Source organism: Amblyraja radiata, chromosome 12 (assembly GCF_010909765.2).
Source record: "Amblyraja radiata isolate CabotCenter1 chromosome 12, sAmbRad1.1.pri, whole genome shotgun sequence".
Classification (NCBI taxonomy): domain Eukaryota; kingdom Metazoa; phylum Chordata; class Chondrichthyes; order Rajiformes; family Rajidae; genus Amblyraja; species Amblyraja radiata.
In genome coordinates, this window is record NC_045967.1 from 20,385,226 (window position 1) to 20,529,404 (window position 144,179).

General features: G+C 44.9%; 4 protein-coding genes and 1 non-coding gene across 16 annotated transcripts in view; 4 read left to right on the forward strand and 1 right to left on the reverse strand.

Annotated features, from left to right (window-relative positions):
• The first annotated feature begins 6,010 nt into the window (after window positions 1–6,010).
• On the forward strand, window positions 6,011–8,562 carry gpr101 (G protein-coupled receptor 101). Its single transcript, XM_033030320.1, has 2 exons — window positions 6,011–6,082; window positions 7,067–8,562. The coding sequence occupies exon 2, from the start codon at window positions 7,220–7,222 to the stop codon at window positions 8,393–8,395; it is 1,176 nt and encodes a 391-aa protein (XP_032886211.1). The 5' UTR covers window positions 6,011–6,082; window positions 7,067–7,219; the 3' UTR covers window positions 8,396–8,562.
• A 5,057-nt stretch (window positions 8,563–13,619) lies between these two features.
• On the reverse strand, window positions 13,620–87,928 carry LOC116978986 (transmembrane 9 superfamily member 2-like). Its single transcript, XM_033030321.1, has 17 exons — window positions 87,731–87,928; window positions 73,530–73,597; window positions 71,246–71,339; window positions 69,381–69,508; window positions 67,348–67,477; window positions 66,340–66,467; window positions 65,710–65,824; window positions 60,054–60,133; window positions 50,792–50,900; window positions 49,242–49,374; window positions 48,658–48,777; window positions 45,873–45,930; window positions 44,368–44,527; window positions 37,349–37,500; window positions 30,314–30,425; window positions 28,370–28,541; window positions 13,620–14,416 (listed from the first exon to the last, which is right to left on the reverse strand). Exons 1-17 carry the CDS (start codon window positions 87,854–87,856, stop codon window positions 14,349–14,351), a joined length of 1,953 nt encoding a protein of 650 aa, XP_032886212.1. The 5' UTR covers window positions 87,857–87,928; the 3' UTR covers window positions 13,620–14,348.
• A 25,587-nt stretch (window positions 87,929–113,515) lies between these two features.
• Window positions 113,516–129,330, forward strand: rbmx (RNA binding motif protein X-linked). 9 transcript variants are annotated; one of them, XM_033030323.1, is made up of 11 exons: window positions 113,516–113,652; window positions 116,659–116,779; window positions 119,432–119,538; window positions 120,512–120,674; window positions 121,391–121,551; window positions 123,096–123,259; window positions 124,374–124,502; window positions 124,592–124,683; window positions 125,270–126,865; window positions 126,986–127,080; window positions 127,700–129,328. In XM_033030323.1, the coding sequence occupies exons 2-9, from the start codon at window positions 116,671–116,673 to the stop codon at window positions 125,575–125,577; spliced, it is 1,233 nt and encodes a 410-aa protein (XP_032886214.1). In that variant the 5' UTR covers window positions 113,516–113,652; window positions 116,659–116,670; the 3' UTR covers window positions 125,578–126,865; window positions 126,986–127,080; window positions 127,700–129,328. The 9 variants fall into 9 exon arrangements, with proteins under 9 accessions (XP_032886214.1, XP_032886221.1, XP_032886222.1 ...); XM_033030330.1 differs by lacking the exon at window positions 125,270–126,865 and having other exon boundaries at window positions 127,700–129,330; XM_033030331.1 differs by lacking the exon at window positions 125,270–126,865 and having other exon boundaries at window positions 121,391–121,519; window positions 123,148–123,259; window positions 127,700–129,330.
• Window positions 123,736–123,804, forward strand: LOC116979448. Its single transcript, XR_004413731.1, has one exon. It is a non-coding gene; the product is annotated as a small nucleolar RNA SNORD61 (small nucleolar RNA).
• Window positions 129,331–130,959: 1,629 nt separating the features above from the next.
• Window positions 130,960–144,179, forward strand: part of LOC116978989 (rho guanine nucleotide exchange factor 6-like) — an 84,031-nt gene continuing 70,811 nt past the window's right edge. For 2 of the 4 annotated variants that reach the window (XM_033030334.1, XM_033030333.1), the window contains exons 1-3: window positions 131,046–131,210; window positions 135,582–135,665; window positions 142,558–142,645. In XM_033030334.1, coding sequence (XP_032886225.1) covers window positions 131,046–131,210; window positions 135,582–135,665; window positions 142,558–142,645 — 337 coding nt within the window. Of the gene's footprint in view, window positions 131,211–135,211; window positions 135,288–135,581; window positions 135,666–142,557; window positions 142,646–144,179 lie in introns of those variants that run through there. The other 2 variants (XM_033030332.1, XM_033030335.1) reach the window with 2 other exon arrangements.

Here is a 144,179-nt window from a genome sequence, read left to right on the forward strand (position 1 = left end):
TGGAGCTCGCTAAGGTTGGAATAGCATACAAACCGGCCCTTGAGCATTGCTTTCATTTCTGTCCCCATCATCTCCTCTGGCAGCGTGTTCCACGCATTCACCAGCCTTAAAAACCTCCTTTAAACTTTCCCCCTCTCACCTCAAAGTCCAGTAGAGTTGTGCCTATTGTCATTTTCACAAGTATGGTGAGGTACAATGAAAACTTTCCTAGTGGCATCATCACATGGACATACATTCAGACAAAAACATGAAAATTCTTCAAGACAGCAAAAAATGTAAAAAATACATTAATGCAAAACACCATGAGATGAGAAAAATTATGCAGCCTAGTATTTGAGTATTTGACATTTCCAGCAAGAGAAAAATGGTTCTGTTGCATACCCTATCTAAGTCTCTCTACATCTCTGCAACTGGATCCTCGACTTCCTGACCAACAGATCCAAATCAGTGAGGATAGGGGATAAACCATCTTCTAAGGTGATTTTCAACACTGGTGCTCCACAAGGATGTGTTCTCAGCCCCCTTCTTTACACCTTGTGCACCCACAACTGTGCAGCCATGTACAAATCCAATTCAATTTACAAATTTGCAGGCAACACCACCATGGTGCACCGGATCTTAAATAATGATGAGGTGGAGTACAGAAAGCAGATTGAGAACCTTGTGTCCTGGTGTGGAGACAACAACCTTCATCTCAATGTCAGCAAGACAAATGAGATGATTAACTTCAGGAAGTAAAGTGATACATATACCCCAGTTTGGATTAATGGTGCCGAAGTAGTGATGGCTGAAATCTTTAAATTCCTAAAAGTAAATATCACCAACAACTTCTCCTGGACCACCCATATTGAAGCAAAGGCCAGGAAAGCGCCAATGCCCATACTCCCTTAGAAGGGTTAGGAATTTGGCATGTTCCCAAAAACTCTCACCAACCTCTACAGGTGTGTCGTAGAAAGCATTTTATAGGGATGCATCACAGCTCGATTTGGGAACAGCTCCATAAAAGACCGTAGGAATTTGCAGAGAATTGTGAAAGCAGCTCAGGTCACCACACAAACCAACCTCCCTTCCATTGACTCCGTTTATACCTCACGCTGCCTTGGCAAGGCCAGCAGCATAATCAAGGACAGGTCGCACTGTGGCCACTCCTGCTTCTCCCCTATCCCATCGGGCAAACGGTACGCAAGTGGGAAAACATACACTTCCAGATTCAGGGACAGTTTCTTCCCAGCTGTTATCAGGCAACCGAACCATCCTACCACAACTGGAGCGCAGTCTTCAACTACTATCTGCCTCATTGGAGACAGTCAGACTATCTTTGATCGGACTTTACTGGCTTTATCTTGCACTAAACGTTATTCCCTTATCATGTATCTGTACTCTGTGATTGCTCGATTGTAATCATGTCATTCTGCTGACTAGTTAGCACGCAACAAAAGCTTTTGACTGTACCTTGGTACACGTGACTATAAACTAAACTCATTTTGTCAACTTCTATCACGTCTCCCCTCAGCTTCCGATGCTCCAGAGAAAACAATCCATTTTGATCAACCTTGCCTTATGCTTTCTAATCCAGGCAGCTTTCTGGAAAACCTCTTCTGCATCTCCAAAGCCTCCGCATCCTTCCTGTAATGAGACCGGTGCAAATAGTATTCCAAATGCAGCCTAACCAAATTCTTATAAAACTGCAACATGTTTCTCCAACTTTTATACTCAATTCCCTAATCAATGAACCATGCATATCATATGCCTTTCCTTAACCATCCGATCAACATGTGTGGTTACCTTCAGGAAGCTAGGAACCTGGACCCCAAGATCCCTCTGCACATCATTGCTATTTAAGTTCCTACCATTTATTGTATGCTGTTCTCTTACATTTAAACACTCAAAGTGTAACACCTCAGACTTGTCCAGATTAAATTCTGTCATCTCTCTGCCCATATTTCCAGCTGATCTATGGCCTGCTGTACCTTACCTCCTTCCGCACTGTCTACAACTCCCCCAATTTTCATGTTGTATTCCAACTTTAAATAATCAGACCTCAACATTTTCACGCAGGTACATTTTTACCTTGATGAAAGTCTTGAGATAAACGATAGTCCCTGGCCATCATCTATTGGACTTGACTTGCACCAAGGCTCTCTCTCTTTATAGACCACTATCTATACCTATAAAGGACAAAGCTTTTCACTGCACCTCGGTACATGTAACAATAAACTCAACTTAAACATCCGTCCCATCAGAGAAAGCAGTTCACATTCCACCCAGATTCTCCCATCACCCACTGTGACTCTGGCCAACAGTTGCATGGCACGAGGAGGCCATTCTGCCCAATGTGGCAATACCTGGGTTTTGAGCCTAATCTAACTGGGAGCATTGTGGACTCCAGCTGATGTAGGAGCTCGTTCATGCAGATGTTCCTGGCTCCCCCTTGGGGAAAGAAACATGCACAACTCTTCCCAATCCCTTCATCGGTTCGCACTCATTACTGGCCTCTCCACCTGAGGGAGACAATCCTTGGCCTGTAGGTGTTTTTGCAGGTTGGGGTGTTGGTCTGGGACAGGACCAGATATTCCATAGGTTTAATGTGAAAGAGGAAAGATTTAATGGGAACCTGAGGGGAAACTTTTCACTCAGAAGGTGGTTGGTACATGGACTAGAGGAGGTAGTTGAGGCAGGTACTACAACATAATTTAAAATATATTTGGACACGTAAATGGATAAGAAATGTTTAGAGGCTATGGGTCAACCACAGGCAGGTGAGAAGTAGATGGAGATATTGGTGGGCATGGACAAGCTGGCCAAAGTGCCTGGTTACATGCTGTATGACTCTATTTCCTCGGTGATTGGAGGGTTTTCATGGGTGGTGTTCATGCCTGAAGATTTTGAAGAAGGGTCCCGACCCAAAATGTCATTGTTATTCCCTCCACAGATGCTGCCTGAACTGCGGGAACTTAATTCGCGACGTTAGAAGAGTTTGCCCTCGACTCATACTCGCAGCATGGTCGACACGAGGTCCTAGGAGGTTTTTGTAACTCTCCTTCATGCTCGAGAGTGGTCCCCGCGTACTCGAGGCCTGTTAGGTCGCGGCGTTTTTTCAGCAAGCTGAAAAATGCCCTAAGTAAAAAAAAGGTCGAAAAATGGAAAAATTCAATAATTTTTCACTCGTAGGTTTAGTCGAGGTAGGTCGTAGTAGATCGTAATGCTACCGTCGGTAATGGAAGGCAATCGAAGGTAATCAAAGGAGTCGAAGGTAAAGCTCGTTGAGAAAGGAAAGGTAAGTAAACTGGCCGGTAATGTTAAGTGCCCGCTAAACTTTATTAAAGGTTGTCTGGCTTCTTAAAAGTGTCTCCACTCCCCTCCACCCCTCCTCTCTCTCTCCCCCCCTCTATCTCCACCCCCCCCCCCCCCCCTCTCCACGCTCTCTAAAGGACTTACCGGTGGCACTGGACATCTGGTGGCGCTGGTGCTAGCTGCCTCCGCATTCATTCCGGTATCTTTTTGTTTTTTTGTTATGTTTGAAGAGAGTTTTTTGTGGGTTTTTTTTAATGTCTTTATGTGGGGGGAAGCGGGTACGGTAAGGGGAATACCGTCCTTCAGTCGCTTCCTGGAGAGGACGCGACTATTATTCAAGTTGCGCCCCCCCCCGGACTACCTACTGGATTGGCGCAGCCTTTCCTGCCGGGACCGACCAGAGCTCCAGCAGCAGCAGCGGCGCAGCATTGGATACATCGCGGGGCGGGCGATGCCTTACCGGGGATCACCGTTTGGAGCTCCGGAGTGCTGGGCCTGCTGCACCGACATCACGGAGCTGTGGTTCGCGGAGCTCCCAATGCGGGCGGCGCTGACCAACATCGTGGAGTCCAGTGACTCCGCTCGGCTCGGCCTGTGGACTTCGGGAGCCGCGGACTCCGGTGGGAGGCGGCTGGTCTGGAGGTCCGGGCCGCTGAGGATGTTCTCCGTCGGGGTTCGGCGTCGGGGTTCCATCATCCCGGCGAGAGGGCCTGAGCATCGGGCCGCCCGTGGCGGCGACTGCGGGTGCTCGGGAGGCCCCAACCATGGGTGAACATCTCGGAAGATCGGAGGGGAGGCTGGCTGGACTATGGTACCTTCCTCAACTTTGGTGCCGCTGTGGGGTTATGTTGTGTCGTGGACTTCTGTGTTTGTGCTTTTTTTAAATATGTTTTATTTATTTATTATTTATTTTTATGTTACTTGACTGTAAGGAAAATCCATTTTGTTGTCTCTTATGAGATAATGACAATAAATTCAATACAATACACAATACAATTACCGTTAAGGGGCTGTGCCACTGCCGCGACCTAATTGGCGAGTTTAGAAGAGTTTGCCCTCGACTCATACTCGCAGCATGGTCGACACGAGGTCCTAGGAGGTCTTTGTAACTCTCCTTCATGCTCAAGAGTAGTCCCGCGTACTCGAGACCTCAGCTAGGTCACGGCGTATTTTTCAACATGCTGAAAAATGCCCGCGAGTAAAAAAAGGTCAAGGAAAAAAATCGATATTTTTTTTACTCGTAGGTTTGGTCGTAGTAGGTCGGTATTTGTAGGTAATCAAGGGTAGTCAAAGGTAATCGAAGGAGTCGAAGGTAGTCGTAGATAGTCTTCAACATAGTCGAAGGGAGGTCGAAGGAGATCGTCTTCACTCTCCACTATTTGATGTCCAATTTTCCCGAAGCTAGTCGAACCTAGTCTTCAACATTGTCGAAGGAGGTTGAAGGAGGTCTTCTACATAGTCGAAGGAGGTCTTCAACATGACACTTTTTCAAACTCTCCTAAACTCGCCAATTAGGTTGCCGCAGTGTGACAGTTCGTTTAAGGGGCTGTCCCACTGCGGCGACCTAATCCGCAAGTTAAGTAGAGTGCCTTCGACCTTCAAGCTCAAGGGCACTCGCCTGGAAAACCTCGCGCTGGATCGACCGTCCACGTTGAAACCGCGAGCTGGATCGACCGACCGCACACACACATCGCAAAGGTGGGGGCCGGTGAAAGCGGGGGAGCGCTGTCTGAAATTCACACCCGCGATGAAGAGGAAGGTAAACGGTAAGTCCTTTAGAGAGCGCGGGGCCCCTCGGGGAGGGAGTGAAGAGGAGAGGAGGGGAGAGAAGGGGGGAGAAGGAGTGGAGAAAATTTTAAGAAGTATAATAAAGTTTAGCGGTCATTTTACCTACCTGGGTCCTGAAAACTCCAACGAGCCAATCAAAATGCCCGGTCAGCGAAGGAGATTACCTACGGCTGTCCTCAACTGCCTATAACTAAATAGCGACCCCACTTGACTGCACTACGAGTCAAAAAGAACAATGCCGACCAAATTTTACTTGTGGAGAAAACTTTCAACATTCAACAACGCGACCTAGCCGAGGCCACGAGTATTCGGGAACTTCTCTTGCGCATGAAGGAGAGTTCCAGTGACCTCATAGGACCTCGTGTGGACCATGCTGCGAGTTTGAGTCAAGGGCAAACTCGTCTAAACTCGCAGATTAGGTCGCCGCAGTGGGACAGCCCCTTAACTGTGCAGCCGCCTTTTACCTTCCTGTTCATCGTGTGTGTGTGTGTGTGTGTGTGTGTGTGTGTGTGTGTGTGTGTGCAGACGGTTGATCCGGCTCGCGGTTTCATCGCTGACGGTCGATCCAGCTCGAGGTTTTTCAGGCGAGTGCCCTCGAGGTTGAAAACAGTCGCTGAAAAGTCGCGTGTTTTGCTCCAGAGTCCAGCATCTGCAATTCCTTGTGTCGCCTCTTCGGTAGATATCGAGAAGCGACAGGCGGGCAGGGGGCAGGGGAGATGCGGGGTGGGGGGCGCAGATGCCGGAAGGGAGAGATATGACATGGGAGCGTGGGGGGAAGATGATTGGGGGGGTGACGGGGTGGGATGATATGGGGGCAGATGCTGGGAGGGGGAGAGATGACGAAGGGGGCGGCGGGGGTGTGTGATGACTATGGGGGGGGGGGGGGGGGGGAGGGTGACAGGAGCACCAGCCCCTCCCTCCGGGGCTCGGCGGCTGCAGGACGGGTGAGGTGGTTCGCGGTGCGAGGACGGGACGGCGCCGTTCGGGGGTCGCACACTCGGTGAGAGCTCCCGCATTCCCGGGGCCGGACATGGTGCGGCGCCGGGAATCGATGCGGGGTCCGGACCACACGCTCGGTGTTGCGAGCGGAATCGCTGCAGATTCGGGCCGCTACATCGGAGGCAACTTGGGCCGCCCATAGCGCAGCGGCGCGGGGGAAGAGATGTTGGAGCCGCACCGGAGGACGGGGAGCGAGTAGTGAGTGGGGAGATGAGGATAGAAAAGACCGGGGAGGAGTGGGGAAATGGTTCGGGTAGAGGGAGCCGAGGCCGTGGGAATGAGAATCGGGGATCTGAAGGATCCGGCCGCGGGCATGCACCTTGCAGCGACCGCCGCATCTCCCTGAGCCTGAGCCGCCCTCATCCCCGGGGCCTCCGGCCGCCGCCTCCCCTCTCCGCGCTCTCGGTTCTTGGCCCCCGCCCGCCCCCCGCTTCCTCGGCCACCGCCCCCCGGGTGGACCCTGGACCGGATCAGGTGCGGGCTGGCGACGCTCGGTGCGCGGTCCCGCGGGGCCGGAGCAGGTGAGGGACTGGGTCACAGACACTGAGCCTGCGGGGCTTCTTCACCTGGGATTGGGGATGAGCGAGGGTTCCGTAGGAGGAAGGAGAGATGGTCGGCGATCAATAACCGGGGGGCGAGGGCGGCGGTGCTGGGAGAGAGGCTCGGTACACACCCGGGAGTGTGAACCGAACCGAGGGTGGGGAGGAGAGGGTTGGAGGGGAGTGGGTGGAGGGATTGGAGCTGGAGGAGGTAATGCGGTAGAGGGCTGGGGGGGGGGGGGGGGGGGGGGAGGGTTGGGGGAGTAGGTGCAAGGGAAACGTGGGGGAGACGTGGAGGGGCAGATGGTGGTGGGAGAGAGGGTACGGAAGAGAGGGATGGAGGTCCGGAGTGGTTAAACAGAGCAAGTAGTCTGGGAATGAGAGGATAAAGATCAGCAGGAGATGGCAGCAGTGGGCCGTACGTTAACCGCGCTGTGTGTTTGCAGGTAAATCCGGGCGCGGACGGTGCGAAGCCCACGGGGCAGCGAGGCGGAGCTTCGGACAGGGAGCGGAGCGGGGCTCGGATCACCCTGGAATGACCTGCTGGCTGCCCGGCCCCGGGACTGACCGACAAGCGTCTCCACCTCGTTGGGTGGGGAATGTCCGGCCTCGGTAACACCACCAGCCCCTGCCTGGAGTCAGCGACCCGCGGCGCGACCGCCGCCGCTCTGCTGGAGCTGGGCCTGGGCTCGGCCGTGCTGTGCGCCTCGCTGCTGGGGAACGGCCTGGTGCTGGCGGTGTTCAGGAGCAGGCCGCAGCTGCTCCACGTGGCCAACCGCTTCGTCTTCAACCTGCTGCTGGCGGACCTGTTGCAGACGCTGCTGGTGATGCCGCTGGCGGTGGCGGGCAGCGTGCCCGGGCTCCGACCCCTCGCCGGCGGCCTCTGTAAACTGCTGGTGGTCTCTCTGCATCTGTTCGCCTTCGCTGGCGTCCACAGCACGGTGCTGGTGTCCATCGACCGCTACCTGGCCATCATGCACCCCCTATCCTACCCCGCCCGCATGACGCCCCGTCGGGCATCCAGTCTGATCGCGCTGAGCTGGGCGCTGGGCGCTGCGCAGAGCACGCCGCCGCTCTACGGCTGGGGCCGGGTGGCCGCTGACGGCTGCTCCTCCTGCCGCCTCCTCTGGGCCTCCAGCCCCTCCTACACGCTGCTGACCGCGCTGCTCGCCTTCTGGCTGCCGGCCGGCATCATGCTCCGCTGCTACTGGCTGGTGTTCCGGGCGGCTCGGCGACAGAACGCCCGGGTGCAGCCGGCGCTCGCACGGAGCCCGGGCGGGGAGAAGCGTCGGGGTCGGGGCCCGCCGCGCCGCTCCCATTGCAAGGCGGCGCGGGTGGTGTTCGTCACCGTGGCCTCGCACCTCCTGGGCATGGGCCCATACAGCGTCCTTGGCACCGTGTCGGCGGCCGGGGCCACGCAACCCGCACCCTGGCTCGGCGCCGCCGCCCTCATCCTGCTGCATTCGCGGTGCTGCGCGCACCCCTACATCTACGGATACCTCCACCGGGGCATCCGCCGGGAGCTGCTCCTCCACCTGCCCGCCGCCTGTTGCCGCCCGCCGGCGCCCGGGCTCTCGCCCTCCTCCCCGACCAGCGCCAGGGCTCCCCGCACCGCTGGCTCCTGGGCCGCTCCCCGCGCCTCTGCCCCGACATCCTGGGCAGAAGCCTCGGTCACTGCAGCCGCGGCCACTGGCGGCCGAAGGGACACCGTGTCGACCAGCTGCAGCTCAGACAACGAACTGCACCTCCTGCCCGGTCACAGGGCCGACCGGTGACGGGGATCCGGGCAGTGACTGGACACAGACTGGGGACGAAACCGGTGACATGATCCGGGCTGGGGATGGGACCTAGACTGGTGATGGAATCCCGAACGGTGAACGAACCGGAATCAGTTGAAGGGGTCCGTGACCAAAGATGAAGCCTGAGAGGTCAGGTGAACAGGCAGGAGTAGGCGGTGAACGGCGGCATCCTCAGAATCAATGGCCGCACGTATGTTCTGTTTTGATCACCCGGTCATAGGAAAGATGCCATTAAGCTGGGAAGTGTAGAGAGAAGATTTATGAGGATGTTGCTAGGACTGCAGGGTCTTAACAACAGGGAGACGTTGAGTGGGCTCGGACCGAGAGGAGCTGTTGTTGCCAATTCTTACTGACTGAGGTCGACCGGTGACGGAGTTGAGGATCCTGTTCCGGAGCGACGAGCAGATGGTCTTATAGAGGTGTATAAAATCACGAGAGGAATAGATCAGATTGCCCAGAGTAGGTGAATCGAGGGCCCGAGGACAGTTTGTGGTGAAGGGGAAAAGATTGAATAGGAATATGTGGGGTAACTTTTTCACACAAAGGGTGGCGAGTGTATGGAACAAGCTGCTTGTTAGAGGAGTTAGTTGAGGCTGGGACTATCCCAATGTTTAAGAAACAGTTAGACAGGTACATGGATAGGACAGGTTGGGAGGCATACGGACCAAACGCAGGCAGGTGGGATTTAGAGGTTGGGTAGACTAGGACTTTATTCGTTGGAGTACAAGAAGCTGTGGGATGATCTTACAGAAGGAGGTCATGAGGGTTATGGATACGGTGAATGCAGTTTTTTAGCCAGAGTAGAGGAATCAAGAAATGGAGGACAATAGACAATAGGTGCAGGAGTAGGCCATTTGGCCCTTCGAGCCAGCAGTGCCATTCAATGTGATCATGGCTGATCATCCCCAATCAGTACCCCGTTCCTGCCTTCTCCCCATATCCCCTGACTCCGCCAGGACATACGTTTAAGGGGAGAGGGAACAGATTTAATAGCAAATTTTCCCCATCATGTTAGAGGCTACTCGCCATGGACATCACCCATTGCCTTGTGTCACATTCCGATAAGGTCTCAATCTTCATTCTCCTCACGGACATGGTGTTGTCTCTGGGCTGGAACAGTGCATCAGCCCAATGCTGCAGAATGTTTGTGAAACTGTTGCTGCAGCGAAGGAAGTAGGTCGACACAAACGGGCAACACACTGACCACTGGGATTATCACAGAAACATTGGTCCAAAGGCTGCAGTCTCAAGTGGGGAATAGACGTGTGGAAATAGGCATTACATCCCACAGTGCATGGAGTGATCTGTTTACCCCATGAGTGCAAGGTTGATTCTGTCCAGTCATTTTTGATACTCTTATTGAAAGATAACTATTATTAAAAGTAAAATTCAACAAATGCTTCGGGGGAATTGTCATTAATTAATTTACTTACCTGTAACAATATTCAAGCATCATGTGGCTAATGTTTTGGTGGTTGGTGAAACAATGCCTGATAATGGCTGAGAAAGACAGATGAGGGCCAAGATAGACAGGAGAGGAGCAAGTAGTCTGGGAATGAGAGGATAAAGATCAGCAGGGGAGTGCAGCCGGTGCAGGGACATGCCGGCAATAGCACATGACCCATGTTGTACCCATGGACTGCAGGGTGTGAGAGGGGGCAGTCAGTAAGCAAATACCAGATGTGCTCATCTTTCCTTTCCTTTCCCCAATCACAGACTGACTTGCCTGACATTCCCTACAGATCTGCTTTTTGCAGCTTTCACTTTCCTTTGTACTTTCTGTAGTGGCCATTTGGCTTGTTTGCATGTCATTGATGATGGCATGTGTCTGTAAATTTTAGACTGCTCGTTATATTGTGGGTGGGATTTATGACGTATTTTTGGGCGTGATTTGGGCTATGTATCTTGCGCAGAAGGTTCGTTTTTAGTTTAGTTTGGAACGAGCATGGAGAAGGTTTACCCTTCGACCATGCGAAGTGTAACGGAGACACGAGGAGTTTTCTAATGTTTAAAGCGATAAGCTGGAGTTCGATGAAGATTGTAGTAACGACTCTGAAGAAGTTTGGATGTACCTTATTGTTTTCATCAACAATAAAGAATTTATTAATCAAAAGACTGTGCTTTTGAAGACTTATCTGTGAAGAATCTCTGAAGGTCTCTAATGATGAGCTTGCGTGCGTACGGAAACAATCTCCTTAACCATGCTGTCCATTTAGCGGCTACAGGGACTAATCTCTAAATCTGCCGCTACACTTACTCCCTCCAAATGCCTCATCTCACAGCTGGTATCTTTCTTTGTGGTCTCCCTATGATTCATCATCGGTGGTCAAGGCAGGATGGGGTACGGATTGGGGATGATCAGCCATGATCACATTGAATGGCGGTGCTGGCTCGAAGGGCCAAATGGCCTACTCCTGCACCTATTGTCTATTGCCTATTGTCACTCAAAACGAGTATGACTCCTCTCATGGAGGATGCCTGTGCTTGACTTTGTTTAACGTGGGGAGACTGGTGCACAGACAGCCACCACACGGTCCTTGACAGATCTGGGTCAGAATCTAGTGGCATGGAACCCAAGACGACCGGGGACCCTTTTCTGCTGCAGCCTTCATCCACCTTCCTAGCCGTTGTGACGTTCCAATAAAATCAGCCATCATCCTACGCCTGTTCCCCCATTGAAGTTTTGGTTGGATTACTCTTTGTCAGAGATCTCCCCCTTGACCATACCACCATGGGTGACCCTACCAGGAGCACAGCTCCAGACTGCATCGTTCTCAGGACCACACAAGCTTCTCCACCACGACAAGGTGACAATCCACTGAGTCTCCCTCTGATTAGGACATATGTGTGCAGGGAGTTATGAAATCAAGTTCAAAGCACACAAGGCTGTAGATTTTGACAGGGTGAGAGACATCACATTACCAGGAAGGTGCAAGTCAGGGTGTGCCAGAGGAAAAGACCTCTCAATAAACTATCAATCACAAACTTGTTCCACAGGCTAGACAGGCCATAAAATCAGCAATTGCATTCTGAGAGGGAGAGAGTTGAAAAGTATGGAGGATACGTAAAACTTTAGCTGGGAAAAACAGATTGATTTCAATTCCCCGAGTTTTATACTAAATTAATTTCTTAAACTTCAAACTTGCAGTAACTGCAAATGACCAAAATGCAGGAGTAGCTATGAGGTGATGTCCAAGACCAGATCTCTGTATAGCTGGGGTGCTGCCTGACCAGTACATATTCACTTCACTTCACACCCCCCCCCCCCCCCCCCCCCCCCCCCCCCCCGCCCTCCTCCCACCAAGTGTGGTGTTGCATAGATGAGCCCTGTAAGGAAAGTTCCACATACTTTTACTTAAGTTTAGAGAGAGATACAGTACTGAAACAGGCCTTTTGGCCCAACGAATCCATGCTAACCAGAAATCATTCCATACACTAACTATCCTACACACTAGGGCCAATTTTACAACTTCCGAAAGCCAATTAACTTACAAAACTTGGACGTACTCAGCTCTACCGTAAGTATTTTCAGAATGCTTTGTAGAGGTTTGATGCATGTCGGACAATAAAACTCCAGCCTCAATGAAAGATGAAGCTCATGGCAGTGCCAAGGACGATCTGTGATAAGAATGGAATTGGAATGATCAATATGAATAGTCTGTAGATATGACAATTCCTATCTACATTGCTTGGAAAATGTTCTGCACATTCAGGTGAGAGGAACTCTTCCTGATTGAAATCTACTTGCAAGGGTGTAGATAATTGACATGCAAGATCCCTGGTCCTCAGTAGGCAAAGTAATAACAACTGGCCTCGGGTTGTTACCTCGCACCGATCGCTGTTCACCACCTGAGCTGTGATTATACAGGATAACTAAAACATAATATTGTGCAATCGAATCAACATCAATTAGATGAAACAGTAATGTTTAAGAACTGCACACGTATAATAAGTGATTCATCTCAAGTTTATTAAACAAATATTGGTACATTTTCAAGACATAATCAGGCACTGCGGAGATAAAGCCACCAATCCGTGCTACTCAGCACTACATACACAATCCTTTGTTCAAAATGATGTGGATTTGGGAATATTTACAAAATATCACAGTACAGGTGCACAACCTTTTATCCGAAAGCCTTGGGACCAGACACTTGTCGGATTTCGGAATTTTTCGGATTTCCGAATGGAAGCTTTTTAGCGTAGATTAGGTAGGTAGCGCGGGCGGCTTGAAAAGTCTGGAGCGGCTGCCTCCTCCCCGGAGACCGGGGAATCATTGCATAAATGTTAGTCAGTTAGTTTGGAGGGATTTTATGTGGTGGGGGGGGGGGTGAAGGGGGAAACTTTAATTCTTAGTCCCCTACCTGGTCGGAGAGGCGGGGAGCGGTCAATGCCTTACTGGGTCGCCGTGCAGTAAGCTCCGGAGTGCTGTGGCCGCCGACTCCCAACATCGCGGAGCTGGGGGCTGCGGGCGTCCGGCCGCGGTTGGAGCTCCGACCCCGGCAACTCTACCCCTGGCTGCGCGGCGCTCCAAATCCAGCGCGGCCCGCGGCCGGACGCCCGCAGCCCCAGCGCCGCGATGTTGGGAATCGGCGGCGTCGCAGCGCTGGGATACCAGCGGGGAGCGGGCAATGCCTTACCAGGTCGCCGTGCGGTAAGCTCCGGAGCGCTGTGGCCGCCGACACACAACATGTCGGCGGCCACAGCGGTACTGGGGCTGCGGGCGTCCGGCCGCGGGCCGCGCTGGATTTGGAGCGCCGCGCAGCCAGGGGTAGAGTTGCTGGGCTCGGAGCTACAACCGGCGCCGCCCGCGGCCGGACGCCCGCAGCCCCAGCTGGGAGTCGGCGGCCACAGCGCTCCGGAGCTTACTGCACGGCGACCCGGTAAGGCATTGACCGCTCCCCGCCTCTCCGACCAGGTAGGGGACTAAGAATTAAAGTTTCCCCCTTCACATAAAAGCCCTCCAAACTAACTGACTAACATTTAAGCAATGATTTACAGATGTTTAAGTGTCTCCCCGGTCTCCGGGGAGGAGGCAGCCGCTACAGTAGTACAGACCTGGGTTGACCGTGGGTCGTTTCGGGTCAAGTTTGGCGCCAAACGCAAGCTTTGGTGTGCAGACGACATCCTGGAAAAAATGGCCGGTTTTCGGAGTTTTTCGGTTTCCGGAACTCCGGATAAAAGGTTGTGCACCTGTACAAGAAAATACCAATAAAAGCTCAAATCCTTGCCGCTGTCGGGAAACGGGAACAAATAATTAACTGAGGGGTTGGGCAGGGCATGGGTTAATGCAGTTCCATATATTTACATTATAAAGGTGAATGAGCTGTTTATGTACAAATAATTGATATTATTGCAATTGTTTTAACGTAGCACTTGAAAATCCACGTCCAGTCAAATTATTCAAATTTGTTTTGAGCACATACATTGAAATTAAAACCACAAGAGCACAATGACCAACATTGGAATCACCAGAGCAGGTTCACTTCACCGCCTTCTGCTTCCAAAGGAAAGTGCACACTGCAATTCCAGCAATGGTGCTGTTCTGTGGTTCTCCTGCAGTTCAATGCACTTGAGAAAGGGGCCCAGATATTGAAATGCTATCGAGTGGGCAGGCAGTTCTGCCAGTGGCACGGAATCAGAGCAAACCCTAAGCATGCACTACAAATCAAACGGGAAGAACTCTATGCACTGAATGAGACGACTAAACATGGAATGAACAGTCAAGTCTTTCCTGACCTGTCACTAACCATAATTACATGATTGCAAAATGTGAGAGACCATCAACTAATCTATTTTTATTGTTGCAATTATTCTAGATTTGCAATTAAAAGTGAACAGTGTTTAGAAGGTGTCCAGGATTAAAGCCATGATAAATATTTAAATGCAAAGATAAAGAAAATACACATCATATGTGTGGAGGCCATTATTAATCTACCTTCACAACACTGTAAATCTTGTTAACAAACCAGAAACAGGCGAAAAATCCAACTGTCCCTGAAAAAAAAAAGGAAGCAGAATTAATGTTAATGACCTAAGATAGCGCTGATGTGTTTTTTCCCCCCAATATCTTCACAATCTCCCGTGAACGGTACAACCAAGAGTTCAAATTGTACCCACGGTACTTTTGGCAACTTACTCACATGGCTGGCTTGGAATAAGATCGCATATTATGAACAAGTGAAAAATACAGTTCACGACTGATTTTGTCATCTTAAATATTTGAACCATCATTTCTTTGATCCTCCACTTAATTTCTTACTGTTTACAGAACTATTTTCACTGCAGCACAATGGACGAGCAATATTCTGGTAATGTTAAATTATTTGTGTTTTACTTTCAGAAGGTCCTCAAGTGTAAAGTTTCTAATAGGTTCCTTCAGCCAGTGTGTTTAGTTTAGATGTAGAGGGAGTGCTGCAGTGTCCAAGCCACAACACTTCAGATGAAAGGTTCAGGTTGTCCTCTCCACTACACAAGCAGAAAGTCATCATACTACCAAAGTGTATAAACACACCTGTAATTTCTACACGGTGAAACCAAAATGTATAAAAATACCCTTTAATAAAATCTGACAATGTGCACTTTAACCACATGTGATTTTTTTTTTTCTATTACAAATCTCAAATTGTGGAGTACAGAGGCAAATAAATAAATGATGGGTCTTTGTCCCAAACATTATGGAGGGCACTGTGTCAGTGACCACCTTGGTTGGGGTTACAAATGGTGGTGAAGCCAGAATCAGGCGATGGTCCACAGATGCCCAGTTATCATCTAACTCGGTACAATGGTAGTAGCAGGCAACAAGGAGGGGTCTTCACCAGGACAGTGCAACGGTCACTTCTGCTGCTGCGGTCATGGACATGCGCATCAACAGCAGGAAATTAAAGATCCAGCACTTGTCCCTTCTTTCACATCACCGCCAGGGGTCCAGCTCTACTCTTCAGGGGTTGGCCACTGATGGACACAAACCTTCCCCCTAATCCCACTACATTTGCCTGTGCTAATCTTTCTGGGTGGTCCAAATAGCAAGCTGGAGTCCACAACTTATAATTACGTTTTTGTCCATGTTGGACACTATCCTGCGAGAGCTGAGCGTGGAGAATTCTGAATGCCACACCATTCACACTGCTCCCTTGTTCTCGAGAGGTCTCTCCTGCACTGGAAGAGGACATCATTACAGCGTAGGGTGAAAGAATGCATGGCACATTACGACTATGAACACAAGTTCCAAGACATGCTGTTTGGCTAATTTGGAATAGTTGAATGTCAGGAAGTGTTCATTACTGCAGTCTGAGAATAGGATTGGTTTGTGAGGCCATGTCATCGGCAGCCTGTAGCTCACGTTCACCCAGATTTATTTCCAAAAGGCTCCAGCAGACCAAGGGATTGTAAACAACCAACCATTGGTTAACATATGCCTTTTCTGATGTTGGAGTTTCATTCCAGACCACACCAGTGACTGAATCTAATTTCCCCGACTGCTGTGGTGGGATCCGAATACATCTTCAGCACAGTTCCTCAATGATTAGATTACTGGTACCTCACAATGCATGAGATCTACTCAGGAAGACAAAGCTGCAGTGTGCATCATCATTTAATCAGTATATTCATGGTTGAGAGAAAGATTGCTGGCCAGGGAAAGAATGGAGGAAGATCATAAATGTGCCCTTGAGACAAATGTTTAGCCAAAATCTTATTGATTGTTGAACCAGGCTAGAAGTGTAGTCTATTGTTGCTTTGTTTCAATATTGATGCACGACTGTAACCTTACCACCGCCTGACAATTTGTTCCAGACTGTCAATTTTGTACAAGCAAACTATATTCATCCCAATGATCACCTTATCTTGTAGCAAGATAACCATAGCATCTCTTCAGTAACTATCTATTTGCTGCAAGAATTATCAGTCAACTTCATTCCAGGAAAGTCTCCATATTTCTTGGGAGTCCACAAAGATTGAACATGTTATTACATTTTGTTGTCTTCTGCACCAGCACCATTCAGTTGCGCTGATTGCAATTAGACTAAGTAATTGAAGTGTCTGGGTGTTTCAAAGGTCAGCTATCATGTGAGATTCTGGAGAAGGATCACAGTGGTGCAGCAGTTAGTGTTGTTGCCTCATGCACCCGTGTTTGATCCTGACTTCTGGCATTGCCTGCAAGAGGTTTGACTCTGCGGGTTTCCAACAGAATACGCACATCACAAAGGATATGCTGGTAGGTTAACTGGCTGCTGCAAAAGCGACAAAATAGTCAAGGGGTTCTAATGGGTACGTGAGGAAGGAAAACCATCAGGAGAATAAGAGATCGAATGGGACTTTAGCTAGAACCTAATATGGACCCAATGAGCTGATTGGCCATAAGAACCTACATTTCCTGCTGATAGAATATTTGTCACATTCAGTAACAAACCTTGAGCCACTGTCCCCAGGTGAAGTAGGATCAAACTTCCCTGCAAATCACTGGGCTTCCTGTTGCAAGTTGGTTAAGTGCCCACTTTATCATACCCGAATCAAGAAGCACTTTAATAGTTCAGTAAACAGCAGTCTTTGAATGGATGTATTTGTATGAAGCACAAGGGCTGAGTTGTCAAATACTACACATACCCATGATGAGACACTAGTTAATTTATCAGCCTCAGTTGTAACTCAGATTTAACAACATAAATATGCTGCAAGGATAAAGATTGTTTGCAAGCAATACAAACTGAATGTCAGACAAACACTTATTCCCATGACTGGCTGACTCATGGCAGAAATTATATCATCGTTCCCACATTAAGTGAAAGCCAGATAACTCTTGCAACTCTGCTTTGGCTTTAACACACAACTGATGTCCGCAGCAAATTCTTGGGTAGTCGCATCTCCTGCAACCTTATCTATTGCATCCGCTGCTCTAGGTGTCAACTGCTCTACATCGGTGAGACCAAGCACAGGACTGGTGATCACTTTGCCCAACACCTCTGCAAAGTTCGCATTAACGAACCCGATCTCCCGGGAAAGGCTCTGGGGAAAATGCCAGCTGCATGAGACCATCAGATTTCTCCATAGCAGGACTGGGACCAGTATCCTCATGGTCAGGCTTCAGGCTTGCTTGCAGAGTTCAACTTGCTGGAGTAGAGTTCAACGTGCTTGGTAGGGAAACCGAGTGCAAATTCAAAAGAGAAAAACAATACTGGAAATGGATGGCACAGCAAACAAAGAATAGAAATTAGGCAAAGTGACCTGTTGGTGCTTGGTTGTATAAATAAATGCAAATGCATGTAAATGCAAAGTACTAATGGTGGAAATCTGAAAATCAACAATTATAGCGTATACTCAGGAAGTCAGGCAGCAGCTGCAGAGAAAGACAAACAGGGAAACATAGAAACATAGAGGAAACATAGAAAATAGGTGCAGGAGTAAGTCATTCGGCCCTTCAGGCCAGCAGCGCCATTCAATATGATCATGGCTGATCGTCCAAAATCATTACTGCGTTCTGGCTTTTCCCCCATATCCCTCGATTCCTTTAGCCTTAAGAGCTAAATCAAACTCTCTCTTGAAACCATCCACTGCCCTCTGTGGCAGATAATTCCACATATTCACAACTCTCCGGGTAAAAAGGTTTTTCTTCATCTCGGACCTAAATGACCTACCCCTTATTCTTAAACTGTGACCCTGTGACCTTACCCCTGGTTCTGGACTCCAACATCGGGAACATATTTCTTGCATCTAGCCTGTCCATTCCTTGAAGAATTTTATATGTTTCTATAAGATCCCCTCTCATCCTTCTAAATTCCAGCAAAACAAGCCCAGTCGACCCATTCTTTCATCATACTTCAGTCAAGCCATCCCGGGAATTAACCTGGTGAACCGACGCTGCACTCCCTCAAAAGCAATAATGTCCTTCCTCGAATTAGGAGCCCAAAATTGCACACAATACTCCAGATGTGGTCTCACCAAGGACCTGTACAACCGCAGTAGGACCTCCTTGCTCCTAAACTCAAATCCTCTCACAATGAAGGCTAACATGCCATTGACTTTCTTTACTGCCTGCTGTACCTGCATGCTTCCTTTCAGTGACTGATGTACAAGCACACCCAGGTCTCATCGCACCTCCCCTTCTCCCAATCTGACATCATTCAGATAATAATCTGCCTTCCTGTTCTTGCCACAAAAGTGGATAACCTCACATTTATCTACATTATACTGCATGTGCCATACTTATGCCCACTCACCCAACCTATCTTCTTCTGGGGTAGCGATGACCCGTACAAAAGGGACGGGTTACACGTTAACTGGAGGGGGACTGACATTCTGGCAGGCAGATTTGCTTGGGCTACACGTGCGGGTTTAAACTAAATAGTGGGGGAGAGAGATTGACAAATTGGGAGTATAAAGATGGAGTTGAAGGGGAAGTGACTACAGGAAAAATTACAAAAGATTTTAGAATTAATGGGAAGGAAAGTTCGAGAAGGGACAACAGAGTAAGGTCAGGGCCAATTGCGAGCGGTTCGAGGGGTGAAGTGAATCCAGAGGTCAAAGTGCTGTATATGAATGCGCAAAGTATAAGGGAAAAAGTGGACGAGCTTGAGGCTCAGTTAAAAACTGGCAAGTATGATGTTGTGGGAATTACTGAGACATGGCTGCAAGAGGGCCAGGGCTGGAAGCTGAATATTCAAGGTATACCTCCTATCGAAAAGATAGACAGGTGGGCAGAGGGGGTGGGGTTGCCCTGTTGGTGAGGAATGAAATTCAGTCCCTTGCAAGGGGTGACATTGAAACAGATGTGGAGTCTATATGGATAGAACTAAGGAATTAGGGCAAAAATACCCTAATGGGACTAATCTACAAGCCCCCAAACAGTAGCCTGGACATAGGGCGCAAGTTGAATCAGGAGTTAGAATTGGCATGTAGCAAAAGTAATGCTGTGGTTGTTATGGGAGATTTCAACATGCAAGTAGACTGGGAAAATCAGGTTGGTACTGGACCCCAAGAAAGGGACTTTGTAAATTGCCTGTGATGGATTCTTAGAACAGCTTGCATTGGAGCCTACCAGGGAAGAGGCAATTCTGGATGTAGTGTTATGTAATGAACCGGATTTGATAAAGGACCTCGAGGTTAATGAGCCATTAGGAGGCAGTGACCATAACATGGTCAGGTTTAATCTACAATTGGAGAGGGAGAAGGGTAGATCGGAGGTGTTAGTGTTGCAGTTGAATAAAGGGGATTATGGGGACATGAGGGAGGAGCTGGCCAAAGTTGACTGGAAAGATACACTAGCAGGGATGACAGTGGAACAAAAATGGAAGGTGTTTCTAGCAATAATATAGAAGGTGCAGGTTCAGTTCATTCCTAGGAGGAAGAAAGATTCCAAGGGGAGAAAGGGACGACCATGGCTGACAAGGGGCATCAGGGACAGTATAAAAATTAAAGCGAAGAAGTACAATGTAGCAAAGATGAGTGGGGAATCAAGAGGATTGGGTAATGTTTAAAGAACAACAGAAGATAACCAAGAAGACAATACGGGGAGAAAAGATGAGGTACGAAAATAAGCTAGCCAAGAATATAAAGCAGGATAGTAAAAGCTTCTTTAGGTATGTGAAGAGGAAAAAATTAGTTAAGACCAAAGTTGGACCATTGAAGACCGAAAAAGGTGAATTTATTATGGGGAACAAGCAAAATGGCAGATGAGTTGAACAGGTACTTTGGATCTGTCTTCACTAAGGAGGACACAAACAATCTTCCTGATATAGTAGTGGCCAGAGGATCTGGGGTGACGATGTAAGGCTAACTGGACTATAATTCCCCATTTTCTCTCTCCCTCCTTTCTGAAAAAGTGGAGTTACATTGGCCACCCTCAAGTCCACAGGAACTGATCCAGAGTCGAGAGAACATTGGAAAATGATCACCAATTCATCCACAATTTCTAGGCCACCTCCTTGAGCACTCTGGGATGCAGACCATCTGGCCCTGGAGATTTATCTGCCTTCAATCCCAACAGTTTACCTAACACCATTTTCTGAGTAATATGAATTCCCTTCAGTTACTCCCTCCCACTAGATCTTCGGGGCCCCTAGTATTTCCGCAATTTTGTTTGTGTCTTCCTTACTTCTCCGTGGATTGTCACCTTGTCGTGGTGGAGAAGCTTGTGTGGACCTGAGATCCTGAGACCAATGCCATCTGGAGCTATGCTCCTGGTAGGGCCACCCATGGCAGTATGGTCGAGGGGGAGGTCTCTGACAAAGAGTAATCCAACCAAGACCTCAACGGAGGAACAGGCGGAGGACGATGGCTGACCTTAGTGGAGCGTCACAATGGCTGGAATGACCAATGGCGGCTGCATGCAGTAAAGGGTCTCTGGTCGTCTTGGAGTCCATGCCACTGGACCCTGACCCAGATCTGTCAAGGACCGTGGGCAGGCTGTCTGTGCACCAGTCTCCCCATGCTAAATAAAGTCACGCACAGGATTCCTCCATATAGGGAATAGCACCATAGACACCCATGGCCAGCCATGATCGAAGGGGGCCTAAGAAGACTTCCTTAGTGAAGACAGAACCAAAGTACTTGTTTAACTGTTCTGCCATTTCCTTGTTTCCCCATTACAAATTCACCTGTCTCTGACTGTAAGGGACCTATTTTCGTCTTCACTAATCTTTTCCTTTTTACATGCCTATAGAAACTTTTACAGTCAGTTTTTAATATTTCCCACAAGCTTTCTTTCATGCTCTTCCCCCCCCCCTCTTAATTAACCCCTTTGTCCTCCTCTGTTGAGTTCTAAATTTCTCCCAGTCTTCTGGTTTGCTGCTTCTTCTGGCCAATTTATATGCCTCTTCCTTGGCTTTAACACTATCCTTGACTTCCCTCGTCAGCCACGTTTGTGCCGCCTTTCTAGTTTTATTTTTTCGCCAGACAGACAATAGACAATCGGTGCGGGAGTAGGCCATTCGGCCCTTCGAGCCAGCACCGCATTTCACAGTGATCATAGTTGATCATCCTCAATCAGTACCCCGTTCCTGCCTTCTCCCCATATTCCTATATCTTTAAGAGCTCTATCTAACTCTCTCTTGAAAGCATCCAGAGAATTGGCCTCCACTGCCTTCAGAGGCAGAGAATTCCATAGATTCACAACTCCCTGGGTGAAAAAGTTTTTCCTCATCTCCATTTTAAATGGCCTACCCCTTATTCTTAAACTGTGGCCCCTGGTTCTGGACTCCCCCAACATTGGGAACATGTTTCCTGCTTCTCGCAAGTCCAATCCCTTAATAATCTTACATGTTTCAATAAGATCCCAGTCTATCAACATATGACAGTCCCGCCATCCCGGGAAACAATCTTTGGAGATCATCCATGCGGTCTTAACATCTTTGCCATTGCATCTCCACTGTCAACCCATTAAATATAATTTGCCAGTCTATCCTAGCCAATTTCCGTCCCATATCTTCAAAGTCTCCTTTATTCAAGTTCAGGACCCTAGTCTCTGAATCAACCGTGTCACTGTCTATTCTAATGCAGAATTCCACCATATTATGGACACTGTTGTCCAAGGGGGCTTGCACAACAAGAGTCTGAAGAAGGGTTTCGACCCGAAACGTTGCCTATTTCCTTCGCTCCATAGATGTTGCCTCACCCGCTGAGTTTCTCCAGCATTTTTATCTACCTTCGATTTTCCAGCATCTGCAGTTTCTTCTTAAATAAGATCACTAACTAATCCTTCCTCATTACACAATACCCAATCTAGGATGGCCTTCCCTCCAGTCGGTTCCTCTACATATTGGTTTAAAAACCCATCCCGTATACATTCCAGGAAATCCTCCTTCTCGGCGCTGCTACCAATTTGTAGATTAAAGTCAACCATGATAACCGCTGTACCTTTGCTACACCCATCCCTAATTTCCTGCGTGATGCTATCCCTAACCTCCTTACTGCTAATTTGGTGGTCTATATACCACTCCAACAAGTGTCTTCTGCCGTTGGCTATTTCGCAGTTCTACCCATACTGATTCTGCAGCATCCAAGCTAATGTCTCCTTGCTATTGCATGAATCTCCTCTTTAACCAGCAGTGCCACTCCAGCTCCTCTTTCTTTTTGTCTATCCTTCCTGAATATTGAATACCCCTGCATGTTTAGCTCCCAGCCTTGGTCAGCCTGGGGCCATGTCTCCGTAATTCCATCTATATCATATCCCTTAACTACTAACTGCGCATTCAATTCATCCACCTTATTACGAATGCTCCTCGCATTAAGGCACAAAGCTTTCAGGTTAGTTTTTCTTATCTCCCTTCTACCTTTTGCTTGTCCTCCTTTTATATCCCTCTGTCTCCCTACATTGGGTCCCATCGCCCAGCCCTGTTAGTTTAAACGTGACCCTTCCTACACTCTCTTTCCCGTTAGCAGTACGGATACACGACTCCTGGTTCTCTCTCAGCAATGGCCCAATTTTCAAAATACTTGGGACTTTTTTTTGTTAGCAAATGTATTGTGATCCAGTCCATGAGTCATTCGAACCATAAGGGAAGAGGAGAGTTTAAGTTTTTTTTAATGAGATCTCTGGCGTCCTTCGCCCTTTCCCACATCGATTGCTGCCGAGCTGTGAGAATTTATTTGCCACAAGTAATCCATGGCACAGTGCTTCTCCCTGACCGGCATGGTGAGGAGGCAGACTATGTCAACTGTTCAGCCAACAATCGCTCAGCTTTCTCCACCTTGATGATAGCAGTCTTCAAAAACGTTAATGAAAGCATTTGCTGTTCATCTATATCTGATTAAATTCTCACTAGCTTACAAAATCAACAAAGAATTAATAAATGTTTCATTATTCTAAAAAAACAGCAAGAGAAAATGAATTCCACTTTAAGCATTTCTTCTAGTTTTTGATAATGTCTATTTGGCTACCACTTCATTTTCTTATATGCATATAAAAACTTGCATTTCTAAATGAAATGTGCTTTTTATCAACAGGCTATCATTTGAAGTTCCCAAGTTGCCATAACAGCCATAACCAAACATTCAGAAGCATCTATTATTCCTGTTGGTGATTAAAATGTATTAACATTACACATTGAAGTTTCAAAGGCTTTGTGTCTGAAAATTAGCATTTTATTTTGAAGTCCATCCCACCCCTGTTGGTTTGAGCCCTTATTAAATGCACAAAGTGAAAGAAAATGCAGCCCTGTCTGCTGAGAGCTCCTCTTTAATTTACTCACCCCTGTATGAGTATTTACTCACCCCTGGGTGCTGTATGACTTGACCTCCCTGATACCAAGAGGTACTGGTACCAACACTGCATTTGTTTGCTGCAAATCTAGTTTCCTGGGCCGAGTGGCATGTCCTCATCTACCCGTCATAGCTTGCGTTGCTTTCCTGATGAGGCGGATCGCATACTGGAGTCTTTACCAAGACCATGAAAGGACCGGGGGGCAGCTGGACAACTGAGCCGGCACTACTGGATCAGCAGCTGCAACGTTTCCTTTAATAGGCCCAAACTCATCCTCTGCCCACATTCAGCAACATCTTCAGCATATATTTGTCCCTATTAAACATCTCAATCAATTCTGTAATCTATTGGAACAGGACATCAATCAAAGCACCATGAAGTACCTTCTGCAGGGAGAGTTAGTGTTACTTAGATTAGTTGAAGGCTGGATTGAAGGCAATTCATGCTCAGGGTGCTCAACAAATGTGGGGTCAGAGAAACTTCAAAATTGGGAAGCAGTAATCACATTGTACAGTCAATAATTAGCTGTGGAAAAAGATTCATTTCAAGATCAAAAATAGTTAATTGTAAAAGGGTCAATTGCAATGGGATGAGAAGTGGTGTGGTGGCCTGGCCAAACTGGTATCAAAGCTGGCAGGCGGAATTGTAACTGAACAATCAAAGACCTCTAAAGTTTAGACCCGAGTTTGCACCAGCGTTTCTTGGCTCCATAAATGACCAAAGAAAAAAAGATTGACTTTAGAGATCCTCAAAATTATTATGGGCATAAAGAGAATAGTCAGTCTTTTTCCCCAGTGTAAGAGAGTCTAAAGCCAGATCAGTTTAAGTGGAAAGATTTAAAGGAGACACAAGGGGCAAGTTTTTTCACAGAGGGTGGTGGATATGTGGAATAAACTGCCAGAGGATGTAATAGATGAAGTAATCTTAAACTGTGCAGGGAAAGTTTGAGAAACAATAATTGAGGACAGACTTAGCAGGCACTGTGGCTTTACCAATATGATCTTGATAAATTGTGCCTAGCTCAAGTGTTTTTTGATTAAACAACAGTATCGGTCAATGGTGGAAACATAACTGACGAGTATATACCGACCTCAAAACAAGGCATCAACTAAAGTGCTCCATAATAAGTCTTCCTGAGGAATAAAAAGCCTTTAACAGCCAATTGTCTGACGAAGCAGAAATAGCAAACGGTTGTTTTTCAGACTGGGGGGAAGTGGTACAGTGAAGGGTCAGCAAAAGGACGACATATTATTTTAATATGTTAGTGATTTAGATTTACATGATATATCCATACTTAATGACAAAACGTGAAGGTTACCGAACATCGTTAATGGCATGATTTGTAAAGCACTCAAAAGAGGGTACTTTTTCTAAAACAACTTGTTTTCTTGACTCCTATAAATAATTAAATGTTTAATCCGATTAAAATCAAGAACACGATTGGAATTTGGTGGAGTAATGAAGCTGTGGAACTGGGAAGAGGAGATTTCCATGCTGGGGTTCGTAGTCTCCTGTACTCAGTTGTCTTGCCCCGTCCAAAGGTTGCTCTGAAATGGACAGCCGAGCTCACTCTGATGATGCAGTGAGCTTACCAACACCAGAAGGACAACAAACTGTTGGCCGCTTTCAAAAATGTTATGGACTATCATTGGGTAGGATAACCTGATACAATTAGGCCAAGTGGCAAAAGTATGAGACATAATAAAAACCTAGTCTATGGAATCTATGATGTTTTATAAACTGAACAAAACACAAAGTGCTGGGGGAACTCAGTGGGTCAGGCAAAATCTGTGAAGGGAATGGACAGATGACATTTGAGTTCCAGACCCTTCCACAGATTCGGTTCTTCTGTACCCTTTTTCATCTGCGAGTCTGAAAGGCCCCGACCTGAAACATCATGTCCATTCCCTCCACAGATGTTTCCACCAGCACTATCTTTTGTTCAAGAATCGAGCATCTTCAATCTCTTGCATCTCCAAACACACAAGACTACTCACTATAAAACATTTTTTCCCCGCACAACATAAAAATCAGAAAGTAGCCCATTGTCGAAGCTTCTGCTTGGCTCCAGAATGCCAGTCTGAACACCCACCTATATTTCTCCTGCATGAAGCTCGGCTCACACCGAGACACCCAGTGCTAATGTGTTAGCAAAGGAAGCCAATGTGCAGTTCATAAGACCCTGGAACAGAATTAGGCCATCCGTCCCATTAAGTCAGCTGCGCCGTTCTATCATGGCTTATCTATTTTTCCCCACTCAACCCCATTCTCCTGACTTCTCCCCGTAACTTTTGACATCTTTACTAACCAAGAACCTATCAATCTCTACTTTTAAAATCCCCAAAGACGGACTCCACCGCTGTCCATGGCAATTAATTCCATGGATTTATCACCCTCTCGCAATAGAAATCCCCCCTCATTCCAGTCGTATGAAAAAACCCCTAAAAACTAAATTCTCGGCTTTTTAGAGTTGGCTCAGAGTTAGAGCGTTCATACCATCAGATCAAATGAGTGGAGTCGCTCACAGACAGCAACACCTGCCAGAAGCAATCAGCATTTAATCAGTCTCAACAACATGGACCCATTACACTTTTGAACCTGAAATGAATAAGCAGGAATGATTTTTACCCAACCACCTGCTTCAGGGAAGTAGTTTCTCTACAACAATCAGCAGCAGAGATTTGACAGCACTGCAAAATCCTCCAATGTGCTTTCAGCTGTTCCAGTGCTCATCCAGTCTTTCCTCAAACCTGCTTTTAATTCATTGAGCCGAGTCAAATCCCCCCATTGGTAAAACACAACCTTTATGAACAGATGCAAACTACATTTGTAAAAAATAGTGGAAACACTCTTAATGAGAAAGGAGCTTGACAGGGTAGATGTTGAGATGTTTTCACTAGTGGGGCAGTCATGAACAAGGGAACATAATTACAAAACAAGGGGCAGTCAATTAAAATTAAGCTGTGTAGAAATGTCCTCCATCTGAGGGAGTTAAATCTTTGTTTAGTCTAGGTTAAAGATACAGTGTGGAAACAGGCCTTCAGCCTACCGAATTAGTGATGACCAGCGATCCCAGCATATTAACAATATCCTACACACACTGGGGACAATTTACCCAAACATGTATGTCTTTGGAATCTGGAAGTCTCTGACCCCCGACAGTTTTGGAGGTGGATCATCGGATATATTTACGGCGGAGATCTTTGAAAGATCATGGAACTGAGGGTGATGGGGAAGTGATGCAGAGGAGTGGAGGGCAGAGTAGATGAGTCATGATCACATTTGAACAGTGGGGCCCAGCACCCTGTTCCTGCTCTTGTTTTCTGGCAGCCCTATTTCAGTTAAGTGCACACTTTCATGTAACTGTAAGAACAAGCAGGCATTCAAAGCACGGCAGCTGAAAATAAGGGACACAGAAGGGCTCCAACCCCAGCTGCCACTTGCTTCTTGAAGCTCTCAATCTCCTCTCAGTGTGGGTGCTGCAGCAACCCTCCATGTACAAATCACATGTTCATAATAGACCAAATCACACGCTGACAAAAGGATCACTCATGCAGCAATGCTGAAGAGAATTGCACAAAGATTAGTTTCTCCCAGTTAGAACTGCATCCCACACAGTTTTAAACACTTCTAACCAGCAAAACCTCACCAATATATCTTATTGAAGGAGTGAATTAAATTTCAAATCCCACTCAGTAATTTCAGAAATGGTTTTCAATTATTCAACAAAAAAAAAGGAAATAAAAAGCCAGTCTTATCTCAAATGATTCTGAAGGAGTTGTGAACTCCCAGCTCCTTTCAGAAAGCTAATCTGCCACTCTAGGGCTCGAGTTGACTCGGCAACCTGTTCGGTGCCCACTGTCATCATTGAAAGAAAGCTGGTTGTTTCAAATTCCCCACCACTTGTGCACGAAGGCAGTCTATTTTCTGGGCAACAATGTCTTAAGGGGCTGTCCCACTTGGCTGTCATTTGCACACCATTTACACAACCTAGTTGCATGTGGGTAGCGCGGACGGGCGCATGGAGTTGCATGGAGGAGTGTGGAGTTGCGAGCGGTATCGCGCAGGGCTCCAGGATTTTGTTCTGCACTAAATTTTCGCGTGCCACCGGCTTGTCACGTAAATGACGGCCAAGTGGGACACCCTGGCGCGGCGCAACGTCTCACCTCCAACAGCAGCAGAAGCAGGCAAGCGGTCGCTGAGCTTGGCCTGGGGCTCACGGCCGTTGCGGATCCAGATCCACCCCCTCTCCTACTCCCAGAGCGGGGCCAAGACGATTGGACATAGGCACAAAATGCAGGAGTAACTCAGCGGGAACGGGAACATCTCTGGAGAGAAGCAATGGGTGACGTTTCAGGTCGAGACCCTCTTCAGACTAAAAAAGAGTCTCGACCCAAAACATCATTCATTCCTTCTCTCCAGAGATGCTGCCGGTCCCGCTGTTACTCCTGCATTTTGTGTCTATCTTCAAATGACGTCACGTGCTCCAGACGGCTGTGCGGACGCATGATGACGCGCCCGACCATCGTGCATCAGTCACTACCGGCCTGTCGCGTCAATGACGGCCAAGTGGGACAGGCCCATTAATTTCAGGAAAGACATGTAGCCACTCAAAGCAGCAGTACCGCCCTAAATATCATATTAAATCCAATCAACAGTTTGCATTCTTTGATCGAACAGGATAACATTTCATGCTACTTGTGTTTGTTTTAATAAATGGCAAATACAGTTGAACATTATTAATGTTTCTATCTTACCTGTAAAGAGAAAGAAAATCAAGACCATGATGAGCGTGTAGCCGAAGTATAATATTGTGCTTGCGGCCCCAGAAATTTGAAGCTTGGAGAAGAAGTAATGAACAGCGTATACGAAGAAGTACACGGCTGTAAAACCACTCGTCAGGAATGACCTCCACCACCAGTGATAATCCTACAGAGGAAGGCAGTGCCAAGAATAGTTAATAAGGAGTTCTTCCAAAACTGAACACGTACAATGACATGATAAACACTAGCATAAACCCAGCATTTTTGTCTACCTTCTATTTTTCCAGCATCTGCAGTTCCTTCTTAAATGTACAATGACATGATAAACACTAAAAATAAAACGGTGTACAATTATCAACTTAGAATGGGCATAATTAAAAATTGAAATTTCAGGTATCTGCAAAGATTTCTCTTGAATTTAGGATAGGTCTAGCAAACAAATGGAGAATACGTCACTGGATGGGAAATGGGAGTATGTTCTGTTGGCAATTGGAATTCAGATAACTGGAACAAAATGTTGATTATAGCACTAACCACAGTGGCTGTTTTGTGTAGGAACTGCAGATGCTGGTTTAAACTGAAGATATATACAAAAAGCTGGAGTATCTCAGTGGATCAGGCAGCATTGCTGGAGAGAAGGAATGGGTGACATTTCGGGTCGAGACCCTTCTTCAGACAAAACAGTGGCTGTTTTCCTCATTTTTCACTAAAGGATATGGTCTTTGTTGGGGTATAGCGCTGCTGAAAGATGGCACTCTTCAGAACTGCCCCACATGACTAAGCTTCTAAGACAGAAAAAATACCACTGTCAAACTAATCTTTCATTTGCCCATAGACTGCGTATGCACTACATGCAACAGCCGCCAGGTGGCAGCCAGAATCAGGGCCATTATCAGTTTCCTGTTAACATCCAACCTGAAGCACTTACATGACACATCTTGCTCTTTTGTCATCATAGGAGCTCTGGGTTGTAAAACCTCCCCTGTCCCCAGGCTGCACCTGAACCATGTCTGTTTAAAGTTCCATTGTTCCACTGCAACTTTACCGGTTGATCTCACAAGGGCCAAATCAATTTGACTGGAGGGTCATCACATACCTTCACTCCAGAGCCCTTTGAAGTACTTTCCAACACTTATAACAATGGTGAACGCTTCAACCAGTGAAGTGGTGACAAAAGTCAGGGTGTGCAGGAAATATGTTGAACTGTCAGGTAAATATCTCCATTTAGCACAATAAAACAGAGGAAACATTTCTCTCAAAGACACATACCGAACCACACAAGGGGAAAACCAAAGCAGTAAAAATAGAAAATATCAATCTAGGTCCAATGGAAGCTGGAGATTCAAAACAAAAAAAAATCAGTAAGATGCTGTGAAAATTGAACAAATCATTCAGAACAGAGCAAGAACTGGCACTTCGACCCATATGCTGAACCAGATGTCAAGTTAAATTAATCTCCTCACCGCCAGGTGAACTATAACCCCCCCCATTCTCTGAAGGGACTAAAGTTCCAGAAAATAATCCACACTTAGCCTTGTACAGGCTGCGGGGACTCCTGGCATTCCCTTACCCCACAGCCTGCTCACAGCCAACATTCCCATTTGTTCAGCCTGGGATTCACACATACCTCCCACGGTTAGTACAGCCAAGCCCAGCACCCTAGAAGCTGCATGGAGCTTTGGGGACAATGCCTCCCAGATGACTACCCAGGGACAACTAGCAAACTGGCCAACTACTGTCGACCTAGCCATAACATACCACTCAGTGATAAAGCAGCTAACATATTTAGAATCAATTCTGGAATGAATCCGAAGAGCCATAGAATAGAGATGGAATGTCTGTGCAGGTTCAATGTCAGAATATTCAATTTGTGCAGTCACATTTCAGTATTGCATGCAGCAATTTTAACAAGCACCAACTGGAGCTGGAAGTACGCACCTCTGCACAAAGGTGGAAGTAACACAGGAGGATGGTGGCTTCTGAGCAAGTGATGAGGAGAATGATGAACACCAAGAACAGGAAACCAAACATGTAGTACATCTGGTGAGACCTGCAATGAAATGTGTACAGTTATACGTACTATGTGTACATAGCTGATGCTGAATGTACCACTCCTCCCATCAAGTCATCTTTTACAACACAACCAGGCACAAAAACAATTGCAATGAACATAATGTAGAAACAAAGACTGTAGAAGCTGGTTTACCATGGAAAGACACAATGCTGCAGTAACTCAGCAGGTCAGGCAGCATCCCTGGTGTCCCAACCTGAAATGTCAACTATCCATGTTCTCCAGCGATGCTGCCTGACCCACTGAGTTACTCCAGTATTTTGTCTTGCAATGAACATAACTACGGATACTGGAAATCTGAAATAAACCTATTAATAAAGCAGGTGACAAGTCCGGTCGGCACCATTGACTCGCTCTTTAAAACTTGCATCCGATTTATGGCCTTGAGTTCCCCCACACAATCTCACCTCTGCAGTGCCATACTCTGAGAAACAGCCGCCCCTCAATCCCATCATGTTATACACTGGTTTACTCCTAGTGACGATGACTTCCCATTTGCAAGTGACTGCTGCATTCCCCCACACTGACAGTATTTGGCCGATTCTCACAAACCAAAATACTACATCGGCGCTACGGAACTTGTGCCAAGAACTCTTTTGCTGTTTTTGAGCATTTAAAAATTTAGCCTGAGGATTGGAATCTTTTCCTTGACACAAGAACCAATATAGACATTTTTGTCTGTTGTGAGAGAGCCGGAAAAGACAGCAAATGTCAAGCAACCATATCACAGGTGGACAAGCCTGAAAAATCAAGGCATTTTATAGGTATTAAAGGCAGGGGGACACCCAGGGAATGATTTAAACTTTTTACAGATTAATATAAGCAGTGTGCATGTGCAACCAGAGGATAAAGATAAGGATTAAATGAACCGTATATTATGCTCAGATTTCAGGAAGGTGGACAATGACATTCCAGAACAAATTACCATAAAAAGAAAGGTTATTACATTTGTTACTGGGCTTAAAGATGAATAAATCCTCTGATAAGATGCATCCCAAGCTGCTGTGGAAAGCAAGGGGGAGATTACTCTGGCTCTGATGTCCCTCATGAGAAATTGGTCCAAAATGCTTCAGCTCACGCGATTCCAGGGCAAGTTTAACAAATGGATTTCATAATTGGAGGCAGAGAGTGATATATTGTTTCTGCGATTGGAACCTTGTGAGCAGGGGGATTGCCACAGGAACCAGCACAAGGCTCATGACCGTCCTTTAAATAAAAGACTGGATGCAAATTTAGGAGGCATGACTACAGGAAAAATTACAAAAAATTCTCGAATTAATGGAAAGGAAAGTATCGAGAAGGGATAAAAGAGTAAGGTCAGGGCCAATTGCGAGCGGTGCGAGGTGGGACGTGAATACGGAGGTCAAAGTGTTGTATATGAATGCGCGAAGTATAAGAAATAAAGTGGACGAGCTTGAGGCTCAGTTAGAAATTGGCAAGTATGATGTTGTGGGAATTACAGAGACATGGCTGCAAGAGGGCCAGGGCTGGGAACTGAATATTCAAGGGTATACCTCCTATCGAAAAGACAGACAGGTGGGCAGAGGGGGTGGGGTTGCTCTGTTGATGAGGAATTAAATTCAGTCCCTTGCAAGGGATGACATTGAAACAGGAGATGTGGAGTCAGTATGGATAGAACTAAGGAATTGTAAGGGCAAAAATACCATAATGGGACTTATCTACAGGCACCCAAACAGTAGCCTGGATATAGGGTGCAAGTTGAATCAGGAGTTAAAATTGGCATGTAGCAAAGGTAATGCTGTGATTGGTATGGGAGATTTCAACATGCGGGTAGACTATGAAAATCAGGTTGGTACTGGACCTCAAGAAAGGGACTTTGTCGAGTGCCTTTGTGATGGATTCTTAGAGCAGCTTGTATTGGAGCGTACCAGGGAGAATGCAAGTCTGGATTTAGTGTTATGTGATGAACCGGATTTGATAAAGGAACTTGATGTTAATGAGACATTAGGATGCAGTGACCATAATATGGTCAGGTTTAATCTACAATTGGAGAGGGAGAAGGGGAGATCGGAGGTGTCAGTGTTACAGTTGAATAAAGGGGACTATGGGGCTATGCGGTAGGAACTGGCCAAAGTTGACTGGAAAGATACCCTAGCAGGGATGACAGTGGAACAACAATGGCAGGGATTTCTAAGGATAATACAGAACGTGCAGGATCAGTTCATTCCTAGGAGGAAGAATGATTCCAAGGCGAGTAAGAGGCGACCGTGGCTGACAAGAGATGTCAGGGATAGTATAAAAATAAAAGAGAAGTACAACGTAGCAAAGATGAGCGGGAAGCAAGTGGATTGGGCAATGTTTAAAGAGCAACAGAAGATAACTAAAAAGACAATATGGGGAGAAAAGATGAGGTACGAAGGTAAGCTAGCCAAGAATATAAAGGAGGATAGTAAAAGCTTCTTTAGGTATGTGAAGAGGAAAAAATTAGTTAAGACCAAAGTCGGACCCTTGAAGACCGAAAAAGGCGAATTTATTATGGGGCCTGATGGTCTGCATCCCAGGGTACTTAAGGAAGTGGCTCTAGAAATTGTGGATGCATTGGTGATAATTTTCCAATGTTCTATAGACTCAGGATCAGTTCCTGTGGATTAGAGGGTAGCTAACATTATCCCACTTTTTAAGAAAGGCGGGAGAGAGAAAACAGGGAATTATAGACCAGTAAGCCTGACAATGGTGGTGGGGAAGATGCTGGAGTCAATTATAAAAGATGAAATAGCCGCACATTTGGAATGCAGTATCAGGATCGGTCCGAGTCAGCATGGATTTACAAAGGGGAAATCATGCTTGACTAATCTTCTGGAATGTTTTGAGGATGTAACTAGGAAAATGGACAAGGGAGAGTCAGTGGATGTAGTGTACCTGGACTTTCAGAAACCATTTGATAAGGTCCCACATAGGAGATTAGTGGGCAAAATTAGGGCACATGGTATTGGGGGTAGAGTGCTGACATGGATAGAAAATTGGTTGGCAGACAGGAAACAAAGAGTAGGGATTAACAGGTCCCTTTCAGAATGGCAGGCAGTGACTAGTGGGGTACCGCAAGGCTCGGTGCTGGGACCGCAGCTATTTACAATATACATCAATGATTTGGATGAAGGGATTCAAAGTAACATTAGCAAATTTGCAGATGACACAAAGCTGGGTGGCAGTGTGAACTGTGAGGAGGATGCTGTGAGAATTGGACAGGTTGGGAGAGTGAGCAGATGCATGGCAGATGAAGTTTAATGTGGATAAATGTGAGGTTATTTATCCACTTTGGTATCAAAAACAGGAAGGCAGATTACTATCTAAATGGCGTCAAGTTAGGAAAAGGGGAAGTACAACGGGATCTGGGGGACCTTGTTCATCAGTCTATGAAAGTAAGCATACAGGTACAGCAGGCATTGAAGAAAGCAAATGGCATGTTGCCCTTTATAACAAGAGGAGTCGAGTATAGGATCAAAGAGGTCCTTCTGCAGTTGTACAGAGCGCTAGTGAGACCACACCTGGAGTATTGTGTGCAGTTTTAGTCCCCTAATTTGAGGCAGTGCAGCGTAGGTTTACAAGGTTAATTCCCGGGATGGCGGGACTGTCATATGCTGAGAGAATGGAGTGGCTGGGCTTGTACACGCTGGAGTTCAGAAGGATGAAAGGGCTCTTATTGAAACATGTAAGATTGTTATGGGTTTGGACACGCTAGAGGCAGGAAACATATTCCCGATGTTGGGGGAGTCCAGAACCAGTTTAAGAATAAGGGGTAAACCATTTAGAGCAGAGAGGATTTAAACTAATGTGGCAGGGGGGTGGGAGCATGAGCAGAGAGACAGAGGGGTGTAAAATGAGGGTGGAAGCAATAGGTAGCAAGGTGAAAAGTAAAAGTGACAGGCAGACAAATCCAGAGCAAAAATCAAAAATGGCCACTTTTAAACATAATTGAATAAGGGGTAAGAGTGTTGTAAAAACAAGCCTGAAGGCTTTGTGTCTCAATGCAAGGAGCATTCGTAATAAGGTGGATGAGTTCAACGTGCAGATAGTTGTTAATGAATATGATATAGTTGGGATCACGGAGACATGGCTCCAGGGTGACCAAGGCTGGGAGCTGAACATCCAGGGATATTCAATATTCAGGAGGGATAGACAGAAAGGAAAAGGAGGCGGGGTAGCGTTGCTGGTTAGAGAGGAGATTAACGCAATAGAAAGGAAGGACATTAGCTTGGAGGATGTGGAATCGATATGGGTAGAGCTGCGAAACATTAAGGTCCTGAAAACGCTAGTGGGAGTTGTGTACAGGCCACCTAACAGTAGTAGTAGAGTTGGGGATGGCATCAAACAGGAAATTAGAAATGCATGCAACAAAGGTAAAACAGTTATAATGGGTGACTTCAATCTACATATAGATTGGGTGAATCAAATTGGCAGGGGTGCTGAGGAAGAGGATTTCTTGGAATGTATGCGGGATAGTTTTCTAAACCCACATGTAGAGGAACCAACGAGAGAGCAGGCTTTTCTGGACTGGGTATTGAGTAATGAGGAAGGGTTAGTTAGCAGTCTTGTTGTGCGTGGCCTCTTGGGCAAGAGTGACCATAATATGGTTGAGTTCTTCATTAGGATGGAGAGTGACATAGTTAATTCAGAAAAAAGGGTTCTGAACTTAAAGAAAGGTAACTTTGAGGGTATGAGACGTGAATTGGCCAAGATAGACTGGCAGTTGATTCTTAAAGGGTTGACGGTGGATATGCAATGGAAGGCATTTAAAGACTGCTTGGATGAACTACAACAATTGTTCATTCCAGTTTGGCAAAATAATAAATCAGGGAAGGTAGTGCATCCGTGGATAACAAGGGAAATCAGGGATAGTATCAAAACAAAAGATGAAGCATACAAATTAGCCAGAAAAAGCAGCCTACCAGAGGACTGGGAGCAATTCAGAGTCCAGCAGAGGAGGACAAAGGGCTTAATTAGGAAAGGGAACATAGATTATGAAAGAAAACTGGCAGGGAACATAAAAACCGCCTGCAAAAGTTTTTATAGATATGTGAAGAGAAAAAGATTAGTTAAAACAAATGTAGGTCCCTTGCAGTCAGAAACAGGTGAATTGATCATGGGGAGCAAGGACATGGCAGACCAATTGAATAACTACTTTGGTTCTGTCTTCACTAAGGAAGACATAAATAATCTGCCGGAAATAGCAGGGGACCCGGGGTCAAATGAGATGGAGGAACTGAGTGAAATCCAGGTTAGTCGGGAAGTGGTGTTAGGTAAATTGAATGGATTAAAGGCCGATAAATCCGCAGGGCCAGATAGGCTGCATCACAGAGTGCTTAAGGAAGAAGCCCCAGAAATAGTGGATGCATTAGTGATAATTCTTCAAAACTCTTTATATTCTGGAGTAGTTCCTGAGGATTAGAGGGTAGCTAATATAACCCCACTTTTTAAAAAGGGAGGGAGAGAGAAAACGGGGAATTACAGACCAGTTAGTCTAACATCAGTAATGGGGAAAATGCTAGTCAGTTATTAAAGATAGGATAGCAGCACATTTGGAAAGTGGTGAAATCATTGAACAAAGTCAGCATGCATTTATGAAAGGTAAATCATGTCTGACGAATCTTATAGAATGTTTTGAGGATGTAACTAGTAGAGTGGATAAGGGAGAACCAGTGGATGTGTTATATCTGGACTTTCAGAAGGCTTTCGACAAGGTCCCACATAAGAGATTAGTATGCAAACTTAAAGCACACGGTATTGGGGGTTCAGTATTGATGTGGATAGAGAACTGGCTGGGAGACAGGAAGCAAAGAGTAGGAGTAGACGGGTCCTTTTCAGAATGGCAGGTAGTGACTAGTGGGGTACCGCAAGGCTCAGTGCTGGGACCCCAGCTATTTACAATATATATTAATGATTTGGACGAGGGAATTGAATGCAACATCTCCAAGTTTGCGGACGACACGAAGCTGGGGGGCAGTGTTAGCTGTGAGGAGGATGCTAGGAGGCTGCAAGGTGACTTGGATAGGTTGGATGAGTGGGCAAATGCATGGCAGATACAGTATAATGTGGATAAATGTGAGGTTATCCACTTTGGTGACAAGAACAGGAAAGTAGACTATCATCTGAATGGTGGCAGATTAGGAAAAGGGGAGATGCAACGAGACCTGGGTATCATGGTACACCAGTCAATGAATGTAGGCATGCAGGTGCAGCAGGCAGTGATGAAAGTGAATGGTATGTTAGCATTCATAGCAAAAGGATTTGAGTATAGGAGCAGGGAGGTTCTACTGCAGTTGTACAGGGTCTTGGTGAGACCACACCTGGAGTATTGTGTACAGTTTTGGTATCCTAATCTGAGGAAAGACATTCTTGCCATAGAGGGAGTACAGAGAAGGTTCATCGGACTGATTCCTGGGATGTCATGACTTTCATATGAAGAAAGACTGGATAGATTCGGCATGTACTCGCTAGAATTTAGAAGATTGAGGGGGGATCTTATAGAAACTTACAAAATTCTTAAGGGGTTGGACAGGCTAGATGCAGGAAGATTGTTCCCAATGTTGGGGAAGTCCAGAACACGGATTCATAGTTCAAGGATAAGGGGGAAGTCTTTTCGGACCGAGATGAGAAAAACATTTTTCACACAGAGTGGTGAATCTGTGGAATTCTCTGCCACAGAAGGTAGTTGAGGCCAGTTCATTGGCTATATTTAAGAGGGAGTTAGATGTGGCGCTTGTGGCTAAAGGGATCAGGGGGTATGGAGAGAAGGCAGGAACAAGATACTGAGTTGGATGATCAGCCATGATCATATTGAATGGCCTACTCCTGCACCTATAGGAGTAGGCCATTTTCTATGTTTCTATGTAATATTTAAGTTAAAAGAAAAAATGAATTAGATTTCAAATTATTTAACTCACCAGATGCTGTTCAAAATAAAAAAAAGTTGAATGAAAATACAGCCAAAGGGCAAGATGCCGCCCATGACAATGCCCGGCAGCGGCTTGGTGAAGAAGGACTGCTCCGGGATTTGACGTGGAATCTGATTTGTCCGGACCGGATGATCAATGGGCTGAAAACAAAGCACACCAAATCAATTACAAAAAGGCTCTGACAAATTATTACTCATCAGATTTAACATTAAACACAAGGAACATAGGCACAGCAGAACTGGAAAATGCTTCAAACTTTAGTCAAGGTTTCGATGTGGGATGAAACTGACTTGATTCAACCAGAGTTATGCACATGCTTATTCTCCCATTCTTTTACAATGATTAGACAATATTTCATCATCTGCTGGACAGGGGAGAGGGGGAGTAAAGAGAAGTAGAGGCAATTACTGAATAAAAGAAAGCAGGAATTAGTTATATTACATCTGGAACTTGTTTTTCATTGACTGCAGCAATTTAAATCAGTCAGTCCTCCACAGCAGCATTCAATAGCCGATTCCTGTCTCTCCCACTGACTGACCTCCATCACAACTCAAATTCCAAAGATTCACTTTTCTAAAAGATTGAACATTTTGGGTAAAAGATACAAGGGGGATGAGGCTAAAGTCAAGTGGCGTTTTTGTTATATGCACACAGTGAGGTGCAGGTGCAATGGAAATCTTGCTTGCTGCATCAAATATAGACCGAGACAACACACAAAAGCAAATTATACATAAATTACACAATATTTCCAAAGGTCAGAAAAAATAAGACATTAATGCAAAAAGTTAATTAAATTATTTTTCTTGGTGGTTAGGATCTAGAGTTCACTGCCTGTCAAGTAGGTGAAGGCAGAATAAGGGACAGGTTTAGGAAGGAAGTCGTTAAAAGCTCTGTACGAACTAATTACACACCTGATGAAGCAGCATAGATGGCTGCTCCTGAAATCAGATTTATCATATTGATAAAGAATTTAGTTTTTAAATAATACCTGGTAGGTTTTCCTGCAACCTTTATCATTTTGTTTTTTATATGTCAATACTGGGAAAACCAAAATTCAAAGACATTGAAAAGGTTTCTCGCGGTCAGTCCCGTAATTTTGTTGGAGTTTTTGTGTCCCGACTACGATCATCCTTCCAACAAACTTGTGTAATGACTGGTAGACATAAAATGCTGGAGTAACTCAGCGGGACAGGCAGCATCTCTAGAGTGAAGGAAAGGGTGACATTTCGGGTCACGGTCAGAGGAGTGGGAAGGACAGAGATAGAATGTAGTCAGAGACAGTAAGACTGGTAGGAGAACTGGGAAGGGGGAGGGGATGGAGAGAGAGGGAAAACAAGGGTTATTTGAAGTTAGAGAAGTCAATGTTCATACTGCCGGGGACTAGGGGGACTCTGCCCTTGTTGCGAGTGCGGGGATGGGGAGAGAGAGCAGTGTTGCGGATCCTGGTGCGAGCCATATCCCTTCCCACCTATGTTCTAGACACCTCAGACACTCTCCGCCGCCTCCGCGCATTCCACTCTCTAGGATCTCACCCCCTCATCTTCACCATGGATGTCCGGTCACTCTACACCTCCATCCACCACCAGTATGGCCTCAAAGCCCTCCGGTTCTTCCTCGACCAGAGGAGCAACCTATACCCAGCCACTGACACCCTCCTCCACCTAGCGGAGTTGGTCCTCACCCTCAACAACTTTACGTTTGACTCCTCCCATTTCCTCCAAACACAAGGCGTGTCTATGGGCACACGCATGGGCCCCAGCTACGCCTGCCTCTTTGTCGGATACGTTGAACAATCCTTGTTCAATACGTACCAGGGCCCCATCCCCGACCTCTACCTCCGTTACATTGACGACTGCTTTGGGGCCACCTTCTGCACCCACACACAACTGACTGACTTCATCCACTTCACCACCAACTTCCATCCAGCACTCCAATACACCTGGACCATTTCCGACACTTCCTTACCATTCCTTAACCTCACCATCTCCATCGCAGGGGACAGACTTCTGACCGACATACACTACAAGCCAACTGACTCACATGGCTATCTGGACTACACGTCTTCCCACCCTGCCCCCTGTAAAGACTCCATCCCCTACTCCCAATTCCTCCGCCTACGCCGCATCTGCTCCCTTTGGCAAGATGGCGCCTGCCTGCGGCGACTTTTGCGGAGCTCCGGAAAAGAAAAGGCTCAACTACAACTTCCAACAACTTACCTGGATCAGAAAAACGGCAGAAATCGGTGCCGTTTCGGACAAGCTGCTGGAGCACCTCAAGGCTCTCGCAATTTTGCGATCTCCCGCAGCTGCGGGAAATCCGGACTTTAAATTTTCCCACGCTAGCTGTGGAACTCCCGACCCGACTGTGGATCCCAGGTACTGTACCTTGAAACCCCGGGATGACCCCCAGAGCCGACGGGCTGGATCTTCCAGGAACAACGGAGCTGGAGCTACCGACTTTGAGGGAACCCCTGTTCGTTACGGAGCTGGAGCTGCCGTCTGTGAGGGAATCCCCGTTCCAGCGCAGGTCCGCAGAAACAGCAGGTACAGCAAGCACAGTACCTGGAAACAAAGGGGAAGCCTCCATTGTGTCCGGAAACGTGGCCGTCGGGCAGGACTTCAGGTCAGAATGAAGTGCAGGGGACTTCGGCCCCCTCTCCCAACTATCCTACTGGCTAATGTACAGTCCCTTGAAAACAAAGTGGAGGACTTAAGGGCAAGACTGCTTTATCAAAGGGAGCTGAGGGAATGCTCTGTGTTCTGTTTCACAGAGACATGGCTCACCCCCAGCTCCCCAGACTCAGCGGTCCAGCCTGAAGGGTTCTCCATCCACCGCATGGACCGTACCCTGGCATCTGGGAAAGGGAGAGGAGGGGGCGTCTGCCTCATGGTCAACTCTGCGTGGTGTTCAGACGTGACAGTCCTGTCCAACTCCTGCTGTCCACACCTCGAACATCTGGCGGTGAAGTGCCGTCCCTTCTACCTCCCGAGAGAATTCACGTCCGTTATCCTGACCGCGGTCTACATCCCACCCCAGGCAGTAGTCCGTTTGGCACTGGAGGAGCTGCAGGCCGTGGTCAACAAACACCAGACGTCTTACCCCGAGGCATTTACCACCATTGCTGGGGACTTCAATAAGGCGAACCTCAAGAAATCACTCACCAACTTCCACCAACATGTCTCCTGCTGCACCAGAGGACCTAACACCCTCGACCACTGTTACACCACCATCAAGAATGCCTATCGTTCTATCCCTCGCCCTCACTTCGGTAAGTCCGACCATACCGCGGTGCTGCTTCTTCCTGCCTACAGGCAGCAATTAAAGAGCGCACCCCCAGAGGTGAGGACAGCACAGAGCTGGTCGGGGGGGGGAAGAAGAACAACTCCAGGACTGTTTGGAGTCTGTAGACTGGGCAATGTTCAAGGACTCGGCAACGGACTTGAACGAATATGCCACAGTCGTTACAGACTTCATAAAGAAATGTGTGGAGGACTGCATCCCTACAAAAACCTTCCGAGTGTTTCCCAATCAGAAACCTTGGATGGACTTTGAGATCCGCACTCTCCTGAAGTCCAGACACAGGGCATTCACCTCCAATGATACAGTGGCCTACATGAAGACCAGATACGACCTTGGTAAGGCCATCAAAAAGGCCAAAAGGGACTTCTGCTCCAAACTGGAGGACGAGACAGATGTTTGGCAGCTGTGGCAGGGTCTGAATGCAATCACCTCCTACAAGGCAAAACCAGGAGGCAGCTCGAATGTCGGTGTAACATCACTCCCTGACGAGCTCAATGCGTTTTACGCACGCTTTGACAGGGAGAATACTGATGTGCCTTCCCGATCCCCCATTCGCTGTGATGGCATTTCAGTCTCAGTCACAGAGGCCGATGTCAGGAAATCCTTCAGAGGGGTGAACCCCCGAAAAGCACCTGGACCTGATGGTATACCCGGTCGTGTTCTAAAAACCTGTGCGGACCAACTGGCGGGAGTTTTTACGGACATTTTCAACCTCTCACTTCTGAGGTCTGAGGTCCCCACCTGCTTTAAAAGGGCATCAATTATACCGGTGCCAAAGAAGAGTAAGGTGACGTGCCTCAATGACTATCGACCAGTGGCACTAACGCCGGTGGTGATGAAGTGCTTTGAGAGGTTGATCATGGAGCAAATCAACTCCTACCTCGACAAAAACCTGGACCCACTGCAGTTCGCGTACCGCCACAACAGATCAACGGTGGATGCGATCTCGCTGGCCCTCCACTCCGCACTGGACCACTTGGACAACAAAAACTCATATGTCAGGCTGTTATTCATTGATTACAGCTCGGCATTTAACACAATCATCCCCTCCAAACTGGTTACCAAACTCGCAGAACTGGGTCTCTGCGCATCCCTCTGCAACTGGATCCTCGACTTCCTCGTCCACAGACCACATGTCTGTTCGTATTGGTGGAAATGTGTCAGCCTCGATAACAATCAGCACGGGAGCACCTCAAGGCTGCGTGCTCAGCCCCCTGCTGTACTCACTCTATACCCATGACTGCGTAGCGAACCACAGTGCGAACTCCATCATCAAGTTCGCTGACGACACCACTATTGTGGGGCGTATCACTGATGGGGATGAGTCAGAGTACAGAAGAGAGATCGAGCAACTGTCCATATGGTGCCAGCGCAATAACCTGGCCCTCAACACCAGCAAAACCAAGGAACTGATTGTGGACTTTGGAAGGAGTAGGAGGCAGACCCACAGCCCCATTTATATCAACGGGTCGATGGTTGAAAGGGTCAAGAACTTCAAATTCCTGGGCGTGCACATCTCTGAAGATCTTTCCTGGTCCGAGAACACTAACGCAATTATCAAAAAAGCTCATCAGCGCCTCTACTTCCTGAGAAGATTACGGAGAGTCGGATTGTCAAGGAAGACTCTCTCTAACTTCTACAGGTGCAGTCGAGAGCATGCTGACTGGTTGCATCGTGGCTTGGTTCGGCAATTTGAGCGCCCTGGAGGAAAAGACTACAAAAAGTAGTAAACACTGCCCAGTCCATCATCGGCTCTGACCTTCCTTCCATCGAAGGGATTTATCGCAGTCGCTGCCTCAAAAAGGCTGGCAGTATCATCAAAGACCCACACCATCCTGGCCACACACTCATCTCCCTGCTACCTTCAGGTAGAAGGTACAGGAGCCTGAAGACTGCACCAACCAGGTTCAGGAATAGCTACTTCCCCTCAGCCATCAGGCTATTAAACCTGGCTCGGACAAAACTCTGATTATTAACAACCACTTTCTGTTATTTGCACTTTACCAGTTTATTTATTCATGTGTGTATATATTTATATCATGGTATATGGACACATTTATCTGTTTTGTAGTAAATGCCTACTATTTTCTGTGTGCTTAAGCAAAGCAAGAATTTCATTGTCCTATACAGGGACACATGACAATAAACTCACTTGAACTTGAACTTGATGAGACGTTCCACACCAGGGCATCGGAAACGTCCTCGTTCTTCAGGGAACAGGGATTCCCCTCCGCCACCATAGATGAGGCTCGCACCAGGGTCTCATCTATACCCCGCAACACTGCTCTCTCTCCCCATCCCCGCACTCGCAACAAGGGCAGAGTCCCCCTAGTCCTCACCTTTCACCCCACCAGCCGGCAAATACAACAAATAATCCTCTGCCATTTCTGCCACCTCCAGCGTGACCCCACCACTCGCCACATCTTCCCATCTCCCCCTATGTCTGCCTTCCGCAAAGACCGCTCCCTCCGCAACTCCCTTGTCAATTCTTCCCTTCCCTCCCGTACCACCCCCTCCCCGGGCACTTTCCGTTGCAACCGCAAGAAATGCAACACCTGTCCCTTCACCTCCCCCCTCGACTCCATTCAAGGACCCAAGCAGTCGTTCCAGGTGCGACAAAGGTTCACCTGTATCTCCTCCAACCTCATCTACTGCATTCGCTGCTTTAGATGTCAGCTGATTTACATCGGGGAGACTAGCCGGAGGTTGGGCGATCGTTTCGCCGAACACCTCCGCTCAGTCCGCAATAACCTACCTGAACTCCCGGTGGCTCAGCACTTCAACTCCCCCTCACATTCCCAATCCGACCTCTCTGTCCTGGGTCTCCTCCATTGCCAGAGTGAGCAACACCGGAAATTGGAGGAACAGCACCTCATATTCCGCCTGGGTTGCTTGCGTCCGGATGGCATGAACGTTGAATTCTCCCAGTTTTGCTAGCCCTTGCTGTCTCCTCCCCTTCCTTAACCCTCGAGCTGTCTCCTCCCATCCCCCCGCCCTCGGGCTCCTCCTCCTCCCTTTTTCCTTCCTTCTCCCCCCCCACCCCCCATCAGTCTGAAGAAGGGTTTCGGCCCGAAACGTCGCCCATTTCCTTCGCTCCATAGATGCTGCTGCACCCGCTGAGTTTCTCCAGCATTTTTGTGTACCCCCAATCTGACCTTTCTGTCCTGGGCCTCCTCCATTGCCAGAGTGAGACCCAGCGCAAATTAGAGGAACAGCACCTCATATTTTGTTTGGGTAGCTTACAACCCAGCGGTATGAACATTTTCTCTAACTTCAAATAGTTAAACTATTTTGCTTTCCCTCTCTCTCTCTATCCTCTCCCCTTCCCAGCTCTCCCACCAGCCTTATTGTCTCCGACTACATTCTATGTCTGTCCCAGCCACTCCCCCGACATCAGTCTGAAGAAGGGTCTCGACCCGAAACGTCACCCATTCCGTCTCTCCAGAGATGCTTGCCTGTCTCGCCGAGTTATTCCAGCATTTTGTGTCTACCTTCGATTTAAACCAGCATCTGCAGTTCTTTCCTACACATTGTGTAATGACTGCCTAGCTTAGTCTTAATTTAAAATATTTCCTTCGCAAACCTGGTTTCATCTGTGGTCTTAACTCCATATAAATTTATCTTTCCCAGTTTTGCAAATGCATGCACGGACAATACATCATTGTTATATTTGAAAGAACACTTGTATTGAATGTTTGTAGACTCACCCTTTTTTTAAATCCAAAATAAGCACCAACAAAAGTGAGTGGGACTGAAATTCCAAACCACATTGCCAAAATTGCTACAAGAGTCCCAAAGGGAATGGCAGCAGATGATCCTTCAACCCAGAGGATGAGGTTTGTGATAAAGAAATCAATGAAGACGATTCTGTGAATGAAAGTAACACATCGTAGTCTTAAATGTGGCAGAGCAGAGGATTCATTAGCTAATTGAACATGGGACCAAAGGTTTCACAGTTACATCTTCCCCACTTTTACATTCATTTAAACTGCTATTAATGAATGGGATTAATTCAGGATCCCACATTAAATCAAGGACGTACTATCAGCAAGGTAGCAACAAAACCTTAGCTTGGTCAAGCTCCAACTTATACTTAACTGGAGCACAACAATAAGGCACAAGGAAGCTCAAGATTCTTTTTTTTTTTAAGTCTTAAAAACAGATTAAAGGCGATGGAAAGATCATCATCAGATCAATACAAAGGTATTACTGTTGTGTGTGGCACTTTCCTGTTTAAACGTTCATGTGCATTAAAAAGAATGCCTGAATAATTTAGAATTGCACTTTCGTGTATCTGAGCCATCACCTTAAGTTGGTGATCTGGCATTACTATGTAATGTTACACAACATGAATGCAGCCAACTATTTACACAAAAATGCTTCCGTAATCAAAAACAGAGCTTGCCCGGGATTTGTGCAAGGAATCCAAACAAATAACATATTAACTCTGCACATTAATCAGGAATAAATTAGATTTCTATTTTTTTTCCCCAACAGAATCAAACCAATTAATATATATACATGCATATACATACCATCATATACCTATTAAGAGTCTGATCTTGTGTTTGTGTGTGTGTGTGTGTGTGTGTGTGTGTGTGTGTGTGTGTGTGTGTGTGTGTGTGTGTGTGTGTGTGTGTGTGTGTGTGTGTGTGTGTGTGTGTGTGTGTGTGTGTGTGTGTGTGTGTGTGTGTGTGTGTGTGTGTGTGAGTGATCACATCTTCTTAAAAAAAAGACGCGCTAACAGTAAACATTTTTACATATTCCGGTAGAGATTTTCCCCCTGCAGTCCAAAATCGCCTTATCTGAAAAATTCATGCTTTATTTCTCGAGTTATTAATGGAAATGTTCAAAAATCAGAAAAAAATTTGGGGGAAAAACGTTTGCCTTCCTGCTCGCGCTGCGAGTGAGTGATGCCACTCCCCACCCCGTACTCGGACCCTGCCTGGAGCAAGGGAGTATTGCGTTCGGGAGCCAGCCCTCTCCTGTGACGACACGCCCCCCCACCCCACAAACTCTACCCCCTCCCTCTCTGCCCACCTCCAGCTCCCTCTAGGGGACGGGTGCATTGGGGGAGCAGACCTAACGGGTCTGCACTTGGTCTAGTATATATTAAAAAATACCTGCAGTCAATTTATCCAACATATGTGCTTTAAAATATAAAAGCCAAACACAGATTTTAATAAATTAGAAAACAATGGTAAGTACTAACCCAGGGCAAAGAAAAGAAGTCAAGAGAACATTGGTTTTCCACTTCTCACCACCGAATGCTAAGGAAGGAACAAAACGACTAATCAAAACACTGGTAAAGATCATGTGAAACCTGGCTCCTTATATTGCCTTGAGCACCAGAACTTTCCGAATGTCCAAGACAACTACTTCATTGGTTACTTTTGAAGTTTGTTTTGGGGAATGGGGTTCTTCCCATGGTCAATGTTTAATACAGTGAACAGTGATCAATTTTCAATTCAATACTGCTGTGCACGAGTTTGTTGCTTTTATGGGGGCAGTGATCAATTGCTGAATGAACCTCTATCCCCACACACCATTTCCATGGTCCAGCATTGCTCTTCCAAAATATATTTCTTTCAAACTGTCAAACTGATAGTCCCACTGAAAACAACACATGCACAATATTTGCTGCAAGAAAATCTTTTGTAGCCCCTGAGGTCAAGGCTATGAAAATCAACCATTCAGACAAGAAACAGTAGATTCCAGTGATAGTATTGTTATACGTAAAAGGAAACCTCCAAATGAAACAGAATTTGCAATTGCACCACATTTTTGTTTTTGTTTAAACAGTTCATGTAGTTAAATATGTTGATGGGGCGAGTTTAATAAAGGTGCCAAGAGACGTGTATGGAGCTTAACTGATGCGTGGAACCTTTAAGTCTAATGCCGTTTCCATGCTGAACATGATTAATCAAATGTATGTTTGCAGCATTGTTGTTGCAGGTTTTCACATCATGTAATTTGTAATGGGGAAAACATTCCCCCTCCCAAAGTAAATTTGGAGCGCAGAAGGTTAAGGGGGGACTTGATAGAGGTCTTTAAAATGATGAGAGGGATAGACAGAGTTGACGTGGATAAGCTTTTCCCACTGATAGTAGGGAAGATTCAAACAAGAGGACATGACTTGAGAATTAAGGGACAGAAGTTTAGGGGTAACATGAGGGGGAACTTCTTTACTCAGAGAGTGGTAGCTGTGTGGAATGAGCTTCCAGTGAAGGTGGTGGAGGCAGGTTCGATTTTATCATTTAAAAATAAATTGGATAGTTATATGGACGGGAAAGGAATGGAGGGTTATGGTCTGAGTGCAGGTAGATGGGACTAGGGGAGAATACGTGTTCGGCACGGACTAGAAGGGCCGAGATGGCCTGTTTCCGTGCTGTAATTGTTATATGGTTATAAACTTCAGGGAAGCAAATCATAGCACCAGAAATGGAAATATGTGTGGCAAGTTTATTCTGCTTGGAAGAGCATTCAGTAATGAGGCTGTTAAATTTAAATTCCTAAAAATGGATAAGAGGCAGCTTCTTTTACTTCACTCAGATTCTTGTGGAACCAGATCTTCATGTACAGATGCAGACAAATTCAATAAAGGGGATAAACCTACAGACAAAACATGTTTCACTTCTGGGTTCAAATGCATTAAGCTGCATCTTATGGGAACTACCCCATTGCACCAGCATGGTCATGTTTACCTGGACTTAATGCAAGGGAGCAATCTCGTCAGGCCTCTACACTCAAGTCAGGCTGCAGTGCATAGAATTTAACTAGGTCTCAGGCAGCTCTGTTCAGTGCACCAGTCACTGTGGATTATGCAACAAAGTTTCGATATTTGAACTGGTTGTTAAGACTTTAGACTTGAGATACAGCACGGAAATAGGCCCTTTGGCCCACCAAGTCAACGTCATCCAGAGATTACCCTATACAATAGCGCTATCCTACACACAAGGAACAACAAACAATGTTACCAAAGACAATTAACCTACAAACCTGTATGTCCTTTGAGTGTTAGAGGAAAACAAAGCACCCGGAGAAAACTCACACGGTCACAGGGAAAACATACGAAGTCTGTCCAGACAGTACCCGTAGTCAGAATCGAACCCGGGTCTCTAGGCCTGTCCCACTTGGCGATTTTTTTGGCGACTGCCGGTGTCATTGACTGATGTATCAGGGTCGCCGAAAAATTTTGAACATTTCAAAATCCAGCGGCAACAAAAAAATGTTGCGACACTTGAGGAAACACCACGCGTCAATATGTCATCACGCCACGTCAAGAGGCGACTTTTTCGGTGACCTGATACGTCAGTGAATGATGTCGGCAGTCGCCGAAATTTTTTTACAATTGGGACAGGCCCTTAAGGCCTCCACTGCTCTACTGCTGCCCCACCATCAGCAAGTTTTAATTTTAAATAAATGTTGAAATGGAGAAAAATTAAAAGACATCACAAGTGGGCAAACAAACTGAAAGCAGAGCAGTAAACCAAACCCTAATAATGGACGCCCTTTCCCTTTTAAATTGCAGGCTAAGAATCACTTTTGAAATCAACAACATAGCAAATCACGAACGAACCGAGACAATTCCCCATTATAACGCTGCAGAAGAAAACCAGGACGCTGAAGTTTCTCAATGGAATTTGAGATCTTGGACACCAGGAACAAAATGAACATGGTGAAGAATAAAATGAACTGCACACCATGCCCGTTTGAGATAGAATGAGTTAGTGCAATGTTGGGGGAAAAATATCCTTCAAAGCTCCACGCTGTCTTGCTACACTTGTGAAGAAGTCGCACATCTTGTGTGTCAAAGCCTTACTCCCGAGAATGGCTGGGTGCTGGCCCTTCTAGCAAGATTCAGCCCAGGGTTTATCAATGTTTAACTGTAACATAGATTGCTTCAAAACCTCTTCATCATTCATTCATCAGTCTGATTTGATTAATTGCAATATCGAGATAGATAAGGACAAGTAGCTCTGTGGAGCATTACTTACTCTTGTACATTCGAGCAGAAACATATCCTGCAGGTGTTCCCAGCAAGACCCAGAGGACAACGGCACAGGTCATCAGTGCTCCTCGGTTTGCAGGCGAAAGGAACCCAAGGCAAGCAAGGACTATAGGGTGAGAGAAATAGATATCTCAACATTCCATGTCTCTATAGGGCAAGAGCTGAGCACTTTAATGGAATGCTCAAGTTTGATTCATCGATTATGAACGATGTCAAGCACCAATGTGACTCCCCACACACCCTATCACCCCCCCCCCCTCCCATCACTTTAATCAGTAAGTGAAATAATCATCATGACTTTTCCATGAACTTGTCAGATGATGACACACTTAATAAATGTATAAACTACCCATTCAACACTGGCAGTGATGGTGAAAGCATCCAGAAGTAACATCCATGGGTAACACTCAGCTACATTTTACATTTAGGGAACTGCATACAATATTTTGAAGATAAATGCAATGCCAATCTTATGAAACGTTCAAAAGCAAAAGCATTAAAAGCAATATATGAACATCACAAAACTAACTCATATCAATCTCTTGGCATTAATGACACTTTAACACTTACATAGAGTGATAAACATCATAATGAAGATCTGTGTTCCTTGACCGAGGAAAACAGATAATAGCATTCCTTTCCTGGGGGGTCTGAAGATATCTCCGTGCACCAATTTCCAACCAAATTCTTCCTGGGCATCCTCCTGCAGAGACATCATGTGTGCTAAGTGCATCGGTGATAGAGAAAAAATAAATACCTTGAAGCTAATGCATTCATTTACAAAGGTTGGGCAGGGCTTCAGAAAGCAAATCATATCACTGTGGAGTTTTTACATGCACCAACTCCAAAGATGCAATTTAGCAGCTTAGTTTGGATATCCAGTAAAACCTCACATTGGAACTTGGCTTCATGGTGATTTTAGATGTTCCCCACAGTTTTAAACTTTAGGAAATTTGGACGTTCCCTCAAACTGACACCACAGATATGCAGAATCATTCCAAATGGGCTTAAAATTAAATATTGCTTAACATTAAAGTGCTGCTGATATTGGAAATCCAGGGGAAAACAAAAAATGCTGCAAATGATGATCAGGTTGTGGCGAACAGTATTTCAGCTCAATAACAAGCTGCTCTCTGAAACATCAGTTTGGTTTCTCTTTGTCATGATATTGCCTGACCTTTTTAAGGGATGTAAGGCCTGGTCTCTCCAATAACTACAGGAGGGAAAGTCAGTTTTACTATCCTGACAAATAGAAATTACAGAAACAGCTGAAAAGGAAGAGGAAAACATGACACTTTGGAAACCGATAATGAATCAGCGATAAGATCCAATGGAAAACTGATCTTTGTATAAATGGGACTGGGAACATGCTTACAATACACTGGTAGAGCCACAACTAGTAGTACTTGTCAATGCATCGGATTTCAAAAATTAATTTATATAACGATGACGCGTTGTATTCCACACAAGGTGCTTTGAAGTTTTCAAGACATTGCATTCAAGACAAAGTAAATGAAAGTGGATTGTAAAACCACCAGTAGTCAAGCAGTCAATGGAAACAATGTCCAAAAAATGAGAGCGAAGCCTTATGCAAGAGCAAGGATGAGCCCACACTGACCGTTGCCCATATACACAAGCACAAGTCAACAGCAAAAGTTTGGAATACCTGCAAATAGCAAATAAGGCAATGTCATTGATAATTTTTTAATTAACGTGAAGGGATATGAAGGAGAGCTCGGTGGAGCTTTGCGAGAAAGGAGGTTAACTAATCCTGTAAATCATTCCTTTAATATAGAAAAGTTATAGAAGAATCACAGGGGAGCATTCCAGAGAGATCAAGATGCAAGGGTAGAGGGAAATAAGAGGAATGATAATGAAAGGATTGCTCCCAAGAAGCTGGCATGAACCAGAAGGGTTGAATGGTCACATTCTGTCATAATAAATAATTGTTGTCGGAACACAAGAATAAAATGGGGGAAGAAATGAATCAAAGACTTATTCATGTGATAATGATTAACTGTAGCAAAGATCAAGCATTGTGCGGGGAAGAACAAATCAAGCCACATTGCATTGTCTCCAAGACATAATTATCACCGCCGTTTAGCCACAATAGTACATACTGCTGAGTCAATCTGATTGTATCTGGCAATATCTTTGTGTAGAGTCCGCAGCATAATCATTGCAACCATTCCAGACAAGAAGAGGACAATCACAAGGGAATTCATAATACTAAAAAAAAGAGAAATAAGAACATTAACTTTAACGTTTCAAATAACCATGCCATCATTGTGGCCGCCCCTTTCTAATTCTCACTATGCGCCAACAGGTTAGCTATCTGCATTGTTTAAAGGAGATAATGAACTAAATACTTGCGTTCAAGTGTTGACAGAGTTTCAAGCATACTATTGTAATGGGGACAAATCAAATTATTAGTTAGACAATATGTTCAGGTTCACGAGTCCTTCAAAAAAGATAAGCCTTATCCACAGCGAGGCAAAATGACCTTGTTATGAATGTCCGCAACCTACCTTTTCCCTTGGTATTAAAGGCAAATTCAGAGGCATTGCCATGTCGTGGAGTTCCAAGATGAATTGCAGCAATCTTGCTATTATACAAATTCTTGTTGCACTGCACCAAGGTGGCTGCATTCGCTATATGTATCCCAATCTATAAAGCACATTTCTGTACTCTTCTGCTATATGGATCAATTTTAATTGCCTCCACAGAAATGCATCTAAAGTTCCTCTAAAATCAGGTAATCCTGTCCACACAATCTACTTCATGAATTCAAAGAGCTTTAAATGTGAATGCATCCTGGTAAATGCCACACTGCTAACATTCAGGTCGAATAAACAAGACATTTTCACACATTTTTTCATAAAAAGCAGATTCCAAGATTTGTGCGTTATAGGTTAATCCTTTTGGTGTTTATTCCAGAGAAAGACTGCCATTATGTTTATTTAATTATTGTAAATAACAACCCCCGGTACCAATGAACAATGTAGCAAACGCCAATGTGTCAGCCACTCCATGCATGTAATTCCACTCCACCTTATTTCCCAAGCCTTATCAATGTCTTTCCTGCAAGTTTATCATTCTAAGTAAATTCCTGATGTCATAAAATCTCAAGAACAATTCTCATCTGACTGCTTAAGAACAATTATTACTCTGGGGACCAAGGCTGCAGCTCCTTCAGCGACTGCTCCATTTGCACAGACCAAGCTAGCAACATTCCATGCCATGTCCGTGACCCCAATTATTAAAGGCTTATACAATTCATTCAGAACTAAAAAAAAGTGCAATCCAACCAAACCAACAAGCTGAAATAGGGCAAGCCACGCAAATCTCCATGCAAGTTATTTCACAGGACTGAATGTGTAGGAAGGAACTGCAGACGCTGGTTTAAACCAAAGATAGACACAAAAAGGTGGAGTAACTCAGCAGGATAGGCAGCATCTCTAGAGAGAAGGTATGGGTTCCTTCTCATTCTCATTCCTTCATTCCAGATATACTGCCTGTTCCACTGAGTTACTCCAGCATTTTGTGTCCATTTCACAGGACAAGTCTTGCAAGGTTTCACTCTCTATTAACAACCGTCGCCTCACTTGCAGGTGCTTGGTAAAATGTGTGGTGGGTTAAACTAGTTAACTGAGCATGTGATGGGATAGGTAATATGTTGATGGATTGAGAAAATCCTATTGGACAGAAAGCAAATAATGTTATCAGATCTTTCTCAGATCAGGCTGTTACTGGTCAGGCATTATCGGGATTGAAACTTAGAACATAGAATAGCATAGCACAAGAACAGGTCCTTAGTCCCTCAATGTCTGTATCGAACATGATGCCAAGACCATCTCTTATCTGCCCGCACAAAATCGATATTCCTCAATCCCCTGCATCCATCTGCCTATCTAAAAGTATCTAAAAGTCTCTTAAATGCTATCATCATACCTGCCTCCAATACTATACCCAGCAGCAGGTTTCAGGCACTCCACACTCCCTGTAAAAAAGTTGCCCCTCTCACCTTAAAGCTATGCCCTCGAGTATTTGAAATTTGCATCGTGAAGAGTGCTGACTGACTACTATATCGATCTATACCTCTCCAAATATTATATACTTCTATTAAGTCTGTGTTCTAGTGAAAATAATACAAATCTGTCCAACTTTTCCCCTGTCTAATTGCCTCTAATCCAGGCATCATTCTAGTAAACCTCATCTGCACCCTTTTCAAAGCCTGTACATCCTTCCTGCAACGGAGCAACCAGAAGTGCACACAATTCTCCAAATGCAACCTAACCGAAGCCCAAAAAGCTGACTCTTGTGCAATGCCCTGACCTATGAAAGCAAGCATACCATACACCTTTCAGGAAGTATGGATTAGACCACACCTGGAGTATTGTGTACAGTTTTGGTCTCCAAATCTGAGGAAATACATTCTTGCCTTAGAGGGAGTACAGAGAAGGTTCACCACTGATTCCTGGGATGTCAGGACCTTCATATGAAGAAAGACTGGATAGACTCGGCTTATACTCGCTAGAATTTAGAAGATTGAGGGGGGATCTTATAGAAACTTACAAAATTCTTAGGGGGTTGGACAGGCTAGATGCAGGAAGATTGTTCCCGATGTTGGGGAAGTCCAGGACAAGGGGTCACACTTTAAGGATAAAGGGGAAATCCTTTAGGACCGAGATGAGAAAAAAAAATTCACACAGGAGTGGTGAGTCTCTGGAACTCTCTGCCACAGAAGGTAGTTGAGGCCAGTTCATTGGCTATATTTAAGAGGGAGTTAGATGTGGCCCTTGTGGCTAAAGGGATCAGGAGGTATGGAGAGAAGGCAGGTACAGGATACTGAGTTGGATGATCAGCCATGATCATATTGAATGGCGGTGCAGGCTCGAAGGGCCGAATGGCCTACTCCTACTCCTGCACCTATTTTCTATGTTTCTATGACCCAAGACCCCCCCTGTACATCAATGCTGTTCATGGTCATGTCATTAATTGTACATTTCCCTTAAATTTGACCACCAAAAGTGCAACACCTCACACTTGCTTGGATTAAACTCCACCCTCCATTTCTCATCCCATTACTGTACCCCATCTATATTGAGCTGTATACTTTGACAGCCTTCTTCACAGTCCACAGCCCTAACAATCTTGGTGTGAGCTGCATACTTACCAACCAACCTGTCTGTGTTTATGTCCAAGTCATTTATATATATCACAAAGGACCTGGCACAGATCCCTACAGAACTCCAATGGTCACAGATCGCCAGCCTGAATATTTTCCTTCCACCACAACTTTCTGTCTTCTATCAGTAAGCCAATTCTGAATCCATATGATTAAATGACCTTTAGTCCCTCGCATTTTAATTGTTTGGAATGTAATTACTTCATTTATATCAGCAATTTGGCTGATGGGATCAAATATAATTTCCATGATCGTTGAAGATATAAAACTAGATGGTATTATGAGTAGGGAAGAGAATGCAAAGAGACTTCACATGATAAAGACAAGCTAAGTGAATAGGCAAATACAATATGATGTGGAGAAAAAGTGGGGTCTTTACGTTTTATGTAGAAAACGGAAGAGCAGGATTTTTTTTATATGGCGAGAGACTGGGCAACCAACATGTTTAAAGGGATCTGGGTGTCCTTGTACACAAGTCACTGAAGCCAATTTGAGATGTATCATGCAGTTAGAAAGGCAAATATTAAAACAACACAACTGCCCTGGCAGACTCATTGTTTCTGCCTGCTCCTGTCCCACTGAAATGATTTCCACATACCTCGACTCCATCCTATCCCCCCTGGTCCAATCTCTCCCAGCCTCTGTCCAAGATACCTCACATGCCCTTCGTCTCTCTAATGACTTCTGCTTTCCGAGCCCCCATTCCCTCATCTTTACAATGGACGTTCATCTACACCTACGCCTCCACCCTCCACCAAGAAGGCTTTAAAGCACTTAGTTTCTTCCTCGACCGCAGAACCATCCAATTTCCCTCTACTAACACTCTGCCTATCAGAACTGGTGCTCACCCTTAACAACTTCTTTGAATCCCACTTCCTCCATGTCCAAGGTGTAGCTATGGGCACCCACATGGGCCCCAGTTATGCCTGCCTCTTTGAAGCGTACGTTGAACAATCCCTGTTCCAGACATACACTGGCCCCATCCCCAAACTCTATCTCCGTTACATTGACGACTGCATGGGTGCTACCATCTGCACCCTTGCAGAACTCATAAATAATAATAATAATACATTTTATTTATGGGCGCCTTTCAAGAGTCTCAAGGACACCTTACAAAAAATTTAGCAAGTAGAGGAAAAACATGTAAGCGGAATGAAATAAATAGTAGAGACATGACTAGTACACAAATTAAAGACAGAATTCAATTCAAAACACAATATGAGGCAATTCAAGCACAGATGAAAAGGGAGGGGGACGTGGGGCTAAGGATAGGCAGAGGTGAAGAGATGGGTCTTGAGGCGGGACTGGAAGATGGTGAGGGACACGGAATTGCGGATCAGTTGTGGGAGGGAGTTCCAGAGCCTGGGAGCTGCCCTGGAGAAGGCTCTGTCCCCAAAACTGCGGAGGTTGGATTTGTGGATGGAGAGGAGACCGGCTGATGTGGATCTGAGGGACCGTGAGGGTTGGTAGGGGGAGAGGAGGTCAGTGAGATATGGGGGGGCCAGATGGTGGAGGGCTTTGTACGTGAGGACCAGGATTTTGTAGGTGATCCGGTGGGAGATGGGAAGCCAGTGAAGTTGTTTGAGGACTGGAGTGATGTGATGCCAGGATTTGGTGTGGGTGATGAGTCGGGCGGCTGCGTTCTGGACCAGTTGGAGTCGGTTGATGTAGGTGGAGCTGATGCCAAGGAGAAGTGAGTTGCAGTAGTCCAGTCGGGAGGAGATGAAGGCATGGATGAGTCTTTCAGCAGCGGGAGGTGTGAGAGAGGGTCTGATTTTGGCGATGTTGCGGAGGTGAAAGAAGGAGGTTTTAATGACATGGCGGATGTGAGGCTCAAGGGAGAGGGTGGAATCAAAGATCACGCCAAGGTTGCGGGCCTGGGGAGATGGGGAGACAGTGGTGCCGTCGATGGTGAGAGTGGGGTTATTGATTTTGCTGAGTGTGGATTTGGAGCCTATGAGGAGGAATTCTGTCTTATCGCTGTTGAGTTTGAGGAAGTTATGTTGCATCCAGGTTTTTATAGCTGACAAACAGGAGTTGATATGGGAGAGGGGGGGGGGGGGGGGTTGTGGGGGGATTTGGTGCCGAGGTAGATCTGGGTGTCATCGGCGTAACTGTGGAAGTCCAGGTTGAAGTGGCGGAGTATCTGACCAAGGGGGAGGATGTAGATGATGAAGAGGAGGGGGCCGAGTACGGAGCCTTGGGGAACGCCTTGAGTGACTGTGGCTGTAGCAGAGGTGTGGTTATGGAGAGAGATGAAGTGGGATCTGTTGGAAAGGTAGGAACAGAGCCAGCTGAGTGCAGAACCTTTAATGCCAAGGTCCCCAAGTCTGGTAAGCAGGATGTTATGGTTCACTGTATCGAAGGCTGCACTCAGGTCGAGGAGGATGAGGATGTTGAGGGAACCAGTGTCAGCAGAGGTGAGGAGGTCGTTAAGGACTTTGAGGAGAGCAGTTTCTGTGCTATGGATGGGGCGAAAGCCAGATTGGAGGGGTTCGAATAGGTTATACGCAAGGAGGTGGGAATGAAGTTGTGACGCAACGATACGCTCCAGGGTTTTTGAAAGAAAGGGGAGGTTTGAGATTGGGCGGTAGTTAATGAGAGAGGAGGGATCAAGACCAGGTTTCTTTAAGATTGGTGTGACAGCAGCAGTTTTGAAAGCGGAGGGGACAATTCCTTGGGACAATGAGGAGTTGAAGAGATTAGTGAGGTAGGGGCAGAGAACGGGGAGGCAGGACTTCAGCAGGGGAGTGGGGAGAGGGTCGGGGGAGCAGGTAGTGGGTTTGGAAGAGCTGATGAGTTTGGAAATTTCAGTAGGGGTGACCAGGTCAAACTGGGAGAGGAAGCAGTGTGGAGGAGGGGTAAGGAGGTCAGTGGAGATGTTGAAAGGAGAAGCCTTGGTAGGTGGTGGAGTACATGCTAGGGAGTCGGGTACAGGGGATAAAGATTGATAGATGGTGCTGATTTTATCAGCGAAAAAGTGGAGGAATGAGTTGCAGAGATCCGGAGTAGAGGTAGGGAGAGTGTTGGCTTGAGGCTTGAGGAGGTTGCCCACTGTGGAGAAGAGGGTTCTGTGGTTTAGGCAGGGGTAGGTGAATATGGAGGAGAGGTAGGCAGATTTTGCAGCAATGAGGGCATCTTTGTAGGCAGTGAGGTGGAGTTTGTAAGCTTCATGGTGGACTGTGAGAGATGATTTCTTTGTGAGTCGTTCAAGTCGGCGACCAGTCTGTTTCAGCTTACGAAGTGCAGGTGTGTACCAGGGTGAAGATGTGTTAAAAGTTACGGTTCTTGTTTTGAGGGGGGCCAGAATGTTAAGGGAGGTAGACAAGGTGGAGTTGAGATGGTTTGTGAGATCATCAGGTGAGATATGGGTTGAGTCCAGGGGGAGAGTGGTGGAGAGCAGGTCAGAGAGATGGTGGGGATCGATGGATTTTAGATTACGGAAGGTGATTTCTCGGAGGAAGCGGGGGCGAGGTGTCGGAGAAGGGATGGTGAACCGTATAAGCTTATGATCAGAGAGGGGGAAGAGGCATGGATGGAGGTCGAGTACCGGTTGATTTGTGGAGCAGACCAGGTCAAGGATGTGACCTTTGTCATGGGTGGGAAAGGTGACGTGCTGAGTGAGAGAGAAGTTGTCAAGTAAAAAGGCGAATTCAGATGCGAGCTTGCAGGTGGGGGAGTCCATATGAATATTTAAGTCACCAAGTAGCAGCAGACGTGGGGAGAGGGATGAGGCAAGTGTGAGGAGTTCAGTGAAGTCAGATAGGAAGGAGGGGTTTGGTTTAGGTGGCCGGTAAATGAGGATGACTGTCATGGAGGAAAGGGCTTTGAAGGCGAGGAATTCAAATGATGCTACTGGGGGGAGGGGGAGTTCAGTGATCCGAAAGTTCTGGTTGAAAATAACAGCGAGGCCACCTCCATGGCGGGAGGGGCGGGGTTTGGAGATGTAATTAAATCCAGGTGGGGATGCTTGATTGAGGGAGAAGAAGACATCGGGTTGTTGCCAGGTTTCAGTGAGCAGAAGGAAGTCCAGAGTGTTGTCAAGGATTAGTTCATGGAGGGCAAGGGCATTGTTGTTGAGCGACCTGGTGTTGAGGAGGGCAAAGTTGGCATTGTGAGAGGGTGGAGGGATGGGGGCAGGCTGGAGAGATCTGAAGTTGTCCCAGTTGACAGTGCGTGCGGTCAGCTGGGATGGGGGGTGACGCGGTTGAGGGGGGGAGAGCGTGGTAGTGAGCAGATGGATGGAATGGAATGTCCGTGGTTGAAGTAAACATGCTTGCGTCGAGAGCCTCTGTGGATGAAACGGGGTCGACGTAGAAGTCTAAGCTGTTTAATGACTTGGATGCAGGATGGGATGTAGTTGTTGAAGAGACCAATCAGTTGCAGAGTTGAGTATTTGAGCATGATGAGGAGCCCGAGCAGCTGCAGGAAGCAGCAGAGAGGTTGTCTCTGAGGGTGAGGGTGCAGAGAGGTGTCCAGCAGAGAAGGTGAAGAGGGGTGTCCAGCAGTGAGGGTGCAGAGAGGTGTCCAGCGGTGCAGGTGGAGAGAGTATCCAGCGGTGAGGGAGCAGAGAGGTTGTCCAGCAGTGCAGATGCAGCGAGGTGTCCAGCATTGAGGGAGCAGATAGGTTGTCCAGCAGAGCAGGTGTAGAGGTAGTCCAGCGATGAGGGTGCAGAGAGTATCCAGCGGTGCGGGTGCAGAGAGTATCCAGCAGTGCAGGTGCAGAGAGTATCCAGCGGTGCAGGTGCAGAGAGTATCCAGCGGTGCGGGTGCAGAGAGTATCCAGCAGTGCAGATGTAGAGGTAGTCCAGCGGTGCGGGTGCAGAGAGGATCCAGCATCACTGGTGCATGGAGGTGTCCAGTGTCGATGGTGCACAGGCACAGGCAGGTAACAGACAGGCAGGTAACAGACAGGTAACAAAAGAGGGGGGGGGGGAAACGGCGGGCGGAGAAGCGGACTCATGGACTTCAACTTCACCACCAATTTCCATCCTGCACTCAAATTTACTTGGACCATCTCAGACACCTCCCTCCCCTTTCTTGATCTCATAGTCTCCATCACAGGAAATAGACTATCGATTGACGTCTATTACAAACCCACTGACTGCCACAACTATTCTCGAATGCACTTCTTCCCATCCTGCTTCCTGCAAAGACTATCCCCCTACTCCCTATTCCTCCGTCTACGCCGCATCTGCGCCCAAGATGAGGTGTTCCATACCAGGACATCCGAGATGTCCTAATTCTTTAAGGAATAGGGTTCTCCTCTCCCATCTTGGATGAGGCCCTCACTCATGTCTCATCTTTACCCCGCAGCTCCACCCTTGCTCCCCTCCCCCTAGTCACAACAGAGAGTTCCCCTAGTCCTTACCTTTCACCCTATCAGTCGTCGCATACAACACATAATCCTTCAAAATTTTCGCCACCTCCAACGGGATCCCAACATTAATCACATCTTCCAATCTCCACCCCTTTCCTCCTTCCGCAGAGACTATTCCCTCCGCAAATCCCTGGTTAACTCATCCCTTCCGACCCAAACCACCCCCTTCTCAGCTACTTTCCCCTGCAACCGCAGAAGATGTAACATCTGTCCCAAGACCTCCTCCCTTGACTCTGTCCAGTCCTTTCAGGTTAGGCAGAGGCTCACTTGCACTTCCGTCAACCTCATTGTTTTTTATGTCTCTCTACATAATCGTCTATATCTCTCATTTCTCTTATCCCTAACCAGTCTGAAGAAGGGTCTCGAGCCAAAACGTCACCTATTCATTCTCTCCTGAGATGCTGCCTGTCCCGCTAAGCTACTCCAGCTTTTTGTGTCTATCTTCGGTTTAAACCAGCATCTGCAGTTCATTCCTGCAAATTTATGTTAATCTTTATTACAAAAGGATTGAGTGCAGATGCTTGGCTGAAATTGCCTTGGCGAGACTATTCCTGGAATAGTGTGTACAGTTTTGGTCCCCTGATCCAAAAACAAAAAGGTATCCTTGCCACTGAGAGAACGTAATTTAGATTTACATGGCTGGTAGTTTCCGTGCTGTACTATAATCATCTATGAGAAGCCTATATTACTGTGACTCCACTCGATGACAAGTTGAGAACTGTATATAATTACATCAAATAGAAGCTTGGAACCTTGTGCAGGAAAGGTGCCGATGGGATTGATATGCATTTACAAGACAGAAAGCAAAACATACCTAAACCACTGAATATTTGTGTGTGGCATGGACTCCAAAATGTAATCCCATCTGGAAGCCCACTTTATCTTATCATCTTCCTAGAAATGAAAAAAAAAGCATTATGATTGTGAGGATACATCTTTAACAAACAAATCATGGCACTGAACAATAAGGAACAGATCAATTAAAGTCATAAGTATGCTTTTCAATTCACAAATCAGTCAAACACAATCAAAAATACTACATTTCAGAATGAAAGTGATATTTTAAAAGGTAATCTAGCCATTTTTGAACACAGAACCAATGGTCATAAATATTTAATCCAACCTGTTGACATAAATTGCAAACACACACAGACCCAAGAGTGTTTTATGAGTTTCATAAAGTTGCAAGCTGCCATTTGATTCTGAAATTGATTCACTTATTCACTTCATACAACACAACATTTTTTCCTTCATCTGCAGCTCACAAATCAAGTGCTGAGAGGTTAGCATGTCCACATTTGGTGACATTTTTTTTAAACAGAATGCATCAAGATCATTGGAACTCTGGATACCCTGCAGATAGGCAATTCAAGGAGTCTACCAAAAAGATACAATTGAAAATATATAGCCTAATAGCCTAATAGTCAAACTTAGCTTACTTTGCTGAAGCATTGCATTGACACGGTCCCTGGACACCATCTGCCAATATCAGTTTTTACCTAGGCCTGACACAGAGGGCTCATCTCACAGACCCTTGCATCCCTGAATACATCAGCACAATCTGGAAAGTGACATCAAACCGATGTGTTACAAACCAAATTCAGGTAGATGGAATCTCGGATGCTGCATCATATCCAACCTGAACAAATGATGCCATTTCCAGAGATTGCGTTTTGTTGGTAGACAAAAATGTTGGAGAAACTCAGCGGGTGCGGCAGCATCTAAGGAGCGAAGGAAATAGGCAACGTTTCGGGCCGAAACCCTTCTTCAGACTGATGCAGAGTGGGGGGGGCGGGAAGTAGAAAGGAAGAGGAGGAGCCAGAGGGCTGAGGGAGAGCTGAGAAGGGGAGGAGACAGCAAGGGCTACCGGAAATTGGAGAAGTCAATGTTCAGGCCGCTGTAGTGCAGACCGTCCAAGCGGAATATGAGGTGCTGCTCCTCCAGTTTCTGGTGGTCCTCACTCTGGCAATGGAGGAGGCCCAGGACAGAGAGGTCGGATTCGGAATTAGAGGGGGAGTTGAAGTGCTGAGCCACAGGGTGATCAGGTTGGTTAAAGCGGACCGAGCGGAGGTGTTCGGCGAAACGATCGCCAAGCCTACTCTTGATCTCACCGATGTAGATCAGCTGACATCTAGAGCAGCGGGTGCAATCGATGAAGTTGGGGGAGGTGCAGGTGAATCTCTGTCACACCTTGAACGACTGCTTGGGTCCTTGAATGTAGTCGGGGGGGGGAGGTAAAGTGACAAGTGTAGCATCTCTTGCGGTTGCAAGGGAAAGTGCCCGGGGAGGAGGTGGTGCGGGTGGGAAGGGAAGACATGACGAGGGTGTTATGGAGGTAACCATCTTTGCGTAAAGCGGACAGGTGGGCAGATGGGAAGATGTGGCGAGTGGTGGGGTCACGTTGGAGGTGGCGAAAATGACGGAGGACTATTTGTTCTATGCGACGGCTAGTGGGGTGGAAGGTGAGGACTAGGGGGACTCTGCCCTTGTTCCGAGTGGGGGGGATGGGGACAGAGAGCAGTGTTGTGGGGTATGGAAGAGACCCTGGTGAGAGGCTCATCTACGGTAGGGGAGGGGAACCCCCGTTCCCTGAAGAATTAGGACATTTCCGATGCCCTGGTGGAACACCTCATCCTGGGAGCAGATGCAGCGTAGACGGAGGAATTGGGAGTAGGGGATGGAGTCCTTACAGGAAGCAGGGTGGGAAGAAGTGTAATCTAGATAGTCATGGCACTCCAGATTTGGCCTTCTCCGTCAACAAGTTCTGGAGTTGCTTATCTTGCAGCACTACAGTTAGGTCCAGGTCTTGAGTTTCAGTCGCTGAGGTCAGCACAAACCAGACCTTAGCATTTAATTTTGGCCTCCATACCTTTAGAAGAATGTCAAAGTCTGGGAGAGAAAGTTGAGGAGTTTTCCCAGAACAACATCGTAGTTAGTCTGCTACATGGCAACTTTGGATATGTTAAGGGAAGATGCAAGAGAATCATGAAGGAGACAGGGTAAATATAATTTAGTATCATGGTCAGCACAGACACCATGGGCTAAAGGTCTTGTCCCCGTGCTGCACTGGTCAATGGTCTATGATGGAAAAAAAAAAGTGGCATTTGGTCTCAAAACTAGAGGATAAAAACCAGCGCCAAGGTGTGAAGATTTAAAATAGAGCAGTGTAATCTCAAACATGCTTTGTGAAACCATCTTGAAAGCAAATGTAATAGCATTCATACAGCAATTAAATAATTAATTGAAGGGAATTGTTTTTACAAGGTTGTGGGAAAAGCTAAGAAATCTGGAATTACATAGTTGTTTTTGAAAGGCAGCAAGAGGCATATTGGTACAAATGGTCTCGGCCCATCGCATAATTTGTCGTTGTACAAACACTGCTCAACAGTCATGCTTCTCAACACCAAAGGATTTCATCTGACTGTAAATAATCAAAATGAGTGACATCTCAGATAGCAATTTAAGTACTAAGTTCTACACAACGAACAGTAATTGTGACAGTTATAGTATTAAAGAATATAAAACGTTTCATGTTTTTCACTTGCTTTATGCATGGCGACAGCAAAGAAAACTAGAACATAAATCTCTTACCACTGCTCACAGACTAATAATTGGATCAAGAAGAATAATTGGATTTTCAATCTTTAATTGGGACAGTTGTGATTCCAAGCCCAAAGATTATGTGTTTATAAGTCGTAAAGCTCACACAATTTTGGTTGCAATGTAATATAACAACAGTAAATATTGCTGATGATCAATAATCTGGAAATTTAAATTCAAGTATTTAGGTTCAGAATTAACAGAGCTGAGAGGATGAACCAGAACCGTCTGGTTCACCGACATCCTTGAAGGAAGGAACTCTGCTTCCCCCCCCCCCCCCCCCCCCGAAGGATTTTACATTCATAACCGTACAGATCAATTCTTCACTTGGACCTGAAACTGAGTAATAAACTATAATCATGCTATCTTTCTATTGAATGATATGAACTAATGACATTTTCTCTCTTCTACCTTCTGGGCATGATATAGGAGTCAGAATCACGCAGCACGCAAGCAGGCTATTCAGCCTAACTTATCCATTCTGGCCAATATACCCTCTCTAAGCTAGTCCAAATTTGCCCATGTTTAATCCATATCCCTCTAACCATGAACAGTGCATTCAGAAAGTATTCAGACACCTTCACTTTTTTCCACATTTTGTTACATTACAGCCTTATTCTAAAATGGATTAAATTATTTTTTTATCATCAATCTACACACAATACCCCAGAATACCCCATAATAAAAAAGCGAAAACAGATATATAGAAATTTTTGCAAAGTAATGAAAAATAACTGATATATCACATTTACATAAGTATTCAGACCCTTTACACAGTACTTTGTTGAGGCACCTTTGGCAGCGATTACAGCCTCGGGTTTTCTTGGGTATGACTCTACAAGCTTGGCACTCCTGTATGTGGGTAATTTCTCCCATTCTTCTCTGCAGATCCATTCAAGCTCTGTCAGGTTAGATGGGGAGCTATTTTCAGGTCCCTCCAGAGATGTTCGATCGGGTTCAAGTCCAGGCTCTGGCTGGGCTACTCAAGGACATTCATAGACTTGTCACAAAGCCACTCCTGAGTTGTCTTGGCTGGGTGCTTCGGGTCATTGTCCTGTTGGAAGGTGAACCACCGCCCCAGTCTGAGGTCCAGAACGCTCTGGAGCAGGTTTTCATCAAGGATCTCTCTGCACTTTGCTCCGTTCATCTTTTCCTCAATCCTGACTAGTCTCCCAGTTCCTGCCACTGAAAATCATCCCCACAGCATGATGCTGCCACCACCATAGGTATGGTATTGGCTAGGTGATGAGCGGTGCCTGGTTTCCTCCAGACGTGACGCTTGGCATTCAGGTCAAAGAGTTCAATCTTGGTTTCATCAGACCAGAGAATCCTTTAGCAGCCTTTTGGCAAACTCCAAGCGGGCTGTCATGTGCCTTTTACTGAGGAGTGGCTTCCGTCTGGCCACTCTACCATAAAGGCCTGATTGGTGGAGTGCTGCAGATATAGTTGTCCTTCTGGAAGGTTCTCCCATCTCCACAGAGGAACTCTGGAGCTCTGTCAGAGTGACCATCAGGTTCTTGGTGACCTCCCTGACCAAGGCCCTTCTCCCCCGATTGCTCAGTTTGGCCGGGCGGCCAGCTCTATGAAGAGTCCTGGTGGTTCCATGTTCTTCCATTCAAGAATGTCGGAGGCCACTGTGTTCTTCGGGACCTGCAATGCTGCAGAAATTGTTTTATACCCTTCTCCAGATCTATGTCTTGACACAATCTTGTCTCGGAGGTCTACAGACAATTCCTTCGTCTTCATGGCTTGATTTTTGCTCTGACATGCACTGTCTGTGGGACCTTATATAGACACGTGTGTGCCTTTCCAAATCATGTCCAATCAATTTAATGTACCACTGGTGGACTCCAATCAAGTTATAGAAACATCTCAAGGATAATCAATGGAAACAGGATGAGCCTAAGCTCAATTTGGAGTGTCACAGCACAGGGTCTGAATACTTATGTAAATGTGATATTTCAGTTATTTCTTTTTAATTACTTTGCAAAAATTTCTAAACATCCGTTTTTGCTTCTTCATTCTGGGGTATTGTGTTTAGATTGATGATAAAAAAAAGAATTAAATCCATTTTAAAATAATGCTGCGCAAAATGTGAAAAAAGTGAAGGGGTCTGAATACTTTCTGAATGCACTGTACCTGGCCAAGGGTCTTTTATAATGTTGTTATAATGTCTGCCTCAACTACCTCCTGTGGCAGCTCATTTCATATACTTACCGCCTTGAATGGAAAATCTTGCCCCCCTGGTTTCTATTATATCTATGTCGAAGATAGATACAAAAAGCTGATGTAACTCAGCTGAAGTAACTCAGCAGGACAAGGCCTGTTCCACTGAGTTACTCCACTCGAGGATATAAAGTATTGGATGGCCCAGAACTTCCTCCAACTAAACGAGAGTAAGTCTGAAGTCATCCTTCTCGGCCCCTCAGACTCAATCAAAACGATAGCAGGCAGCCTTGGAAGCCTTACCCCACCACTCAAATCTCACGTTAAAAACCTTGGCTCAGGGGCGACTGCGCCTTTGCGGTTGCAGCTCCGAGACTGTGGAACAGCATCCCTCTTCCCATCAGAACTGCCCCCTCCATCGACTCTTTTAAGTCGAGACTTAAAACTCATCTTTACTCTCAAGCTTTTCTTGACGTCCTCTGAGGGAGGGCTATATGTATGTATGTACTTAATCTATGAACCAACGTTAGTACCTCCACCAATGTAAAGCACTTTGGTCAACGAGAGTTGTTTTTTAAATGTGCTATAAATGTGACTTGACTTGACTTTTTGTGCTATCTTTGGTTTAAACCAGCATCTGCAGTTCCTTCCTACACATTGTACAAGGACCCTGGTGCTCTGACAAACTAATTGGAGCTACTTACTGTAAATGTAACCGAATAGGTATACACAATATTTATTTTCTTATCCTTGTCTTCAGCAGGAATTTCCATCGGAGGTCCATCACAATTTCGGTGGTTTAGGTCCGCATGGTTGTAACTAAAATGGTTAAATTAAAAAGCACTGTTTAAAACATTAACAGACCATAATACGTCTTCTGTCACATACTGTCATGTAAGATTCCATCAGACTTCCACAATATTTAGAAGAACTCTGAAATGGTGCACATTGACAAAAGATGGAGTCACAGAGGCGTGCAGCAAAGAATCAGATCTTTTGGCCCACCACATCCATGCCGACTGTTTTACCCATCTACGCTAATACCAGTATCTAAGTGTCTGTCCTAATACCTTCTAGTACCCTTTAAAATTGCCTCCTCTCATCCTGTTGTTGATAGCCCCACCGTAGAAAAACATTCTGGTCACTGTTGCACTTCACAAACTGAGATACCTCTATAACAAACCTCAGCCTATTTCACTCCAGGGAAAATAGCCATCCAGTTGCTAAAGTCCTCCAATCCAGACAACACCCTGATGAATCTCCACTGCACCCTCTTCAGTGCAACTACATCAAGTATCACACACAAAACCTTCCAAAAACACTACTGACGTTACCTTTTGGGTACTAATTTTGCAGCAACCAATCTTGCACCTTCCCATTCTTTGCTAGTTCCTTTGTGATAAGTGATGAAGATATCCACGTGATTGAAAATGTAGTAGGTGTTCTTCTTATTGAATTCAGACTGTAAAATACAAAAGGAGCTTAAACTGGAAGCAAACAAAATCCAAGAGCGCCAAGACAAAAGATACATCGTGATTACTCAATTCACAGAAAAATAACTCTTTAATTATAAAAGGAGAGAAAATTATCAGTTTCAAAACCGACAAAGTATTGATCAACTTCTGAAGTTGGTCAAACATTATTACCAAGATAAAAGTAAACTTGAACCAAAATGCCAATGCCAAGGCGACAAATTTCTAACTGCAGTCAAAGTTAAGTTGGTCTTTTAAAAATAAAGTCAGATGCAACAGAGGGACCCCAGAGACAAATGTTTACGGTCGGAAAGGCTAAAAAATGTTGAGATTCAACTTGACGCTAACATAATTCAAAAGTAAATTGGAATATTGGTTTGACTATACTCGAGTTACTGACAACAGATCTGCTCTACACATTGTAAAATGCAAATAGAATCATAGAAACTGAAGAGAGAATCAAATTAGGTCCCAACAGAAACATTTGTCAGCGACACTGTGGAGTGGCATGCACTGCTCGTTGAAAGAATTGTTGGCAAGTGGATGGATAAATGTTGATGCATAAATGGAATAGAAGTGTCCATAAACAAAATAATTCAGTAAACTTAGGTAAATACAAGAATAGTTTTAGTGTAGTTCCAATATGCAGCACTGATACACAGCTTCCCATCAAGTCAGAAAGAAACAAAAGAACAAATTGCTGTGATGAAGGTGGTTGGATATTTGTAGTGCACATAAACTCTCATAAAGTGTTCATTTGTGCTTTGTAAATTCAATGTAATTCTGCGTAAGGACCATTAACACACCAACTTTAAGAAACCGATGGTGCACTATTTGAGCAGAAACACGTTTTCAAGCAAATCAACTTACGTTGATGACACAGGCATCCTTTGGGTGGCCATCTTGTGTAACAAAGCAGCCAATGGGAAATCCTGGATTGCAAAACTTTTGACCATCTTCTACATCATAGCACCATGAGACAGGCATGTTATCAATAATCCTACAAAATGTACAACAATTAACTTTCAAATAGCAAGATTAAAAATAAATCAAAACTCAGAAAATCTTAGAAAATATTCTTTAAGATAAATGTGCTTATTTTTTCAATTGGTGAGCCAGCAAAAAAGGTCCAACGTTTATATAGTATACACTTGAAGGTAGAAGCACAATCACTGGAGCACAATCAAATGAGACACCAAGCCTCAGAAAGGGGAGAGAAGACAGTTTGGGCAACGGAATGTCCTAAGAGGAAGAAAAGTCGCGAGGATTTATGGTTACAATCTTGAGTTTATGTGGGTGTTGGGATGGGGTGGGGAAATACACAAGATCTATAATTTGTATTACCGCAGTCTGTGGTAACTTGAGAATACTTTGCATGTCCCATAGTGCAGGAGTTTAGGAAACACCAAATGCTTGATCTGAATGTCAGTACTTCCTCAACTTAAGGGTCAGCCGGAGCAGACGATGAGGAAAGGAGTGCTTCCTGCATTGTGTACTCCACCCCAAAGCCAAAGAGCATAAGTGGTGGTGGTGGTGATGAAGCCAGATATAATAGAGGCATTTAGATAGACACATAAATATGCCAAGATTGAGGGCGGAGGCAATGTAGAAGGTATTAACTTGGCATCATTTCCAGCTCAGACATGGCGGGTCAAAGCAACTATTCCTGTGCTATGTTCAAAACTGAACCAAATTGCAATCATCTTTTAACTCACATTTCACCAGTTTCTGCATACAAAGTCTTCACTCTCTTGCCTCAGTTGAGGCTACAACTATACAATCTTAACATAAACAGCTTAATTCTTGGCATTGATCCGCAAATCTAGTTCTCTTGTTACAACTTGCCATTCTGATTACTACATCCTTCATTATTAGCTCACAGGAATCAGTGTTTTCAGCCATCAGGTTCACACTGGTCACCTGGAGAACCATCCTATCCTCAGTCCCATTGCTCTGTAGCTCTGCAATGTATTCTCTCAGATGCTCATCAAATCTTACATTCTTTTGCAAACTGACTACGCAAGACAAAATTTAAATTAGCCAATTAACCCAACTCATCTTTGCACAAAATTCATTGCTTTATACCATGAAGGCATACCAAATGTTTGGCGTTTTAATTTACTTTTCCCCCTATTAAATCTCCCGTTATTGCTAGCTCAATTACTTTGTAAAATTCTCCAAGTCCTTAGGCCGACTATTATTTTCTGCTACGCTGCAGCTACAAATGGACTGATCATTTTACCCATGAAATCTGTTGCCTCCTTAGGAATGTACATCAAGAATAAGGGAATATTTAAATAACTATTACCATACCTTATTAACCTAATTGTTCAATTTACCTTCTACACTCCACCCAAATAATTGCCAGTTGTGGTTGAGTTCCATGCATTCAAATAGAGGATCACATTTCTCTCCTTCACAAACTTTGCAGCTATACTGTCGAAATGCTGCCACTTCCCGTCACATTACCCACAATCACCACTACATAGAACAATACAGGACCTCGGCCAACCAAGTCTGTGCCAACCATGATGTCAATTTAAACAAATACCATCTGCTTGCACATGGTCCATATCCCTCCATTCATTGCTAGTCCATACGTCTGCTGTTGTATCTGCTTTCACCCCTTACCCTGGCAGAGTGTTCCAAGTACCCACACTCAGGTTGAAGAAAAACTTTTATTACAAATCTTCTTTAAACTTAACCCCTTAGTTAAACCTTCATTCTATGCACTCTGGTAATTGACCTTTCCACCTTTGGAAAAAGATTGACTATTTATCTTATTTGCTCATCTCATCATTTTATAATTTCTCTCAGGGTGCTTGCTGATGTCAGCCATTTAAATTCATAGGAATGACAGGAACTGAAAAGTCATTAATGTCTAGAAACCTTCAGGAACTTACCAATGATGCTGGTAATTTAGGAGAATTCCTTTCTTTAAGAACGACAGTTTGTCAACACTCCCTTTATCTTTTGGTTCATAGGATTTTATGCAAATCGGTTTACATGTTTCAGGTTTGTTAAAGGTAAACTGTTGGATGGAAAAAAACAATAATTAGTATCTCATGGTTTTTTTATATTAATTATAATTAACCTGCTGCCTGTAAAAAAATAATGAACACATTGAGCACATTAGACTTGAATATTTGGCTGCTTTGGAGAAAGAAGATAACCAAGGAAGTTAGCAATTACTGATTTTATCTCTGTATTGGCAAAACAGGTTTTTCTTAAAAATACAAAATGAAGATTTGCAACAGTGATCTTTTCCACCTTAATACAAATGTTGCATTCAACGCTGTCAATGCATCACCAATCAATACAATAATCTCTACCAAGATACTTTATGAACAGTGAAGACTTGTTGCAATATCACTTGCAAATTATTTCAACTTTAATTGTCCATATGCATTTTAATTTACATCCTTCTTTCAATTTCATATCACAGAACTAAAGAGGTTTCATGGTTTTGCCATTAGACTCATGCTGACTATCTGCAAGAGAAGGCTAGTTATTCTAATATCCCACACTTCCTCTTTAGCCAGCAGTTTCTCTCTATTCTACAATCTAGCCTATCAAGGATATTTCATTGCCTCTTTTTGCTCTTCAATTCTCTCCTACACTTTCTATATTCCTTGAGCATCGCTCGACTCCGGTTGCCTGTACCTGTGATATGCTGGTTTTCTGTTCCTGATCAAATCTTCCATGCCATTTGCCATCCAAGATTCCATCATTCATCATGCTATCTATACCTTTCATTGTCACTGGAACATGCTGGTTCTGAACTCTTACCAACTCTCTCAAAAGAGATGCAAGCATCTGCTCTCAATCCACTTCTCTCAGTTCCTCTTTTGAGCCATTAAGATCAGTCTTCACCATCCCACAACCTTCCCAAATTTATGACCATGACTTGAGGACCAGCCTTATCCCCTCTAGAACTGCTTTGTGGTGGCTGATTCCAAAGAGTTCTGCAATCGACCCTTCGACCACCTACCCATGTTCATTTCTTAAATGTCCAAAATTGCCCCATCTCTTGGAAAAACGATCCTGGTTTTACCGTAGTAAAATACCACCCACTATTATAAACCTATTGTTCTTGGATGCATTTATCAAATTCTACCCCATGTAATTCCCTTGCGCTAACCAATGCCATTCAATCCTGGAAACGTTCAAACCCCCCACCATTATAACCCTATTGCTCCTAAACCTTTCTGTGAACTGTCCCTCTAATTTCCGTTGACTATTGGTAAACTTGCAATATAAGCCAAGCAAAAGTGATCACCATTCTCATTAAATTCTAGCCACATGGCCTTGTTCAACGGTTCTTCTAAGATACCGTAGGTACTGACATGACAATCATCTTAATTAATAATGCAACTCTCCCTCTGTGACAATTGTAACATCTATAGCCTGGGATGTTAAAATGCCAGTCCTGCCCTTCCCTCAACAATTGGAGTAACATTATAATTTCATGTGAGAATCCACACTCTAAGGTCACCTTTATTCACCCTCTTCACCTTGTCCAAGTCCTCTACCTACTTCTTGACAATTCGATGTATGATGTATGAACCCACATGTGACTATTAATTTGCTATTCCGGAAGATGATTTTATACAATTTCCTATCAATTATCATGGCTACTTTTACTCAAGATTAATATGCACAACACAAGGCCAATTGTATCAATTATACCACAATTTTAATGCTATGCTGAAGAGTACTAAAACACTTACTACCAATCACATCTAAAGTCCCATGGTACATACAATACCTTGTATGGTGATGACTCAATCCTCTCACCAAACAACACTTGCCCCAAATTTTCCGAAGGACGTTTCTCAGTTTCATTCTGACAAAAGTCAAACCTTCACAAAAATAACATATAATTGTAAATACACATGATCATGTTTTAACTTATCTAGTGTAAACAGCTAAAGGAAGCAACAATTGGCAGTAGGAAACTTGGATATTCTTAATACATTTTAGAAAAGAAAACAGCAACAAGTAATGTTCAACCAATAAAATCTTAATAACTAAACAAACTATTTCAGAAGCATGTCCACTTTAAAATACAGTGCCCCATATTAATATGGGAAGATATAGGAAAACTTTAAAATGTTCAGCAGGTCAGACGTATGGAGGATTTAACATTTTAGAAACAGTGAACGACACATGTCTGTTACAAAAAAGACAAAGTGCTAGAGTAACTCAGCAGGTCAGGCAAAATTTGGAAAACATGGATAGATGACATTGTGGGTCTGGACTCTTCTTCAGACTGATTGTACGCGAGCAGGGGGAATAAAGCTGGAAGCAGGGAGGAGCAAGCCAAAGCCTGTAAATAATGGGTTTATACAGGTGACATGGGTTTCGAAGGGCAAATGGTTGGACAAAGGCCAGAAGGTTGGAGACAAAAAAAATTGAAGAGTTGTAAATTGTGACGCTAAAGCAAGGAATGTAGGTGGAGGGGAGAAATAAGTGCCAGTCCAGTTGGGGCACAGGGAAGAGCAGGCCTGTGGTGTGGAAGAGCTGTGGTGGAGGGGTTGTACCTAAAATTGGAGAATTCAATGTTCTTACCATTGGATTGTAACATTTAAGGTCAATGGCCTTTCGTCAGAACTGTATGGCATGAACTTCATTGTTAATTTAGATCTTGAAGTCGATGTACATGAATGTATTGCAGATGGTATTTAATCACTGCCTTAACATAATTAGCACACCTCAACAGTAGCACACCCAAGTTTACTGAACATATGGATAAAATATTATTAAAATAAAGTTAAAAGTAATTAAAGAAGAAAGGAGCCTCACAATGTACACCTTGCACATTTTATTATCCTATAGGAACTCACCTGCTTTCTGCTCCCTGTATGCTTCCTTTCTATTTTAATAACATATGGTACTTAATCCTTACAATTGTTGTGGTTAGCAAATACATTTGAATACAGTTAAAATGTAGTAAATTCTAACAAATAATTCAGTGGTTATTATTAAAACTGCTGTAGATTGAAAACCAGGGATCAATGCAATTGGGCACAGCATTTATTTTAGTTCCCCACACTATCACTTGCTCACAATACCAGATAGTTGGTTTGGAATCATTAGACGATAGACAATTTGTACCATATAGCAGGACACAAAATATTTATCACCAGATTTAATGGGCTGAAAACATTGGTTTGTGTTGCGTTGCCAGAGAATTGCAATAGCAATTTAGTGACATTATTCAAGCAATAATTAAGGGAAGAACAAAATCATTACATGAGTCAGTCTAGCCTGTGTGCCACACAAGTTGTTGGGGAATACGGAGCTGAAATGAATCATTGAAACAAGGCACAAACTAATCAAAATTAGTTACTGCAATGTGTTACAGGAGATAGTGCCAGCGAGGTTCTACAAAATTGTCACGAAAAGTTAAGGTTTTAAATTTTAAAGGTTTGACAAGGCCACACAGAATGGACAAGGAAAGTTCAGTTCATAACATGGGGAAATGGTAAATTGAATCTATGACTGGCTCCGAGTTGCTTCAGTGTAAAAAGCAGAAAAATAATTGTAAACAGTTAAGTGGCAGGAAAACTTTTGACAGAAACACACACAGAAACTCAATCCAAGTCAAACAAGGCAATGTATATGGAAATAGCAAATAAGCCAAACAACTACATTAAAAAAATCATAATTTACCTGGATTTATTAAAAAGGAGTACAGGTTCATAATAAGATAGTTAAGATCTAACATGTCACTTTCTTTTATTAACCAAGATAAATGAGATTGTGCTAGAACATTATAAAAAACAGCAGTTGGATCACATGACAAGAGGAATGAAACAAAGGACAGAAGAATGGGTGACGTTTTGGTTTGAGGCCCTTGTTCAGATTGAGTCAGGGGAGAGAGAGATACAGAGGTAAGGAAGTGTAAGGTGTAGGGGATGGAGATCAAAGAATATGTAGAATAGATTGTCAATTCAATATTGCAACAGGGGAGAAATTCGGAAAATTCATTACCCTGGGGTACAATGCTCACAAATGCAGCTTAATTGACGATTTATAAATGTACTCACGCATCATATTCATATGGTAGGACGGATTCCACAGAGTCCAATCTATTCACAAATACTTCGATGTTTGACTAAAAACAGAAAACAAAATGTTTAAGATTTGCATTGTGAATACAATTTCAAAGTAATCGAAATGTTTGCCCAATGTTAAAATTTCGCTGAAAACGTATTCAAAATGCAGGGGGTAACATTTTTGCAGTTGCAGTTTGCTTTAAACATTGTAATCCACTTGCACAAAGTAAAAATAACTGTAGATTGGCTATTGCATGTTAGCCAATCGGAATGCTTACTAGTAATAACCCCGCCTAGTGCATGCTTATAGTATTTAGAACTGGTTTATTGCATTCCGTAGATGCAGCAGACTGAACGTATAATGTACTGCATATCTGACACTGAGATGTCTATTAAAGATGCTTACACCTTTACCTGTGTACGAATCAGGTAATTACAATAACAATTCTGATTATTGTTTGTAGGTGGGCAGAGCTCCGTAAACCACTACACCACAAGTACATCAGGATAATTTTGTAGTAGGTTGCTGTTCCGCTACGATACATTTTTCAAAGACAACATGAATATATAACTTTCACCTCATTGTTCCTTTGCAACCTGTGCCTGAAGCTGCCACTTGGCTCTTTGGTGAAATGCACCAATTTAAGATAAGCCAAATGCAAGCAAATGGGACAGGTTGAAGTATAAAACATAGTCAGCATGGGCAATTTATGCCAAACCCAAAACATCACCGGTTCCTTTTCTCCAGAGATGCTGCCTGTACCACTGAGGTACTCCAGCTTTTTGTGTCTATCTTTGGTCAGAACACAGTACATCAAAAAAAGCAGAGTTTCCAAAAGTATGCCACTATGCATTAATGTCAACTAAAATGTTGTTTAATGGACGGTACAGTGAACCCAGCATTACGGTAACATTGTTTAATATTGTACAAAATACCATTAATCTGACTGCTAGATCTTTTAATTTATTGCTGGTCAGTTACTTTTGATGAATGGCTTTGATGAGGAATATGGGATAGTTATTGGGGAGTTAGGTGAGCAGCATTTTCATCAAATGTTGTCAGGATTTATTCCAACCGAAAAGGGCCTGAAAGTACAATTAATTATATTTGAAAGGGGAATGGGTAAATACCTGAACGTAAGTGCTTCAAAGAAGGCGGGGCAATGAGACAACTCCCAGAGAACCAGCTGAATCGTCTCAGCATGACCAGTCTGGAATTCTTGCACTAAATCAATTTTTGAGTAATACACATGCCAAGCACAAGTGGATTTGCACACTAAATCCATTATGAGCTATTTCAAACTACCCCACAATGAAGGCAAGAGTGACAACCAGGCACGTGACATCAGGGTAGGCAAGATAGGCAGTGCCTACCCTGACTAAAATTATAAAATGGTAATTATTAAATATTAATAGTAAAGGCACGGGAGAATTATGCCTACCTAAGAGATCGATCTCTTAAGTAGGCATAAATCTCCCGTGTCTTCCATCCGCAGTACATGTAATATGCAAAAGTATGTGCAGCTCACGTTCCGTCGACACTGCTTCAAGCCGACAATAACAAGAGGAGCTGAAGACAGCTGAAATTCTGCCTTTGCACCATGGACTGCATGCATGTGTTGTGCAGTAGCCTACTGCGCATGCGCAGCGCAAGTTTCTTGGCGAGTTTTTCAAACATTGCTCGTGTCTTAAGAGTATCTTAAGAAACAAAGAGAGAAGAATGGAGTTCGTGTACAAATAATGCGGTAAGTAAATTTCTTTGAGCTATTTGTTTTTAAATACCGTATTTCCCGGCAATGAAGCCACTTTTTACCCAAAAATAAGGGCCGAAAATGTATCTGCGTCTTGGAGGCCGAAGGTTAGGTTGTTAGCCTAGAAAGATAGAATTGGCTATCCCTCCGTATAGCAACATCAAGAACGATTGATGTTGAAGAAGAGAGTTCCTTTCACAGCGTGTGGGGAGTCTGGCCAGGGGTAACGTTGCGGGGAGGGCAGGAGCGTTGAGAAGGAGGGGGATCGGGGATCATGCCAGCAACTCACTCACTCACCGCTGCAACTACGCTCCAGGCGCGGAGCCACCGCATTGTAGCCGGGTAGGGAAGTAGCTCGGATGGCTGCGAGCGGCCGCCGGGACCAGACAACGGAACCGGCCGCCACCTCAGCGCCTTCTGCTGGCCCGCTCACCTCTGTCAGTTCTCTCCATCTGAACACCTCTCTCCTGCCGCTCGCTGGCCGTGCTCATGTCAGCCGCTTCCCGCAAATCCGTAAATTCCGACTTCCGCCGGGAGCAGGACATGGCCTCACTTGCTGCGTTGGGTGACACTGCATGGCATTTGCTGCCCGGTCCGAGTCTTTCAATGTAGACCAGACAGTGAGGAGACCAGCTCAAGAGCAGGTCAGCGGGCAATGGATAATAGGACAGCGGGCAGAGGAGCTTACTCCTGTGTCAACGTGAGTGCCCTCAATTGATCCTTGATCGCGCTGCAGTCAAGTTGCTGTCCATTGTGTTGCATTGTCATGAAGGAAGTTTCTAGCATTATCCTTGCATTGTGGAACTCCTGAAGTGAGCGGGCCAGCACTTGACAAGTCAGGGACACTGAAAGTGGGGCAATCTATTACCACTGGACAATGTCTTCATTATTAAGAGAATGGTAAATGAATCCAAGAATTTCAAATAGAACTTTACAGGAAGACATTAGTTTCGAACACAAATGATTGAAACAATAGTGTGATTTAAATGCAGAATTCTGAAGAAACTATTCTGAACTGGCCTTAAATTACAGCCAATGAATTGCTTCACTGTAATAAACCTCTCAACCTGTTGCACTCAAATTACACAGACTCAAATTGAGCTCATGCTCAGGACTGCCACATCTATTTTAAACACATTTCTTAATGCAAACTGCTTGAACTATCAATTCTTTCATCAAGCCAACTTAAAAAGATGCTTGGACTTTCCTATTAACTATTCCCTTCGAGTTGAAAAGATCAAGCCATCTATCCAAAAATCCCACGACCGCTATGAAGAACAAAAACAGCCAATCCTTTCAGGCCAAAACTTCTGCATAACCTACACACCATAAGTAGTAGCAGTAGTAATAGTAGTATAGAACATCAGGAATATAACCACAAGGGCATTATTGATTTGGAATAAATGGAAGCTGGAGTCTAAAGCAATGTAGAGATTGCTGGACAAGTAGAGACGAATGTTCAACATATTCACCTTCGACTTGACTGGCAATTGAATATCAAAGTAAATCTTTATCAGCGAGTTTGGAACAAATCTGAAATGGCTATCCATCTATCATGGAGAGTTGAGAAAATAATATCTTAAGTTTCCCGTTCCATTCAAAGATGTTATTCCTCAAATTCCTATCAGTCAGAGTCACACAGCATGGAAACAGGCCCTTCTACCCAACTCATCCATGCCAACCAAGATCCCCCCGTCTAAGCTAGTCCCATTTTCATGTCTTTCCGATGGTAAATATACCGATCTTTATTTGTCCTGCCTATAATTAATCAGAAAAAGGTAATAAGCTTTGCATTATTACCCAAATTGCTTGCAAATTGGCATGCAACAATTAAGATTAGACAAATGATTGCATGGCTCAAGGTAGAAGTGGATTAAGTTCATGACACCAGTATTGAGGAAAGTAGGATCTGTACCAATGGGATTGTGCTTTGATACGCTACAATACCATAGGGAAAGGATTTTAATTAAAGAGAAGCAAATACAAAACAAAGTTGAAAAGATGCTGTAAAAGGCTGGAGGAAAAGGCATAAAAATGGGAAATGGTAAAAGACTGACAGGAAGGGGTAGAGAGTACAATTTATAGGGTAGTTCCGTGGATAAGGTTAGTTTACTAAATAGAAAAAAAAATCCAGGCTATGTGAATGCACATTTGAAACAAAGATGAATTGTGAGGACACAAAATACAAATAATTGCAGTCTTGCAGAGACATGGCCACAAGGTGACACAGATTGGGAACCAAATATTGATGGGTACATAACATGTTGAAAAGACAGAAAGACGTGCAAGGTAGAGGAGATTTTCTGATAATTAATGATTGCCTGAATGCGATAGAAGAGAATGACCCAAGTTCGGGAAATCATGATGCAGAAGCAGTACAGGTGGATGTGAGAAATGCTAAAAGCAAAAAGCCACTTGTGGACTTGGTGTACATGCCTCATTGCAACCACGTGGCAGGATAGAGTGGTGCTGTTTTTGTGGACAAAAAGGCGCCAGTACACCCTGGTAAGAATCATATCACATGGCCAGAAAATGAAATAACAACTTGGCTCCAGCAGAGTGCAAGTCCTGGTACTATTTAATGAGATCAATTATCTCATTGTGATAACATCCCTAGCTGTCAGTGATCTTCATACACAATAAATTTAGTTTGAGGGGCAAGGAATAGGTCATAGCTCAGATTTTAAACTTAAATAAGGGCAATAATGAAAGCTATAACTAGTTAAAGTGAAGTGACTGGTTAGTCAGGATGCAGTGGCAAGCATTTTAAGGGATTTTTCCAAAATACATTTCCAACAAGAATAGTTTCAAGGAAAGGACCCATCACCTAAAGTTGACAAATATTTTAGATTTAAAATTGGCTTGGCCATACAAGACAGTGGGTACGTAATGAATCTTTCCCTGCCTCTATATATTAATTAAAAAATCTTGGACAAAACCAAGATGGGCTGATTAGTAAGTTTACAGACAACACAGAAAGTGGTGGAGTTGTGCATAGTGAAGGAGGCTGTCAAAAGGATACAGCGGGATAATGATCAGTTGCAGATATGGGCACAGAAATGGCAGATGGAATTTAATCAGAGAAAACGTAATGTGTTGCATTTTGGGAGGTTAAAATGGGAAAATAGAGAGTAAATGGCATGTCTCTTTGGATCATTGGTGCACAGAGGGATCGCAAGGTGCAAGTGCATAGCTCCTTGAACATGGCAACACCAATGGCAGGCTTGGGGCACCGAATATAAAAGTTATCGTCATGCTGTAGCAGTACAGAACTTTGGTGAGGCCACATATGGGGTATCGTGTACAGTTCTAGTCACCATATTACAGGAAGGAAATGGAGCCTTTGGAGATGGCATGGAAGAGGATCACCAAGATATCATCTGCATGAGAGAATAGTAGCAAAGAAGTGGTTCAACAGAATCTGACTGTTTTCTCTGGAGCATCAGAGATTGCAGGTAGACCTGAAAGAAGTACAGGAAAACCTCGTTTTAATGGTGCCTTTATAATGGATTTTGGTTATAGCAATCAGACCTGCTGATGCCGCCTCCAGCTCGCAAATCCATCAGATGGCCCTCTTCACTTACAGCACTGATATCGGATCAGGGACACCGTGGGGCTTCCTCCCATCTCACCGCCGCTTCTCTTCTGTCAGACGTCACTTTGTCCACTCAGCCTCTATCCCCTTCCAGCTTTGTTTGCCTGCTCCTCCTCCACCTCCCTCCACCTTGTCCACTTGGCACCTTCTCCCCCACCACGGCCTCCTCCACCCGTCACTTTGTCCACTTGGCCGCCTGCCCCCTGCCCCTCCTTTTCCTGTTGTCTTGTCCACTCAGCCTCTCCCCCAGACCTGCCACCCATCTCCTCCTCTTTCTCCCCGGTCGCCAACATACTCCATCTTGGAAGTGGGGAGCAGACAAATCAACAGGCAAAAGGAAGAAGTGACAGCTGGTGAGAGGGGAGGGAGCCCCACGGTGACCGTGTCAGCAGCCTGAAGAAAGCATCGCAAGCCAGGGGCTACAATGTGAGCTGGAACAACAGCTGCATCAGCTGGTGAAGGGCTTGTTGGTGCAGACCAGCAGCATTGACGCCTAGTCTTAGGTGCAACGACACAGTGCTGGGTAACTCAGCAGACCGAATAAGTCTGAAGGGATCCGATATCACCTATCCATGTTCTTCAGACATGCTGCCTGACCTATTGAGTTCTCCAACATTTTGTGTCCTTTTGTGAATTAACCACCATCTGTCGTTCTTTTGATTCAAGTACATACAATGATAATACCTTACTCAATTATATGGGACAATCGGCAATGACGGACACCATTCCCTCCCCGTGGACTGTTATAACACGTGTTTGCTGTATTTAAAATAACAAGAGGCATGGAAGATATAGGCAGAGTATTTTTCCCCTCCAGAGTTGAAATATCAAACACTAGAGAGCTTTGCGGTAAGAAGGAGAAAGTTTAAGAGAGATGTTTGTGACAATTTTCTTTTAAACACTGCATTAGGTACCTAGAACATGTTACCAGGGGTAGAGGTGGGTGTAGACAATAGCAACCTTTGAGAGGCAATTAGAAAGGCACGTGAACATGCAGGGAATAAAGGTATATGGACCATGTGCAGGCAATGGGACAAGTTTAATTTGCATCACGGTTAGCACTGATATCACATGCTGAAGGGCCTGTTACTGCGCTGTATTGTTGCATTTTCTAAATAGTTATGACCTATTCCTTGTCCCTCAAACTAAATAGTTAAAAATAGCATTTAAAGATAAATATAAAGGAAAGCATCAAATTAAATTAAACAAAGTGGCAAATCAAAAGGCTGGAGGGAATTTAAAAACACAAATGAATGGCTTGAAAATTACCAGGAAAGAAAATTTGAACCCGAAAAGAAGCTAACCAGAAGCACATTAAAATATAGTTAGAACCAAAAGAAGAGTTAAAGGATTTGGCCATAGATTCGACAGAAAACCAGTCTGGGGAGTTCATTAACGGAGAGATATTTTGCATCCGTGTTCAATATGCAAGTAATGTCCCGGAAATAGCTGCAATTTGGGAATTGGAAGGGAAAGGGGAACTCCAGAAAATCACAATCATTAGGGCAGTGATACCGAGCGAATTGTGGGACTACGAGCTGACATGTCTCCAGGCTTTGAGCCTCGTGTCTTAGAAGTAGTTAGTGGGATAGTTGTTGCATTGGCTTTAATTTCTAAAATTGCCTTCATCTGCAGGGCTCGAAATTAGCGGTTGCCCGGGTGCCAATGACCACCCAAAGTGCCGCCGGGCAACCTAAATGCCGAGTCATTTTGCCAGGCTTGGCACTGCAGATACTGGTTGATACCGAAGATAGACACGAAAAACTGGACTAACTCAGCGAGTCAGGCAGCATCTCTGGAGAAAAGGAACGTGACGTTTCGTGTCGGCAGCGGCGACGTAGTGAGGAGCAAAGATACGGGGTGTGGGGTGACGAAGGGTCGGAGGGAATGACGGGCCCGCACAGCAGCGGCCACAGCGACAGCGGCTCCTCCTCCTCCAGCACCCACCCACTCTAATAGCGGCCGCTGCTTGCCACTCCACTAACGGCGATACCGCTTTCAAAACAAACCCTCCCACATGCCGAGGCCGGGAGGAGGGAGGGAGGGGAAGGCCCCCTTCCACCGTCTGAGGCACCTGCACCGCTCGGCCCCGCACCTTCGTGTTGGCTGGCGGAGGAGGGGAGGCGGTGGCGAGGAGATCCCAACTGCCTCCCCCTTTGGCGGCGGCACTTGGCGGTGGACAGGAATGGCCAAGGCAGCGGGGCGATGACACCGTCCGTGTCCGATGAGCGCTGACCTTCCTTCCTCCCCACCTCCCCCCCCCCTCTCTCTCTCTCTCTTGTACGCCCCCCTTATCTTGGGACCCCTCCTCTCCCCGATCATCATTCCCGCCTCGATTCAGTCTGACATCCCCTGTGCTCCCCTCCCCATCTACCCCCCTCCCCCCCCCGCCATCTATTCATCCTGCACTGAACGCCATATCCACCTCGCATTGATTCTCCTGCCACCCCCCCCCCCCATCCATCCTACCCTGGTCCCCCAATTCATCCTGTACTCACCCCCTTTCCCATCCATCCTGTACTGCCTCCCCCAATTCATCCTGTACTGATCCCCTCATTCATCCTGTACTGATCCCCTCCTATTCATCCTGCACAGACCCTCCGATACACACTGCACTGCCCCCCCCCCCATTCATCCTGTAGTGATCTCCCATCCATCCTGCAGTGAACCCCCCATTCATCCTGCATAGATCCTCCAATCCACACTGTACTGACCCCCCCCCCCCCATTCATCCTGTACTGATCACCCATTCATCCTGTACTGATCAACCCATTCATCCTGTACTGATGTACCCCGTCAATCCCGTACGGATCCACCCCATTCATCTCCGCTGACATCCCCCGCGCTCTCCCCTCACAAATTTACCTATTCCAACCAACACGCACTAATTCCCCTGCCTCAATCCATCCATCCCGCACCTTGCCTTCTCAACCCCCCCCCCCCCCCCCCCCCTCACCATCTATTTGTCCCGCACTGATTCACAGCACCCCCCCCCCTCCCGACCCTGTGCTGGAAATGTCTTCAGCGCGAAAATTGACTATGTTTGATAATGGAATGCAATCAAATGTGTTTTAAATCCTAATGTTATTATTTGTTTTAATCCATAAAGATGGATTAATTAAACTGTGAACACGTGAAACATTAAAACCGCAGTGTTCGATTGTCACTGCTACCGTTGACACATTATTACAGAATTCATTTTAACGGCAAATCAATGCTCTTAATATGGAGTATCAGTACTGTAGTTATTTAATGAGCAACATTCACAACTATACGTTGGATTTATCCAGGTTTTAATTCTATAGTCAGTCATATATATCACAAATTTGGTCAGGAGATATTTCAGTTGAAATTTTAACGTTAAATCTGGTGGGAATGATGGAAACAGCGTTTATCAATAATTATTAAAAATCTGGTGCATACAAACTGGGTATCTTCATTGCTGTTCACAACACATACATTTAATCTGAATGTCCGGTTATGTGGCGTTTTGACACCTTTAAACATATTACCAAAATAACATTTGCTGCAGTTATGTCCTTTGGCCATCTCTTGTCAGTTAGTGTAATGTTTAACCTGTCAGATGGGTATAGTCGGTTTTAACAGCTATTATCATAAAATTCCTTTCGAAATTTCCTTGCAACCTGTATATTTTATTGTGGATAAATTATGTGGGAAGCGAGTGTTTCTGTACCAATAGCAATAACGACCCATGCTATGGCCATGTCATGATAATTTTCGGTCCTTCACAGAAAACATGCTTGCATCAATCTGTAGTGTGCATGGTTAAACATATATGTTACCATGGTCCAGGATTTATTGACACAGGTTGATCATACGCTGAATAATCCAACCACATTTTTGTTGGGAAGTGGAAAGAACTAATAGAAATTGCATTAATTGCAATGTGTAAAAAGAGTTGAGATACTGTATTGTAACTTTGCTGCATGTCATTGTGGTATATATCATGTCTTGATTGGTGAATATCTTTAGTTCGTGACTTTATTTGAAGCAGAAATAATATGTGAATGCTTCATTGAGCATAATTCCGACTGGTAACTACGCACTTCGTTCGAGCACATTATCGCACGCGTTATGCAAGCCGTCTTAAATTGACCACCTAAACTGTCATTTGGCAACCTAAAAGGCTGCTTAAATTGCCCGGCTGGCAACAGGGAAAAAAAGTTGAGAGCCCTGAATTCTGTGGAAGTTATTAGTAGATCGGAAAATAGTAAATAAATATCTCTACTCCAAAAGAAAGGGTGGCAACGCAACAGGCCAATTCATGGAGTCATAGAGTGATTCAGTGTGGAAACAGGCTTTTAGGCCCAACTTGCCCACATCGGGCAACATGTCCTAGGCTACACTCGTCACCTGCCAGCATTTGGTCCATATTCCTATCCATGTACCTGTCTAACTGCTTCATAAATGTTGGGATAGTCCCTGCCTCAACTACCTCCTCTGGCAGCTTGTTCCATACATCCACCACCCTTTGTGTGAAAAAGTTACCCCTCAGATTTCTATTAAATCTTTTCTCCTTCACTTTAAACCTGTCCTCAATTCACCTACACTGGGCAAGAGACTGTGCATCTACCCGACCTATTCCTCTCATGATCTTATACACTTCTATCCTCATCCTCCTGCACTCCAAATAATAGAGTCCCAGCCTACTCAACGTCTGCCTTTAGCTCAGACCCTCTAGTCCTGGGAATATGCTCGTAAATTTTCTCTGTACCCTTTCCAGCTTGACAACATCTTTCCTATAACACGGTGTCCAAAACTGAACACAATACTCTAAACGTGGCCTCATCAACGTCGTATACAATTGAAACATGACCTCCCAACTTCTATACTCATTGTTCTTTTGTCTTCAATCAGATTTGTGAACCACAACCTCCCTCGTACAAAACCATGCTGACTCTTGATGGTCGACCCTTCAATAAGACTCAAGGACTCTTTATGATTAACCATCAGCAGCGAGTTTTACTTGCACAAGATGCAAAGTGTCTCAGTCAAAGGCTGTGATCATAACTCCAAAGTTAAGTCGGTACAGCAGGACATTTATACACCAAAAAAGATAACAACTGAGGAAGTACAGATGTAAGGTTGATTGGTATGTTAATTACAGGAATTGTGCTTTACTCTTACATTGTACAAAAGTCGCAACTTCTCAGTTCCAAAAGCAACAGGTGCAAAGGTAAGCAGACTTAATATGTTAATAATTTGACCCTGGATTGCGACTTTTGGCTCTTGGCTGAAGAGGGTACACAGATAAAGAAGTAAATTAGTTTAATAGCAGATACCATCTGGTGGCTGCATGTGTGAAGGTAATGAAAAAAAATTGACAACTGATACGAGCTGGCCTCGTTGGAACTTTGTATGCAATGGAATTCGAAGATAGTGAGAACCAATATGGTAATGGCAAGTCTGTGTGTATTGGAGGTTTGATGGAAATAAGAGCAAGTATGTAAAATGGTCGATACTAGCTATGCTCTTCTGAAACCACCCAACACACACACCTGCCTGCTTTGAAGAAGTTCTCCTCCAATATTCCAACACACACACCCACCCACAGTATTCCCAATGTGTTCTTATCAAGGCTCTCTGCCACTGCATCATGAAATATTTGCTGCTGCACGCACCATAAATGCCACATACTATGTGCACCTTAACTGCTTGATGCAACTGCAAAGATACCCAACTCTCTTAGTACATTAAAACTTCCCAATAATGCATCAATCAAATCATTTCCTGCCTAGGTTTTTACAACTCAAAGGGATATCTTCACATTACACTGCATCTACCATATTTTTACCCAAACTGGCAGTGGCATAGCAGTAGAGTTTCTTCCTTACAGCGCCCGGTGCGCTCCTGACTATGGGTGCCATTTATGACCACACTGGTTTTCTCCGGATGTTCCGGTTTTATCCTATATTACAAAGATGCACAGGTTTGTAGGTTAACTGGCTTGTGTCTATAGTCGCTAGTGTGTCAGATAAAATGTATGGAAAATCGCTGGTCGGTGTGCCGAAGGACCCACTTCCACGCTGTACCTCTAAACTAAAACTGTAAATTAAAAGTCAAGCAAATCTGCATCCTCCAGAATTTAGACAAGAGTGTTTATTTGTCATATGCAACAGATATGAACGGAACAATTAAATTCTTACTTAATGTACTTTGTACTGTTTAGTTTTTCAACATCAGCAAACCTTGAAATACTACATTAAGTTTTCTCATCCAAATAATTCACGTTATAAACAGTAGAATGCCACACATTCTGTCCTGCAGTATCCCATACATTGCCGACTTCCACCCAGTTTCCTATCGGTCAACAAATTTTTAAGCCACGTCAATCGATAACCAGAAAACCATGCACTTTAATTAAGCACATTCTTTACAGGCTTGCCAGACAGCCTTCATACTGCACAGTGCCTCTACACATCAAGTAGCAAGACAAGATTCCAAACAAAGATTCTATACCAGAAAAACCTCCCCCAGCATCCACATATTGCTTAAAGAATCACAGGTAAGGTGGGAAGAACACGTCCATAGAATGCCTGTTGACAAAATATCAAAACAGCTACTTTACTGAGAACAGACTGAGGGTAAACGATCATGTGATGGACAGAAAAAAAGACACTCTTGGAAGAGTTTCAACATTAACTACATTACTGGTCTGCCCCAACAGCTGTTGACAACGTTCTACCACTGCACCACAGAGAGCATACTAACGTATGGCATCTCTGTGTGGTATCTCAGCTGCACGGAGGCGGAGAGGAGAGCTCTTCAGCGCGTCGTCAACAGAGCGCAGCGGATCATCGGGACAGAGCTACCAGCCTTGGAGGGCATCTACCACACGCGGTGCCTCAGGAAGGCCCTCAGCATCCATAAGGACTCATCACACCCCTGCCACGGTCTGTTTCAACTACTTCCCTCCGGCAGACGTTACAAGGCCTTCTACGCCCGAACCTCTAGACTCAGGAACAGTTTTATCCCAAGAGCTATAGCGGCTCTGAACCGGCCCTAATGAGTGCCCCCCCACCCGCCCCCTTTGGACACTCCCTCAGATGGTCACGTCAATCAATTCAGCTTGTTTATTTATGTATTGTATTTATTTACCTTTCTTGTACATCAGTGGAGCTGCATACTAAATCTCGTTGCACTGACTTGCAATGACAATAAAAGATATATTATTATTATTATCTCTGAACTAAACTAAATTAATACACACAACCAGGAACAACAAATGGTGGATGATCCTGTTGGGTGTACGAGTAAAAAGTGGTGCACATTGTAATGGAGAAGCAAAGAGGAAAAGAACCTTGAAAACCAGGAACCACTGATGCTAAGGCATCCCTACACCTGTCACTTCTGTGGAAGGAACATTTGATCCCAGATTGGTCTAATCAGCTATCTCTATACACATTGCAATATCATGGTCTTACATAAGAACAACATATGTGCACAGTAACCTCGCAAATATCTGCTGAAAATTTCAGTCCATTTAGGACAGCACAGTGGCACAGCTGGTAGAGCCACTGCCTCTGTGCCAGACACTCAGGTTCGATCCTGATTTCGGGTGTTGTCTGCAAGGAGTTTACACGTTCTTTCTGTGACAGCGTGGGTTTCCTCTGGGTGTCCCGGTTTCCTACCCCATCCCAAAGACGTGGGTCTTCAAACTTTTTTAGTCTGAAGAAGGGTCTCGACCCAAAACGTCGCCCACTCCTTCGCTCCAGAGATGCTGCCTGCCCCGCTGAGTTACTCCAGCATTTTGTGTCCTTCAGTAGATGAAGTTGATTGATTAATTGAAAGATACAGCATTCGTCCATTGAGTCCACACCTGTTCGACCTATTCAATGTTATCCCTCTTTTGCATCCGCTCCTTACGATTTGAGGCATTTTTGCAGACCCACGTCTTTGGGATGGGGAAGAAGACTTCAGTGTTAATGGTCTCGACCAGAAACATCGCCCATTCCTTCTCACCAGAGATGCTGCCTGTCCCGCTGAATTACTCCAGCATTGTGCCTATCTTCAGTTTAAACCAGCATCTGCTGTTCCTTCCCACAAACTTCATCTACTGTGTATAGCATTGCTATTCTTTCAGTTACATCCTCAAAAAAGGTTTTGATGACTGAAGCACAACTTTTGATCCCTTCTTAAGCCTTACCATTAAGAGAATACAGCTGGGACACCACAGACTTGATGTTGAAATAGAGTAGACTAGGTCTATATTCTCTTACATTTTGTGGAATAAGGAAATAAAATTGAAGACTAAAATCTTGCAGGTTGCATTAGTCTGTTATGCGTAGTTGAGGAATTTAGAACCTGGATTACAGGCTGAGATTAAGGAGTATATAGCAGGACTGAGACGAGGAGAAATGATCTATTCGAACAGGACTGAATCAGTACTGGATGTCTCTATCCCAATATGCTGTATAGGATTAGTAACGGAGCTCATTCAAAACAGGGACTGAAATCAAGGAAGTCGGGGGGCAACGTTGGAACAAGATTTGATCTAGTATTCAATACTAGATGATCCTAAATGAATGGCGGTGCAGGCTCCTCTGGTCGTACAGCCGCCTATCGCTCTTACTTGTGTTGGGAATGAAAATCCTGCAGATGTTGGACATACGAAATAAAGGGGAATCGCTGAGCAGATCAGGCGGCAGCAGCAGTGGCGGCGAGAATTACGGGAGATGGTGATGTGACATGGGCCATGTACCCACTCCTGAGAGGCTGCACGTCTCCTCCGCAGGCTACCGGCCTCTCGCCCCCCGCATCCCCACGTCCCCACGTCCGAGGCCTTGCATCGAGTGTCCAGATCAGCGGGCAGACCCGAGCCTTACCTTACACGACTCGGTCTCTTCCCCTTTCTGACAGAAGCTGACGGGCGCCAGGCCAGGCAGGTAGAAGGCATCGGAGAGACGCAGCAGGACGGCGAGCAGCAACAGCTGACGACTCGGGGCCTTCATCTTGCGGGTCAGGGCGAGGCGGCGGCGGCTGGGTCTGGGGAGCGCGGGGCCTTGTGGGTGGCTGCTGCCGGCGCCTGCGCGACCCGCCCTCCCGCAACCATGGCAACCATGGTAACCAGGCCCAAAGATTATAGGGCGGAGTATCTCGCATCTTTGGCCTGGCCAGGCCCGTCCCCGGCCGGCCGCTCCCGCCTGCGTCAGGGGGCCTGGGCCTGGGCCGGAGCCGGAGCCGGAGCCGGACGCCGCTACACGCGGGGATCCAGTGGCAAGGTGAAATAATCAGGCAGGTAGAGAGATTAAGAGGAGAATTATTAGAGAAGGCCCAGGCACGACTTGGGTAAGAAAATATAGATATCATAGACCAAGCGCAGGTAGGTGGGACTAGTGTGGCTGGGACATGTTGGCCGGTGTGGGAAAGTTGGCCCGAAGTGTCTGTTTCCACACTGTATCACTCTGTGACTCTAAAGGAGACGTTTGCTGCAGTCTTTGCAAAGCAGTCAGTATTACAGTCGAGGAGGTGCTGACGCATATGAAGCAGCAATGTTACAAACTTTTGAGATTTTAAATATCAAGTCTGCAATTTATCCCATCAGATAAAGCATAAAAAGAAGTTTAATTTGATACCTAATTCACTTTCATATCTTCAGTATTTAAAAAGTTATGGCCATTTTCATACTCGGAAATTAGCATCTTGTTCCCTATTGCTTTTCCATTGCCTCAACTCAAAAGCTGTGATTGAGGACAGTCAAAGGCCCATAACTTTCTTAAAAATTAAGAGAACATATTGAAATTTTCAGTTATTATAGATTGAAGTGTTCTGAAACAAATATGAAACATCTTACTTGGATGACCTGAAATGAAAGAATATAATTAGTTAGTTACCTAATTGTAGCTAATTACAAAATTGACTGGTGTGACGGAAATAGTAATGAACACACAGACTGCCTTGAAAATTCAAAAATGTGATATTCTCAAGATCAGAACTTTAATATTATTGTATTATATGCTGTAAGTCCGTAACAGATAGGTAAATAAATTACAATTTCTAGCAAAAGACCAAGGCAGGAAAAATGTTCCCAATGTTGGCGAGTCCAGAACCAGGGGCCACAGTCTTAGAATAAAGGGGAAGCCATTTAAGACTGAGGTGGGAAAAAACTTTTTCACCCAGAGAGTTGTGAATTTGTGGAATTGCTTGCCACAGAGGGCAGTGGAGGCCAAGTCACTGGATGGATTTAAGAGAAAGTTAAATAGAGCACTAGGGGCTAGTGGAATCAAGGGAAATGGGGAGAAGGCAGGCACAGGTTATTGATTGGGGACGGTCAGCCATGATCACAATGAATGGCGGTGCTGGCTCGAAGGGCCGAATGGCCTCTTCCTGCACCTATTTTCTATGTTTATGGAGAAGATCAGCTGATAGCTGGTACATTGGCATATGATAATCAGTAGCATCATCATACTCCTCAGATTGCAACCAATAAGCAACTCTGTACACCTTGTTTTTCCTCAACTTTTCAATTTTGGCATTGTAAACTACAAGTTTTTGCTCTTCAAACCATGCATGACATGCCTTTCTACCCACAACTTTTCCATTAAGAATGTCCTGTAGATCATCACATTTGGAGTAGTCCAAATTCAGATAATCTCTGCGAATGCTGTTTATATCAGTCTCTTTCAATTTTTTCCCTATTTTTTTCCTCTCTTTCGTGTCCCGAGCATACTCCTTGTCTTTATGTCATTTGATGATTTCTGCTCTCAATTCCTTCAGTTTTTTATTCCGTCTGTTCCTCTGCACTCTCCCCCATGTCACTGCCTTACAGAGCACCTCCTCCGTATGTTGCTCCTCGAGATTATCAAGTTAATTGACTGTTCTATTCTTGCAGGTCCGCATCCTACATGACAAATAACACATGGTGGCATTGGGAGATTTCTGTTTCGATGAGCTAAACATCCCCATTATCTCCTCCGCATCAATGTTGTGTGATCTTCCTGATGCAGTCTCCTCCTTCAGTTTCTCAGTTACATCAAGTTCAAAGGATTTACTATACTGCCTCTCCAACACATTGATGACAGCTTGAAGACAGCTCCTCATCTTTGAACTGAACTGTGGATGTACTGGTAGCTCCCGAAGTTTAATCAATGTGGCATCAGATGTACCACCTCACTGAAGAATTATTCCCTTGCCAATATCAAGTTGTCTGGATTTTCTGTGGCTTCCTTTAGAGCAGCAATCACCCCTTTAACCACTTTGATGCCATCAACATGGTTGATCTGATTCTGGCTTGAAGTGTAGAAGTGCTTCATCCAAGGCCCAGTCAGATATTTGCCAAGTAAGCCTAATATCTGAAGTTCTACTTTTGCTTCAGCCTGGGTGAAGTCATGGAGGATGGTGCTTTTCAACCCCCCCACAGGATGTTCCGCTATTCAGCAGGGCAACAAAGTCATCATAATGTTCTATGAGCTTGCCACTAATATGAAACAGTATATGCAATTGGTTGCCATGGTACCGTGGGAGGACACCTCAGGGGATGTTCCTGTCATCATAAAATCCTTTTGGGTCCCCTTTTCCGTTCTTTTACTGAAGTTTGCTAATCTGCAGTATGGGATTTACTGCTAGACAGTCTTTCCCAAACAAGAATTTTCCTCTGGATTGTTTCTGCATTTTGAGGGCTGAACGAACTGATGTTGCGATGGAGTCAAGAGGATGCAAGTGGCAGTAGAACTTATTCAAAGATTTACCCCACTCACTACTCACAATCCTAATAGCAGCATGATTAGCTGCACACCTGTCACCCATTGTGTTTGAAATGTTGTCGACAGGGCTTCATAGGGCCTCGAAATCTAGGCGTCCTCCGGCCAAGACAGGACACCTGCTGTTCAACTCTGGGCGGGCCCCCCTCTCTATCTCTCTCTCTCTGTCACTCTCCGTCTCCGCCCGCCATCCATATCCATGTCCGGGCCGCCGGCTCTCCGCTAGCTCCTCATCCTCCGGCACGGCAGGCCGCCTTACACATGCGCACTGTTACGGCTGGCACATCCTCCACCCTGCACATGCGCACAACTATGGCCAGCACATCATCAGCCGCCCTGCGCATGCGCACTGCCACGGCAAATGGTCGGCGCTGGGCACTTTCTCCCTCGCTTTGAATTGTGGGAGATCTGGCCGCCATTGCTGTCGGGTTCCCGCTGCCGCTGAAAATGATTGGAGGAGGGAGACGTGGCACAGACCTGCGCCTCATCCACAGGCAGGATCGATCCCAGCCGGGTCTCCGGCGCTGTCACGAGTGCCCCCCCCTTCACGGATGGCCAGAGCAGACAGACGCGAGCTGTGCCTCCAGGCCCACAGCTAGCGCAGTGAAACAGCACTAAACCCAGCTCAACTCTGCCTGTCCCGCCAGGTTAACCTGCCTGGGCTTGCGGGAAATATGGCCAGTGTGGAGAAGCAGCGCCGGTATCCCGTCAGTCCAGACAGGTCTGTAGTTAACCCGGTGAGACAGGCAGAGTTGAGCTGCATTTGGCGCTCGATTGAGCCTCCGAAGCCTCGCGTGTGTGAGTGTGCGCATGCGCGCGTGGCCGCCAAAAAATTGTGTCCCCCGTCCCCTCCATGTTTGGATAGCGAGTTCCGTTCTTGATCTGGAGTAACTCCCTGGAGTAACTCTTGCTTCTGCTTTCCTGGTCCTCCATAAATATTCTAAATGTAATTTAAACTGGAGGTGGTGGAGGGCTGAACAATAACTACCTATTGCATTTTATCTGTTTATTTATTGTGTATATATATGGTCTATGGTATATAAACACACTGAACCTTTATCTCCTGTTCTGTATTATGTTTACATATTCTGTTGTGCTGCAGCAAGCAAGAATTTCATTGGCCTATCTGGGACACATGACAATAAAACTCTCTTGACTTGGACTTAAGCAAAAAAGGGTTCTTGAGGAAAAAAGAGGTACCTTAAATTTAGTTGCGTCTGGTTGGGTAACTATGGTTGGGTGAAGACTATTCCATGCTTTAATTGTGCGGGGGAACTCCATTGAGCAGCCAGCAACTCTGGATAGAAGAAATTGGGTGACGTTTCGGGTAGAGACCCTTCTTTAGACTTGCTCTAGTTTTAGTGTTTTTAGTTTAATTTGAAGATACAGTGTGGAAACAGGCCCTTTGGCCCACAGAGTCCACATCGACCACCGAACACCCGTACACTAGTTCTATCCCATCTCTCAGGTCCCAGTTAGAACAATGAAATCCTTACTTGCAGTAGCACAACAGAATATGTAAACATAGTACTCTGTAAACAATGTTATAAACAAGAAAACAAAACGGTGTATATTTATATATGAATATATAAATATATGTATGTGTGTGTGTATATATATATATATATATATATATATATATATATATATAAATAATACATATACCCACACACACATACACACACAATCTCCCTCCTGGGATTAATAAAGTTCTATCGTGTAGTATCGTGTGTGTAGGAAGGAACTGCAGATGCTGGTTTAAACTGAAGATAGACACAAAATGCTGGAGTAACTTAACAGGTCAGACAGAATCTCTGGACAAAAGGAAAATATTACGTTTTGGGTTGGGTCTGAAATAGGTTCCTGCACACCTTTGGAATGTGGAAGGAAACAAGCACCCGGAGAAACCCCATGCGATCAAAGGGAAAAGGACCAAACTCTATACAGACAGCACCCATATTCAGGATCAATTCCGGGTCTCTGGCACTTTTAGGCAGCAATTTTATGGCCAATGACCTGCCCCATAGTCTTGAACTTAATTAAAACATACAGTAACTGTAAAGGGGGACATAGCGTCACTTGGAGATTTAAAACTGAAAATGGATATTTTCATTTTTTTTAGTAACCAAAGTTATCAACGTAAAACTTTTTGTGTGTTAGTGGCACAGCTGGTAGACTTGCTGCATCACACGCCAGAGATCTGTGTTCGATCCTGTCCTCGGGGACTGTCTATGTTGAATTTGCACAATCTCCCTGCAAGTGTGTGGGTATCCTCCCACATCCCAAAGACGGATTGGCTTTGTAGGTTAACTTGTCTCTGTAAAATTGCCCCTAATGTGTCGGAGTGGGTGAGGAAAGTGGGATAACAGAATTTGTGTGAATGGGTAGACAAAAATGCTGGAGAAACTCAGCGGGTGAGGCAGCATCTATGGAGCGAAGGAAATAGGCGACGTTTTGGGTCTAGACCCTTTTTCAGACTGATGTGAGGGTGGGGGGGGATGGGAAGAAGAAAGGAAGAGGCGGAGACAGTGGGCTGAGGGAGAGCTGGGAAGGGGAGGAGAAAGCAGGGATTACCTGAAATTGAAAAAGTAAATGTTCATACCGCTGGGGTGTAAACTGCCCAAGCAAAATATGAGGTGCTGCTCCTCCAATTTACGGAGGGCCTCACTCTGGCCATGGGGAAGAGGCCCAGGACAGAAACGTCGGATTCGGAATGGGAGGGGGAATTGAAGTGCTGAGCCACTGGGAGATCAGGTTGGTTATTGCAGACCGAACGGAGGTGTTGAGCGAAGCGATCGCCAAGCCTACGCTTGGTCTCACCGATGTAGGGCAGCTGACACCCAGAGCAGTGGATGCAATAGATGAGGTTGGATGAAGTGCAGGTGAACCTCTGCCACACCTGGAAAGACTGCTTGGGTCCTTGAATGGAGTAAAGTGGGGAGGTAAAGCGACAAGTGCAGCATTTCCTGCGGTTGCAAGGGAAAGTGCCAGGAGAAGGGGTGGTTTGGGTGGGAAGGGACGAATTGACCAGGGAGTTATGGAGAGAGCGGTCTCTGCGGAAAGCCAACAGGGGAGGAGATGGGAAGATGTGGCCAGGGGTGGGATCCCATTGGTAGACAAAAAAGCTGGAGAAAATCAGCGGGTAAGGCAGCATCTATGGAGCGAAGGAATAGACGACGTTTCGGGTCGAGACCCTTCTTCAGATTGATGTCGGGGGGGGAAGGGGGGACACATGATAAAGAAAGGAAGAGGTGGAGACAGTAGGCGATGGGAGAGCTGGTAATGGGAGGGGAAGGAGGGAGAAAGCAAGGACTACCTGGAATTAGAGAAGCCAATGTTCATACTGCTGGGGTGTAAACTACCCAATCAAATATGAGGTGCTGCTCCTCCAATATGCGATGGGCCTCACTCTGGCCATGAAGGAGGCCCAGGACAGAAAGGTCGGATTCGGAATGGGAAGGGGAGTTGAAGTGTTGAGCCACCGGGAGATCAGGTTCGTTATTGCGAACTGAGTGGAAGTGTTGTGCGAAGCAATCGCCAAGCTTGCACTTGGTCTCACCGAGGTTGATCATACGCTGAATAATCCAACCACATTTTTGTTTGGAAGTGGAAAGAAATAGTAGAAATTGCATTCATTGCAATGTGCAAAAAGAGTTGAGATACTGTATTATAATTTTGCTGCATGTTATTGTGGTATATATCATGTCTTGATTGGTGAATATGTTTAGTTTGTGACTTTATTTGAAGCAGAAATAATATGTGATCGCTTCATTGAGCATAATTCCGACTGGTAACTATGCACTTCGTCCGAGCACATTATCGCACACGTCATGCAAGCCGTCTTAAATGACCACCTAAATTGTCATTTGGCAACTTAAAAAGCTGCCACGGTTGCCAGGCTGACAACAGAGAAAAAAAATTAAGTGAGAGCCCTGCAAGGTGTATAATATTTTTGACACTGTCACAGGCCTTTCTTACATATGCTGTCACAACGCACTGTAGTCTCTAAACAACCCTTCAGTAATTTTCCTTGCCCTCCATTTCAGAATAATAGTGTTTTAAGCCAATAACTCGACACCAGCACTGGCAATAAATAAATAAATAAATAGCGCGGCTTTCCAGCCCCTTATCTCATTGGCCACGCTCGGCTGCAAATCGGTGTCAATCTGGTGGACCATCTTCCTCTAATCGTGGGGGTGGGGGATTGGGAGGGGCCTCACAAGTGGAACAGCTCTTCATCTAAATCTGGCCCTGGTTGTCGATTATCTTTTGCCTGGTATCTTGAAAATCTGCTTGCTCATTGAAATAAGTGTAAGTTTTACACAAATTGTCAACTGTTTCGCAAATATGTTGCGCATAGTCCTCAGCAGTCCCACCAGCCAATTCATCGACTGCTGCAGAAAGACATTTGCCTGTGGTGGTGAAGTGTACACTGTTAATGTGGGTCTTTTCCTGGGTGGTTGCATCAAAACTCACAGTCAAACCCTTTGTTGCTAGGATTATCTCTGCTGTTTGCAACTCAGCAATAGCTCCCAAATCTCGGGCCATAACTTCAACTGCACTGCGTCGAGGAACATGATCCAGATTAAGTCCACTCCGCTTGTAGAACTGGCTTATCAGGATTGGAATGTTTGCTGTGGGAGTTTTGTTTACAATACAGTCAAACACATGTATCCTTGTGTTGAGGAGTAAGTTTTCTGGTCCATCTTTGACTTGATAATACTGGCAGCCTGCAGAGTTTCGATTGTTTCGTGTGTTTCGGCGTACGGCGTTACCTGTTTCGATTGTGACGCCGCAATAGAGGTACAGCTTGGAAACAGGCCCTTCTCTCGCCCCCACCACCACCACCACTAACACTATCCTATACACGCACACACACTAGGGACAATTATACCAACCCAATTAATCTACAAAGCTTCAGTGTACAACCAGCATATGTAGTCCCTTCCTATACAAACCATGTCAGTATTTGGAGTGTGGGCGGAAACCGGAGCTCCCAGAGAAAATCCATGCAGGTCACTGGAAGAACGTACAAACTCCGCACAGACAGCATCCGTCTTCAGGAACAAACCCGGCACTCTGGCGCTCTATGGCAGCAACTTAAGACTGCCCCACCGTGCCGCACAATTATCTTGTACAACTGAAAAATAACAAATTATTGCAGCTGTTTTTAAAATCCCTCAAATATTTTGTTACAAAAGACAGATTCTCTCCCTACATTTTGACTGTGGGGGAAAAAAGGGAAAAAGATCAATTATTCACGGACCAATGACCTTGTTGTATTTGTTGGGCCAAAGGGTAAATTATGTCGGAGCAGAATATCATATGGCCATGCATTTATTGTAGGTTGGTGAATAAGTGGTGGTGTTGTTGTAGATTAATGTGTCAAACAGTGGTTTGTCGAAGGTGTTTGTCAGGAGTTTACCCTAAATATTAATGTGGGAATATGCAGAGAAACTTAAATCAAAAGCCTATTGAAAATAACACGCATGGCAATAACATGTGAACGCATCTCACTCTTCCTCTTCAGTCCCTTATTCCCCTCCTCCATTATCCTCCCTCTCCCCACCCTCCACCAACCCCCTTCTGCTTCTTCCCCTCAGCCCTTCACTCCCCTCCTCTCTCTTCCCCCTCCCCTTCTCCATTACCTGACCATCCCTCTTTTGCCCCCTCCTAGTCACCATCCCTCTTCTTTCCCCTCCCCTCCTACCCTCCCCCACTCCCTCCCTCACATCTCCCTCCCTCTCCTTTCCCCTACCCTCAGTCACTCCCACTCTCCCTCCATACCCTCTTCTCTCCCTACCCCCCTCCTCTCCCTCTATCCCCTAGCTCCCCCACTCCTCACCTTTCCCCATCCCACCCTTCCACTATCCCCCACTGCCATCCTCTCCCTCGATTCCCCCACTCACTACCTCCCCCACTCCCCTTCCTCTCTATCCCCCACACTCCCTCCTTACCTCCCCCACTTTCCCCCCCTCCTCTCCCTCTATCCCTCTGCTTCCCCACTCCTCACGTCCTCTATCCTATATATGAAAATTGCTATGTTTTGTTAAAAATGAAACCACCCCCTATCCCAAACCCACAATGAAAACCACGATGTTTTTTTAAAATGAAACACTCAATGAAAATCACATTTATTCCTTAACATAACTGAAGTATATTGTAAGCTGTTAATGAAAAAAGAAGAATTTGATTAAAATGGAACTGTTGAGTCCCCTTTGTGAGGCCAGGCAAGTACACGCGAAAAGAAAATTGAGATTAAAAAAAATGAAATTTGGGATCCCATTGTGATGTCGAACGAGGCTGACGGGCAGGGCATGTGGAAAACTGGTTTGAAAAGTGGTTTTTGTAAAGTTTAAAATGTCAATGACTTGTAAAATATACCATCAATCTGAACGGAAATCTGAACAGGCCAAAAATCGTAGCGTTATCATACACCATTATGCCGGAGTTTTGGGATCTCACATGCACGAATACAAACAAACAAACAAGATGTAGACAATAGGTGCAGGAGTAGGCCATTCGGCCCTTTGAGCCAGCACCACCATTCAATGTGATCATGACTGATCATCCACAATCAGTACCCTGTTCCTGCCTTTTCCCCATATTGTCTGACTCCGCTATCTTTAAGAGCCCTATCCAGCTCTCTCTTTAAAACATCTGGAGAACCTGCCTCCACCGCCCTCTGAGGCAGAGAATTCCACAGACTCACAACACTCTGTGAGAAAAAGTGTTTACTCGTCTCCGTTCTAAATGGCTTACCCCTTATTCTTAAACTGGTCCCTGGTTCTGGACTACCCCAACATCGGGAACATGTTTCCTGCCTCCAGCGTGTCCAAACCCTTAACAATCTTATATGTTTCAATAAGATCCACTCTCATCCTTCTAAACTCCAGAGTGTACTAGCCCAGCTGCTTCATTCTCTCAGCATATGACAGTCCCGCCATCCCGGGAATCAACCTTGTAAACCTACGCTGCACTCCCTCAATATAGTAATATACTAGACCGAGTGGGACCCGTTGGGTCCCTGTCACACGGGAGGCCTGGTCTCCCAATGCAACCCGTTCCCCCAACGCAATATTTCACCACTGACCCATAGTCCCCACAGGAGGCCTGGTCCCCCAACACAACCCGTTCCTCAACGCAATATTCCACCACTCACCCATAGCCAACAACTGGGCAGGAGCTGCTCATTTCGCCTTATGCACACTCCCTCATTTTTAAACTTTAAAAAAATGCAATTGCACTTGCTAGCTAGCAGAACTCAGTGTACTGTGACTTTAAATCGTCACATACACACTAACCACACCCCCCCCCCCCCCACACAAATGCACACTAACCACCCCCCCACACGCACACTAACCACCCCCCTTGATATTATATTAATATTATTCATTGGCTCCTTTTATCCCAAACCCGCCCTATCCACTCACGCATAGCCCTCAACTCGCAGGCGCATCTGGAGAGGGAGAGGGGGGGGGGGGGGGGGGGTAGAGAGAGAGAGGGCAGAAATAGAGAGGGGGCAGAGACAGAGAGAGAGGGGCAGAGACATAGAGAGAGGGGCAGAGACATAGAGAGGGACAGAGACATAGAGAGAGGGGCAGAGATAGAGAGGAGCAGAGACGGAGAGAGAGCGAGGGAGGAGTGAGAGGGGGAGAGGGGGAGTGGGAGAGGGGGGAGAGAGATGGGGGAAGAGTGGAGGGGGGAGAGAAGAGGGGAAAGAGGAGGGGGAGAAAGGATGGGGAAAGAGGAGAGGGGAGAGGGGGGTAGAGGAGGAGGGAAGCAGGGCGGGCAGCGAGCGGAAGGGGCAGCAGTGAGCGGAACGGGCGGCAGCGAGCGGGCGAGATTGGGCTTGCGAGCAGCACAGGTGGGCAACGTCACTCGCAGCGCGTGAACACAGCGTGCAGCCATTGTGACGTCATCATGTCATCAACCAAAGCCAGCGGTTTTATTTTCTAAGTTCTTTCAGATTTTTGAACATTTTGATTAATCAGGCGATATTTTTATTTACTTCAAGGCATAAATCTCTATCGGAACATTTAAAATTTTAACCATTAGAGCGTCGTTTTTTCGAGCAGATGTGATTATACACCCACACACACATCCAAGATCAGAGTTTGGTTTCTTCCTCATTCTTCAGGGAACGGGGGTTCCCCTCTTCTATCATAGATGAGGCTCTCACCAGGGTCTCGTCTATACCATGTGACTCTGCTCTCTCTCCTCATCCCCCCCACTCGTAAGAAGGGCAGAATCCTCCTTGTCCTCACCTTCCACCCTATCAGTCGTCACATACAACAAATAGTCCTCCGTCATTTTCGCCACCTCCAACGTGACCCCACCACTCGCCACATCTTCCCATCTCCTCCCGTCTGCTTTCCGCAAAGCCCACTCCCTCCGTAAAGGGCTTGTCCCACTGTACGAAGTAATTCAAGAGTTCTCCCGGGTTTCCCCTGATTCGAACTCGGAGAATTACGGTAATAGCCGCTCGTAGGTACCCGGGGCTCTCATGGACATTTTTCCACATGTTGAAAAATCTTCACGAGCTTACCGCATTTCCCGAGTATCTGCCGTTAGCGTTACAAGCCGCTAAGAGACGTCCCGAGCTCTGACGTACCCGCTACGTACATTCTACGTACTTACCACGAGTTTGATTTTTTTTAAAACTCGGGAGAGCTCTTGAATTACCTCGTACTGTGGGCCAGGCCCTTAACTCCCTGGTCAATTCGTCCCTTCCCACCCGTACTACCCCATCTCCTGCACTTTACCTTGCAACCGCAAGAAATGCTACACTTGTCGCATTACCTCCCCCCTTGACTCCATTCAAGGAGCCAAGCAGTCCTTCCAGGTGCGGCAGAGGTTCACCTGCACCTCCTCCAATCTCATCTATTGCATCTGCTGCTCTAGATGTCAGTTGCTCTACATCGGTGAGACCAAGCGTAGGCTTGGCGATCGCTTCGCCGAACACCTCCGCTCGGTTCGCAATAACCAACCTGATCTCCCGGTGGCTCAGCACTTCAACTCCCCCTCCCAATCTGAACCCGACCTTTCTGTCCTGGGCTTCCACCATGGCCAGAGTGAGGACCACCGTAAATTGGAAGAGCAGCACCTTATATTTCGCTTGGGCCAGCAGTATGAACATTGACTTCTCTAATTTCAGGTAGTCCTTACTATCTCCTCCCTCCCTCAGCCCTCTGGCTCCATCTCTTCCTTTCTTTTTCCCTCTCCCCCCCCCCATCCTCACATCAGTCTGAAGAAGGGTTTCGGCCCGAAACGTTGCCTATTTACTTCGCCCCATAGATGTTGCCTCACCCGCTGAGTTTCTCCAGCATTTTCGTCTGCCTCAGAGTTTTAATAGTTACTAGACCAAGGAGACCTGTTGGGTCCCTTCCCCTCAACACGCGGTTGTGGTGGGGGGGAGGGCGGCCTGCGGTGTCACACACACACTTGCCACCCCCCACACACACACACTAACCACCCCCCTTGATATTAATATTATTCATTGGCTCCTTTTACCCCATCCCCGCCCTATCCACTCACACGTAGCTCCCAACTCTCAGGCGCGGGGGGGGGGTTAGAGAGAGAGGGCCGAGAGAGAGAGGGAGCAGGGACAGAGAGAGAGGGGCAGAGACAGAGAGAGAGAGACGGGCAGAGACAGAGAGAGAGGGACAGAGAGGGACAGAGAGAGAGGGGCAGAGGCGGGGAGAGGGGGGGAGAGAGAGGAGGGGGGAGCAAGAGGAGGAGGGGAGAGAGGGGGGGGAAGAGAGGAGGACGGGGAGAGAGAGGAGGAGGGGGGAGAGAGAGGAGGAGAGGGGGGCGAGGAGGAGGGGAGGGGGGGCGAGGAGGAGGGGAGCGGGGCAGGCAGCCAGCAAAACGGGCAGCAGCGAGCGGGGGGAAGCTGCGGATGGCCCCGGGCTGGGCTTGCGAGCGGTGAGGGTGGGCGACGTTACTCGCAGCGCGTGAACACAACGGCAGCCATTGTGACGTCATCACGTTATCAGCCAAAGCCAGCAGTTCTTTCAGATTTTTGAAATTTTTTATTAACAACTCGAGAAATGCATGAAATTTTCAAATGAGGCAATTTCGGAGTCCACGGGATAAATCTCTACAGGAATATGTAAAATTTTACAGTTAGGGCGTAGTTTATTCGAGCAGATGTAATTGCACGCACACACACACACACACACACATCCAAGATCAGAGTTTTAATATTTACTAGATTAAGTGGGACCTGTCGGGTCCCATTCTCATATGGGAGGCCTGATCCCCCAATGCACCAATTCCAATATTCCACCACTTACGCATAGCCCCTAACTGCGCAGGCGCGGCTGACGGGTTCCCGTTGTGACGCCTCAGATCCCTCCTCCTCCCCTCACCCCCTGCCCCACTCCGCCCCTTTCCCTCCCCCCCAACCACCCCCCCCACCACGCACTCACTTCATCCCCCCTCAAACACCCCCCCCCCCCCCCCCCCATCCACTCTTAGCAGCTCTCCGGCAGCGCAGCCATTCCCTCCCATTGGATTCCCATTGTGATGTAGAACACGCAAGTATTACTGTGCAGGTGCAGCTGATGGGCACGGCAAGTGGAAAAGGGATTTATTAAAGCTTAAAATGTGAATAACTCTTAAAATATAACAGCAATTTAAACGTTAAAGAGGAGATTTATTTAGTCCATTCTTTCTTGTTGCATCTCTTGCGTTCTGCAGGCGGGGGAGGGGGTCGGCTACAGGCGGGGGCCGGTGGGGGGAGTGGCTTCAGGCGGGGGCCGGTGGGGGGAGCGTCCTGTAGCCTGGGGAGAATGGTGAGTAAGGTGGCGATAAAATCCTAGCGGTATAGGGTACCGTTTTTGCACAAATTTAAAAACAACGCAGACCGGAAGTGGTCAAGATGAGAGTTTTAGCAATAAGAGAGTTTTAGTAATAGGATGGATGGATGGATGGATGGATGGATGGATGGATGGATGGATGGATACCAAGTGGGACCCGTTGGGTCCGTCCCCTCCACGCGCGGTTGCGGAGGCGGCCTTCGAGGTGACACACACATTAACCACCCCCAACACACATACACTAACCACCCCCCTTGATATTATATTAATATTATTCATTGGCTCCTTTTACCCCATCCCCGTCTTATCTACTGACGCATAGCCCCCAACTCGCATGTGCGTCTAGAGATGTAGAGGGGTGGGGTAGAGAGAGAGGGCGGACAGAGAGGGGGCAGACAGAGGCAGGGACAGAGACAGAGAGAGGGGGGAGAGAGGGAGGAAGGGGTGGGGGGGAAGGGGGGGGAGAGAGAGAGGGGGGGGAGAGAGGAGGAGGGGGGAGAGAGGATGAGGGGGAGAGGAGGAGGGGAGCAGGGCGGGCAGCTCGCAGGGCCGGGCAGCTCGTGGCGCGCAGCATCACAGGGCAGGGCTGGTTCCCGAACGCAATACGGGTACCAGCTGCGGGGGCGCGGCCGCAGCGAGCGGGCGGCCGGGCGACGTCACTTGCAGCGCATGAACACGGCATGCAGCCATTGTGACGTCATCAGCCAAAGCCGCTCGGTTTTATTTTCTAAGTTCTTTCAGATTTTTGAACACTTTGATTAATAATTCGAGAATTAATGCATGAAATTTTCAGATACAGCGTTTTTTGACTGCAAGGCATAAATTTCTATCAGAATATGTAAAAATATCACATTATCGCGTCGTTTTTTCGAGAAGATGTGAATCACACGCAAACACACAAATAAATACACATCCAAGATCAGAGTTTTATAGTTATAAAATAAGGATACTAGACTCCCTCCCCCTCCTCTTCACCTCCCTCTTCTCTCCCCTCTCCTCCTCCCCCTCCCTCACCTCTCCCTCCCTCTCCTTTCTGCTACCCTCAGTCACTCCCTCCCTCCCTCCATAACCCCTCTCCCCTCCCTACCGCCCTCCTCTCCCGCTATCTCCCTGCTCCCCCACACCTCACCTCTTCCCTATCGCACTCCCCCACTAAACACAATTGTTTAAATAACATTTCTCCTCCTCCCCTCCCACACTCCCTCTCCTCACAACATTGTCACAAATCTCTCATTGCACTGGGTGGAACACAGTTGACGGCAGTTTATGTAAATGGATCCCATTGTAATGTCATTGTCAGGTGGAGCACTGCTCACGGGCAGTTTATGTAAATGAGATCCCATGGTGACGTCATAGTTGCTAACTGCCACTGCAAGTTCAAGTGATTCTTTCTCAAACTGGATTTTGTAAAGTTAAAAATGTGAATTACTTGTAAAATATAACATCAATCTGAATGAAACTTTGATAAAACACGCCACGGGACAATGGTGAGTAAGGTGGTCCCAAAATTGTAGCGCTATCGTGTACTGTTTTGGCATAATTCAGGACATCGCAGACACACAGGCACGTAAACACACAGACAAACATAGAAACAAACAAGATGAGAGTTTTAGTAATATACTGGACTAAGTGGGACCCGTTGGGTTCCAGCATCACACGGGAGGGCTGATCACCCAACGCAATATTCCACCTCTCCACCAATTCCAATATTGCTGGCCAGTGGGGGGGGGGGGGGGGGGGGGGCTTTCTGTTGCGCTAGTTCGTACTATTTGTTATTTGTTGATCACGCACACCCTCCACCTCACACGGACACACACAGACCCATTCACACACAGACACACACACAGACTCATTCACACACACACACACACACACACACCAACTCATTCACACACACACAGACTCATTCACACACACACACACACAGACTCATTCACACACACACACACATAGACTCATTCACACACACACACACACACACAGACTCGTTCATACACACACAGACTCATTCACACACACACACACATACACACTCATTCACACACACACACACAGACTCATTCACTCACACACACTCACCCAATACTAAAATGCCAAGTAACTTCAGAACGTGTTGAATATACAGTGTGTAAAACAAATGTTTAAAGCCTCCTGTAGAGGCTGCTGGTGCTGAAGCAAAAACTTGCTTTAAATAACATCCAACAAACACACTCACGAACCGGAAATTACGCACTCAGCGCCAGCATGCCGCTAACCGGAAATTACGTCATCGGCGCCATCTTGCAACTAAGCGAAAATCACAGAATGAGCACCAATTTTGAAATTAAACACAGTCCTGATCTAATAAAATGTTTATTCATGGTTTATCCATCCGAAAACTGTTGCAAGCAAGCCCTTTAAAAGCCGTCACATTTGCTGAAAATCCTTTAAAAAGCTAACCTAATTGGGCAAACACTTTGCTAACAACAAGCACATTTGCTGAAAACCACGTCCCAGGGACTCACCGTGGAGTAGACGTGTGTTCAGTGTTATTCGCAGCTCAGAGAGCCGTGACCCTCTCGCTTCCTCCATCTGTCAGAGACTGAGTGAGCCACGACACTTCCGGGTTTTATAGTCCCTCCCCCCTGCCGCCAACGAGGCAGCAGAGAGAATGGCGAAATGTTTTAAAACATTAATATCTCTCTGATTTTTCATTGATGGGAAAAATCCAACAGTCCAGTCCGGCGGAGGGGGGCTCTGGGCGAGGTGGCCACAAATGACGGCTGTTCTCTTGGAAATCACATCGCCATGAGTCAAAAGCGGTCAAGATCTTACTTTTAGTAATATAGATAAGGAGATACTAGACCAAGTTGGACCCGTTGGGCCCCGTTTCCCCAAAGGAACCTGTTTGCTCCACTCATCGTTCCCCCAACGCAACCCGTTCTCCCAACACAATATTCTACCACTCACCCATACCACCCAACTGCGCAGGCGTGACTCATTTCCTCTCATCCCCCAACAGTCCCTCCCCCTCCTCTTCACCCTCCCTCTTCACTCCTCACCTCCTCCCCTCCCCCACTCCCTCCCTCACCACTCCCTCCTTCTCCTTTCCCCTACCCTCAGTCACTCCCTCCCTCCATAACCACTCTCCCCTCCCTACACCCTCCTCTCCCTATATCTGTTTAAATAACATTAAACACCAAGCCCCCGGGCTCCACACCGGCTCGAACCCCAGCCCAGGGCATGGAGCCTCGCTCAGGGGAGGCCTCTCCCTTCCCCTCCCCCCGTGGCTCCAGACCGCAGCGTCAGAAAGTGACTGACTAACTTTCAGTTATTTTAAAATCCCGCACCCATGGGGAGACTTTCAGTTACCCGCGGTAGGGGGAGGGAGGAGCACGGCTCCGGGCCCTGTCTGTGTCTGTGTCCAGCGTGCTGTTATCAGGGATAGCGAGTTTTTTTAATGTAAGTGAGATCCCATTGTGCTGTCATTGTTGGGTGGAGCACTGCTCACGGGCAGTTTATGTAAATGAGATCCCATTGCGACGTCATAACTGTAACTGCCACTGCCACTGTGGATAACTGTAAAATATAACATCAATCTGAATGAAACTATGATAAAACACACCACAGGACAATGGTGAGTAAGGCGGTCCAAAAACCGTAGCGTGTATCGTGTACCGTTTTGGCGTAATTCAAGACATCACAGACACATAAACACACAGACAGATACAAAAACAAACAAGAAGACAGACAGACAGACAGACAGACAGACAGACAGACAGACAGACAATGCCCGCTCCAGGCAAGCCCCAGGCTGCTGCGAGCCTCCAGCCATTTATCTGTCTATCTGCTCCACTAAGGTCAGCCATCGTCCTCCGCTTGTTCCACCGCTGCGGTCTTGGTTGGATTACTCTTTGTCAGAGACCTCCCCCTCGACCTTACTGCCATGGGTGGCCCTACCAGGAGCATAGCTCCAGGAGGCATTGGTCTCAGGGTCTCAGGTCCACACAAGCTTCTCCACCACGACAAGGTGACAATCCACGGAGAAGTCTGTCTGTCTGTCTGTCTGTCTGTCTGTCTGTCTGTCTGTCTGTCTGTCTGTCTATCTATCTATCTATCTATCCTTCCATCCATCCATACATCCTTTCATCCATACATCCATACATCCTTCCTTCCTTCCTTCCTTCCTTCCTTATGTGACCCTGGAACTATGCCAAAATGATACACGATTGCGCTAACATTTTTGCACCAACTTACCATTGTCCCGTGGCCTTTTTGGGCAAGTTTCGTTCAGATTGATGATATATTTCACGTTATTGACATTTAAAAAGTTAAAAAACCTCACTTTGAGAAAAATAACTGTGTGCTGTGAGAGTTTTCTGGCAGTTTCCAGCTATGACATCATAATGGCATCTCACAGTCTTCCAATCACAATGGGATCGCATTTACATACGCTACCGTGAACATTCCGCCATCCGACAATTACATCACAATGGGATCTCAGCTGCCAATGAACAGTGTTGAGATCAGCTCCAGCCAGTGCAATGAGTGGGGGAGGGGCGGAAAATAAATGTTATTTAAACATTATGTTTAGTGGGGGTGTACGAAAGGGGAGGTGAGAGAGGGAGTGACTGAGGGTAGGGTCAGCAGCAGCTTCCATCTCAAGGAGGGTAAGGAGGGTGTGAGATGTAAATAAAAATTGGTTTTAATGAGATCCTTGGGTTAGTGTGTGGGGGGTTAGTGTTTGGGGTGGGATTTGTGTGGGGGAGGTTAGTGTGGGTTTTGGGGGGTTAGTGTGTGTGTGGGGGGGTTAGTGTGTGTGGGGGGTTAGTGTGTGTAGGGGATTAGTATGTGTGTTTGGGGGGTTAGTATGCATGTGGTGGGGTTAGTGTGTGTGGGGGGGGGGGTTAGTGTGGGTGTGGTTGGTGTGGGGGGATTACTATGTGTGGGGGATTAATGTGGGGGGGGGGTTGGTTTTTGTGTGTGGGGGAGAGTTAGTATGAGGTGGAGGTTAGTGTGTGTGGGGAGGTTAGTGTGTGTGTGAGAGGATTAGTGTGTGTGTGTGGAGGGGTTAGTGTGTGGGGGGTTAGTGTGTGTGTGGGGGTTAGTGTGTGGGGAGGGTTAGTGTGTGTGTGTGGGGGGTTAGTGTTTGTGTGGGGGGTAGAATAGGGGAGAAGTTTCATTTCCGGAACTTTTCTTGTGGGGGGGGGGGGGGGGAGGGGGGAGCGTGGGGGAGGGGGGGGGGTTCATGTGGGAAGGATTGATTGGCGGAGGATTTTTCCCATCGATGACAAATCAGAGAGATATAAAAAATCACCATTCTCTCTGCTGCACCTTCTGGAGGGAGGTGGAGGGACTATAAAACCAGGAAGTGGTTTGCCTCACTCACTCTCTGCAAGATGGATGAAGCCAAGGGTCACATCTCTCTGAGCTCTGAATAACACTGAACAAATGTCTACACAACTGTGAGTACCCTTAATGTGGTTTGAAAATGAAAATATGGTTTGTTTGAAGTAAAAAGGCACTGCCTGCAAATGGTTGTTTGGATGCTTTGGCTTGAAGTTGAAAGGCACTACTTACTGCAAATGGTGGCATGAAGTTGAAAGGCACTACTTACTGCAAATGGTGGCTTCGGTGCTTTGGCTTGAAGTTGAAATGCACTATTCACTGCAAATGGTGGCTTGGGAGCTTTGCTTTAAAGTTCAAAATGCACTACTTACTGCAAATGGTGGCTTGGGAGCTTTGGCTTGAAGTTTAAAAAAATCACCATTCTCTCTGCTACACCTGCTGGAGGGAGGGGGAGGGACTATAAAACCAGGAAGTGGTGTGCCTCACTCACTCTCTGCAAGATGGATCACGTCTCTCTGAGCTCTGAATGACATTGAGCAAATGTCTACACAACTGTGAGTACCCTTAATGTGGTTTGAAAATGAAAATATGTTTTTTTTGAAGTAAAAAGGCACTGCCTGCAAATGGTGGCTTAGGTGCTTTGCTTGAAGTTGAAAGGCACTACTTACTGCAAATGGTGGCTTGGGAGCTTTGGCTTGAAGTTGAAAGGCACTACTTACTGCACATTGTGGCTTGGGTGCTTTGGCTTGAAGTTGAAAGGCACTACTTGCTGCAAATGGTGGCTTGGGTGCTTTGGCTTGAAGTTGAAAGGCACTACCTACTGCAAATGGTGGCTTGGATGCTTTGGCTTGAAGTTGAAAGGCATTACTTATTGCAAATGGTGGCTTGGGTGCTTTGGCTTGAAGTTGAAAGGCACTACTTACTGCAAATGGTGACGGGTGCTTTGGCTTGAGGTTGAAAGGCATTACTTACTGCAAATGGTGGCTTGGGTGCTTTGCTTGAAATTGAAAGGCACTACTTACTGCAAATGGTGGCTTGGGTGCTTTGGCTTGAAGTTGAAAGGCACTACTTACTGCAAATGGTGGCGGGCGATTTGGCTTGAAGTTGAAAGGCACTTGTTACTGCAAATGGTGGCTTGGGTGCGTTGGCTTGAGGTTGAAAGGCACTACTTACTGCAAATGGTGGCTTGGATGCTTTGCTTGAAATTGAAAGGCACTACTTACTGCAAATGGTGGCGGGTGCTTTGGCTTGAGGTTGAAAGGCACCACTTACTGCAAATGGTGGCATGAAGTTGAAAGGCACTACTTACTGCAAATGGTGGCTTGGGTGCTTTGCTTGAAATTGAAAGGCACTACTTACTGCAAATGGTGGCGGGTGCTTTGCTTGAAGTTGAAAGGCACTACTTACTGCAAATGGTGGCTTGGGAGCTTTGGCTTGAAGTTGAAAGGCACTACTTACTGCAAATGGTGGCTTGGATGCTTTGGCTTGAAGTTGAAAGGCACTACTTACTGCAAATGGTGGCGGGCGATTTGGCTTGAAGTTGAAAGGCACTTCTTACTGCAAATGGTAGCTTGGGTGCTTTGCTTGAAATTGAAAGGCACTACTTACTGCAAATGGTGGCGGGTGCTTTGGCTTGAAGTTGAAAGGTACTACTTACTGCAAATGGTGGCTTGGGTGCTTTGCTTGAAGTTGAAAAGCACTACTTACTACAAATGGTGCCTTGGGAGCTTTGGCTTGAAGTTTAAAAAAATCACTTCTCTCTGCTGCCCCTGCTGGAGGGAGGGGGAGGGACTATAAAACCAGGAAGTGGTGTGCCTCACTCACTCTCTTCTCTGCAAGATGGATGAAGCCAAGGGTCACGTCTCTCTGAGCTCTGAAGAACACTGAACAAATGTCTACACAACTGTGAGTACCCTTAATGTGGTTTGAAAATGAAAATATGGTTTGTTTGAAGTAAAAAGGCACTGCCTGCAAATGGTTGTTTGGATGCTTTGGCTTGAAGTTGAAAGGCATTACTTACTGCAAATGGTGGCATGAAGTTGAAAGGCACTACTTACTGCAAATGGTGGCATGAGGTTGAAAGGCACTACTTACTGCAAATGGTGGCTTGGGTGCTTTAGCTTGAAGTTGAAATGCACTATTTACTGCAAATGGTGGCTTGGGAGCTTTGGTTTAAAGTTCAAAATGCACTACTTACTGCAAATGGTGGCTTGGGAGCTTTGGCTTGAAGTTTAAAAAAATCACCATTCTCTCTGCTGCACCTGCTGGAGGGAGGTGGAGGGACTATAAAACCAGGACGTGGTGTGCCTCACTCAGTCTCTGCAAGATGGATGAAGCCAAGGGTCACGTCTCTCTGAGCTCTGAATGACACTGAACAAATGTCTACACAACTGTGAGTACCCTTAATGTGGTTTGAAAATGAAAATATGTTTTTTTTGAAGTAAAAAGGCACTGCCTGCAAATGGTGGCTTGGGTGCTTTGCTTGAAGTTGAAAGGCACTACTTACTGCAAATGGTGGCGGGCGATTTGGCTTGAAGTTGAAAGGCACCACTTACTGCAAATGGTGGCATGAAGTTGAAAGGCACTACTTACTGTAAATGGTGGCTTGGGTGCTTTGCTTGAAGTTGAAAGGCACTACTTACTGCAAATGGTGGCTTGGGTGCTTTGGCTTGAAGTTGAAAGGCACTACTTGCTGCAAATGGTGGCTTAGGTATTTTGGCTTGAAGTTGAAAGGCACTACTTACTGCAAATGGTGGCTTGGATGCTTTGGCACCTATTCTCTATTGACCTCCTTCGACTATGTTGAAGACTGGCTTCGACCATGTACGTTTTACTCGAGCATGGTCTCTGGCAAATTGGTACGTGAATGAGCACGACTCCCTTCCACCTCAGAGGACCACACCGAAACCCAACAACGACCAGTGATGAGTGTCTACAGCTCAAATGATCACCTGATAAAATGATGTCATGTCTGCATTTTTTTCTCACTAAAAAATGCCTCCCAGGTTTTTTTTTAAATCATTCTGAACCATGCAAGCGAGGAAGGATCTAGTTTGGAGGATATTAGTAAAAATACAACTATTGCTGTTTGCAGTAACCCTTTTGCTTCAGCAGCCTTTTAAGAAAGGCAGAAGGGGAAGAGCAAGGGTGAAGAGGAAGCACAATAAGAGGTCTCAATGGGTGAATGGAGATGATGTGATGGACTGTCCCAGTACACCAGATGACTGGAAGAGAGTGGCGCTGGGCTTTGACAAAAGATGGAACTTTAAGCACACATGTGGGGCAGTGGATGGCAAGCATGCCATTCTTGTCCCTGTCCCCATACTCCTCATTTCCCTTTTCGTACAGGACGGCATTCTGCTGGAACCATTCCTCAAGGTCCCCCTCCTGGTGAAGGTGTAGGGCATAACCTTCCTCCAGCCCTCCCTCACCACCAATTGGGCATTTGCTGTGTCAGACACAGGGGAAAGGGCTGCTTTGCTGCCTTCAAATGAGGCAGTGAAGGATGGGGTGGTGGTGGGGACATATACTACCACCCTGGTCTCCTCCTCCAGGGGTCTCTCATGCAGGGCTACCTCCTCCTGCACTATCACCTCCTGTGGCATCACCTCCTGCCACTTCTCCTCCTGGGTGGGCAACACCTGCATGGCAGTTTTTTTTAGGATTGTGCCCTCCCTCTGCACTGCTGCCTTTTTGGTGCCCTCTTTAAAACACAAGTCTCCTCTCCAAAAAACTCTCCGGCTATGAATGAACATGCCTTGGATTGAAAGAGGTGACTTTCTGCTGTTTAAATTACCTTTTTATTCTACTGCCTTTTTTTTTAACCCCGGAGCTATTACCTACGACTACCTTCGACCACCTTCGACTACCTACGACTAGCGTCACGACCTGCTACGATCGACTTCGACTAGAACTACGACTAAAAAAATATCGATTTTTAACATCTTGAAAAATATGCCGCAACCTTGCTGAAGCCTCGACAACGCGGAGACCACTCTCGACCATGAAGGAGAGTGACGAAGGCCTCCTACGACCTCGTGGCGACCTTGCCGTGACTATGGGTCGTGGGCAAACTCGCCAGAGGTCGTGATGGAGGTCGCCCAAGTGGGACAGGGGCTTTATGTGCTCTGGTTCTTGATTCCTCTAATCTTGGTAAAACAGTGCATTCATCCCGTCTATTCCCCATGTAATTTTATACACCTCTACAAGATCACCCCTCAGCATCTGTAATCCAAAGCATAGAGTCCCAGCCTTTCTCTAGAGCTCAGGCTCTCGAGTACTGGCAACATCCTCATAAATCTCTGCATTCTTTCCATCTTCATGACAACTTTCCATGAGCGATGTGATCAAATCTGAACACAATACTCCAAATGATCTTTGGGCACCCCATGTGATGGAGGGGGGGGGGGGGGGGGGGGGGGGGGGTTGTCGGTCAGGGGAATCTCTTGCTTAATTTTCTGCTGAGCCTGTCCCAGTTGGTCATGACAGCAGGCAGCTGAGAGCTCCACCCAGGGCACTGCCTACCCCCCTTTCAGGCTTTCGTCTGTGCCTGTATATCTGGAATGGGAGCACGCTGCGTTCACGGGCCCCTTTGCCGCCTTGTGAGACCACAAGGGCTGGAGTGCATTTTAGATGGAAGTAATCGTTTGGGTTTGATATATGTATGCTCCTTGTTTTAGATAGATGTTTCCTTAGACTACTGAATAAATATAACTGAGGTATGTAATTGATTAGGTATGTTACAAAACCTACCTTCTGCCAGTGGCCGTGTGCATGACTTTGCCGCCTTTGAGGGGGGCGGGAATAAAATGCTGTTTTCTCCTGCCTGTCGGAGTCGATCTTTCTCAGGCTGTTCAGCTGCTGCAGAGAAATCCCTCCGACATCCGTTCTATGAAGTTTTTTAAAAACATCGCTGGATAATTTAATCGCAGGAGTAAAATAAAAATCGACTTCTAACGCCGTCAATGCCGACAACGGGACGGATCTCCCGTACGGGACAAATAAAGCGAAGCCGTTTATTTTACATATAAACTTGCATCTTAGGATTACTTTAATCCAAATTTTACGTTGCGAAAATGTGATTTAGGCCCCATACGAACTGGCAGTGTTTTTCCTGCCAATATGGGGTTTAAATTCACCGCAAACCGCAACGTTCCAAACGATCGCGTTCCACAAAATCCCACTCGCAAGATGATTTCAAGGGCCATTAATTAAACACTAAATTCCTTCCATTTGACCTATAAATTCATGACAATGAGATTTAAAAATCAAGTTATATTGTGAATTCTTGTGTGAATGTTATTTGGACACAGGCTATTTAAAAATGTTAACCTTTTCTTAAGAAATGGATAGATGTTTAGAAACATAGAAAATAGGTGCAGGGGTAGGCCATTCGCCCTTCGAGCCTGCACCGCCATTCAATATGATCATGGCTGATCATCCAACTCAGTATCCTGTACCTGCCTTCTCTCCATACCCCCTGATCCCTTTAGCCACAAGGGTCACATCTAACTCCCTCTTAAATATAGCCAGTGAACTGGCCTCAACTACCTTCTGTGGCAGAGAGTTCCAGAGATTCACCACTCTCTGTGTGTAAAATGTTTTTCTCATCTCGGTCTTAAAGGATTTCCCCTTTATCCTTAAACTGTGACCCCTTGTCCTGGACTTCCCCAACATCGGGAACAATCTTCCTGCATCTAGCCTGTCCAACCCCTTAAGAATTTTGTAAGTTTCTATAAGATCCCCCCTCAATTCTAGCGAGTACAAGCCGAGTCTATCCAGTCTTTCTTCATATGAAAGTCCTGACATCACAGGAATCAGTCTGGTGAACCTTCTCTGTACTCCCTCTATGGCAAGAATGTCTTTCCTCAGATTTGGAGACCAAAACTGTACGCAATACTCCAGGTATGGTCTCACCAAGACCCTGTACAACTGCAGTAGAACCTCCCTGCTCCTATACTCAAATCTTTTTGCTATGAAAGCTAACATGCCATTCGCTTTCTTCACTGCCTGGTGCACCTGCATGCCTACTTTCAATGACTGGTGTACCATGACACCCAGGTCTAGTAACACATGACACCTAGTAATTGAATTTTGTAATTAGCTACAATTAGGTAACTAACTAATTATATGCTTTAATTTCAGGTCATCTAAGTAAGATTGTTTTATATTTGTTTCAGAATGGTTCAATCAATAATAACTGAAAATTTCATTCAGTTCTCTTAATTTTTAAGAAAGTTGTGGGCTTTTGACTGTCCTCGATCACAGCTTTTGAGTTAAGTCAATGGAAAAGCAAAAACAAGATGATAATTTCAGAGTATGAAAATGGCCATATCTTTTTTAATACTGAAGATATGAAAGTGAATTAGGCGTCAAATTAAACTTCTTTTTATGCTTTATCTGATGGGATAAATTGAGGACTTGATTTTTTAAATCTCAACATTTTGTAACATTGCTACATGGATGCGAATTCTAATTAAGGGACTTGAGGATAGCGAAGGAAATAAGGTGGAAGATCGGATTAATCACCGATTTCTCGTCTCTGCTATTGTGCACACAAACCTCATACCAGCTAGAAGCTAGTTGGACACTCTCCATGAAAGCTACTACAAAAGCTCCTCAGCTCTCCACGGACAACCCACATTGATTGACAATGGGTGAGAAGGGGCGGGACACAATATGATTGACACGGTCTGCGCCAATCATTGCGCCAAGTTCGCGTGTTTGAGGACAGGCCACGCCCTCTCCATACGGGGCTGGGAGCCTCTCTTTGGCGGCGCGGTCGGTCTATAAAAGAGACGCTGGGCGCCGGCGCCCATTTGCTTTTGTGGCGTGGGTGGAGGAGGTTGAATTGCTACTGTGCGGCCGTGCTCCTGCGTGTCGTGTAGTGATAACTCAGTGAGTGTTTGCCATCCACGAAGAGAGGTGGTCGATTGCAGTCGCCCAATTGCCTGATTGGGCCCCGATAATCGACGGTGGCGGGCGGCCGGCCCGGCGGGGGAAGGGTGTCCGCCATGTTATGAGGGAAGGGTGGTGGGCGAGGTGGTTACCCCATGGGTTATCTTGTATTGTGTGCGGTCAGTTTGTCCGCCGCGGTCTCATCCCGACGCCCGGCCGCATCGTGTCTCAGCCGGGTCGCGGCGAGCGTGTCGCCGATGGGGGAGGGAGGCGGCGTCGCCATTTTGTGAGAGGCGGGAGGGGAGGGGATGGGGTGACCCGGGGCGCCCCTGCTCGCCTCACAACGGCCGCCAACCGCCTAACCGCACGGGGGTGGGGGTGGGGGGGGCTCCGAATATTCTCGACTGCGGCAACAATGGATGCTCTCTGTAACCCTGGCGCTGGGCCAGTGGGCCGACGCCTCCCGCTGCCCAGTGTGCTGCCAGGCCTGGAACGGGACGCAGCTCACTTGTGGCGTGCTCGCTGCATTGCTGAAGAACGGTCTTGGTGTGCTATCTGGATGCGGCCTCCTGAGCATCTGCGCTGCCCCGTGGCCGTCCCCTGGGCTGCTTTGTTTGCTGGGGGGATGGGCAGCAGAGAAGCTGTAGAGAATCTGATCTACATCAATCCAAGCAGCCAGGAATTAACATCACCCTCTACCCCGCGTGCACCTGTCCTTTTGCTCATTGATATGACATCAAATTGTGCCCATAATAGGGTGTTGTGTGTGCTGTCAACATTGGCTTTGGCAGGATCTTGTAAATCGCGAGTAGACAGTGGAGTGAATGTTTGGCTTCTCCTGAGTGACAATCACAGTCGTGCGATGGCACCTAACGCTCCGTGCTTCCTTTCCCATTAGCAAAAGAGCCAAAACCTATAGACCAAACCACAAGTGCTGGAAACAATACAGCCAGGGGTTGAAAACTTCTTTAATGGCCTCTGTTTTTGTGGTTATGGAACATGAATAGTAGAGCGACTTTGTTTAAGAAGATTCCATCAGTAGAGGACTAGTTTTTTTCCCCCTGAGGATTTGGTGATGTTATTTAGGGGTTTTGTATAGGGGGGTTGCACGCAAGGTCACTGGGTCATAGGGCTTGACGCACGGAGCCGCTCAATCCATCTGGAGGACATCCGTAACATCCGGTATATGTTAATAATGCAAGAAATGCGTACTTTCATACCTGTTAAAAACCGCCAAAATGTTGAATTTTTGCGCTGAAACAAATTGTGGAAGTCGGGGTAAGTGTGAGAGACATGTACCAAACTTTAGAATTCCAAAAGTGAAGCGAAATGAAGGTAAAGAGAAGTGAGAGCTGAAGGGAGAACAGCAGCTACAGTGCTTGGCGAACACAATGAAAATATTGGGAATTATTGCGTTTGCTCACTGCATTGGCATTATTTGTGTTGGTATCTAAAAAGTCTCAGAAGTGATAGATCTGGCTGTAAATTTTTCTTCAGATGTGTTTTCATTTTGTATGTAAAAACCCACTTGAGAACCATGGGCGATTAAAAAAAAATTTACAGCCAGATTTATCACTTCTGAAACCTTTTAGGTGCCAAAGGAATCAATAAAAAACACAAATAATGCCTTAGTTGATGAAATGCTGTGAGCAAACAGCCAATGTTTGCTAAGCACTCTGGCTGTTGTTGTCCCTTCAGCTCTCGCTTCTATCTATCGTCATTTCTCCTCACTTTTGGAATTCTGAAGTAGGCTAAATGTCTCGCACGCTTATCCCGATTTCCATAATTATTTGCAGCGCAAATATTGACAATTTCAGCGGATTTTAATGGGCCCGCTACGCTGGAAACAATGGTAAGTGCCTACCTGCAGTACATGGTTAGCTTTCATAGCAAAGGATTTGAGTATAGGAGCAGGGAGGTTCTACTGCAGTTGTACAGGGTCTTGGTGAGACCACACCTGGAGTATTGCGTACAGTTTTGGTCTCCAAATCTGAGGAAGGACATTATTGCCATAGAGGGAGTGCAGAGAAGGTTCACCAGACTGATTCCTGGGATGTCAGGACTGTCTTATGAAGAAAGACTGGATAGACTTGGTTTATACTCTCTAGAATTTAGGAGATTGAGAGGGGATCTTATAGAAACTTACAAAATTCTTAAGGGGTTGGACAGGCTAGATGCAGGAAGATTGCTCCCGATGTTGGGGAAGTCCAGGACAAGGGGTCACAGCTTAAGGATAAGGGGGAAATCCTTTAAAACCGAGATGAGAAGAACTTTTTTCACACAGAGTGGTGAATCTCTGGAACTCCCTGCCACAGAGGGTAGTCGAGGCCAGTTCATTGGCTATATTTAAGAGGGAGTTAGATGTCGCCCTGGTGGCTAAGGGGATCAGAGGGTATGGAGAGAAGGCAGGTACGGGATACTGAGTTGGATGATCAGCCATGATCATATTGAATGGCGGTGCAGGCTCGAAGGGCCGAATGGCCTACTCCTGCACCTAATTTCTATGTTTCTATGGTGTGTACTCCATTTGGAGTAGCGTAGCAACAGTATGGGTCGTGACCCGACTGCCGTGAAACCTCCCTATTGATCAGTATTTGAACCTGAAATACTCTGCCATGTTTTGACTTATGTCCTCCACAAGTTTGTGAATACTATTGGGGAAATACATTCGTTTTGATTATTATCACACCAAAAAGAAGCACCTTGACAATAGCTGGGCAGATCACATTGGAAACCTATGAGTTTTAGAAGGAAAACCTAGGAGTTTGAAGTTCAGCATTTATAGCCAAGTTTCTGTAGAGGTGACATTTGATGAGCTTCACTTTCACTTAGATTTTTAGTGACTAGACCATGGTTATGGGGTTTATTCTATGTGATTAACTGACAATAAAGTAAGTAACTGTCTTAAGTAAGTGACATTGACTGTCTTTGTTAATGTTCACATGTGGTAATTGATTGAGCAAAACATTGTTTAAAGATTACTAAATTAAATGTATACTTCTATAGGTGACTGTCGAGATGGTGGAAGCAGATCGTCCTGGAAAACTCTTCATTGGCGGTCTTAATACTGAAACGAATGAAAAAGCACTTGAAGCAGTGTTTGGCAAATATGGAAGGATAGTCGAAGGTATATATTAAAAATTCAGTTCAAAATTACATTGCCCTCGCTGTAATGTGCTTTGGCACGTTTTGGATTATATCAAGTATGGTTTCAGAAATTGTGGACAATGGATGTGGCTTAGTTATGACTTAGTTACATTTGCAGGCTTGCTATAGGTAAGTTGCAAAGCCTACCTGAAGCGTCGCTGAAAATCTGTCGCTGCGGGTGTGCGCGATTTTGGCGCCGTTTAGAGGGGGGCGGGTTTAAAACGCGATTTTCTCTAGACTGTTCAAATCGAAGATGTTCAGCCTTGTTAATTATTAACGAAAAATCGCTGGAAGACCCCGTCGCAAAAGCTATTATTAGTTTTAAAGGCCTTGGATAATAGTTATAGTAGTTTAAAAATCAATCTCTAAACCCGCGACCACCGACAGCTGTCAGGGTCCCATAGAGCAAACCACAGAAGGTATGTAGCTTATTTTTACATTAAAAAGGGCTTCTTAAGATCCCTTTATACAAAGTTTAATATTGCGAGCAGCTCATTTTGGGCCCATTATATCCCGCAGTATTTTTCTGGGCATTTGAGGGCACAAATCTACCGCAATGTGAACGTTCTAAACCAGCGCGTTCACAGGATCCCACTAGAAAGCTGATTTAAAATGGACTTTAATTTACAGCAATTGAACACTAAATTCCTTCCATTTGGCCTATAAATTAATGTAAATGAGATTTAAAAATCATGTGAATTATTTATGAATATTATTTGCACACTTAGGCTATTTAAAAATGTTAATCATTTATTAAGAAATGGATAGATGTTTAGATCTAGTAATTGAAGTTTGAAATTAGCTACATTTGGGTAACTAACTAATTATATGCTTTAATTTCAGGTCATCCAAGTAAGATTATTTTATATTTGTTTCAGAATGGTTCAATCTATGATAACTGAAAATTTCATTCAGTTCTCTTAATTTTGAAGAAAGTTATGGGCTTTTGACTGTCCACGATCACAGCTTTTTTGTTACGTCCATAGAAAACCAATAGGGAACAAGATGCTAATTTCCGAGTATGAAAATGGCCAAAACATTTTAAATACTTGAGATATGAAAGTGAATTAGGTGTCAAATTAAACTTCTTTTTATGCTTTATCTGGTGGGATAAATTACAGACTTGATTTTTTAAATCTCAAAATTTTGTAACATTGCTACTTGCTACTATCATGGATTGCAAAATGTGGAAATGAATTGTCTAAAGGATGAACAATGTCTCCCGTCAGTCAGGTTAGGGGGTGAGATCGCCCAGTCTGTCCCTTGCACTTACTCAGCCAGTAATTGGGTCACAGCTGAACTTTAACCCCAACATTATTTACCACTCAGAATTAAAGAACGTTCCTTTTGGAAGGTGATGAGGAGAAATATCTTTCGTCAGAGGTTGGTGAATCTGTGGAATTCATTTCCACAGAAGACTGGAGGCCAAGCCAATGGATATTTTTACGGCAGAGATAAATAGATTCTTGATTAGTATGGGCGTCGGGTTAAGGGGGAAAGATCAGACATGATTGAATGGTGTAGTAGACTTGTCGAATGGCCCAATTCTGCTCCTATCACGTGCCTTAATGAACACTCAACCAATACTGCTTCATTATTTTAATATCTCGATCTGTTAATCTCCAAAACTGATCTACGCAGTGCACAAGTATCTGGAATAGAAAATTCCAATGATTTAGTATAAGAAATTACTTCTCATTAGGCCATTCAGGCCATATTTTACGATTGTGTTCAATTGTTCCTCTAGGTAATTTTTCTATCCCTTGCCCAGGAATAAATCTAGTGTACTATCCTGTCCTTAACATTTACATGTCCGTGTACATTGACATTTTAAAACATTCTCTTTTTTCTTTTTTTTAGTCCAGGATGGGTGTCTTAAATTTCTCGCGTAATGTTTGCCTTTTGTGTGGCATGATTGTTGCCTGAAGTGTCTCCACAACTTTCACTACTGTCCAGCTTTGTCGCATCGCATTATGGTGTACAATGCTGTTTGATGGGGAAAATTATGAATGTTGTATCTCACTGTCTGTAATAAGACAAGCCAATGTTATCTGGATACAATTTCTAAACTGATACTTTTAACAGGATTATTTGCCAGTTTGCTTTTTATCTAGAAAATCCATTTGCCTTGGCCTCAACATATTCATTAGTTTGATTTAGTTTTAAAGATACAGCGTGGAAACGGGTGCAGTGACCAGCAATCCATGAACACTATTGCCCCTACACGCACATGGGATAATTTTATATTTACACCAAGCCATTAACCCACAAACCTATTGGTCTTTTGAGAGTGGGAGGATAGCGAAGGTTTCCGAGAAAACCCATGCAGGTCACGGTGAGAATGTACAAACTCCGTACAGTCAGCATCCGTAGTCGGAATTGAACCCGAGTCCCTAGTATTTTGCACTAAGATGACAAATTGTTGAATAAAGTTGTATATAAATTTGTGCTCCTCTGACTCAGTGGCTGCTCATTGCGCTTTATTAAAAAAAATGGATCAATGGTATATAGGGGCTGAGTGAAATTGTGAGACAAGGGATCAGCCATGAAAGATTGGGGACTGCGCATCATAGGAGTTTGCATTGATCTGCTTAAGTTAAAATTGATCAATAACTGACTATTTTCCTTTTAGTTCTACTGATGAAAGATCGGGAAACAAACAAGTCAAGAGGTTTTGCTTTTATTACTTTCGAAAGTCCAGGGGATGCGAGGGATGCAGCCAGGGATATGAATGGAAAGGTGAGGTTTTAAAATCAAATGTGTTGCTACAATGGTTGTACGTACCATGGAGTAATACATGTCAACAAGCTGCAAACAGTTTGTTCAAATATCAGGGGAAGTAATGAGGAACCTGAAGTTTGCAGTATTGAATGTGACTTTTTGTTTGTGCTGCTTTACCTTAAATATTTTGCTCACAAGTTCCATGCCTGTCACAATAAATCTCACACTTGGAAGGAATGATGCTTTCAGTTGGTGAGACTCTACTACTTGGTTGCAATAACTTATTGAAATAGCTGTTGGCTTCTACAGCCATATGCTGTGCCACCAAATTTTCTAATTGTACCAGGATATTTCCTATTTGTGGATTTAAGGATACTTAAAGAATTACACAATAATGTTTTGATATTTGGGTACACTTGGCAATAATACACCAATACCAAATTTGATCCAATTAGAGATAGATCATAACGATCAAAATTGTTTTGTTTTTTTAATTTTTTAATTTCAACACCCACCCAAAGTTGTTTATGTGATTCAACTAACAAGCTATTCGCAAAACAAGTTTCATATGCCATAAATCATTAAACTTGAAGATCGTGTTCTGGAAATGAATTTTTCCCATAAACTTACAAATCCATATTCTGTAAAAAGAAAACTAGTTTGCAGAGAGGGTCTCAATATTATCTTGCATTTGGAACAAGAATGTGCAGTCTGACAATTTGCTGTTTAGTAACATTCTGGTTCTGTACTGCAAATTACAGTTGTGGTTTAAAAACAGTCACAGATCCCATTAAAAACTTTGACACACGTGACTATTAAAACCTTTAAAGTTCCAAAGCAAAAAATAATGGATTTACTTGGGACTTCAACATAATTTGTGGGTTGTGTCTCACAAATGACCGTATTCCCTTGAAATGCCCTGTAAATTGAATCCACTCCTTTTAAGTGCACTATAAACATTTTTATTACTCCCTTTCGATTTTTTTTAAAGTCTTTGGATGGAAAACCTATTAAAGTAGAGCAAGCTACTAAACCAGCATTTGAACATAGTGGACGACGTGGACCACCCCCACCCCCAAGAAGCCGTGGTCCTCCTAGGGGGATTCGAGGTGGAAGAGGAGGTAGTGGAGGAATGAGAGGCCCACCTCAAAAAGGTAAATGGCTGAAAGCAAGTTGTCAAAATCTACCTTTTCAAGAGTAAACTGGCAAATTCATTGGACTTTTGCCTGGACAGTTGCAAGAAGCCAAATTTCAGAGCGATTCTGTCAGAAATAAGATTTCTGGATTGATAGATGACTTCAATTGTACTTGGTGAGTGAAGATAAACACAAATAATACCAAGTTCGCACTCCCGGTCTTGTAGAACTTAAATTTGGGTAGTTTATATTGATTTCTAAATTTGTGCACATAATCCTAAACAATCTGATATCTTGATGCTTGTTGATATACCCAGGTCATATTTTCTAAATCTGTAACAGTTTTAAATCAAAAATGCGGGAGAGACTCAGCAGTTCAGGCATCACCTGTGTACAGGAAAACAATACTTTGGGTGTATGGCCTTTCATTCTCATTGCTGTATCCAATGCTTCAGCATATCTCCACCCATGCAGGTTTTGTTTTTGAAATATGGCAGCGGATTTAAGACTTTAAATGTGTAATGCTGAATATTTTGTCTTCATTATGTGGTTTTTAAATATTAAACCAACTTGAAAATGAAAATTATTTTGTAGCTCCATGATATTTTCTGAAATAAGATATGATTAGGCATGCTGCATTGAACAACAATATCACCTACATTTGACACCACAAACCTAGAATGAATACAGTCCAATTTGTATAATCCAATAGTCATAAGTATTTGTTTTTTTAGTCACCTCCAGAGGACCACCATTGAAAAGGGGTCCCCCAGGACGTGCAAACGGACCCCCACCTAAAAGGCCTTTTCCTTCTGGGCCAATGAGAACTGGGAGTATGAGTGGAAGAGGAAGTGGATCAAGAGGTAAAAACACAATTGATTTAAGTGAAAAATGGTTTTATGCTTTATTCCTTTTTTTCTTTTTAATTTGTTTATTTTATTAGAAGTTAAAACAGTACAGTGGAACCTAATTTTAGGTGCCAACTATGTCATACCGTAATCCATTCTATGTACAACCTCTAGTGTTATGTTATGAGAAGGAAGTAAGCAAGACAAGAAAAAGAAAACAATAGAAAGGGGAAAAAGTGGAAAAATAGATGGTAGAGAGTAGAAAAACGTGAAGTGTGTATATAAAAAATAAAAAGTGGAAAGTAGAAATAGAAGAGAAGGCCCCTTAAAAGAGAATTTTTCAAATCTGTATTCGGAGATGTAGATCTATCCACGTCATGAACTGAAATCAGCAATCCTTATGGTACCGCTGCATCACATGATTCCAAAAAGTCGATGAAAGGAGACCAACTCCTTAAGAATTGGTCATATTTATCTATTAGTCGGAGTCTCATTTCTTAAGGCGTGCTATGTCCATCATATTCCTAATCCACATTTTAACAGTTGGTGTGGTTGTATTTTTCCAAAATTATCAATTTCTTTCCAATTATTAACCCATAATTAAAAAAAACATTTTGGTCTTTATTTAAATTGGTATCTTCTCCTATTATTCCAAATATAATCCATTCCATTTTGGGTTCTATTCTTGACTTGAAGAGCTTTGTAAATATATCACTCCAAAATTTATTCAACTTTGTACATCCTACAAATGAATGTGTTATATTAGCGTTTTGAAACAAACATTTATCGCATCTGGGAGAGACGTTTGGATAAAATTTATTCAACCTCGTTTTTGAATAATATAGTCTATGTAATAATTTGAACTGAATTAAATTGTCTTGCATTAATAGAACAGTTATGTGTATTCATCAAATACTTTTCCCATCTATCCTTCGAGATCTTTATCATTAGCTCATGTTCCCAATCTTCCCTTAGTGCTTCTGTTGAGGGTGATTATCTATATAATATATTATTATAAAAGTATGATATTAATTTTTGTGAATCAGCCTTACTATTCATTGCTTCTTCTAAAAGGTCTAAAAATATAGTTTGAAATCTATGTGTATATTTCTTCATAAAGTCACATACCTGTATATATTTAAAATATTGATTATCCTTCAATTTAAATTTTAATTTTAATTGTTGAAATGATAAGTTTGCCCAATTCATACATATCCCCTACTTTCGTAATCCCCAGTCTATCCCATTGTTGATATGTGTTGTCGATGAGAGAAGGTTTGAATCGGGGTTGTTCAATAGTGGGGTTAGTACTGATAAATTATTTAATTTCAAGGATACTTTTATTTGTTTCCAAATTCTTATTATATTGTGAATAATTGGGTTCTTCTTATATATTATACTATACAATTTTATCGGTGAGAGCAGGATCGTTCCTATATCGTGCGGATAGCACTCCTCTTTCTCCATTCTTATCCACTCCAACTGGAGTGGAACTATCCAGCCAGTACATTATGTTCTTAATATGCACTGCCCAGTAGTAATACATAAAGTTAGGTAATGATAAACCCCCAACTTCTTTAAATTTGCACAATTTTATGCTTTATTCAATGTCGAAAATGTGGGTGACTGCTTTTTATTCCTAGGACCTCCCTCGCGTGAAAGGGACAGTTATCCATCACCTCCATCCCGCAGAGAGATGGTGCCATCAAGAAGGGATGATTATATTCCCAGAGAGGATTACTACTACAGAGACAAGTATAACATTTTTTGTTGTGGGGAAGTGAATATCTGTAAGCTATTATTACGGATGCATTTTAGTAGGATGATTGAGGGGCAAAACGCAGTTGAGGATCTTTAAGATGATAGTGGAACCACAATTTTCCTTTTGTCAAGATATGAAAGCTCTGGATGCAGAACTTGTGTTATATGGCTAATGAGGAACTTTGTTCTCTGCCTCCATAAATTGAAATGTGATACAGCATTTAATCTCCTAAAGTATAGCATAGATAGAAACTGTTTCCATTGGCAGAGGAGTTTAAAAACTAGGCAAGAGTAGAATATCACAAAATCCAAGTGGTTATGAAGAAAACCTTCAACTGAATAGCTGAATATGTAATACATTGCCTATGTAGTTGTGGAGGTAGTCCTTTCTAGGTTAGGATGGGGTTACAGGTTACTATGATGATTTGTGTCATTTGATTGAAATAGCTGCTGGTTTGTGTAACTCTTAAGCAATGATGACTTCTGTAGCACTGATCATAAATGATGATACCACATGTCCTCTAAGAAGTTCTGAGCTTTGTAGCAGTTTCATTTATGGGTTTCATCTCTCAGGCTTTTCCAAGAAGATATTGAATTCCATGTATGATGGATGTTCACAACTTCCAGCACACAAGTTCAGCAGTGGGAATAGTTTATCGAAGCTAATGGTTCACAAGACTAAAGTGGTCCTGCATAGGTTATTAGGTGGTAAAACCTTGATAAGAGGATTCTTGTCTAACAATCATTGTTCTGCATATAGTTAAACTGAAAGAGAAGAGTTAATGAATCTGGCGTGTAGCCAATTTAGGTTTGCTGGAAATTGTACATTTAGACACTTATCCATGTGGCCATAATTGTCTTGACTTCGCTTGAATATTTGATTGTTCATGTCTTTAATTATACTGAAGTTCATAATTCTCAACCTATCACGTTGTAGTTTCCTGGCTTGAATTTTTATCCCAAGTGTGTTTGACTCATTTTAACTTGGTTCATTTTTTTGCAAAATTACAGTAAGTTGTTAGATCAAGTTAACTGCATCCTACTCTAGTTTTACTAGACCTATGGATTTGTTTTACATGCTAGCAAGTTGTTGTTTTTTACATTGCAGTTACTCTAACAGAGATTATCCAAGCTCTAGAGAGACAAGAGATTATGGTCCACCACCAAGGGAATCGTATAGTTCCCGTGAATATTCCCACTCGGGTGGACGTGATGATTATGGATCAAGAGGATACAGGTATGGTTGTTTTTTGTGCCACTGTTGTGACACCATTTCGGTTGGCATCTTGATTGTCTTGCAGTCATGATGAATAATTTCAATTCCAGTGAACGAGATGGATATGGTGGACGTGAAACACGTGACTATTATAATGATCGTCCAAGTGGTGGCTCCTACAGAGACTCGTATGATGGCTATGGTAAGATGGCAATTGATTTTGAATTTTTGTATTGATGCAGACATTCTAATTATATTTTGGTTAAGGGGATACATTTTCTAACTTGAGGGTTTCTATGTCATGCATATGTCTTTTGAATTTCAAGCAATTTATTTCTACAGTGATAAAACCCAGTTGAAATCCACAGCAAAACAAAAGAACTTCAAAAAAGAGCACAAACTTGCTGATGAGCAATATCCGTCAAACAAAAGGCCTAGTCATTTAAGAAAGTATATATTCAACTTGTAATCAAATAAAATCAGTTACATGTGCATACCTAAACCTAAAGGCTGGAAATATTTCTGCATAAACTCCCCATCTGTTGCTGGAAGGATGACAATGTGAGACACTACCAAAAGAGTTAAGTCTTGCATTAAAAACTTCATTACTTTCCTCAGTTGATCCCCAATGATGGGAGCATTTCAATGCTACATCTTTTCAAATGCTGCAAGTGCAAACAAGTATTTAAAAATGCAAATTTCAACAAAGCTGCAGTAAGTGAGTAAATCTTATAAAATGTAAGGAATATTTCAAATGTTTCCATATGACCTGACCATTGACCCTGCAGGTAACTCACGAGGCGCTCCACCTGCACGAGGGCCGCCACCATCTTACAGTGGAGGTGGCCGTTACGATGACTACAGCAACAGCTCTCGGGATGGATATGGTGGAGGCCGAGATAACTACAGCAGAAGTGAAACTTACTCAAGTAGCCGAAATGATCGTGTTGGTAGGCAAGATAGAGGTCCAGGTCTTCCAATGGAAAGAGGCTATCCTCCGCGCGATTCATACAGCAGCTCAAGCCGTGGAGGAAATCGTGGATCAGGGCGTGGAGGAAACCGCTCTGACAGGGGCAGTGGCCGAAGCAGATACTAAAACTGAACTTGATATAACTTGGACCAAAAAGCCCTTCCTCTTAGTGCTGTTTTTTCCTTACTGAAACACAACAAACAATTTGAGGTGAAAGGACTGTCAAGTGCTTTCCATGCAAGAGGAATTTGAAATTTTAATTTGGTTTGCTGTTTATTGTTAGTTTTTGTTTTTTTATAAAAAAAAGTCAGTTTGTACTTTCTAGTGGGAATGGTGCAGAGACTGGTTAAACATTAAAAAAAAGTTAATGTTATATTGGTGCTGCTGTCTGTGGCTTTTCCATACATACATGGATATATAGAACTAGATCTTGCTTTGTTGCACCAGTGCTATTGTGAAATAAAAACTGAACATTTTCAGTGAATCATGTTATGTTGTTTAACCAAACTCTTTTGTGGGCTGGGAGTGGGTTGCGGGGGGGGTAATGAAAAGAAAATATTTTAGTTGGTTTTCTTTACAAAATGGGATGAAAAAAGTGCCCAGGCAACTCAATTCAACTAACAGCAAGCAATGCCGATGAACCGTTCATAACTGCCCAATGAAACCTTGCAATTTTCAAAATATACCAGTTGTATTTCAGTCTCCTCCAGTTACAGATCAACATTCAACCTCAAAAGTTCCAGTCACAGCTGACTCTGAAGCAAGCTGGTTAAAAAAATTACAAATCATCAGCAGTGAGTATCTTTAAAAGTGATTTGTTTTTAAGTTCTGGCTTAAAGTGGATACAAATCTTAAAATTTCCCAAATGTCATTTAAGCAGTTTCATTTTCTGCAAGTGTAGTATCTCGCTTTAAAAGGAATTTGCTATGATTTTAAGAATTGGGCATCAAGATTTACAAAGAAACCTCCAACAAAGGCCTATTACTGTTCAAAAGCTGAAGATTTAGGAAAGGCAGTTGAATCTAGGACATTCTCAACCGTATCAGCCATTTTTACATGAAAAGAGCAACTCTGGTAAGCAACGCAAACCTTTTTATGTTAACCTACTAAATGAAACCCATGGTTACGTAAGGAAGCACTTGGCTCACCGATTATAACTCCATGTTGAATTAAAACACAATGGAATAAAGTAGGTTATCAACAAACTATTTTAAGTTGCCTACTAAATGAAACCTGGTTACATAAGGAAGCCTGTCGATCACCAAATATTGTCATCCTTCTGTTCGTGTTAAATGAAATGGAATTCTATACATGACGCAAAATCAAACCGGCAAAGCAATTTTTCTGAACCACGTTGGACAACTGTTGAATCCTCAGCAGCATCAGTGGATTGACTGGAAGGCCAATGGAAAAAGTAAATTGTGATTTGAATGATTTTAAACCCATATTTTTAGTAGTAACTAACTGAATTGTAAAGCACAAGTATTGAGTTTGGTTTCATACAGTACAAGCTACAGCATGTTCTTTCTTGCAGGATGAGGATATAGAAAATCGTTTTGAAAACTGATGCGGAGGTGTCCACCTGTAAGCTGATTGATTTCCTGAGCTGGTTGAGGACTATTTACCCAGGTATGCCATAATATGTAGTTGTAGTTTTGTGTGATTTACTTTGCACATTCATACGCACGTTATTTTGTATAGCTATTGTAGAACTAGATCCGGTGTTGGAGAGAGATGGAGGTAGTGGATGCTGGAATCATTATGTTGTGTAGTGTGAGACATGAGGGTGTTTTAGAAGTTTATAAAATTATGGTAAACATTGGTAGAACCGTTGCACCCAGGGGGCAAGTTTTTATTTACAAAAAGAGGTGGTTTCTGGGGTGGTGGTGGAGGCAGATATAATAGTGGTGTTTAAGTTGCTTTTAGTCTTGTATCTACTGCCCAATGAGAGAGGGAATGAATGGGATGTGAGTTGATTATATTGGCTTCTTTCTCAAGATAGTTTAAAGTATCAATGGTGTTGACTGGAAGGGGGATGCTGGTCTGCGACGTGCACCAGGTTTTTGATCAGGTTGGGCGCTTGAGAGTTTCCAACTCAGTTATTTTTCCAGCAGGATTATCAAAAGTAAAGATCTTGGGATTGTGGAAATGTGCTTCCACAAAAGTCATGGAAAGGCAGATGTTTATGCTCTACAAGTCTCTTCATAATTAATGTTACGTTTAATAAGTAACTGCTACTTTCTTTCAGATCGAGAAATCTGGATTTAAATGACACCATTGAAAATTCAAAAGTGCTGGAGCAGCATTGTGTGGATTGTTGAAGAGAGCTTGAACTCCACAAGACTATTACATGACCAACAAGACATTCTTTATGGCACTACTGAGAACAGAGGGTGGTTAGAGCTGTATTCAACCATGTGTTTCTGAAGTGCATTTGGATTTTTTGTAGTAATGTTTGAACCTCTGGCGGAAAAACTGGGAGAAATTAAAGGCAGTCTATAATTTAAGATTGTCTACTGTTAACCTGTCCTTCTCAGTTATCATTAACAATTCGCCCATTATTACAAACTATTTCTGACTAATTATAATTGACCCTTTTTGCCGAGCTATTGGTCTGCTGCAGCTCATGGCAAGATCAATCCAATAAACTTTTATTTCCTTAAAATTACTCGAAGGGGAAAGGTACAGTAGATGTTGGAGTAGAGATGATCACATTTAAATATATTAATAGGTCTGATGGAGAGAGTTTCAGTTTGCTCGACTAAGATCTGAAAGTAATTTTCACAATTAGAACACAGGTTAGACTGGCAGGGTAGAATGTATGACTGCTCTTAATCCAGCACTTCAGTACCAACAGGCAATGAAGGGAAAACATTTTTCTTAAGACGTGAACACTGACTTGAAACTAAATTTAGTTTTCCCAAATGCATTGTGTTTTACAATTACCATTGATGTGAAACTAGGTAGGATTAAATGGAATTATGTAGGGCCAATGCAGATGACCTAGCACAATGTGGGTATAGTAATTAAAAAGGAAATGCTAATGTGCGAGTTGTCTTTACTCCAATCACTAAAAGTAATCTCTAATAATAGATTTAATGAGCATTAAAGCAGGTGGTTTGAAATATGCTTTGAATAGAGCGCAAGGATGTTTTTGAGACCACACATTGTGTAGTATTGGACTTATGGAATTTCTGGGTTCTCAGATAACAGGACTGTTGTGTAAGGTGTGGTGGGTCCATTTTCACGAGCATTTTGTATAATTGGAGGAGATCTCATTTAACCTGAAAGAAGTAGACAGACCAGATATAGGGAGGATGTTTGTCCTAGTTTGAAGTCCAGAGGTCTGTCTGGCTAAGAACTTTGTCTGACATTGACACTCTCAGATGACAGCCTGTAGAATTATTTACTACAAAGTGGTGAAGGCTAAGCTATTTGCTGAATATATTTAAGGAAATGATCACAAAAACTTCTGAGGGTATGGGGAGAATTGGCATTAAGATTCTTATTGAACCGCAGAACCTGTTTGAAGGGCGCTTGCATCATGCAAAACTAAAGGGCCCATGTTGATGACAAACCGAATGGCCTGCACCTGGGCTATCTTCCTACTCATACTTGAGCCTCATTTTGCACAATTAAAACTTCCAAGTACTGTATTAAAATTGACACCTTATCCAAGCAGTAAAAATTCAATTGTTGTAAGTTAGTTTGTGGATTTTATCTAATCAATTTGAAATGACAATTCATTTGGTATTGCACTGGAACAACTGAGTGATTGAACCTTTCTGAGATGTATACAATGTTACATGCACATTAGAATGTTCAGAAATTGTACATTTTTCATAGTTTCAACTTTGCAATAAATCTCATTTAATTATTTTGTTATGGCTCATTGTCTTGTGGGAACAAATGGGTCAATTTAGATGCCATCATTTATTCTGACCTGCACTCTTTATGCAGCGTAAATTCTTTGGTGGTGTGGAGGGTTGTCTGTAATGGACCTAAGTAGCGGTGCTTAGAATTTGGAAAGGTGTGCTGATGCTTCCTTGCACACTAGTAGATGAGTTCTATTCACTTCATAATTGCTGGCTTCTATCCAACATGTATCATGTTGCCATCAAATCTGGACTTTGTAGGTCAGCTCCTCTTCAAAGAGGAGGCTGTGACTGGCACAAACCTGTAATTGAAAAATTAAACTTGGGAAAGAATTATGTTGCCTTTTATAGATGAAGCAGAATTGCACTAAGACATTTGGCAGACCGGGATTAAATATAAATCATTGCAAGAGACCAAAACACTGGGTTGCATTACATCAACTGCTGTGCATTCCTAACACAGGTCAGTGTGAAAACTAATTGCAATATTGATTATCGAGAATAGCTTCAGGAAGCAGGGTAGTGCACAAAAAGAAGCACTGCTGTGGGAGCCAAGTGGCTGGATGTAACCACCGTAAATGGATTGAATGCCTTGTGCTTGAATGGTCCTGGAACTGAGGATATGAAAAAATTGTTGCTGCTTACAAACATCTTGTGTTAATGGGATGTTGGTTGTTTGATCATTTGGAGTTGACCCTAAATCAAGATGTAATGTGCCATTTTATTATTTCCTCAAGTGTTGATTCAAATAAATTACAGTGGAAATGCACAAGAAACAAGGACATAAGAACATGCTGACTTTGATCTTGCTTTGTCATTTGTTTTGAGCTTGCTGATCCTACATCTTGTCCCCCTCTTCTGCACAGTCTAAACATTTTCCCACAAGCTAACCTGGACCTTTAAGGAATCTATTTTTCCAATTTTGTGGTGACGGATATTAAATTTTACAGCTGTATTGTCAAGAACAGTGCCTTAAATAAATGCCTTTGCTGGAGTCCATCACCAATATTTGCATAAATGAGAACAAATTCCAGTTCTAGTCTAAATTGTACTCGTGAGTCATAATAAAACAATAAATTAATGACAGTTTCTGAGCCATGCATGTGACAATGCACGCTTACACTGTTTTAAATGTTATTTTACCTGCATCAATTCTTCTGATAGCTCGTTCTATATACCCACTATCCTTGTGTGAAAAGGTTGGCCCTCGGATTTATATTTAATCGTCTCGTCTTGAAGCTGTGCCCTCAAATCGTTCTTTCTCAGACCTCGGAAAGGAACTCTTCATTCGTCTTATCGATTGATATAGTTGTATACACATCGATAAGAGCATTCCTCTGCCTCCTGCGCTCCATAAAATGAAATCCCAGCAAACCAACCTCTTTCTATACCTTAGGCCCTCCAGTTCTGGATACTTACTAGTTTGATGGCGGCATGTTCCAAGTGCGTGTCTCACCAATATTTGGCGAGCATGTAAGAGGATGCGGGTTGGAGAAGGAGGGAATGGGGAAAGGGAGGAGAGGGCAGGGAGCGAGTGTAGGGGGAGATGGAGCGAGTTTGACGCTGCCGCCGCTCCAGCACTGAGGCGGAAGCGAGGGCGGATTCACCGCTCGGCTCCGCGGATGTGGACGCGCCCGAAGGCGGCTCCCAGTCCCGCACCCGAAGGCGGCTCCTAGTCCCGCGCTCGGCTCCGCTCCCCTGCCTCAGCCCCGGCCCGCGATGACTCCCGCCGAGCAGAACGTGACCTGGCTAATCGCGCTCGGGGTGCTGGAGTCCCCGAAGAAAACGCCGTCCGACCCCGAGGGCTTCCTGCAGAGCGCGCTGCGGGACGGGCTGGTGCTGTGCCGGCTGCTAGAGCGCCTGGCGCCCGGCTCCCTGGACAAGGTGAGGCGGGGTTTGGGGAGGGAGGGAGCTGGTGGGGAGGGTGCAGGGTGAGTGCCTGGGACATGAAGCCACAACTTCATGCATTAGAGGTAATGCATATCTGACATCTAATTTTTTACTCAAATCAGCAGAACATGTTCCAACAATGCACGAATGTAAATATTGCCCTGTAGATTTATTTAGCTGTGAGCATGAGGCCTCTCTGAGATATGGTTAAGTATATGACAGTGATGAAAGCTTAAATCATGCTGAGTATACTGATTGTCAAAGACCAGTCATGATCTTAAGGTATAACAGCACAGACATGAGGGCCTGAAGGGCATCCCTCTCTCCTTGTGTTCTTGTTGAGACTTGGCCCGTTGGCCTGCTGCTTCTTAACTAGGCTTATTGGATCACATTTGCCTGGTTCCTTTTCCCATTCACCCATCACCTCCTGTGCTCTTTTGATCTTCAGTTCAAACTTTGGCAAGTTTAACATCTATTCCTTGCATCCAATCCTTCCATTGCTTCTACTTTTTCCTATCTCTGGAATCCCTTCCATGTATACAACCCTCACATATCCATACTGCATGTCCGCCCTCTTACACATTCCTAATTTCTGTCCCTTCATCACAAGCTGTTGTATCTTCTACTGCCAGTGCCCTGATCCTGGAAATCCCTCCTTCAACCATCACCACCTCTACCTCTTTTCCAGGAGAGGTCTAGTATACCTGCATCAACTGCTTGCTGGAGTAATCTGTTGTCTGAAGTTTTGGTTGTATAGGTAAACCAGGCTGAACTGTGATGAAAAAATGACTTGCAGGCGGGATCTGAAAAGTAGCTCAGTGGTGTTAGATTATATTGTTGCGGACAAAGCAGAAGTACTTTATTCACACTCCTAGCTCTTGGTCTGGCTCCTCAGGGCTTGCTTTGCATGTATGTTTTGCATGTGTAGAGGCTCCCCTTTTCCACACTCAGACGACTGCTGAAAATGACTTTTTCTCAACTCCTTCCACATCCTTCTACCATGCACTGTGCAGGGGTGATACTGAGGGAGCGCAACACTGCGAGAGGGCTGTACTGAAGGAGGGTACTGAGGGTGTGCTGTACTATGGGAGGGGCAGTACTGAGGGATTGATGCATTAGTGCAGAGGAGTGCTATGCTTCTGGCCATAAAATACCCCACAGGAGATGAGCTGGAGTTGTGGTCAATCATTGTTTCTTACTCAGTGACAGCATTTCTGGTCAGTGTGATTGTGGGTTCTAGTTTTACACAGAACTAGAATACATGTTTAAAAGTTAGAACTCAATGTAGGTTTCTACTGGGACCTTTCATGTCATCATTTCTGTCTGGATATTTTAATAAAGTAAGCACAATAGCAGACAAAGGGATCAATTTCAATCATGAGAGATCGGGCATGTTCCACCTGTTCTGGGGGCTCTGGTCCCATGATTTGAACCCTGCATCTGGGTCACTCCCACACTCGTTCCACACACACAATCAAACACTATTCCCCGCCTGTGTCTCCTTGGGACAGGCTCCCTCTCGCAGCCAGACCACCAACAATCTATCTGTTCACTCACCCGCTCATCCACAGAGGATCTGGATCTCGCTGCATTCTGGACAGGTTGCATTTCATTGTCATGCAAAGATTCAAAATCTACAACATCAGTACACCAGGTGGCAAGGTATACATAAACTGTATTGACACTACTGAGTCTGAAGTCACCCGTTGTGTCCAAACATCCAGTGACAGATACTGTGTCTTTAGCTGGACGATCTCTACATTAAGTTTTGAGGAGGTTTTTACATGTTTCAGTTGAAGGAACTTAGGGTAGACTCAGTGATGGTTGACAGCAGGATGTCAGAAGTGGGCATTACTTCCCTGTCGGGAGGCTGTCATTCAACTGCTTCTCCATGAGGCTGTTATGTGGCAAGCAGTCCTGAGGTAGTGCAGCACTGTTCGAAAAGCATCTGATATACTAAAGGATTTCTGCATGTGACTGAATGTAGAGGGAGTACTGTACATTTGCGGTGACAAATGGTGTGGAGAGATTGCTGCACTAATGGAGGAATTTGTGTTGAGGGTGTGCAGTGCTGTTGCAGTTGCTACGTTTCAGGAGGGATGGCTGTCCTTTAATCTTAATTTCACTAGTCGTTCCTCCTTAATGATAATTTCTTAATCTTATTCATAGAAACATAGAAATTAGGTGCAGGAGTAGGCCATTCGGCCCTTCGAGCCTGCACCGCCATTCAATATGATCATGGCTGATCATCCAACTCAGTATCCCATACCTGCCTTCTCTCCATACCCTCTGATCCCTTTAGCCACAAGGGCCACATCTAACTCCCTCTTAAATATAGCCAATGAACTGGCCTCAACTACCCTCTGTGGCAGAGAGTTCCAGAGATTCACCACTCTCTGTGTGAAAAAAGTTTTTCTCATCTCGGTTTTAAAGGATTTCCCCCTTATCCTTAAGCTGTGACCCCTTGTCCTGGACTTCCCCAACATCGGGAACAATCTTCCTGCATCTAGCCTGTCCAACCCCTTAAGAATTTTGTAAGTTTCTATAAGATCCCCTCTCAATCTCCTAAATTCTAGAGAGTATAAACCAAGTCTATCCAGTCTTTCTTCATAAGACAGTCCTGACATCCCAGGAATCAGTCTGGTGAACCTTCTCTGCACTCCCTCTATGGCAATAATGTCCTTCTTCAGATTTGGAGACCAAAACTGTACACAATACTCCAGGTGTGGTCTCACCAAGACCATGTACAACTGCAGTAGAACCTCCCTGCTCCTATACTCAAATCCTTTTGCTATGAAAGCTAACATACCATTCGCTTTCTTCACTGCCTGCTGCACCTGCATGCCTACTTTCAATGACTGGTGTACCATGACACCCAGGTCTCGCTGCATCTCCCCTTTTCCTAATCGGCCACCATTTAGATAATAGTCTGCTTTCCTGTTTTTGCCACCAAAATGGATAACCTCACATTTATCCACATTATACTGCATCTGCCAAACATTTGCCCACTCACCCAGCCTATCCAAGTCACCTTGCAGTCTCCTAGCATCCTCCTCACAGCTAACACTGCCCCCCAGCTTAGTGTCATCCGCAAGCTTGGAGATATTGCCTTCACTTTCATGAGGCCTTTGGGTTCCGTCATTTTCTGTCGATTCTCTGTGGCTTCAATGATGAAGAAAAATTCAAAATAATTTAATGTCATATCAAGTTCTAAGACCCCTGTTATAATTTTCTGCTTTCATTGTATCTTTGGGACCCACTTTTTTTGCTATTTGTTTTTACAAAACCATAAAAGCCTTTTACATATATATATTCCTTAGACACAAGGAATTACAGATGTTGCTTTACATATTCCTTACCAGTTTACTCTCTCAGTCTTTTGTTCACACACAATTTCTGCTTTTGTTTATAGGCTATACCTCTGGTCACACCTGCATGCCTATCAAGTTATTTTACAATGTTAAGAACCGTGGCTTTCATTTTTCCAGAGGGAGAAATTATTGTTAATTAACATGTACAATAGAAATTCACATGAAGATTCCATTTGCTAACATGATTGGTTTCACGTTTTGAAATAGTACTTAAGATTCAAACTGAAACACAGTTCATTGTGTCATCTTCTTGTTGCACAGTCCCTGATGGCTTAAAATCTGAAGTGCATCAAATCCATGCTTTCCATTTTATTGTGCTTTAATAATGCCCCTAAACAGGACCTGTAATTATAAATAATGCTATGGGTATTATGAATTAATCATGCGTCAAAATAGACAAATATATTAATAAAATATCAGAACAGGTGTGCAAGTCTCCAGTGAATTTCTCTGCAGCATAATCCCACCAGTCCCAAGATAGGCTTTGCTAGGTGAGAGCAAGATCTTTGGGTGAGAGAGGGTCGCAGGGCTATTTTGGGTGATTCAGGGCTTGGGGGGGGGGGGTCCAGGTGATGCCCTGTCTATGTAAGTAGACCCCATGGTGCCACAAGTGAGGGGGTGGTACTGGAACTCATGCCAGAGTAGATCTCAGGACAGAGTGTCGATGTTACACTGGGGAGTGGATCCCACAGAAGGACAAGTAAATGCTAGGACTGGGGAGTAGGTCCATCACAGGGGAGTGGGTCGCGGGACGGTGACTAGATCCCACACAGGGCAGTATGACCCGGGGTTGGGTAGGTTGGCCCCTTGGCAGGGCCAGAGAGTGGATCAAGACCGGGCGGCGGGTCCTGGGTCAGGCCCGGATCCCAGGCCGGGCTGTGGTGTCATTTCCGTGAGCGGCGCGGCTTCCTGCAGCGCGGGGCGGAGGCAGGCGAGCCCGGGGATGGCGGTCTGGCCGCGGCCTGTCTGACGGCTCCTCTCTGCTTCTCCTCAGGTGTGTGCCGAGCCCCGCACCGACAGCGACAGTTGCGGCAACATCCGCGAGTTCCTGCGCGGCCTCAGCGCTCTGCAGATCGAGGTGAGAGCGGGCGGGGGACACGGAGCCGGGGTCGGGGAGGGGGGGGATGCGGGGAGCCGATGCCAAGGCCTGGGGAGCCCAGACCCCGCACAGCCCTGGTGATACTGGTAACACTGGTCAGGCGCCGGTTACACGGGTCGCTGATTACACTGGTTGCTGGCTTATTATACAGGTTCCACTGCTGCCTGTAATGCTGGTTAGTGTCTGGATATGCTGGTCACTGTCTGGTTATCCTAATCACTGGCTAGTTATGCTGGTCACTGTCTGGTTGTTCTAATCACTGGCTAGTTATGCTGGTCACTGTCTGGTTGTTCTAATCACTGGCTAGTTATGCTGGTCACTGTCTGGTTGTTCTAATCACTGGCTAGTTATGCTGGTCACTGTCTGGTTATCCTAATCACTGGCTAGTTATGCTGGTCACTGTCTGGTTGTTCTAATCACTGGCTATTTATGCTGGTCACTGTCTGGTTATTCTAATCACTGGCTAGTTATGCTGGTCACTCTGGTTATGCTGGTTACTGTCTGGTTATTCTAGTTACTGGCCAGTAATATGAGTCATTGGTTATGCTGGTTACTCTCTGGTTATGTTGGTTACTGCCTGTGATCTTCAGGTTCCCTGTTTGAGGCAAGGGGGCCAGGTGGTGAAAGGACTGGACGATGGACAGGGAGAGAGAGAGGGCATTGCAGACGATGGCTGGAAGTATCATCATGGATGCCTGACACCCTCGTCATTCCCTTTTCTCTCTTCTACCTTCCACTTTTGCTTCTACCAGCTACACCACTGTCCCACCCTTTAACAAAGAATTTCATTGCATCCTGATGTATACAACCATCAACTAATCAGAATCTGATCTGAACTCATATCCGATTAGGCTTTGTAGAGACAGCAGCAAATTCAGCCCTTTCCCAGCACCTGAGTCCTGCAACCTCAGAGTGTGACAGTCGTCAGCATTCGTTCATGGACAGTTCCGGCCCTGGACATCTGTGATTTTTTTGGGGGGTCTATCGCCAAGTTTCTAATGTTTTGACAGTTAACTTTCCTCTTGTTCCCTGGGAACAGCGTGCTGACCACTGTCCTGTGATGAACCTAAATAAGGACAATGACACTCTCAACAAAACTTTTTGGAAAATAAATTTTGGTAGGAGATGGATGATGGCTTCATCCTCGATGCCATCGCCTCAAGAGCAGTATACAGTAGGAGCGAGTCACTGGCTATGCACATAATGTCCAACTGGGAGGGCAAATCTTTCTGTCAGCCAAGCAAAGTGTTGGTCTGGCTTAAAAGTTCTGGGGCTGAAACATGCTGCCAGAATAGTCAAGCATGTATGAGGACCACTGCTTCTACTGCAGGGCCTCAGAGGTACAATGCAGACTGCTCACTACCTGATTGACTTGTGGTTAAAGGTATTCTCCTGCACAAACTTTCCTATGAAGTACAGGAGGTGAGACATGGACCGTGGAAAGGTAAATGAGAGCAAGGTGGTGGACACATGGCCATACCCATGTCTAGACATGGGTAGAGCCTCAGCTCCTGGTGGTGTTGGTACCTTGGCTCTGTACACATGGTTTAATGGAATGGTGTAGTCGGCCTACTCCTGTTCCAGTATTCAAATTCTTAATTTTAAAATCTTTTTAAAAACTGGACTCTACATTTTGTAGCAACAAAATGTTCAAAGAGCTTTGTAGCTTAAAATGTGGGGATGGTGAACGTTCTGAGCACACGTATAAAGTTTGTGAGTACAGGCCATCCCAATGATGGGCACATGACTTACAGACATGTCTGCGTATGACTGGACTCCAATAATATTAACGACAATCAGAGATATGTTCCTGCCTACGAACAGCAGAACTAGTTTCCTTGCTCTCTGTGCTTTTTGCTAATTGTTATTTTTTATTACTCTTGTGCGTTTTTGATGCTAATACTGTGTAGATATAAACATTTTCCGACTTCTGGACGGAAAAAAAGGCAGTTGATTACCCAGTCGGTCTGCATGTAAAACACTGGTGGCTGTGCCAAGCTGGGATTCCCCTTTTTTGCTCTTTTTGAGAAGGGGTTCAGCCTGTGACAGCAGTTCCTGTAGCAGGACCCACTTCTGCTTCCTGAGCGTGCTGTGGCTGCCATTTGCTGACGACATTACTGACGACACACAACAAGAAATTGAAGCATTTCCACAGCGGTGCTCACATCCAGGGCCACCAGAGGTATTAACAGAAGACAAAGTATCTCATTAGAACTAGGAAGCATGGTCGCCAATTTGCTCATCTGCAAAAACTCTTATCCATACCTTTGGTAAGTCTAGATTGATTGTTATCGATCACAACTGGCTAACCTACTTTATTCAACCTCAAAATAATCCAAGTGTCTGCTGTTTGTCCTTGTACACTAAACCCTTCTTCCCATGAGTCTGTTTTAGTTACACATTAAACCATGCCTTGGTTTTAGCATCCCATCGTAGTCTCGCCCCCTCCCAATCTCTGTAATTGCTAGCCAGAATCTTCTAATTCTGGCCTTATCCTTGCTTCCTGCCACTCCACCTTTGGTGGCTATTTCTCCCGAGCCTGGGTTGCCTCTTTGGCCCTCAACTGCTGCTGTTTCATTGATCTAAGACCAGACTCGATGCCTTTCCTGCCTCAGTGTCGTTTCTTGGAGCTTGAGAGGTGGGAAAGGTGCTGTGTAGGTGCAGGCTATTGTAGTGTGACAGGCAGGAATATCTCCCAGGCACACAGAGGGCATGTTATATTATTTGTTAAATGGTCATCTCTCAGCAGTGCCCATCTGGGGAGTAAATGTTTATTTTACTTGTGTATTGGTTAGTAGATGTAACCATATAACCATATAACCATATGTTGGCGATAAATCTTCTTTTTTATATCACAATTAAACTGCCAGTCCAAGACATTTACTGGACTCTGTGGGTATGTAGTAATGCCTGTCGATTTTGCAATAATGAGATTGGGATAAACTTCAGATCTTGTTTCAATTGTTGAGGATGTGGACTGCCGAGGAAGTTGATGTTATTCCTGACATATATAACCAAATAACAATTACAGCACGGAAAACAGGCCATCTCGGCCCTTCAAGTCCGTGCCGAACACTTATTTTCCCCTAGTCCCATCTACCGGTACTCAGACCATAACCCTCCATTCCTTTCCCGTCCAAATACCTATCCAATTTATTTTTAAATGATAAAATCGAACCTGCCTCCACCACTTCCATTGTAAGCTCATTCCACACAGCTGCCACTCTCTGAGTAAAGAAGTTCCCCCTCATGTTACCCCTAAACTTCTGTCCCTTAATTCTCAAGTCATGTACTCAGACATAAAAAGCTCTCTGATAAAATTGAAACTGTATCTGATAAATAATGGCGTCAAGGAGCAGGGTCAATGGAATCCGCTGCTTCAGGTGACAGCAGAGAGTTTCACATTCAATTTCCTCTTGCAGTTTAATCGTACCATCGGATCCCCATGGTCTATTATTCATGTAATCAAAGCAAACGTTTCATAACCCAGAATAATCATCTCAGCTGGTTGTTTATTTATTCCTCCTTATCATTCATTTATGGCAGTTTGGGGTCTTTCGGCTGTAGAAGATTACGTCTCGTGTATTTTGGTTGAACAATTTGAGTGTGGGGTTTCGGGTCGATTCCCAAGGCAGCACCTTTATTGCTGAATGCTGGAATGTAACTCATCCTTATTCTTCCGACCATTCCACAGAATGTAAGTAGGCCAACTTTTCTCCCCACCTGTGTCCTCTCTCCAACCAATCTCCACTGAACCACTTCTCCTTTTGCAAGAGCCGAGAGTGTTTAATTGTCGACACAATGAACAATGAAATTCTTGCTTGCTGCAGCTTTACAGGAACATTAACGTAATAACACAACCGATAAATATACTAATCAATAATACTATAAATGATCAGTTATGGTATGGCAATGGTGGTGTCATGGACAATTTTAAAGATGGTGATTGAGCAGATGGATATACAGTCATGGATATAGGGAGAGTTGAGCAGGGTACTGTGGACACAGCCCTCTGCTGATGATCAGCAAAGAGGAGGTGTTGTTGCCAATTCTTACAGACTGAGGTCTGCCGGTGCGGAGTGGCGAGCAGAGAGCTAGTTTCCTGAGTTTATTCCTTGGAGCGAAGGAGGATGAGGGGTGATCTTATTGAGGTACACTGAGCTAACTTCCATTTAGATGGCCCCTGGGACCATTCGCAGGGACCAGAAGAGAGGTAGCATGTTGGACCAGGCTACTCACTGATGGTATGGTGTGGCTAGGCAATGCATCAGTTGAGGCGAGATAGGCTACTGTGGTGAAGAGACTAATTTAGGGTTTAGAACACAGGAAATGAGAATAAAAATCAGGATGTGTATTAAAACACAGCTCTGTAATTATTCCATTGGGAAAAAAATATAAGAAGCAGTCATGTAATAGAAAAAGCTCGATTATTTTGGACATATTGGGGTTGAGGACATTTAGTGATTTTCCTGCAATGATTACTTGATTTCTCCAGCACAAAGTAAACTTGAAATCAATCGCAGTGTCTAACCCGATCAGATGCATTCCACTCCTATTATTATTGGATCAGTGACTGTAACAAATTCCCGCAGGTGTTCGGTAAGGCTAAACCTCTGGGCTCTGTTCCCAGAATGTGGATGGATACTGATAGGTGTACACAATCATTGCGAAGCTTGCTCGGGTAGATGTAAGCAGGATATTTCAGCATATTGCAGGACCAGGAAGCCAGTCACCAATGAACCCAGTGGGAAATTAAATATTCCAGGGGCCGACATGAATGTCAGGCAAATGATGAAGAGAACGGGATTAACAATGAGAAAGTGATGGGATGATGGGAGCTCCATGCATCATACTATGTGAATCTGCACTAATAACTCTGGCTAATTATAAGTGTGAACTTCATCTCGGGTTGCTGTAAACTGCTAAACTGCTTTATAGCCATTGGAATAAAGTTTGAGGTGTATCCTCATTTTAATTTGGTGGTGGAGTAAGGGATACAATTTAGCCCCAGGATATCCCATGCACCTCTTCAAAATAATACAAAGCTGTTCAAGTAAGTAGAGAGGGGAGTAAATAGCGGAATATCTCTACCCCCCCCCCCCCACCCCCCACCACCATCACCACAGCAGTATTGTGGGAGAACCTTCACCAGAACACAGTTCAGCTGGCAACTGACCAGCCCGCCATGGCTGGACTGTATTTCCCAGGCTTGCTTGCATCTCGTAAATACGTTTAAGAATGAAATAGTACCGTTTATCATGTCCAATGTGGATGACTCAAATTTGACAAAATTGAAATCTATTTTACAGTTTTTCCATTTGCTTAATTCAAGTAATCACAATGAAGGCATTCCAGCGCCTCTCTGCAGAAGTTTAAACAGGTTTGGATTGTCAAGAAATACACTTAGCAAACTTCTACAGTGCTCTTTTGAAAGTATCCTGACAGGTTGCATCTTGTCCTAGTGCAGCAGTTCCAACGCACAGGAATGCAAGAGGCTGCATAGAGTGGTGGACTCAACCCGGTCCATCACGGGTGCAGCACTCCCCTCCCCTCTCCAGTCCCCTCCCCACTAATCCTGGGTGGACCCCACTGCCCGTCACACACTGCCCAAGCCAATAGTTTTATTGACAAGGACAATGACAATTTTTATTTACTGTGTTTCCGTCGCATTGAAGCTGTGTCATGCAGGTGCTGCAACCTTGACAAAGCACAAACAAATCCCATCCGGAAATCTATGCAAACAGTAGAATCTTGACTGCAGTAACCTTTCTGTCTCTCCAAGGGGAGGAAGTGAGCAGCAGGAAAGCCCCAGCAGCCACGGAGTGAGGTAGCCATTGATCAGATTTTGCCTAAGGTTTCAACGTGGATTATGCCCTCTTTATGGCTGTAAAATGGATCATTCAAATCATACCTCTATTATGTTACATGCAGCGTAGAGACCGCAAATGATTAATTTCACGTATGCAAATAGATGCTGCTCGTGAAGTTCAGTTTCTGGCACCACTTGGTAAAGAGGAAGGAAGCATAGGTCAGATGGTTTAAAAAAAAAAACTCATTTGCTTCAAGCTGGATGCTTTATTTCCTTCTATGTTCTGACTGTTGAAAGCTCGACTGGAATCATCTGTACTTAAACTGTAGGTTAAGGATGTATTTAATTCTGACATCTCTTTTTAAATGTTTTCTTTGCGTTTCAATCAAACATTGCTTGACCACAGAGAGATACAGCAAGGAAACAGGCCGGAGCTCCTGGAGAAAACATACGTGGTCACAGGGAGAACGTACAAACTCCGTAAAAACAGCACCGGTAGTCGGGATCAAACCCAGGTCTTTGGCGCTGTAAGGCTGCAACTCTACTGCTGCGCCATCGTGCCACCCCTTTATCAATATTTTTTTTTGTGATTAGCTTGTACTGAACAAAGTATCAACTAAAAATATTGCGGTTGGCATGTTAGCATTTAAAAATATATCAAAGCATTGTAGTTATTTCTGATAATCGAGAGATCAAGAGTAATAATCCTGGCAACTTCAGTTTAAATCCCACTGTGTAAAACAAGGTTTTGAATTAATAAAATTATAATTTTGAATAAAACTCTGCTCTCTGGTCAGTGACCGTGAAGTTGTTGGGATTGTCATTTTGGAGAAGAGAACTTATCATTCCTGACCTGGTCGTACTCTATTTAACTCTGGCCACACAATGTGCTTATTTTAGTTCAGTGTTGTTTGGTAAGATCAAGCTTGCTACCACCTCCTTACAAGTAGAGATGCATGATAAATTCTGACCTTGCCAGCTCTCTTCATATCTTTAGAATGTACTGAATCTGGTGTTCTTTTACTAGTTTGTATTGAATATATTTAATTTTGCTGTTTGCAGCAAACGTTCGATGTCTATGACCTGTACAAGGGGCAGAACTTCAACAAAGTTTTGACCACCCTTTCAGCACTTAACAAGGCCACGGAAGGTAGGACATGGCTCTTTTATCTTCATATCTGCTGCGTGATAACAGATAATATCTTGTGTCTGGCTTGTTTTGCATTTTTATGCTCGCTCTGTCTTGCACATTGCATATTGTGCATTGTGTGCCTTGTTCAGTGCATTTTGTACATTGTTGAGTAAATGCTCATTGCATCGGAAACCTCTTCTATCTCCATTGCATGTGTCTGGCTCAGCATATTGTAGGAGTAGCTCGCAGGTGATGGAGGTGTGTCTGTCAAGGAGTGTGAATACACATCCCATCCGAATATGGGTTTGAAACCGGAAGTGAGCTGCTTTTCTCAGAGCATCACTGATGGTGGAGCCAAGTTATCAAACAAAATGAACCGAAATTTCATAGTTAAGGGGCTGTCCCACTGTGGCGACCTAATATGCGAGTTTAGACGAGTTTGCCCTCGACTCAAACTCGCAGCATGGTCGACACAAGGTCCTATGAGGTCACTGGAACTCTCCTTCATGCTCGAGGGAAGTTCCCGAATACTCGTGGCCTCAGCTAGGTCGCGGAAACATTTCCAGCATGTTGAAAACATTTCCGAGTAAAATTTGGTCGGCATGGCTCTTTTTGACTCTTAATGCAGTGGAGTGGGGTCGCTATTTAGTTACAGGAAGTTGAGGGCAGCCGTAGGCAATCGCCATCGCTGACCGGGCATTTTGATTGGCTCATTGGAGTTTTCAGGACATGGGAAAATGCCCGCTAAACTTTATTATACTTCTTAAAAGTGTCTCCACTCCTTCTCCCCCCCCCCCCCCCTTCTCTTCGGCCCCCCCCCGCGCTCTCCAAAGGACTTACCGTACACTGTGGCAGCCGTTTACCTTCCTCTTCATCGCGGGTGTGAATTTCAGACAACGTCCCCCCCCCCCCCCCGCTTTCCCTGGCCCCCGCCTTTGCGATGTGTGTGTGCGGTCGATCCAGCTCGAGGTTTTCCAGGCGAGTGCCCTCGAGGTTGAAGGTCAAAGGCACTCTTCTTAACTCGCGGATAAGTTCACCGCAGTGGGACAGCCCCTTTATGAAGCAAAATAAGTTTTCTCTGGAACAGGAGAACGGGCCCAGCCTGACCTGTATCCCCACCAACATGTTACCTCATGCGCAATGAGCTTTTCTTTTCCATAGTAACCTCTGATACTCCACCTTATGAAATGCCTCTGATACTCCACCTTATGAAATGGAAATCTGAACACATTATGTCCAGTTATTTTCGTCTACAGCACATGCTCATCCCTGTGAGGTCTCCACTAAATTGGTCAAACATAGTTTCCCTTTCACCAAATTGCTTTCATCTGATGACTGAATATTTCTAAGTGCCCACTGATGATTTTAACAATAGTTTTTGTGTTTTCCAAATGACACTGTTTTTATTCCCACAGATGTAATCTGGCTTGTTGAGTATTTCCAGCATGTTTCAGCAACTAGCCTGCAGTTTCATGCTTTCTCTTTGTTCTTTAATGAATAAAAGAATAACATTTGCTGTTTTCTACTCCAATGAAATATTCCTCATTCCTCT

Coding starts and splice junctions, on each gene's coding strand:
- LOC116978986 (XM_033030321.1), bottom strand. CDS start 87,856: ATGAAGGCCCCGAGTCGTCAGCTGTTGCTGCTCGCCGTCCTGCTGCGT. Junction 60,134..65,709: donor CCTATTCGGTTACATTTACA/GTAAGTAGCTCC, acceptor TTTCATTTCTAG/GAAGATGATAAGATAAAGTG. Junction 37,501..44,367: donor ATTTTGGATTTAAAAAAAGG/GTGAGTCTACAA, acceptor CTTTGTTTTCAG/CCCATTGATCATCCGGTCCG.
- gpr101 (XM_033030320.1), top strand. CDS start 7,220: ATGTCCGGCCTCGGTAACACCACCAGCCCCTGCCTGGAGTCAGCGACC.
- rbmx (XM_033030322.1), top strand. CDS start 116,671: ATGGTGGAAGCAGATCGTCCTGGAAAACTCTTCATTGGCGGTCTTAAT. Junction 123,260..124,373: donor GATTACTACTACAGAGACAA/GTATAACATTTT, acceptor TTTACATTGCAG/TTACTCTAACAGAGATTATC. Junction 124,684..125,269: donor AGACTCGTATGATGGCTATG/GTAAGATGGCAA, acceptor TTGACCCTGCAG/GTAACTCACGAGGCGCTCCA.